We start from the raw sequence: 108189 nt of genomic DNA on the forward strand, positions 1-108189 counted from the left end.
ATCATGACAGATAATAGACATTTTGCAATGTTGCAAAATATGTCGTGTCTGTGTGCGCGTGAGACGCCAGCGGAATATGATCATACCAACACTGGTGGTTTAAATGGATAGAAGCAAAACATTCAAAACGTAAGGTTTAAACATTTTTACAAATGTAAAGCTTTTGCAAAATAAAGAAAAATATTTTATGATGTGTCATTTTCCTTTCCATGAACTTTGGATCGCGTGGAAAAACAGTATGTCCAGCTATAGAGAGGCCCTAAAAACTGCCAGGGCCGAGCATATCCACAAACTCATTGAAAAAACCCAAAACAATCCAAGGTTTTTATTTAGCACAGTGGCTAAATTAACAAATAACCAGGACGCCACCAGATTCAAATATTCCACCAACATTTAATAGTCATGACTTCATAGTTTCTTCAATGATAAAATGGATAGCATCAGAAATACAATAACCAAATGTAGATTCTACAGCGTCTAACACTTCAGTTTCATCCATCGCACCAAAAGATAAACTGCAGTGATTTACAAATATAGGACAGGAAGAGCTAAATAAACTTATCACTGTATCTAAACCAACAACATGTTTATTAGATACTGTACCCACTCAATTACTGAAAGAGTTGTTTCCTGTAGCAGAAGAACAGTTTCTCAATAATTCTAACTTGTTGTTATCTTTAGGTCACGTCCCAAAACCATTCAAGTTGGCGGTTATTAAGCCTCTTATTAAGAAACCAAAACTAGATCCTAGTGAACTGGCAAATTATAGGCCCATAAATCTTCCATTTATGTCTAAAATATTAGAAAAGGTTCTGTCTGCTCAATTGAGCTCCTTCCTGCAAAAAAATTCTGTATGAAGAATTTATTTTAGTATTTTTGGGGGCCTGAAGTCAAAATGCGTGGCACTATGTTCATTTATAAGTGAACAGCTCATGATCTGGAGTTTTCAGTATACATTTCTTAATATAGTTTACAGAGTAATAACACATTAGTAATCGCTCGTATTTCATAAGAATAATAAGGAATATAGCTGTCAATTGCCATAGTAATAATCATAAAATTGACCTCCGTGAAGTTGGCACCCCATAAAAAGAAATATTCACCAAAATTATGCCATTCGTTTGTGCTACGTTTGTGCTGATTTGTGCCGCAGAAACGAATGTTTGTGCTGGTTTGGTGTTTGAGATATTAAACATTCTTTTTTTGACCGTGTGACGTCACTCTCCACCCCATGTCGCCCAAATTGCTCCAAACCAGTGCAGTTCGTTTGTGCCCGATTTGTGCCCGTTTGTGCCATTAAAACAAACACTGTATCTATTTTCCTTCCTTCCTTGTGCTGTTGAAATGAACGTCAAATATATTTCTTCTTCATAGAAATAACAAAAACAATTCTGGGCAGTGACGTCACTCTCCACCCCATGGCGTCCAAATCTCATCAAACCGGTGTCATTCGTTTGTGCTAGATTTGTGCTGTTAAAAGAAACCCTGTAACTATGACCGCTTCTTTTATATAACAAAAATAAACTTTTTACGAACAGTGACGTCACTCTCCACCCCATGCAATCTAAATCGTTCCAAAACGGTGCCATTCGTTTTTGCTCGATTTGTGCTGGTTTGTGTCGTTCAAATTTACATTGTATCTATTTCCCGTCCTCAAAAATAACAAATACAAAACTTGCCCTCTTCCTTAGAAATAAAACTTTGGATTCGGGAAAGTGACGTCACTCTCCACCCCATGCCGTCCATATCGCCCCAAACTGGTGGATTTTGTTTGTGCTCGATTTGTGCTGTTTTGTGCTGTAGAAAGAACCATCATAAATTATTCCATTCTCTAGTTTAGACATCACAAAATCTTTAGAGGAGAGGTTGACGACCTCCGTGAAGTTGGCCCCCCACCCAATGCAAAACGTTAGCAAAATAGTCTCAATCGTTTGTGCTCCGTTTGTGCTGTAAAAAGTTTTGTTTGTGCCGCTTTAGTTTTTTAGATATTAAAACAATATTTATAGGTCATTCGGAGGTTACTCAGCCCCCCACATACTCCAAATCCATCCCCAAATAGACTAGTTTGTTTGTGCCTCGTTTGTGCTAGTAATATTTTCGTTTGTGCTGCTTCGGTTTTTACAAAATTAGACATTGAATTATAGGTGATGACGTCACGCAGCCCCCCCACATACTCCAAATTCACCAAAACAAGTTTAATCGTTTGTGCCTCATTTGTGCTGGTTTGTGCCGGTAATATTTTCGTTTGGTTTTTTAGATATTAAAATAATATAGGTCATTCTGATGTCACTCAGTCCTCCCACATACTCCAAATTCACCCCAAATAGACTCGTTTGTTTGTGCTTCGTTTGTGCTTTGTTTGTGCTGGTTTGTGCCAGTAATATTTTCATTTGTGCTGCTTTGCTTACTTTCCAGTGCTTTGCGGCAAGCTTAATGTGCGCGTGAGCGTGGAATAGGCTATAAATGCCTGTTTATTAAAGGATGGTTTAATAGGTTATTATATTAATCAATTTTATATAAACATGGGACTAGTTGACTAGGAAAAAAATAAAAAAACAGTAGCAAAAGCGAAAATATTACCAGCACAAACGAAGCACAAACAAAGAAGATTTTGGGTAAATGGAGCATGTCTGGGGTTGAGTGACGCCACCGTCTATAATTCATTATATAATATTTTAAAAACTGAAGCAGCTTTTAAAATATTACTGGCACAAACCAGCACAAACGAGGCACAAACAAACGAGTCTATTTGGGGTGGTTTTGGAGTATGTGGGGGGCTGAGTAACCTCAGAATGTCCTATAAATGTTGTTTTAATATCTAAAAAACTAAAGTGGCACAAACAAACATTTTTACAGCACAAACGAAGCACAAACGATTGAGACTATTTTGCTGACGTTTTGCATTGGGTGGGGGGCCAACCTCTCCTCCAAAGATTTTGTGATGTCTAAACTAGAGAATGGAATCATTTATGATGGTTCTTTCTACAGCACAAAACAGCACAAATCGAGCACAAACAAAATCCACCAGTTTGGGGCGATATGGACGGCATAGGGTGGAGAGTGACGTCACTTTCCCGAATCCAAAGTTTTATTTCTAAGGAAGAGGACAAGATACAATGTTTATCGTAACTGCACAAACCTGCACAAATCTAGCACAAACAAGCGGCAAGTTTTGCAACAATTTGGACCATATGGGGTGGACAGTTATGTAAGTGAACCAAATTGTTTTTTTGTTTTTTTTTTTCGTTTAAGAGGGAATCTAGTTGCAGTGTTTCTTTCAACGGCACAAATCGAGCACAAACGAAAGACACCGGTTTGGTGCGATTTAGATGAGGTGGATAGTGACGTCACTGTCCCGAATTATATTTGTTATTTCTAAAGGAGGGGATATAGATAGAATGTTAATTTTAACAGCAAAAATGGGCACAAACCAGCACAAACGAATGGCACCGGTTTGGAGGGATTTGGACAGTATGGGGTGGAGAGTGACGTCACTGGCCCGTTTTGTATTTGTTACTTTTGAGGACGGGAAATAGATACAATGTAAATTTGAACGACACAAACCAGCACAAATCAAGCAAAAAAAAAAATGGCACCGTTTTTGAACGATTTAGATTGCATGGGGTGGAGAGTGACGTCACTGTTCGTAAAAAGTTTATTTTTGTTACATAAAAAAAGCGGTCATAGTTACAGGGTTTCTTTTAATAGCACAAACCAGCACAAATCTAGCACAAACGAATGACACCTGTTTTGTGCGATTTAGACGAACTGGGGTGGAGAGTGACGTCACAGCCTCCGAAAATATTTTGGATGTATCTACAGAAGGAAAATAGATAGACAGTCCTTCAGACAAGCACAGCAAACCTAATTATTTATTTATTTTTTTGGTCAAATGGTAATCCTTCCAAAAATATTGCTATTTATGAATGATTAATTCATGATTGTTAACAAAGGGGTTTAATATACTTTTTTTTTTTTTACCATTATTGCCATGTAACAATAAACATCCATGACTTGTAATAAAATGTTATTTTTATTTTTTTTATTAATTTGTTTTTCAACAGGAGCTTCGTTAGGAGATGTGCAATCTTATTGGTTGGTTCCCCAGCCTCCTCAACCACCATTGCCTCCACTTCCTCCAGAGGATCCGCCCCCTCCACCTACAGAGCAACCACCGCCACCCCCTCCACCACCTGAATCTCCTCCTCCACCCCCTCCACCACCACTCGAGGATGATGGAGAGATTGAGGAAGTGGAGATGGAGGATGAGGAGTCAGAGCCTCCGGCACCTGGAACAGAAGAGTTCAAGGTCACTTTTTAGTCTTGAGAGTTAAGATTTAGTTTATTACGCTTTAGTGCATATTGAAGCTATATGTTTTGATGTCTTTTTCTCAGGCGGCTGAGGCAGCTGCATCTTTAGGACTTGAGGCTAAAGGCCAAAAACGCAAGGCCCCAGGCTCAGTCCCGCTGCCCAAAACAGTCACCATCGGCAGCTGCCCCATTCTTTACACTCAACCCATTGCTACTGCTGGTGAGAATAAACTCTTTTTACACACATCAGTATTTTCATAGAGCATTTTCATGTTGTTTCTCATGTTCCTCTCGTTCATTCACAGCCCCACTTCTAGTTGGAAGTGCATACTGGGGGATGACAACTGCAGTTGCACCTCCTCTGCCTACAGAGAGCATCGTCCCACCAATGCCAGCTCTGCCGCCCCAGCCACCCCCTCCTGCTCCTCAACCTCCCAGCGCCCTGGAACCAATGAGCAAAGCCCTCACAGATAAAACAAAGAAACTAAAGAAAGAGAAGGTGGGTGTTTTTTTGTTTTTGTTTATTTTGTTCTTGTGGTTTTGTTGTTGCTTTTTTTTTTTTGCATTTTTTCTTTAATTTGTCTTTATTTTTTGCTTCGAGGTTTGGTGTGTTTTGTTTTGCAGTTTGTTTTGGTTCTTGGGCTTGTGTTAATTTTTTGTTTTTGGGGTTCTTGGGTTTGTTTTGCTGGATTTGTTTTATTCTTTTTTTTTCATAAAATATAAAATTTTTAGAAACATTGGATGCCTGTTTTCCACAAGTTGGTATGATTTTTTAGGGTCTTCATGAAATGCCTGCAACATACTTCGGATAAATTTCCTCAATGGTCATGCAAAACAACACCCTTTTTACCTCATCAAAGGTCCATGTCTCTTTAAATGATAATGAGTTACTGCTCACCCACCCTTTTCTTCCATTTTTCTTTGTGTGTATTCAGTAGCGCAGGGTATCGAGTTTGATACTTTTTAGGCACCGACCGAATTGCCTAGATACCATTAAGTATCGAAAAACGTCTTGTTACACTACCTAAGGGGTTAATCTCATCGGCGTCAGTGAGCCAATAAGCCTGCAGCACTAGCCTCTGTGTTTGATTAGAAGAGGCATGGCACAGATGGATCAGTGTTTGACATCCACGAGAGCGAATCGAAAGCCCATGGAGTGGTCTGCTCTGCATTTATGTGACCATTCATACAAACTGTAGCATCATGCTACATAAGAAAATAAATAAGATTTATATTCAGCTTTTACTCAAAACTCCCTTTAAAACTCCATTGATTTTTTTGTAATAACTTCTGATTGCCGTCTAATGTGTGTTTTGGTCATGTAATGTTGTTGAACCCATTTTTCCATGTCAAATGTAAAAGTGGGGTAGTTGTGGTCTAATGGTAAGAGTCAGACTTGTAACCCGAAGGTTACAAGGTTAAGGTTACAACCCGAAGGTTCCCTTTGTGCCGCAGCAATATGGCGGTTCACTGAACTGACTGTGTGTGTGTTCGGTGTGTGTATTTGCTACTGTGTGTGTACACTTGCATGGGTTAAATTCAGAGCACAAATTCCACATCACTTCAAAATACCTGCATTGAAAGTGACGTGACATTCAGCCAAGTATGGTGACCCATACTCAGAATTCGTGCTCTGCATTTAACCCATCCACCCACAGAGCATTGAACACACACACACACACACCCGGCAGCCATTTATGCTGCCGCGCCCGGGGAGCAGTTGGAGGTGCGATGTCTTGCTCAAGGGTTAGGGTTATTGCCGGCCCCGGGATTCGAACCCACAACCCTAGGGTTAGGAGTCAAACTCTCTAACCACACGGCCACGACTTCCCCTAACATTAACCACCCTGGATTCGAACCCATGACCTCATAGATTCAGATCCAATGCCTTAGCAGAGCAGGCCACATTAGTTGACGCACTATTTGCAATGAAACATGTCACTACAGCTGATTGAGCACAAAGAAAATAGCTGACCGCATACAACTGGCTGTGGGCAGAAATATGCTAATGCGGGACAGTCCGTCAGCGGCTGTGAGCAATATGACTTCATAATACAAAATGGCTTGATAATGGAGAGACTTTAGCTTTTTAAGAATTAAAAAATGGTGTGAATGGATTTTAATCATTGTAGGGAGCTTTTGTCCACACACTGCTAAAACTCATTTATATGCAACCATGTACAAGTGAATTTTGCATCCAATGTCCACTTTAATTTAGAAAGAAAATCATTTAAACGCCGTCATTTAATTTTTTTTTTAAGACAAAGAAGAACAAGACTAAGATGCCGTCCCTGGTAAAGAAGTGGCAGAGCATTCAGAAAGAGCTAGATGAAGAGGAGAAGTCGAGCTCCAGTGATGAAGATAGAGAACAGGTCAACAACAAACGCATTGAGGAATGGAAACAGCAACAGCTCGCATCGTAAGTTTGAAGACGCCATTACAAAGATGATCAGCAAACGTTTGAGGAAAAAATACAGATTTTTCAAATGCTTGTCGCTTTTTTCTCCATTTGCAGAGGGAAGTCTGGGAAAAATGCTAACTTTGAAGCACTTCCTGAAGACTGGAGGGAAAGACTGCTAAAGAAAAGAAAGATGATGCAGAGTTCATAAAAGTCTTAAACACTAAACAAGAGCCTCTGGAAGAGTTGGACTGAACTGTGTTTTAGAGTTGTGTCCCACTTGCTGAGCTTCAGTGGACGTAGTTGGGCAAATTTGAACGAATGTTTCTAACGCCAGCTGTGCTGTTATATTCAAATGCATCATCTTGTGTCTAAAGGTATAGTTTGTTATAGGTTGTTATCAAATAAAACAGCCTCTAATGTCCAGAAGTTATTTTAAAGATGCCGTGAAACTGATAAAAGGTTAAACATACAGCATTTTTCTTTGAACTATTTTTTTATTTTTATTACTCCAACCATGAAACCTGTGCACGATTTATCTGTAAATTAAAACGTAAAGAAATCAATATTAACAAAAGACTGTTCCATTTCTTAGGTTTCTCAGAGCTGTTCTTAGTTTCTCCGAAAAAAAACGAACAAAAAACATGTTTTGTACAATGTCAAGAGTGTGAACTATCAGCTGTACAGTGAGCTATGCGCAGTCATGGGTGACATTGCAAAAAAATGCTGTACCTTTGTATCCAGCTACCAATGATTTATAAGCTAAGCTTCAAAATCTGGAAACGTCAGTCTTGGATCAGACCAACTGACCACTGTTAACAAGAGTTTCAGCCATGCTTCTAAAATCATAGTTGAGACTTCCATGTCCTTTGCACTTTAAAGTATGCTTCATATGTGAACTATATCTTTTTTTCCACTGATGATGTTGTGATAGTCAACTCATGTGCCAACTTCTTTTTTCTCTCTGTAATATTAATGAACATTGTTCACTAAATGTCTTTTTAAATCGAAAAATCGATGTTCATTGTAAATGTTCCCTGAACTGGGTATGTAGAGAGATTCACCGTTTTCTACATTGTAAATAATAAAAAAAATTCTACAAATATTTGGTTTAAGCCACTTTTTTTTAAACTCCTATTTATTTTTGGGTGTAAATATTATTATTGTAAATATGTATTTTGCTTGCACTTTTTGTACTCTTATCCTGTTGAATAATAGAAATTAGTTGATCCATACGAGATATTAATTTTGCTACATCTTCAGCATAATGGATTTCTCTTGGGTAAGTTATTCGAGTCAGCCTTTGGATTGGTTCAACATCGTTTGACTATGGATTTTCTATGTCTTCTATTCCAGCATTACATATTTTGCTTACATTTTGTTACTATATTCATAGAGAATGGCTCTTCTGTACATTCAGGTGTCCCCATCAAAAGAGAATGGGAGGGCAACTAAGTTTCCACTGCTTCAGACCTGATGAACTCAGCATCTGAGAGCAATGACTCTATCTTAGAAGAGGAGCAGGAGGAACCCAAGCCATGTCAAAGTCCGTTAAATATGTAAAGCTCTTGGATCTGGGTCTGTTGACAGTGATGTGAAGTATGGAAACCCTTTTTGCCACATGAGAAAAAAAACATGCTTTGTTAAATCACAGTTATGGCACAAAAAGTTGAAATTATGAAATAAGAAGTCATTAAAACAATTTAGTAATAAGGCATACACTTAATTAGAATATTGACTTTCACTCTTGACTTTATACATGACATTATTTTTTCATAATTACGACTTATGTCATTATGACTTTTTGGTCAATTACATTTTTTTGTCTTTTATCTCATACATTTTTTTTTACTACATAATTATGAAAATATTACATAATTTAAATTTGACTTCTCATTGCTAAGACTTCGTATGTCATAATCATGACTTAGTATTATGACTTTTTACTTCATAATGTCAGAATTTAGAATTCTTCTTTCGTAATTATGACTTTTTAATTCCATAATTAAGCATGCTTTTTTTCTTTCTTATCTGGTAGAAATGTGCTTCCATAATATAGCATGTTATGTCAAATAGAAAAATTATTCACATTATTAAAATCAATAATAAACAAATGTTAAAAATCAAAGATTAAGTCACAATTAAGGCATAAAAAAGTTTGATTTAATTGTCAAAATTTTCATCTCATAACTTAGTATGTTAACATTGACTTTTTTGTTCTTATAATTATCTGTTGTTATTTTGTATTGTTGTAATTTCGAATTCTTATTTCCTAATTCAGACTTTTTAAAGTCATAATTAGTATCCATCAAAGCAAGCTTTTTTTTTTCTTGTGTGGTGGATATTGGCTCCCATAGCGAAGCATGATATGTCAGTTAAAATATTGTAGTTTATGAGACCTAAATAGGGTTGATCCCATGTAAAGATGCCATACTGTATCTTGCAACAAATCACCACCAGTAATACATAATTATTGATATTTTTGCATTTGTCTCAAGTTCTTTCTAGTTGTCACATAATATGCTACAATTGAGTCTGAGCAGCTAGTTCATGGTCTTTATAAAAGATTCAATCAGCCAGCAGGTGATGAACAGGCTCGTGTGCCGGTAGGAGAGGTGTGAGGAAACACTGTCTACTGCACAGACCCAGGTAAGAAAATAGTGTAAAAATCTGTAGCTACTTCCAAACTTTGGCTTTATATCCTCACCTGTTGGTTCACCACACCATTTAGCCACAAAAACATCCTACTTCATCTACTCTCGTGTGGGTGGGGCTGGGAGCAGAGAACCCATTAAAAGTGCCACGTCTTGTGCCAACCATCATGAGGAGCCTATGCTAGCTTTTAAGTCCCGGTTTGAGAGTGGAAACCTTCGAAATGATGTACAAGTGTGAATCACACCGCTTCATTGATATTCTCATAAGTGGTTATGTCTCTACTGACAAGATGTAAAGCCTGTATATTTTCATTTAATGTAAAACACTCTCTGATCTTGGCTTTCCAGTGGTAAGTATGACTATGAGCTGACGTTGCGCCCTGACTTGTACACTACTAAGCACACTCAGGGGTTCTACTTCTGGGTGAGGAACATGAGGGCAGGCGTCACCTACCACTTCACCATCATCAGACTGATGAAGTCCAGAGGTTTGTATAGTGCCCGAATTCACCCACTGCTCTATTCTGAACACCCTGCCTGGCTGAAGGGGGAAGGATGGCAGCGAACAGGTACCAATATTCGCTGATTTCTCAACATATAACGTTGAGGTTCAGTTTTCATTTGGTTTGTCACTTTGTCAAATGACATATAAGTGTCCACGATAAATTAATAAATAAATCCTTTAGTTGAAAACTATGAAACCCCGTTTCCACCATGTAAGAAAAAATAATGTTTTGGTAGATCAGAATATGAATGCCAGGTTTCACAGACAAGGCTTAAGCCTAATCCCAGACTAAAATGCATGTTTGAGCTGTCTTAACTGAAAGCAACTTGCACTGACGTATCTTAAAATATGTTAGTGTCATTAATTTGTATCAAGATGCAGACCAATCAAGATTAATGTATCAAGATTAATCCAGTCTTAATCTAAACCCTGTCTGTGAAACCAGGCCCAAGAGTTCAGATTATGATATAATGTACTACTATGTAAAGGGAATGCTGCTGTAAAAAGCACCTTATTTGTTTAAAGTGTTTACGATTAAAAAATGTAATCGTTGCCCAGCACTACAAAAAACCTTGTTCAACCTTTAAGTGTAAAAAGGTTTTGGTATTATTTGTATAGTATTTTAGTTTTTGTTGTTAGCTTTTATTTTTAGCTTTTATTTATTTTTGTTTTAAATTTAATAAATAAATAAATAAAATGTTTAATGTACATCTGTCATTTTTATTTAGTTTTATTTCAGTTTTAATTTTAAGTAAATACATTTAGTAATTACACTTGAATGTATTTTAATTAAGCCTATGAAAACTATGAAGATTGTAGAGTCACACTGAAGGCATCAAAACCATGAATGAACACATGTGGAATTATGTATGGAATTATATACATAACAAAAAGGTGTGAAACAACTGAAAATATGTCATATTCTAGGTTCTTCAAAGTAGCAACCTTTTGCTTTGATTACTGCTTTGCACACTCTTGGCATTCTCTTGATGAGCTTCAAGAGGTAATCACCTGAAATGGTCTTCCAACAGTCTTGAAGGAGTTCCCCGAGAGATGCTTAGCACTTGTTGGCCCTTTTGCCTTCCGTCTGCGGTCCAGCTCACCCCTAAACCATCTCGATTGGGTTCAGGTCCGGTGACTGTGGAGGCCAGGTCATCTGGCGCAGCACCCCATCACTCTCCTTCTTGCTCAAATAGCCCTTGATGTCTTCAGTGTGACTCTACAATTTTCATAGTCATGAAAATAAAGAAAACTCTTTGAATGAGATGGTGTGTCCAAACTTTTGGTCTGTACTGTATAAATATACAATATGGGTGGTATTGTAATTTTTGTCAAACAGGTTGCCTTGACATATGCTTTTTTGTGGGGTAAGTAGTTATCAAATATGTTTTCTTTTTCTTTCCTTTATTACAATTTATTTTTATATACATTACCAAAATAATAAAAACACTGAATTGTGACCACATAGATGGCATATTCATAATTTGTCTTTGTCTGACAGAAAGAAACCATATTTCAGTGAGAGGTAAGTTACAAATTACATTTCACAGTGGAAGTGGCATAATAATACTAGGGCACCTTTGCAGCTGTATAGCAATGCCCTGGCAGGAATTTTTAAATAAAGTCGTTATTTTTGTTTTCTTCGTGTACAAAAAGCATTGTCATCGCTTCATAATGTTACGTTTGAATCACTGACGGCAGATGGACTATTCTGAAGATGCTTTTCATACTTTCCTGGACCTTGACACTTTTATTTAGTTGGCAGTCAAAGGGACAGTCACAGACTACCGGTTTTCATCCAAAATAGCTTATATTAAATTGTGTTTCGAAGACGAACAAAGCTTTTATGGTTTTGGAACGACATGGGGGATTAATGAAAAAATTATATTTTGCGGTGGAGTAACCCTTTAAGACTACAGATGTTGTTTTTTCCACATTATAAGTTAGTTTTGTTTTCATAATGTATATGTATAAATATATATCATATATATATATAATGTATAAAGTTTTAACATTCATCACATCAACAACATCTTATGACAATTTTTGGACTCATTATAGTAATATCATAATATAACTTTATTTTTTTTACTCATTTAAATTGCATTATATACAGCTACATTGCTCTAGTTCCAAACGATGAAAATCAGTCAGTTCAAAGTCTTTTGTGTAATGCCAGCATTACAGGGTTAATATGTACAATTCATTTACAAGACCGTTTCCATGGACGTCAAGGTGTCCGAACGATCAAACGTGTCATAAAAACGCAGACAGGTCTTGTACTGCAGGAGTTTCTCGTACAGGTGACTGTGTCCTGCCCCGCTACTCAGATCCACGCTCAGATCTGTGTACCTGCCAAAACATCATAAAGATTCCTCTGTCAGCATTCAGCACTCAAAATATTCATTACGTATTAATTTCTATAAGCTTCAACCTTACCTTTGTGATATTCTCCAAAACGCCAGAGTGTTTATAGCCATTAATGTGGCCAATGTAAAGAAAAACCTCTCCATGTTGCCGCTGCTGAGGTTATTAGGATAGAAGTTTCCTGTAATCATTAAACACAATATTGAGCTCATGTTCTGAGACTTGACATTGCACCACAAGAACAAGTTCAACACTTTCAAGAGTGAAGTATGTTTACCTCCTGACACAAAATAAAGGACGTGAATGAGGAAAGCTCCTAGAAAGCAGCCTCCTCCATATGAGAGGGATAGGAAATGTAAGGAGACACCTCTAAGATTGCTTGGAGTCAGACAGAAGGATATGAGTGAACCTGAGCAGAGGACAGGAGAGGAGGGGGAATTTCATGATGTTCACATTGCTGAATCAATATGTTGAAAATGAATATATATATATATATATATATATATATATATATACAGTACAGACCAAAAGTTTGGAAACATTAGTATTTTTAATGTTTTTGAAAAGTTTCTTCTGCTCATCAAGCCTGCATTTATTTGATCAAAATACAGAAAAAACATTAATATTCTGAAATATTATTACAACTTAAAATAATGGTTTTCTATTTGAATATACTTTAAAAAAATAATTTATTCCTGTGATGCAAAGCTGAATTTTCAGCATCATTACTATCACATGATCATTTAGAAATCATTCTAATATTCTGATTTATTATGAGTGTTGGAAACAGTTCTGCTGTCTAATATATTTGATGAATAAAAGGTTAAAAAGAACTGCATTTATTCAAAATAAAAAAAAATTCTAATAATATATATTCTAATAATATATTTTCTTTACTATCACTTTTTTTCAATTTAACACATCCTTGCTGAATAAAAGTATTGATTTTATTTAAAAAAAAAGAAAGAAAAAAAAATTACTGACCAGTAGTGTATATTGTTGTGGGAAGTCGTGGCCTAATGGTTAGAGAGTCGGACTCCCAATCGAAAGGTTGTGAGTTCGAGTCCCGGGCCGGCAGGAATTGTGGGTGGGGGGAGTGCATGTACAGTTCTCTCTCCACCTTCAATACCACGACTTAGGTGCCCTTGAGCAAGGCATCGAACCCCCAACTGCTCCCCGGGTGCCGCAGCATAAATGGCTGCCCACTGCTCCGGGTGTGTGCTCACAGTGTGTGTGTGTGTGTGTGTTCACTGCTCTGTGTGTGTGCATTTCGGATGGGTTAAATGCAGAGCACAAATTCTGAGTATGGGTCACCATACTTGGCTGAATGTCACTTCACTTGTTATTACAAAATATTTATATTTTAAAAACATAGCTTCTTTTTTTTTTTTTTTACTTTTTATTCATCAAAGTATCCTAAAAAAAGTATCACACGTTCTGAAAAATATTAAGCAGCAGAACTGTTTCCAACTTTGATAATGAATCATCATATTAGAATGATTTCTAAAGGATCATGTGATAATTATCCTAAAAATTCAGCTTTGCATCACAGAAATAAATGATAATTTAAAGTATAATACATTTAAAAACAATTATTTTAAATTGTAATTTTTTTTGTATTTTGGATCAAATAAATGCAGGCTTGATGAGCAGAAGAAACTTCTTTCAAAAACATAAAGAATAGTAATGTTTCCAAACTTTTGGTCTATACTGTATGTATATATATATATATATATATATATATATATATATATATATATATATATATATATTGTTATACATTTTTATGCAAAAATAACTGGATTGCTGTTGTTTAATGAGCACTTTACATCATGGATATTGTATATATTTTAAAACGTGAATTGAGAATTCGTACATGCTGGTGTCACAAAGGCTTCTGCCACTCCCAGTAAAATGTACTGGGGTGTAAGCTGGAAACAGGTCATAGAGGACACATGCAGGACCTTTCCTGATAATGTCTGCTCCACTTGTGGGCAGTCCTTCCTGTGGATTTCAGAAATCCCTGCCAGTAGTGCTGAGAGAGCTGCACAGGCATGACCCATAGCTGTAGGGAAAAGTAGTTTATATAACAGTAAAGCACTAGGTTTTATATGTATAAAATTTACATATCAATTGTTATTATAGCATTTCAAAAGTACTAGGCCTTTAGGTATCAGTATAAGTGCCACTGCTGAATCAACTCCTAATACTTCGGCTCATTTGATGGACACCTTACAATCCCATGTGAGGATTCGGACATACGGCTTGCCTCACATACAGTGGATTTGTAATGCTGCATTCACATGCTATCATGATTAACGTATATATGATTTTCCCATTTAGATATTGGACATGATAGGTTTCTCAAGTCATATTTACAATGTGCAAACTCTGGGAAAAATATTCCCAAAGTGGGACATTTCCAGTAGCACATGAAGGCAGGATAAGCTGAACAAGCAGTTCATTTGTTGTAGTTAGGATGCTCACTTATAAATGTGGTTGGTGAGGGCAGCATTTTCTTTGGAGACTGGTAGCAGGTGTTCAGAAGCTCCAGAAGTGGGGCTAAGATCAGCACCGGCAGTATACTGATGACCTTCATCACTGCTACTGGCAAGAGAAAGCCATTGAGTTTTAAGTTGGAATGCATCGTCTGTAGATAATAGCCCGATGGGATCTATTAAAAGAAGTGAAATAAAAGAGATTACAGAAGCTAATTGCTGAACAAAAGTATAGATTCAACTAAAAATGAAGCTGTTACAAACTCACCTGGGTAATGCAAGCTCGATATAAAAGCTGAAGTCCATAGAGAGGGAAAAGTTTGACTAGGACCTTGACGTTTTCCACACTGGTCTCACTGTAACGACCCCCGTTGTTTTCCTTAGCACGGTCTAGCCAGCTGGCAACGTCTCCGCTTAAATGGCGATAATGGAGGCAGCACATTTTCAGAGAATTGAGGAACACTCCCAGCGTAGTTAGCAAGGAACTGCCTTGTTAGTGAAAATCCAAAGTTGATAAGGAACAGAAGTCAGAAACAAATGAACAATTCACCATTGTCAGTAATTTTTTATATAATTTCTCAGAAAAAAATATCGGACGAGACATGTATTTCTGTGTATATGTATTATGAATGGCATGGTTACCTTTTTTTGGACGGAAAGTAAGCTTGTTGTGCACCATGTGAATGGCGACGAGGGCGAGCAGAACAGAGGTGAAAGGGATGAGAAAGCACAGGTTTTTGGCAATTGATTGCTGAATGTAGGCAATCCCCAAAAAAACAACAGTTGAGTTCAGGTTGACCAGCCAGTAAAACCTGTGGATTGTAAATAGCTTCAGCATTTGAACCTGTTGAACAAAGTGATTCACTTAGCAATTTAAAACCTTTTAAATTCTCAAGAAATTTAAAATAGTTTAAAAAAATACTTTTCAAATTATTATCAAGTACTTGAGTCATAACAGTAGTCCAATGGAGTCGCCTCCTGGAGGCCGCCATATTAAGATCACACTTTATCTCAGTAAACCTGTTTTTAGACACTTTTCCAATGAAAATGAATTATACATGATAATTAGCACATTTCTACAATGTAAACTGCAAACTCTTGCTTTTTACATCCATACAACTAGGTGTCAATAATACAAGAACAAGATGACTGTAGAGCAAATTCTGTTCTGTGGTAATTTAGCTTCTTACCAGTTGAAGAAGGAAAGGAGCTGGTGTTGATCACAGCCTTGAAGGTGATAGGCTGCCATTGGGCAGAGGATGGCACGGATGCCACCAATGCCAAGGGCCACTGCAACAAGCCCCGTGTAGAATAGTATGTGCTGCTCATGAGGTTCAAGTCGATGCACAATGTTATGTGTGTTTATATAGAAATCCTCAAAAGGGAATGCGACCACAGGAAGCAAGGCGGTTCCTATAAAAAATGGACCAACAACAGGAAGTCAGTTATCTAGGTGTTATGGACACTTGATGGCAACTTTACACGCCCTTCTGAAAAGACAAGCAGATTGTTGCTAGACCAGGACCAAACTGGCCTAAACCAGTCTGGACCAGTATAAAAAAGCATTTAAGGTTTGGGCTTTTCTTATAGCAGTGGTTTTCAACCTTTTTTATTCCAAAGTCCAACACATTATTCAACGTATACGATATCTCCTCTAATACTGATGACAAAACAGCTTGTTTTCAAACGTATTTAAATATGTCTGAGTTTCTGTTAATAAATAGTTAACCATGATTAATTCTGTGAAACAGAACTTTCAGACCTTTAATATTTAGATCTTTAGAACTGTTTGATCTTTCATAGAAAAATATTTTTATTTAGAGCACATTGTCCTTCAACTTCAGATCTCTTCACATGGAACAGTTTTACACACAAAGACAATATTTCTCTCTCTACGCTGTTCTAGTGCACCTCCAAATGAGGGACAGGAAGTTACATTAGGCTAAAATCTTGAACAAAACGAATGGCTTTGAGCAAGATGCTAAAGATTAGATTATAGTCTACCAAGGATTCACTACAATGGCAACCACTAACCGAAGAAATGAAGGAGTGCACATAAACAGAGCACTGTTGTCCTTCCCAAGCACGTCTCGGCAAACCATCCCACAAGAACTGGTGTAAGTACGCTGGCTCCCACAAAGCACGTGTTCACCATGGCTGCTTGGTAACTGCTGTATCCCAGCTTGATAGTGCAGAACAGGATCATATTGCAAACAATCCCAAAGAAGGTGAACCTCTCAAAAAGCTCCACGAAGAGTACACAAACGATCACCTGCAGCTTCTTACGTGCCTTGCGTGGCTTGCTGATTGTCCCGGGATATGAAGACGTGCAGATCCCATGAGAGAGGTGGCCATCATGTGTATCAAAAGCATCTATGGGTGGCATGCTGCTCCTAGAGATCTTCCTGTGGAAGTGAGATTCAGACAGTGCTGGAGCTCCATCTCCATTACCAGAGAGCCAGACCAGCAATTCCTCACAAACTTGTGAAATCACGCCGTGTCTCCTGACTGAGGCTTCTGGGTAATGTTTAAGGGATGCCACTCTTCACTAATATATTGAACTTCGTTGTTCTTCAAATCTCATTAAGAAGGATGACGTGGAGAAGCACACAGGAGCACTGATGATGAAAGAGGTTTCAGAGATGTGAGACATACTTTTATAATGAATGTTTTCAGAGAACCAGCGAAGAGCATGCCATATGGCGAAAAGCAAGTTTATTAGGTTTTGAATGGACACATTGAAAGCATCAGTTGTATAATGATTTAAAGATGTTTTATGAAGCCAGGTTCCAGCTTTTAATATTAGGAGCAGCCGTCCCGAATCCTTGTGGAGTTGGGCCTGTACTTTTTATGCTTGTTTATTTATTCAAATGGTGTGAAGTTGAAGGACCTAATGATATGACTTTCAAATCCATTTCACAAGTATGTATCAGCATGGTGATAGCAAATGAGATAATTAAACTTTTAAGCACACAAGGTGCCGCTAGTATATAACACCCCACTGTGAAAGGTGGCCAAGAGGCAGTGTCAAATTAGTCAGCATGTGAAATGCAAAATCCCTGTCCCATCTTTATGTCTGTTTGTTTTTTTAGTTAGGATAAGGGATGTGTTATTATTATTATTATTAATATTATCAGATTTGTAAGTTTCACCATGTTGATGTTGAATTGGTTCATTTTAATGAAAAAGAGAAAATAATATTTTACATGTTGAACTGGCTAATTTCAATCTGAAAACAATAAATATAATACATATTTATTGATTTTTTTTTCTCCAGTTTGATGTGTAATTACATTAATTGAATAAAAAAGAAAAAAGAAATATATCATATTTGTTTATTTGATGTTCATTTGTTTAATTTACATTCAAGACAGAAAATAATATAATATAAGGAATAATATTTATCTCTATGCTTATTTTTCTCCAGTTCGTTGTTTAAGTAGTTGATTTGAATAAAAAAAATATTATCATATTTATTTACAAATTATCATATAAAATATTATATATTTTATTTATGTATGCATGCGTGTATGTATGTATGTATGTATATGTGTCTGCTTATTTATTTATATAAATACATATACATTATTATATAAATAAATATATAATGTATATCTGTCTGTCTGTCCATTTTCTCCAGTTTGATGTTGAATTGGTTCGATTTAATCAAAGGGCACAATAATAAATTATAATTATTATATTTATTATTGTCTCTTATTTTGATGCTGAATTTGTTCAGTTCGATCAAAAGAGAAAATTTAAAAAAATTAATTATATAGTATTAGTATATAGTATATAGTATAATAATAAAGTATTTAATTTATTTATTTTTTAGTATATAATTTATTTTTTAAAATCTAATTAAAATAATACATATAAAATATAGTATTAGACATATAGTAATAATATAATTGTTTTTTATTTTCTTCAGTTTGTTACGAAATTAGGTTAATTGGTCGATCATTGTGATAATTTCTGTGATTTGAAATCTTGTCACTGAATTTCTGTGGAAAGTGTCTTTTAATGTATTAGGGGTCTTTGGCCTGAGACCATAACAGCATCACATACTCTCTGTTCTGGATGGCTACGGTGTGCTGGGGTTGAATATTTCTGCCTGAGCTCACCAATTATATGAGTGGAGAAAAGAGCAGACTGGCGGCGCTGACTGGGCGTGAATGGAGCCCAGAGCTAGCAGAGCTATACTGAAAAGAGGAAGGAAAGCGGGAAGAGAGAATACAGACTTTGTGTGGTGCACCTGTGAATGAGGCCACAGTTTGGCTGCCATGGATCCAAACAAGAGTTTTGTGATTTGCCTTATACATATGAACAAATGAAACAACTTTTGGACTTCTTTCAGTTCACACACATTCTTATTATTTTTTATGATGAAAACTGGTGTGTTCCTGTTTATTTAAACATGTGCAACCAAATTAAATTATATGGTAGTAAATTTGTGTTGTATATGTTTTTATTTAATACATTTTTTTTTATTTCTTGAAATAACGAACTTCAGTGTATTTGAGCTGCATTTTGTAATCCAGGAATTATTCCTCTAGAGGGCACTATTTAAATTGGCAAGATAAAACAGTAGTGTAAAGCTTGTGTAGGATTAAACAAACAATTACAATCTTTTATAAGAGATATTTACATTTCATAACTATAATAAATTATTACTGATACATGCTAATGTTTAGTTCCATATGGAAAGATGCCTATAAAGAAGCAAAACCTGTTTTCAACAATAATAATGATAAATGTTTCCTGAGCAGCAAGTCAGCAATGATCAAACCTTATGGTACTTATGAAAACTGGAGTAATTATGCCGAAAATTCAGCTTTGCATCAAAGGAATAAATTGCATTTTAAATTATATAGAAAACAGTTAATTTAAATAGATGCATGGTAAGCCTAAAACTTTTCTCAACAACATAAAAAAAGTATTTATTCATACTTTTAGTAGTTGCAGTAGTTGCAACACTGCAAAAAATAAAATTAAAAATAAAATAAAATCTTCTTTTAAGCATGAAGTTACGTCATTTTTATCCATGTTCAGAAAACAAGAATATTTAGATATTTTTACTGGAAAACAAGACAAAAATACAAAGAAAAGTGCAGTATATATTTTGAAAAAGCTATATATTCAGAGATATACGTTTAATGCATTAAAGGGTTTCAGAGAGTTTCTTGGGTTATTTTTGGTCATTTTTTCAATTGTTTAATTGGAATCAAATCTGGGGCCTGTACAATGATGGTAGCTGAACAAATTCAGAGTTACAGGATTAGTTTTGAGTTGACAAAAGCAAACCTCTCCAATCCGGCTTTGTTGGTACCATGACGCTGATCATCAACTTTCTTTGTCAACTCAGGCTTTGATCCTGAGTTTGTGGCATGCATGAATGTGTGACATCACTGGCAAACAGCCAATCACAAGCCTTGCAACATAAAGCAAGTTTGATTTACTTCTCTCACATCTGATTGGTCCAACTTCAGTTTGAGATCTCTAACCCAGAACATAAACTGCCCTGGAGCAGGTTAGCCATGCAGTGTAAGTTACTATGGCAATGAATGCCGCTAAAAGCCAAGCCACTTAAGTGGTACCTTAAACCTAGGATTGGTGCAAACTAACCTGAAACTTACCTGGCTAGTCAGCTAATCTAGCTTCATGGTACAGGCCCCAGGTCTCTCTGGGTCATAATATTAGGTGTGAATCTAGGATGCACAACAATTATTCTAAATGAATTAAAAAGTATGCAATGTGGTGAAATGGTGATTTCCATGCAAAAACCACTCACGGACAAAAAATACTGCTTTGCAAAACACTCCAGTGTCAAATGCTAAAAGTTGCTTGTTTTAGTCTGATTTCTAGATTACAGGCCATACATTAGGAATCATTTCAAATGCAAGTCCTCAATGCCAGAGGTAACAAAACACAGCTTTAGATGACGTGTATAAATTTACTGCATTGGCTTTCACACATGCTCTCAAGTGCTTTTTTGCTTGTAAATAGACTCTTAGACTTAAACTAAAGAACAGCTTTCCAAAGCATCCTTGAGACAGTGTGCATTTTATTGACTTTATTTCTATTTTTATACTTTTTATTGTGCTATTGACTTTATTTCTATACATTTGGAGACAGAGATCACTTCTTTAAAAGGATGGAGGGCTCTAATTATCAAGGTGGCTTTTGATTCGTGCCATAGAATAGCTGGTGGAAAAGCACAGGGCAAGAAGATTAAGCAGTTCGCTAGGTGACATACACCCAGGCCCTTTTTTGCCTACTGGAAGCCCCGGTTATTGAGCCTGAGGAGCCTTAGGGTGTTAAGCAGCCGGGGTGCCAAAGGGGCTGTTGTGTAGGGTGACAATAGAGCTCTCTGGGCCCAGACAGAGGATGTGATAGGGGAGCTAATGCACCCTCTTGGTGAAGGCCTTGGGTGTAAGAGGAGAAGAAAGGGAAGCAAATCTTGTATATTTAACATGTAGAACTCAAACTCAGTGCATACTGGGTAGCGATTTATGGGTATATTTTAATAGCTTTCAAATGACAAATGTACCTGTAAGTAGCCTATAATACTTTGACTGTACACACCAAGGAGCTATAACAATAAATATAAAGTTTTAATAATCATTCTCATTATATGAGAAAACCCCATGACCAACCTTCAGCATTGAAATGTGTTTGAAATAATGTCTGTTCTGATTTGCACAATGGAAACAACATTGAACACGATCCGTATGGTGAATCAACATACTTTGAGACAAATGAGAGAATTACACTCCTATAACAACACAGATGACCAATATTGTCAAATATTGAAATCAATTAGTTTTTTCAGTTGATGAATGATAAAATCATTGGCAGTCAATCAGAAACCACCAATTTTGTGGAAGACGACATATATATATATATATATATATATATATATAGATAGATAGATAGATAGATAGATAGATAGATAGATAGATAGATAGATAGATAGATAGATAGATAGATAGATAGATAGATAGATAGATAGGGTTGCAAAAAAGTGGAACATTTCCAGTAAATTTCGAAACATTCCAGACATTTTGGAAACCTTCCAGGATTTTGGGGGAATATTCCAAGGATTTTTGGAAAGTTTAATATAAAAATGTCATATATTTTAAATACCAGTCATTCTTTTTAGTACCGTGCATTCTTCTGCTGATGCGAATGAAATAAAGTACTAAATACTTTCTGACAGAGCTTTCTGCATTACTTATTCACACACTGCTGCAACACTGCTACTAATCCTACGACACAAAACCTACAGTGCTACAAGTGTAAACAAATGCCTGTTATTAGGGTGTGTTTACACTTCATTTTTCTTGGTTTTCAGTTCGTTTTTTCTTGGTTCCTTTGGTCTGGACCAAAAAAGAAATGACACATTTAGTTCTGGTTGAACCTAAAGATATAAGGATATGGTCACAAAATGAGACCGTGGTTCTGATGCCTAAGCTGAACTGTAATGGCCTTCATAGCTCCTATATGACGAGAAGAACCAGGTTTGCTTCAAAATTTTGTCCTTTCTAGGGTCACATCCTGTGGCATCACATCCTGTTTTTGGTTTGTTTAGATGTATTTCATCCATGTTGTGATCATATCTCAGATGAACTGCATCAAAGTTCCACATCAGCATATATACAAATAGAAACATGGGTCAAAACTGTGATAGGATGCCACCTTTGCAATAAATCAGTTTGTGAAATTGTATCCTTGCTAGATATTCCATGGTCAACTGTAAGTGATATTATTTGACGGATTTAGGAACAGAAGCAACTCAGCCATGAGCAGTGTTGGGGAGTAACTAGTTACATGTAACGGCGTTACGTAATTTAATTACAAAATTATTGTAACTGTAATTAGTTACAGTTACTAAGAAAAAATGAGTAATTAAATTACAGTTACTTATGAAATTTTTTACGATTACAAAGGGGATTACATTTGAATATTTACACACATCCACATACAGATTTAACTGATTTATTTCCCAAATTGCACTGACTATTCTGAGACATACCGCCCTAATAATTTCCGGGATGCGGAAACACAGTCTGGTTCGTAGAATCCAGTCATAAAAACGAAATGCCTAATGCGGATGGAATATGCCACATTTTGGATGACTAAATCAAAAGTAGGTCAGTACACTTGAATCAAAACATGACATCGACTAGTGTCTGTGAATATAAAGGCCCAAAAATGCAATATATGACTTGCACATTCTGCGTGTTGGAAATCAGGCGCGGACTGGACACCGGGAGAACCGGGACAATTCCCGGTGGCCTGGCAGCCGATTTTGCCCCACTATTTAATATCATTATTGTATAATTGCCTGCCGAATGTACTAAAGCGATCATTTGCGAATCCGCCATTTGATAATTAAATCTCTAATAAGTCATGACTCGCGCGCTCTCCGCGCCTCCGCAAAACGGTTTGGATTAGACTCAGAGTAATCAATGCAAGAGAGAGAGAGAGAGAGAGAGAGAGAGAGAGAGAGAGACAGAGAGAGAGAGAGAGAGAGACGGAGAGAGAGAGAGAGAGAGAGAGAGAGAGAGAGAGAGAGACAGAGTGAGAGAGAGAGAGAGAGAGAGAGAGAGAGAGAGAGAGAGAGAGAGAGAGAGAGAGAGAGAGAGAGAGAGAGAGAGAGTGGACAGCTGGAGCAGAGAAGCAGAACTACTGTTCAGGGTTTCAGGTCAGTTTCATCTGTAAAGATGCTTTTTTGTCTTTGTTTTTTAATTTATTTAATCAAGCAGCAGCACGTTGCTCATCAGTCATCACTCAAAATACTATATAAAGGACATCATTATTATCTGTTGTAATGTTACAGTAGTAATTAGGTTTAGGGGGAGCTACGACAGTCAACAACACAACCCTTACGAAAATTAACATTTTAATATTTAACTATAAACCCAGGGAAAATGGTTACTATTGTTTAACTGTGGTAACCAAAAATGTAAAATTATTTTACAAATGTATTTATTTAAAAATAAATACAAATCCATTTGCAAAAAAAAAAAAACAAGGTTATTTTACTTTTATATAGGCTAATAAGAGCATGGTAAATTTTTGTAAGGGAAAAACATGACTCATGTACAGTATTAGGATTTTTCTATAAAGATATTGTAGTATTGTAGAGTATTGTATTGTAAAGTATAGTTTTGTTCAATCTTGAGTATTAAAGTCATGAGAGAGATGGATATCAGGGCAAAATAAAAAGGCTGAAGAGAAAAATGGAAGTGAAGGTGCAGTTCAGGAGAGAACTTTTAATTATTTAGCATGTCCTCAAATTAAAGATTTAAACCTTTTTTATGTCAGGTCCATACAAAAAAATAGTTTTGTCCATGAATTTGTTTGTGTGAGTTTGAATTTTCCAGTCTGATTTTTTTTCCCAGTCCGCCCCTCCTGTAAATTAATGGCAAAGACATGGTTTCATTTACTACACATAGGCCTACTGAAGCTCGCAGTGTTTTCAACCTCTGCCATCTCAATATAGGAGTACACGAACACATAAATATAATTTCTAGAACTGCTCTGTCACTTCATGTGCATTTTACTTATTTTGAGAAAACTATCATCATATACAGAGACAGCAGTTAAAAAAAACACCAATGTTTCAGGAGTTTATTACACAGAATACGTCACATGCTTATTAGATATCTGTATTTAAGTTGATGTATATGCTTTTATTTATTATTCTTTAATTTTCACAAATTTAGAAAGTAATCAAAAGTACTCAAAAGTAATTAGTTACATTACTTTAATAAAGTAATTGAAAAAGTTACACTACTATTACATTTTAAACAGGGTAACTTGTAATCTGTAACCTATTACATTTCCAAAGTAACCTTCCCAACACTGGCCATGAGACAGAAGACCACTTAAAGTCACAGAGCAGGGTCATTGAGTGCTGAGGTGCGTGGTGTGTAAAAGTCTGCTGATTCTATAGCTGAAAGCTTCTAAACTTCCATTGGCATTATATCAGTACAAAAATGGTGCAGCGTTGTCTTTCATGGAATGGTTTTCCATAGCCAAGCAGCTGCACGCAAGCTTCACATCAACAAGTTCAAACGTTGGATCGAGTGTGCAAAGCATACTGGCAGTGGACTCTGGAGCAGTGGAAACTTGTCCTATGAAGTGACGATTCACACTTCTGATGGGAGAACGTTACCTGCTTGACTGTATCAGTTGTAAAGTTGGGTGGAAGAGGGATAATGGCATGAGAATGTTTTTCAGGGGTTGTGCTTGGCCCCCTTACTTCCAGTGAAGGGAAATCTTAATTCTTCACCATACCAAGATATTTGCCAAAGCTATGCTTTTAACTTTGTGGGAACCATTTGGGGAAGGCCCTTTTGTCTATTCCACCAAGACTGTGTCCCACTGCACAAAGCAAGGTCCATAAAGACATGGTTGGACGAGTTTGGTGTAAAAGAACTTGACCCCCTCACACACAACCCCATCAAACACCTTTGGGATGAACTGAAACGGAGATTGCGAGCAAGGCTTTTCTTGTCCAACATTAGTGCCTGACCTCACAAATGCTCTGCTGGATGAATAGGCAAATATTCCCACAAAAACACACAAAATCTTTGGGAAAGCCTTCCAAGAAAAGTGGAAGCTATTATAGCTGCAAAGGGTGGACCAACTCTATATTAATGTCTATGTATTTAGAATGCAATGTCATTGAAGACCCTGTTGGTGTAATGGTGACTTTTGTCCATGTTTTTTTTTTCATTGCATTACTTGCATTTGTTTTAGACCAGGGGTCTTACTTACCATAAAACTTTACCCATCCCTGAGCAAGCGAGTGTAAGTTAGTGCATGTGTCGTCACTGATTGTGAAGAGGAATGCCATTGAATTTGAACCTTTTTTTTACATGCGCAATCCTTTTTTGTTCTCTAGCTAAAGAAATCCATTGTGTAGCTGGACACCCTGAGAAAGAGGGAGCTCGGAGCCATTGTCTGCAGATGCTTCTGCTCGGCCTCAGAGAGCTGAATGGGGTGAATGGCGTTGGAAACAGCCATACCCAGGGAAAACAAAACCACTGGGCAGCTTTGAAGATTCAGAAATTAGGGGTGGAGAGGCTGGGGCATAATTACAAATGCCATTTCATTGTATTGGAAATGCATTTGTTTATGCACAAGTTGTACTTTTGAGGTCCTTTGTTGCGAACTCTCTAGCCTTTCCCCAGTTTTTGTACACTGTGTAAATGGACTGAAGATTCCAAAGCACTTCAGCTGGGATTGTTGAAATGTTCCAAATGTGAAACGCTCCTGATTCGCCAGTTTCTTTCCTCCAGTGCTGAATCAGAAGGAATGCAACAACTGGCCTTTACCTCACCATTCTCCTGTTGCTAGGAAACCTTCGAGCACCGCTTGAGTTCATTTTCTTTTTAAGGTCTACTCCACTCGCCACATTTTCCTTTAATTGAAGGCAGCTTACATATGAGAGGAAAACAATTAGCGCTTTGAATACTTTGTTTGCTGTTTGTCAGGGTCGTACTGCTCACCGCCTCGCCTGCCTAGTGGCTCTGTTGTGATATAAGAACAGAGTCAACATCTCATTTGAGCCGCTAAGTGCGTTTAATTGAAGGACTTAAACGCTCACTGCATGTCACATCTGTAAGAGCTAGATGTAACCTTTCTTATTGCTGCACAACAGGCTTCTTTTCTCATTCAGATGCCTTTGTAGGCTTTTTACGGATGGTTTGTGCTTTTACCTGTTCAGTCAGCTGCCATTCTGTGCCACTGTGACCAAAATTAGCCATTCAGTGTGACTGAACAGACAGATTTTTGCACTATTTTATTATAATGATTTGATTAATGATTTTTGTTTTTAATAAAAAAGTTAATTTTACTCGTAGTTTCTGATTATTTGAATTTTATTTTAGATGCAATACGAAAAATTAAAAAAATTATGGCTTATTTTATTCAAATGAATAGAATGTAAATATAAACTTAAATGTCATACTTATTGTTGTCTATTTTGAATTATTATGACAATTCTAGTGTGAATAGTTTGTTTCTTGCCTGTAAAGCACTTTGAACGGCATTGATTTGTTTGGGAAAGTGCTACATAAATATAATTTGATTGATTTTGATTGATTGATAAACATACCAAAACAAGTATTGGTTTTAAAATTGTGATATGTTTATTAAAAAATTATTATTTTATTATTATATTATTTTTATATACTATGTATTATGTCTATTTACATTATATATATTTTAAATTATACAAATATTATATTTTACATATAAATGTATATTATTTTTATGTATATATCACACAGCCCTGCAAATTCGGAAAAAAAGGCATATTAATGACTTAATTTGTTGATTTTGAGTTGAAAACATCCAAAAGAAGTTCAAAATGTATCATTTAACTTATCTGCAAATGAGTGGGAAACTATACTAAAATAGTCCTTTTAATGTGAACTGGTTGAGATTTTTTCACAAAATCTGTTCTTTTCTGTCACTGTTTGACTGTATTAAAATACTCATGTAGCAGAAAATGAATAAATGGTTTAACAAACTCTAGTTCTGTTGTAATGTGTTCTAAACACCAGTAAAAGCAGTGAAAATAAAGATTGAGTAGAGCGAGCGAGCAACATAAAGACAGCAGTGATAGAGAGAGAGAGACAGATAAAAGCGAGGTAGGCATGGAGTCGAAGTGTCTACGTCTCGCATCGCCTTTCTTCCATCCCCATATTGCTGAGATGCAATGTTTGTGTGTGACTGTGTATGCATCATCTGTCCCCCATCGGGAGGCTGAGACGTGAGTCTAGGTTTGGCTGTGCCACTGAAGCTCAGATAAAAGGCACTCACTGCTCCCTTTCCTCTTTTCTCTCACAGGGCTCCAGGAACCTGATGTCATTTGGAAGCACTTTGATTTAAAGCCTCTCTTCGAGCTTGTGAAGGAGCGTTTTGTTCTGCTGCTGGTATGTAGAGAGCTCCACGCTGCAGTGGACACAACTCTGGACCTGGAGAAAATGAGTTTGGGAAATGGGACTCACACTTGTACACACACCGGCCTTGTTGCATTCTGGTTTCACAATGACAGTTAATCTTTATAAAGTGTGAATGGTAACCATGGGTCTGTAAACTGACAATGGCCCTCCGGGATTTCCAATGCTGATGCTGCATCAAAAACTCTGAAAGCATGGGTACTGGATTAGCACCCAAGCAATTTCCAAATTATTGTGGGAGATGACAATGGCGGTTTGAGGAAACTCCCAGGTCTGTGGTGGCAGGAAAGCTTAACAACTGCGTCCAAAACATATCGGCCATTGTGGCCTTTGAAGAGCTTGGTACAACCCCCTACACAGAGTTTCCTAATCAACAACTTTCCCAGCATTTAACCTCACATTGGCTCAGTGACAAAATACTGTTGCCCTTCATATCTAACTTGCCATTATGCAAGTTACTCCATTAACATTCAGACTGAATCTAGCAGGTGCCGTGAGAGTAAAAGTGGCAGGTCAACACATCGATTGTGATGCTTGCAGTTTGGTGTATCATTGGTTGATTTTCCCAGCTGTATTGTTGAATATTTGGGCACACAGTGGGGTTGGTGTACGATACCATTATTGTTTCCGTGTAAACACCCAGTACGGGAATCTGAAAATGGTGACATATGCGTGCATAGTACATGTTGATTTTAAAGGCAAGTGCGAACTAACATACATACACAACCATAGGCGCCGATTTATGTTTTTCTCCGTGGGTGCTCAAGGGCGCACGCCATTTAAAAAATACAAAAAATAGACTAGGCTATTCAAAAAATATTGCATTTCAGAACCTTAGGCTAATGGACAGCGGCCGATACAAACAAACACAACAGCGTCACTTCTCAAAAATACAAACAGGATTGGAGATGAAAAGTTTAACTGACACGTAACCGCTAATGCATTCAGCTTCTTGGGAAATTAATGTTTTGTAAATATTGATTAAAAAACTATTGCGAAAGGACAGTGTTTCCATTAACCGATTGTTGCGACTAAAATAATGAGTTTCTGGGAATGTCTACCTCATTTATGTTTCGAGGTTTCTTTTGATAGTGGCATGGCTTTTCTTTGAGGTTTCGAATCCATTATTCATATAGGCTAAAAAAATATTTTTTTATTTTATGTATTTAACAAAGAACTCGTATTCTGTCCAAAAGTAGGCTACTTTTGTGTCCATTAGTTTTTCCTCTTTTAAACCGTATATAGGCCTATACTTGAGCAGAAAAATGTTCCCATTTAAACCCTGTTACGAACTTTAAGGAGTCTAGGGAATGTACCGTAACATTTACATATTAACGTACTGCTGCTGGGTATGAAATGAGGTGGAAGAACATGACAGACAAAACTTTGAAAGAGAAAAAATACTGGACGTTTATTCACAAAAAGCCAAAGCCACTAGATCCAGTAAAATAACAATAATAATATGCGCTATGTACAAGGTGAAAATGTAAACAAACAAACAATAAAATGGGAAAAGAACGAAAGCGGCGCCAAAGGAAAGAACAAAATATAAGAAAACAATCCTTAATCTAAACCTAATCTAACCAAAGCAAAATGTAGAAAATAAACCAAAATCTTCAGTGCAGCTTTTTTTTATAACAAATCTGTCCATTTTAGTCTGATTAATGATTAGTGATTACGGAAAGCAGTAAATGATTACATACTACTCGCACGGCACTGTATAGTGGGGGATGGGACGTTTTCAGAAACGCTGTGATTGGTGGATAGGATATGGAACATGCATGCGACTGGTTATGTCACTGTCACTGACAACAACATAACCAATCACAGTGTGGCAGACGCTTCATAGCGCCAACTGCAATGTTTAATTTTAAATAAATGTAGCGTACTGGCAGTCTGGCACTGGCACACGTGGGTGCTCATTTTCCGTGGGTGTTCGGTATTTTCCGTGGGTGCTCGAGCCCCGGAGCACACACGGTATCGGCGCCTATGTACACAACAATTGCCAAGTACATGGTACTGTTGTTGCTGCTCTAGAGTTTGCTAACGCTTCTTTAAAAAAGTGTGTATTTACTTCACTAATATTACAACCAACAGCAGAGATGCATCATGTACAATGTATAGTCAACACTTCCCTACAGGCACTGTTTACTAACAGTAAAGGTGACAGCGCCAACTACTGGCCTGGCATACGTAATACAGCGTTTTTGGCATTTTTGGATATGTGTATACGCAAATTGTTTTGAAAACGTTGTGTATATGCAAAACTTTTTAATAATGCAAGGGAAAAACTTTTCCGTTTTTGACTACATTATTGTTGTGTAAACGTAAGCCTAAGATTCCATAGAAAGATCTCAAACTTTGAATCAAACATATTGTAAATCAGCTCTACTATCTAGAGCTGCAATATAGCACATGATTATATATATTTTGTATAATTTTTTATTTCCTACAGTTGAAACATCAAAGTTAAAGTATTCCAATAAAATATTCTGTCACTGCGGTCCTCATTTATTTTGATTTACAACAATCATTTAGCAAAACTACTATTACATATGGAATCTTAATCTGTCTCAGAGTAAAAGATCAAAAAGTTTATTGTGAGATATTTTAAAATATGAAATAATGTGCAAATATGATATATTGAATTCGTAAATGTGAGATATTAAGTCAAAATTGTAAGATATGAAGTTGCATTGTAAAACTGTATAGTCACATTTTTTAAAATGGTTGCAAATATGGGATATAAAGTCACAAATTGGAGATAAAGTTACCATTGTGAGCTATAAAGTCGCAATCTCGTGAAATGTGAAGTTGCAACTGTGAGATAAGTAGTCTCAAACGTGAACTATGAAAACAAATCTAGAACTATATCCCAGCTTTTACATATTCTGACTGCTAATTACTTAATAAATGTTAGATTTATTAATAATGCATGCATTTTGTTATACCTGCGTGTTACATGTAACAATGAAAAAAGAGACATAGTTGATAATCAATAATGATGAGTCAAAATGTAAAAAAGACATCAGAGCCAGTCACACTGATCTCTTGCTCCCAATGGATGCACTGAACTGTGGAGAACTGCACAAAGTTCAGCAAAGGCAATAATCCTTTGAAAGATTTGTCAGCTTTCAGGGATGTTTGCAGTCTTGTCACTATGGAGCACTAAACTTTCGGGAATGTGGAATCCTGTTTTCTTGGGAACATCAAGGCATGTTTAGACTTATTCATATTTGGCCATCAGCAATTTACTGGACACATCATACTGCAGAAGATATTTTCATTCTGAATGGCAAACAGAATACCAACACTCCTTATTTGTGTGGTGTAATCTAAATTTTAAAGTCTGTACCACATGCTTTTAGATGTATTATTCATATTGTACTGATTTTAATTTTTTTTAGTCTAAGCTAAAATTGTATGTATGTATTATTATTATTCATATTTTTACATTAGTCTTTTCTAGTATCTTAAAAGCATTAAACATCAAAATAATTTTAAGAGTAGAACCTAGAAACACTGTTAATGAAAAGGTCATTTAAGGACATCAGGATGTTTGTTGATTTGTTTGTTTCATACTGATTTATTTATTATTTTAATTTCTACTAGATTAGATTAAATAATTATACACCCATAAATACAAAACAATGGGTGCTCCAAAGATGTAAATGCAGTTTTAGTGGGCCCCCTTCAAACATGCAGTTTTACAACTGAAGAACAGACCCTGCATAAATTAAAGTTAATACTTGGTAAATTATGTTAATGTATTCGCATGGTCTCTGCATGCGTAACATGGGTAGTATATTACTAGTTTTGGGACCCTATTGTTTGTATCAAGTTGAACCGTAAACCACATATGCCCCTTTACATGAATGTGAGTCTCCAAAAGATGCACAATACTGAAAATAAAAGCACTCCGTATACTATGCACTGATTGAAGATGCTTCTGAAAGTTTCATTATCTGATCTTTCTCCACTGTTTTTTGTGTGATGCTGAGCTCATTGTGTCTAATGAGTTGTGCTTCTTATTAAATTGAGCCAAGTTTTCCTCATCAACCTTTAGCGATAACCTGCTTGTTTGGTCTGCTGTTTCTGCTCACTCTAACTAGTCTAGTTTATGCTAAGAGAGTCAACTTGACTCACTCTTTGCTTTTGAATCAAATGCTCCAAACTAAACCTGTTCATACAAATGAATCAAGAAATCTGCTGATCCCTAAAGAGTAGATAATATATATCTCATTCAAGCAGTTAAACCTCTCTTTCTCATAATCAAATATGTACCAGACCTTTAGAAATCGGATAATCGCACTTCCGTAATCTCCTTGCATTGGAAAGTATCTTAAATGCTGTACAAGAGCATTTCTTTGAGGATTGTTTTCAAACCCAGACAAGAATGTGAGCATCCCCAGGGGTGCATGTTCGTAAAAGGGTGCAAATATGCATATAACATCCTGTTTTCAGGGTCACTGGTGATGTATTAGCTACTCTTTTGCTTAACCAATATTCATTCCCTCAAGTTAAGAGGGCACTGATATTGGCGAACACCTTGGTCTTTTGTGGTTGTTGCTTTATGCAGTTATTATTTCACAAAATGAATCATATTTATGCATTAAGGTGAAAGTTATTTCCTAATTCATCATTTAAAAGGAAAAATGAAACAAACAATACAACACAACAACAACAACACACATGTTGGGTTTCCATGTTTTATTGGGACATTAAATCAGGCAGTGGCCATAGGCGTGTTGGTTTTGTAACTGTATTTTCAAAAGACTTAATTCTGTATGATTTAAAAGATGTTTTCCTCTTCGGGATTAAAAAAAATAAATAATAATAAGTCCTCACAACGTCAAAATTGACTGGTATTCCTGTTAAACAGTATTTATAATTCATATTAGTGAATAAAAATATAATTTAAAGCAGTGCAATTTGTATGATAGCCTGTACCATAGCCTAATTTATCATTGCACTACATGTGCTATAAAAAATAAAAAAAATCGGATATATCTCCATTTTTAATTTCACAGATACTAGGGAATTGGAAATTTCAGTAATACATTGGCCAGTGAACTAAAAATGGTCTCATATTTCACATATATGAGATATCTTTTCAGATATTTGTAACCTTACTCCACTTGTCTGTGCCCACTGAGTTTAAAATCAGATGTGTGGTGGATGCGGAGTGAGAGCGGAGCGGGAAGCCCAGTGTTTTGGAAAGTCGAAGAGTTTTTCTCTCGCTCCAGGAGTGGAAATGGAAAACCCGGAGTGGACCTGGAGCGGAGTGATTACGGAACGCTTTGAACCTGTCACTCCGCTCCGCTCCAGACTGAAAGATTCCAGACGAGTGAACCTTCTTTTGGAACAAATTTCATCGATAGAGAAGAAATATACGAACTAGCTTTTTGAAGTTTAACTAGACTATAATTTTGCCTGAAATGTAAGTCACTCAACTTTAATAGCTTATTTATTGAGTTGTAATAGCACACGCGTTATCACATCTTAGCTGATATTCAGTATAAGCAGCCAAATGTATGGTATTAAAGTCATGACTATGTTATGTTATGAAACTGTGGTTACAATTATATATGAAAACAATATAGCAATTATTGCATTACAGTGTGTATTGTAATGCAGTAAGAATTTCTCTTAAGATTAATACTAATTATTATTAAATGCATAATTAAGTGCTGCCATTTTTAACATCCACGTGGTTATAAAACTGCGGTTAGAATTATTTCTGAAAAGACTATTTATATAGGCTATTGTACAATTATAATGAGTTATATATAAAGTCTCCATAGAAAGCGTTACCAAACTTTTTGTGTGTGTGGTGGTCTGTGGGTGGCGCGCGCACTTCCAGCCGAACTCACGGTGCGCGAAGCGATGCGCTTCACCCGGTCGCGCGCACATCCATGCAGTGGAGAGCGGAGTGGATCTGACCGCTGAAGGGGGTATCTCCTCCTGTTACCCAACCAATGTGATACACTCCGGCTCTTCGGGAGAGGTGTTCCTCTGTCGTCTCGACTGTCCTCACCTTGTTTGCTCTTAACAGCAATATTTCTTCACATTCAGAGAATAATGGAAGCGCTCACGACAAGATGCGCACTGTTTCTTGCGCAGATCGCACTCTTCAGTAAAACAGGTATGTACAGCAGGAATCTCTAGTTTACTTTATCTGTTTTTAATAAATCCTTCAATAATGTGTTTATAGATGAGTGTAGTGTGTATAATGCTGAACAGGTGCGGGAAGTGCTGGATGTCATGGTTCCAAATCAAGCTTATTTTTATTGAACTTGGGGTTCACACTTAAACATGATTTATTTCTAGTTAAACGTGACCTGTGCCCAAAATTTCAAGTCTTTCTATCTGATGAGTCATATCATGGCAATTCAAATAATTAGTTTTTGTCTGCTGTATTGTATTGCCAGTCAGTACTGCACAAGAGAACATGGAACATTGTTTGAACAGAGAGTCTGTCTGAGCATGTGCTTTATATACAGCCTTTAAATTCATGATCATAAGATCATAAATTAATGCTTTTTTTCTGTGCTGAAAATATTTCAACCCATTAAAACTGGGAACTGGAGTTTAATTGCTGCTTTATATTTTTGTTCTGCCCAAGTCACAACACTGCTAAGTTTATGTACAGTTTCTATCTCTTTAAATGTAATTTACTGAGGAACAAAATCAAGTAAAAAAACAAACAAAAACTGTGTATTAATATTATGATTTTAATATTTTAGTGTGGTCTTACTTTACCTAGTAAATGGAAGTTACGTAGGAAAAATAATAATAAAACATTAACATTCTTGCAAACTGTCTAAACTGAATTATACATGCAGACATTCATATGAGGAGTTTAACAGTAAATTAATCATTCAGAGAACAGATTTTATTTTTGAACATGAAAAATCTAATGAGGTTATACCTTAGTGAATTCATAGCTGGCTACAGGCCTGCTTATAATGAAGGGGCTTAAGGTTATATTCTAGAATCAGGTTTATGACTCTGACTCAGGTATCTGTCATTTTCTTTACTGTAGTATTATACAGTATATATTATTTAGTGCAGTGTACAATCTGAAATGTGCAGTTGTTTCAAGTGCAATTGCAATTTTCGCAATTTAAGGATTTACACATAAAGTAATGAATAATATGAATACTTGTGAATACAGTTTTACACGGAGTGGGTTCTCATTTATGGGCGCTGCCATGTTGAGATCACATGACCAATGGCGGTATACAATCGGCTGAGTTACTACTTCTAAAATTTGTTGAAATTGAATCCAAGAATGTATACTATAAGTATGATAATAAATGAAGATTAAGAGAAGATAAGCAGCTTCAATAAAAAGCAGCAGCAGTTTGTAAACTTCATTCATCCAAACCAATAGGTGTCAGTATGGTCTAAAACCAATGACAAAATACTGGGACCAGTAAGAGCACAAAAAACTTATTGAGTTCACGTCTGAGGTATTTCTAGCTTATCTTACCTTTAAAATTACTTGTTAGTCTAAAGGGAAAGAAAAATTTAAGAAATCAGAGAGAGATAAAAAGCATAAGACTGCAGGAAAATGTGGCTATTGTGACTATTTTCTTTAGGGTCTACTATTTTTATTTGTTATACAGTGCAAGAACCCTGTGAGAAAAAAGTGTTGCTTGGCTCAAAGTTAACATATGCCACCATTGTTCAAATCATTCCATGCCCAGTTCAGCAGAAAGTGACAAATGCTTATACAAACTCAGACTTCAATCCTAGGCTCATTATTTTGTCTGCTATTTCTTACGAAGTGCCAAGAAGCGACTGATATGCCAGAATTAATCTTTTGGATGGCGTCTGAGACAAAGCCTCTAAGAGTTGACCAAAGGCATTTTACTAGGACTTGGAAAAGCCCTTTTGTAAGTCAGCTAGTGAACCGGGTATAGTCGGTACCTGCAAAAAAAATCCCTTACTACTTTTCTTCTTTTCTGTTTGGTGTTCTAAATGATGGTGTGATGAAATGTGTGGCACAAAGGAAGGGCTCAAACTTTAGGACGCGATTAGTGAATGAAACCTCTCTCTCTCTCACCATCTGTCTTCCCAAGTGTTGTACTATAGCTAACAATTTTTTTCCCTTCTGCACTTTTTTGGCACAGCTCTGTTTTTCCTCTGAGAAAGTCCCTGTGTTTGTCGGGTCTTGGGTTTGTGACAGATGGTAGTAGCTAACTGTAAAGCTCTCAGTCCGGGGTTCATGTGGCCCCTCCCCTGCCACATGCCTCATGTGAGGGACGTGTGGTACTGTGTGTCTACCAATGCTCCAATTAGTTGTGTGTCCAAGCAGAACAACCATTTAGGTTTAAAGGAGAAGTTTACTATTTTTCTATGTTTAAATACATCCATCTCTCCCAGAGTAAAACAGGATATATAACGGGGAAAATGACTTTATTTGATTCATCAGGATTGGATTGTGAAGGGTGGGTGATACAGACTGAATGCAAGTCTGTTCAAATGCTAACTAAATAGCTGTTTGACTACATTATTCAATAGCCTATGTGGCCTCAGTGATGTCAGCAGAAAAGAAAAGTTGATTTGCTCATCTGTTTTCACTGTGAGTCTGTACATTATTAAAGTACCGTATTTTTCTGACTATAAGTCACACCTGAGTATAAGTCGCATCAGACCAAAAATACGTCATGATTAGAAAAAGAAAAAAAAACATATATAAGTCGCACTGGACTATAAGTCGCATTTATTTATAACCAAGAACCAAGAGAAAACCGTTTCATTCAAAAAACTGAATCATTCATGAAAGAAACAAGTGATTCAATTTATGAGTGAGTCTCAGAATCATTCACTTAACTGATTCATTCAAAAACACTGATTCGTTCAGGATTGAAACAAATGGCTCCCTTCATGTGTGTCACCAAATCATACATTCATCCAATTTGTTAAAAAATTATGTATCATTCAGAAATTAAACGAGTGAATCGATTTATTAGTGTGTCATAAAAACATTAATTCAGCTGATTCATTTAAAAACACAGATTCCCTCAGGAAAGAGAAAAGTGTCTTAAGGAGTGAGTCACAGAATCGTTCACTCAACTGAGTCATTCAAAACATTGATTCATTTAGGAAATGAAACAAATGAAAGTGAAAGTGGCTGACTGAATTAGAATAGCGTACTACCATACCAGACTGTTATCTACCATACAATACTATTGTACAGTTTTTTTTTATATCTCTTATGTTTAAATGGTGTAAATAGCGTGGTATGTTATTCTGAATTCAACAACTGTTTTATAATGGAGTCAGTGTATCATTCAATCAAAAAATTCATTCAAGATCACTGATTTATTCAGCAGTCATCAAATAATTTACCCATTTATTCAAAACACTAATTCATTCAATAACTGAAATAATTTGTAATATAATTCAGCCACTGTTTTCATGAATGAGTCATTGAATTATTCAGTCAACCTGTTTGTTCAAGAACACTGTTTTATTCTGGAATTAAGCAAGCAACTTCATTAAATCATTTACCCTTATATATATATATATATATATATATATATATAATTTATATATATATGTAACGTAACAGAGTACAAACTTCATAATCACGGGAAGAAGGAGGCGAGAACCGGCGAACATTCAAATCAAAGTAAAAATAAACACAAAACATCACGACAAACAAAACTAAAACACAAAATAAAACCCAGGCCTGGTCCTCTCTCGTCCTTCACTGTTGTCGCTCCTCTTTTGTATCCTTCCGATCTTCTCCATGGGACTCGAGACCGGTGAGTGGAGCCACTATATATATATATATATATATATATATATATATATATATATATATATATATATATATATATATAAAATAAAAAATGATTAATTTCTCAGCTTCATTTTGGACTATTTTCAGCAGTGTAAAAGAGATAGAATAACTAGCCATATTTTTTTTTTCTGTAATGTAAACTACTCACTATTAACTTGTTGATAGAACTGCTTAGTTTAACGCTTCTGTTTGTGACCAGAACTTTTTTGTCTGTGTTTTTCTTTTTTTTTTTTGCTCTTTGGTGGGGACAATTGGGGCAGCCTGGCATCCAGACTCCCTGTCCGAATCTGCTTGTGAAAACAGGAGCAGATTTCCCCTAAGCAGCAGCGGGGGCATTTGATGAACAGATTATTCGGCATTAGGCTCAAGCACATTCAGTCTGGCATGCCTCTGAGTCCTGTCTTTTCTCTCCTTCCCAAGACAGTGGAGGGGCCAAGCATGAATGGACTGGGGCGGTGGCAAGGGGGGCTTCAGTGGTGAGCCAAATCTCTGCACCATCCTGCCCATGGCCTTGGGTCAGTCCTGCTTAGTGAATTATGCTGTTAGCTGCTCGATTTTTTTGTGCCTGGCTGGAAAGAAGCGACCGGTGCTCATGGACATGCAACAACGTAAGGTGTCTGGACTTGAAAGGGGGTCTTATTGTATGTGGCATGTGAGTGTGACATTCAGGTGGGCCCCTGATTTATCCCAGTAGTGGTGCTCCCATGTCACAAAGGATGGATGAGCGAGTTGGGGTACTTTTGTGTGTCTATGTGGGAGGGAGGAGTGAACTTGAACTGAGAGTGTCAGAGGCTTTCCTCTTTGTGCTCTTTTATTGCAAACACCTACGTGGAGCACTGCTGTGTGTATTTATAAAGAGGTATATTTCATCCAAATTCATTCATTGTGTTTATCATCATAAGACAAGACCCACTTACACTTGTCTTTTCTTCATAAAATGTAAAACTCTAATTCAGCTCGCAGTCTTTTATATGCTATTTCATCTCTTCAGATCTTCCTTTATTTCTCCATCCATTGAAAGTCTGTCTCTCTTTCTGTGTCCGTTGAGAATCTCAGTGTCTTCATCTCAGTGCATGTAGATTGACAGGCTCTGCCGGGGCCCCAATGGCTCTCTGCCGGTTGGGTCAGTATCCCTGACTTGCCACTTAATTAATGACAGCAGACTAGGGTTTACTGTCATCCTACTGAAAGAGCTGCTCCCGTTCTACCACTGGAGAAAACAAGAGCAGGTCTGTTGAGTGCTAGCTTAAGATGCTTTGAGATCCCTTCCTGTTCTTTTCCAGGCTAGAGGTGTGTGGTCTAGATCTCTGCTCTCATTCAATGGACCTTGGAGAAGATGCTGAATACAAATCCAAGTAAAGTTTGGACACTATGATATAGTCGCTTGGTCTCTGACACTGTGTGAGTATAAAGTCTGGGGTCACTGTGAGCACCCAAAAAGAGGACAATCAAAGCTGCTTGTGTTTTCTACTTAAATCACTTTTGCTCTTGGAGTAGTTTCAATTATATCCATCTATGTATCTATCTATCTATCTATCTATCTATCTATCTATCTATCTATCTATCTATCTATCTATCTATCTATCTATCTATCTATCTATCTATCTATCTATCTATCTATCTGTCTATCTGTCTGAAGACTTTTACTTCATCAAGAGTTGAACTTGGTTTGCCCAAAGCACAACTATGCTATATGTCAGAGCGCTGGCTGCGAGTCTGATGAAAGGTTCAGCTTTCAAAGGTTAATGGCAAACTGAACTGATCACAAACAATGTATACGCTGCTGAGGACTGAAAGGACATGTTGACTTTGATACTAGCCGAATAGTTTTGATCATGTAAACATCCTCATCAGATCACACAAACACTGAAAGTCTCCTCTTCCACAAGCAGATGACACAGATCCACATCGGGGTTAGGAGACAGCTGGTGGATGAGCTGTGGGTGGTTTGCTGATCTTCCCCAGATTGGACTCAAATGGGACAAAGACCAGGGCAAGAGCTTATCTCGCAATCAAGGCTCTTATCAGATTTACAAGTGCATTTGACATTGAGGAGTTACTTGCCCCTTATGATGTTCTCTGAGGGCTGCAATTCTAGATTTTTTAAAATAAATAATTTACTCAAAAATTAAAATGATCATCATTTAGTTATTCCAAACTGGTTTGACTTTTTTCATCCATGAAACAGCATTTACAGAGCTAACAAAATATGTTCTAAGAAAGTTTGCTAATATTCCTGTTAAGTTATAAAAATTGTATTTCTTTCAAAATCATTCAAAATCAAAAATGTGCGCATTCTATCGTTCAGGAAACATTCCATTTTATACTTTTTCAAACATTATGGTATAACGTCACTTTCAACGTTGAAATCTGTTACTTTTTAATCTGAAATCTAAATGTTGAAATCTGTTCCTTAGTATTACTACTATTTTGATATTTTGAAGATCATTAAAAACCTGTCAACTTTGAAAAAAACGTTCTATTAACGTTCTACAAACGTTCTATTAATTCTATTTGTGTGGTGAGAGTGTTCCTGACAAGGGAATTGACTAAAAAAATCTTATATTTATTTTGCATTAATATATTTGTATGTGTAAAAAAAGTAATTAATAATAAAGAAAATTGGCAAAATAAAGTTTTGCAGCCAGTAATAAATATTTTTAAATATATAGCATTTACTATAAATGTATATGTGCATTTTCAGAATTCACTCAGCATTGGGATGTGTGTCAAGTTAGTAAAAACACTTGCCAACACTTAACAAATTGCATACACATCCCCATTATGACTGTTATGACCCCATTATGATGCCTATTACAGTTGAGATTTTAGATGAAAATGTTTCAGTGTCACTCAAGGACAGTCTTCCCCCATCTGAGAATTCATGCCCTTTTCAATTAGGATACCACTCCAAATAGTCTCATGCATGGGTCCTCCAGGCCATCAAAGAAATAATAGGAGATCTTCAGAGTCTCTTAATTAGGGCTGATTCTTGTTAATCCAGTTCACCCCGCCTTGCACCATATGTGCCAGGGGAAACCTCTGTGGCCCAATGCAGGTGAAAGAAGAATTAGAAAATACTCCCCTCCTTTTTCATTCAATCTGTAGTAATGCATTCTGAATTTGTTCAAGGCTGATTGGGTAATCTCTGGTTTGAATGAGAGGAGGAGACACATCGGAGAGCTTCTCACACTTCTTGGAGCTCCCATTGCTCCGGCCAATTAGTAAGATTCATCATATTAAACTGCTTTATACAGTAACTCACTGTATAAGATACTCTCATACTGACTTCAAAGAGTATTTGGAGCTCTTTGCTTCATATTATTAAACATCCTGTAGCAGTGCTTCCCAACATGTGGGTTGGGACCCAAAAATGGATTGCAGGTCTGTTCTGATGGCAATAATAGTAAAAAAAAAAAAAATCGAGAAGTGTAACAAAAAGCTAAAATGTTTCAAGAAGTCCAAACCTTTATGCTCTTATTGGTTTAATAATGCTAATTAATTTCCCTGTTCATGGTTTTGGCTCTTACTGAATGCTGGTGGGCCCTTGATTACATTTATTTTCGTCTAGGCTGGCTTGTGCCAAATCACAGACTTCTTATGTTCCTCATGAGGTCTCTGAGCATGTGGAAATCTAGTTGAAAAGATTCATCTCAGATGTACAGCGCTCTTTCTTCACTGAGAGAATGGCTGTGTATACTGTGTGCATCTGTGTTGATCATTTCTCAGGATGTTGTTCTTGCTTAGATGTTTTTGACTGGCAATTGCTTGACGGCTTCTCAGAAACACAACTTGAGTCAGTTAGCTTCTAATAACATTCAAGACATTTAATCACCAATTAAGTGCTTGAGTCACTAGTTGGATATACCACATTTTAAAATCATGGTTAAATGATGGTTATTCTTGAACAAAAATATTAAAGGTATTTTCAGTGTATTGAATTATAATAATAATAATATATCTGTGGCCAGTGGCTATGATCAATCACAAATCCAGTATAAGTATTATATTACTAAGATATTATATGACTATAAGGACAAGAATAGTTGATAGTCACAAAATGTTCCACTTGCATTCAAGACAGAGATTTTAGTCTTCTCAAAAGGTGCATTTTTCTCTCATGTTGTACAAAGGGTAATTAAAAAAAATGTGGTTGGAAGTAAACATTGTAAACATTGAGCTGTGGTGCTCATATGGGAAATTTGAGTTTCCATCTGGACCGCAACTTGATCACTCCTATTGGATCTGGTTTCTCTTCATTTTAAATATATCAATCAAAACAGCAAAAACAAGAATATTTAATTTGAAGATGTCTTCAGACGTCTTTTAGAGTGCAGCATCCTCATTAGCTTTCATTTTCATTCCAGTTTTGTTCTTGTTTTCTTTTTTTGCTCTTAGGGTTTGTCAGTGCATCTTTTTTTGACTCTCTGAGTCCCTTTTTGATGCCATCAAAGCACTCTTTCTCTATAAACAGAAGGCTCAGATGGACCCCATATTTTAAACAAAGCCAATCCAACTGTAAATGTTTACTGCTGTTTCACATTTGAGGCGGAATTGAGTGGGCAAACTTCACTTTGCAATTTTTGACTCAGAACTTTGTTATAGTCACTCCAAGAGTTTGAGCTCACTCAGTAAAGAGAAACCTTAGTAAACTCGTAACTTCAGGCAAGTCTTAGTGAAAGAAACTGGTCTGAAACTGTGTTCATGGGGATGGGTGTGATTTGGCCCAAGGTCCATGTGTTTTCCCGGAGTAGTAGCAAAAACGTTTCCTGCATGCTGATTGGCTAAAACAGCTCTTTGGCCAAGATAACAAGCTTTGATCAGGTTTGGTATAGTTTTCTTAAAGGGCTAGTTCTCCCAAAAATGAAGATTGTGTCATAATTTATTCACTTCCATATTGTATTGATATTGTATGGAAAGGATACATTTTAAAGAATGAGCTGTGAGGTTGACAGAATGCTACCAATTGTTTTTAATGTATTGAACCGAATTAGTCAGATTCATGAACAATTCATTCTGATTGGTTCACTGATTCATTAAAAAGATCCAACTCAAAAGACTGATTCATTAATTAATCAGGGATCACTTCACCTCTCATGATCACACTAAGGCAGATGACAAGATTTTTTATTTTTATTTTATGAATTAAAATAAAGGTATTAAAATAGTCGGTATTTCATTCACTTAAAAATACCTACATTTAAGATTAACGACTAGAGTTTGATGATCAGTTGAAGTCTTGTATCAAGCAAGATTGGACAAAAATTTTATATGCAAAGCTTTAAGAATTGGTATCCTAGATTCTCAAACAATTAAACATTATAATTAAAAAGACAGATGATGTGACAGAATATTAAACATGCCTCTGTCCCATCTGCTGTGCAGCAGCTAAATTAAGTTGCTCAGTGAAAACATTGGAAAACTTTTTTTTGTACTTTTGCCAGTTAAATAAACTAATATCACAGATTCTTGAGTTTTATTGCATTTCACAAAATTTCCTTACTTTTTTGGAATTGAGGTTGTATTTAAAGCACATTCATTTTATTAGTACTATTACAGAAACTGTACCTGCTTCTTTCTGGTTTTATTCATGTGTGACTGACAAATGTGCATTACATTAAGTTTTTTTATTTGTTTATGCAATCTCAATGGATGGAAATGTTATATGCAATTCAAATGCATAAATCATAAATGTATGGTAACACTTTAGTATAGGGACCAATTCTCACTATTAGCTAGTTTCATATTAGCATACTTATTATTAACATATTGACTGTTTATTAATACTTATAAAGCACCTATTCTACATTTTTAATCCTATCCAACATCTAAACCTAACAACTATCTTACTAACTATTTATAATCAGCAAATTAGCAATTTATTGAAGCAAAAGTCATAGTTAATGGTTCATTAATAGCAAGAATTGGACCTTAAAATAAAGTGTGACCAAATTATTATTATTATTTTTTTTGGTGTTTATTTTGGCTTTTAACATTACTAGACATGATGGCTAATGCAATGCTAGCTGACTACAGCATGATTAGAAATAAATCACACTTACAACCAATGTCCTGTCTTTGATGAACCCAGTCGCCATCAGTCTTATCAGGTGGCACAGCAGGGTTGATGCTGGAAAGCACCCGACCAAGTTTACAGTGCAATTAAAAGCACATCCTCTACCCACACACACTTCACCAGCATCATGTCTCACACTCAAACAGAGATTCTGTGTATCCTACACACACTCACACACCTGTAAGCTTAATCTGCTTACTCTGGCAACAAACCGTTTGCTCGCTTGCTGGCGGCATTATTGCTATCGATTTCCATTCAGCTTGCACAGTACAATACTCAGTATTTTATATCATGAGTAATTATTACATGATTAGGAACGTAAAAGGTTGCATGCTGTTCCTAAACAAAAAAAAACTGACCTTGTCTTGACAAAGTTTCTATGTTTTCTCACTGGAAGTTGAAGCAAAACTTATTGAGGAGAGTTTTATGTTAAAATAGATATGAGCCTTTAGCATAATTCTGTCCCTCTTCATAAATGCATGATATAAATGCACCATTATCATGAAATGTTGTTTGCAAACTAATAGCTTAGCAAAGAGTATTACATTAGCGGTTAGCACTATGCTAAGCTGTTAGCTTGTTAAACAAAGGCTACCTGAAAACACAAAGAAAAGGGAATCTATGATTTGTCTTTGTATGAGTAGTATGTTAGTACACTATTTCCAATTCAGCCAACACTACGTGCTAATCATAGCTGTGTGCTGTTGCTTACACGATTATTTATTCAACTGTAGTGGTATGCTAGCATACATATATACTGTAGATGATATCAAGTTCTGATATTATTGGATATTTATTAGAAAAACATTGTGGTATAGATCTCCATCGTTCTTTGTTGGTTTTGTTAATTAGTGAACAACAGAGATTTTTCAATGAGCTTGGCAGACACTGATATTTAGAGCAACTAATATACAGTATATTACAGGGCTGCCAACTTTTCAGTTCAACTTGAAGTGAGAATTTGCCTCATGTTGACTGGGATTAATCTTGAGTGCTGCTCTCTTCTGTGTCCTATTTCTAGATGACTCTTTTATGTGGTTGTACACCTTTAATATCACTAATAACAGTTGAGGTTTGAAGTGTCCTCTTCTGACACATGGTGGTTGTGTTCTCTCGTACCTAATACATTAGAGTGGTGAGGAAAAAAGGGTCACCTCCCTTACATTACCCTCTTGATACCTCTCTGTCTGGTCTTGGTTGCTGTTCCTCTTTAAAGTAATTTCACATCCTTTTGCTGGTTCATATGGAACCTAAAAGTCTTGAGACAAGATGTTTTGCCGGTTGTTTTTTTTCTTCTTCATAACTTACTCACCTTCCTGTTTTTACAAACCTACTAATATTCTTTTTATTTGGAAAAACCTTGAGGTCTGAACAACATGGGAGCGCTTTGTAGGGATTGAGCATTTTTGGACATTTTTCCAAAAAATTGTTTTTATGTTCCACAGAAAAAAGAAAGTCGTACATATTTGAAACATCATGAGGGTTAGTAAAAATGACAGAATTTAAATCTATGGGTGACCTATTCCTTAAAATGGGCCAGAGTTACCTTCAAATGTCTTTACTAAATCATGATTTTTTGTTGTTGTCAGAAATATGATGAAATAGCTGCAACAATGTTGATAGTTGAAGTGAGTTGTATTTATTAAACTATTTCTCCATGACTGGAAGTCAGTTTTAATAACTACTTGCTTGCCCCATGTGGCGACACTGAGACGTTAAAATAGCTATTATCATTTAGCATAATTCTATCCATTTTCATAATTGCCTGATTATAAACGTAGCATGTTATTATGATACCTTTTTTGTCAAGCTAAAAGTTTAGCATAGCACGAACTGTTTATTAAAAGCCTGTTGCTTTTCATAAACAGTTATCATGCTAAGCTGTTAGCTTATTAAAACTTGTCAAGGCCAACTGAAAACACGAAGAAAATTGAATATTTAATTCAATGTTTCTTGGCCATAAATATGTTGAAATTGCTGTATGTTGACATACTTGCTCTCCCATGACAATATTATATAAAAAGAAAACACTGACCATAGAAGAAGTCAGTTTCTGTAAATGCTCACTATAGAGTCTCTTGTGTGGACATTGAGAATGCAAAGTTTGCTTGCATTGCATTTTGAACTGCATTTTTGACAAATTCCAATGCAAGAAAACAAGCTTAATTAGTTTTAGGCAAATGTGTTCACATTCTTAAGCTTTACGAGGACCACTTTTTATTTTATTTTATTTCTTTACATAATGTATTGTGAGATGTATTTTGAATATTGAAGGCCCGCTAACCTGAAAGAGTCTATGAAGTTTTAATAACTGTCCTAAGAATATTGTCAAGGCAAGTCGCCTTTATTTATATAGCGCTTTACGCAATACTGATTGTGTTAAAGTAGCTTTACAGTGTTAAACAGGAAAATAGTTTGTCAATAATGCAGGAGGACAATAACAGAGACATTTTCCATCTTAAGTAATTTCATTGATGATTCAGTGACGTCATCCTCCAGTTCAGCTCTCTTCCAATAGTGTCTGTGCAATCAGTCAAGTGTCTCCAACTAAGCAAGCCAAGGTGACCGGTGCAAGGAACCAAAATGGAGAAAAAAAACCTTGGGATAAACCAGGTCCAACCCAGGAGCCAGTTCTCCTCTGGCCACAACATAGCTATACTGATCAAAACACAGAGGAGCAATATTGTTGGAATCACTTTAAGAACTTTTTTTTTTAAAGCTGATGAACAATAAAAACATTAACAACCAATTAGAACTTAAAAATCCCAGGCATTTATACAAAGACTAAGATAACAAAACTCGCAGAGCTCACTAATATTAAATAGAACGTCTTTGTCCATTGATGTGGATGCTAATATAGCTATCACTATGTATAGTGTGGATAGACCTTTGCCCTAATATTATTTGTAAAAATGAAAGGTAAGTGGTTTATAATAAACACCATATTGTATGTTTACAGCTTCATATAAGCTTAACAGTTACTGAATTTCATTAGCGAAAAGTCTGCTAAAATCTACGAAGTTCGAGGATAGTACAGAGTACATAGTAGAGAGTACATTTCATTAACTCTCTGTTACACCATGTACCAGGAGATCAAGCCCATGTGTAAAGCTCTTGGCTCACATGAGAAGTGTTGATTGGGAAAAAGGGAATGGGTCCTGTCAGACAAAAGCAATCAGGCAGACAGCAAGGCGTTACAATGCATGGACCTGCAGTCCTGCCGTGGCTCTCACGGCTGAGCCACTGATCTCATTGTTGTGTTTGCATTGATACGGGCCAGACCATGAGAACGGACATGGGCACAGTTCATTGGGGAGGAGCGAGTGAATGGCCGCCTCTCCACTCACTTCAGAGCTTGTTCATAATTTATTTTCCTTTGTTATTCTCATCTGTGTGGTTTCCAATGTGGCTCAAGTTTTAGAACGGTTCCTTGCAGCTACAGGATCAAATACAAACACCTGATAATGTTAGCTGTTATCTTGTTATATTGATCACTGTTAATCTAATAAAACCATGGTTACTATAGTTAGACCATAGTAACCACAAATTAACCATGGTTTTGCTACACTAACCATCATTTTAACCATGGTATTTGTAATAAAACTGTGGTTGTACAAATGTTAATGAATACAGCCCCCCCCCCCCTCCAAAGCAAACAAACAAACAAACAAACAACGACAACATGGTTTACTTTTACTATAATAAAAAATGGTTAATTATCATAAGAGTTGAACTAGCAAAATAGTAAGAGCAGTGTGCTAATAGCTATTCCATTCAGTCCTTTTCTAAATTAGTTAGCACTATATGCTAACAAGATTGCTAACTGAAGGTACATTCACCATTTTTTTTAATAATACATCTTCAGTTAATCACAAATTAGATGCATCAGTTCCCATTGAGTAAAGTATTTCAGTGATAAGTGTTCTTTTTAAAAGTATGCCAATATATATATATATATATATATATATATATATATATATTAGTGCTGTCAACGTTAACGCGTTAACGCATGCGATTAATTTTTGTCTGGTTTAACGTGTCAAAATATTTAACGCAATTAACGCAGCATCCATATTTTCTGCCATCCGTTGGCTAGCTTTACATTATATGATCACTCTCTTATTCATTTAAATGCTTTTAAACATTTCAAGCACGGCAAGACAAAAGAGAATGCGCTGTCTGTGAATGCCCTTATGTGGCACATACACACGTACACACACACACACACACACACACACACACACACACACACACACACACACACACACACACACAATGCATAGACAGGGCGCCAGAATCCAGTTCTCTTAAGCGCTTGAACTAACAATAAACATCCCAAAGTGCCAGTTTTGTCGATTATCTTCATAAGAGCAATCTTAAATGATTTATATAAAGTCTAAAATGAACAAAAAGAGTTGTGAGAGAATGAGGCGAGATCCATAGACAGTATATAAACGGTGAGATCCGCGTGTCTGTCTGCTCTTAAAGGGACAGCAGCCAATAAAGCTTCCTGTCAGTAAAGTTAAAGAACAAAGGGAACAGAGAAAATGACTCGCTGCTCTTGACTAAATAACTTTTGTAGCTTTAATAAGGATTAACTATTTAATTTATAGTTTATGCAGTGCAGACTGCATATAACTTTGATAACTTTATTAAATTTCTGTATATTTCCTAACTGTTAAGACAGGAAGGGCAGGAGTAAACATGACATTTATTATGGGTTTATGTTAGCATTGTTTTAAGTTTACTTAAATTAAAAACTGTTATATTTTTGAAGCCTAATAATAAATGTAAAAAAAAAAAAAAAAAATCAGTAGCTGTATTAATATCAGTAATACTGGCCTTCATTCATAAAAAGATGCCATTTAAACAAGTATTTAAAATATACTGTCTTTATGTTGTTTCTACATTAATTTGATTAACTGTGAAATTATTACATTAAAAAATATATTAAAAACGTACAAAAACATTTCTTTTTTTATTGCGATTAATTGCGATTAATCACAGAAAAAATGTGTGATTAATCTAGTTAAAGTTTTTAATCGATTGACAGCACTAAAATATATATATTTCCACAATGGAAGAAATAGTTACATTTTCAACTGTATTTGGCAAAACTTGTGGTTGCCATGGTGATTTTTGTTAGGGTAATCTAAAGAAACAAAATACACTTCGATGTTGTCAATACTCCCAGAGCGTGCTAAATTAGCTCAGAAAAGCTACCCTGGGTGAGCTATAATTAGCATATATGACTAGACATGACGCTCTGATACACTGTGAAAGTGTGTAGACATTTGTATAGCATAACAGGTGCACAGACAGTCTTGAAAAGACCAAAACCAATGTGTAGACAGACAGACAAAAGCTAACAGAAAGATGAGCCAAGACTTTACTTCTGTTGCTAGTGGATAGGCAGGCAGTTTCCCTCAGCAAACCCATTCAGTGTAGGGTATCCTAGCTAAAGGTGTAAAGGTGTTTCATGTCAAAGTCATTGTTGTTTGTATTATGGCCTTTCTCCCAAGGGACAGGGCCCTCTTTAGGGAGGTTTCTTTCATCTTTTGAAAGAATTAACATGGTTGAGTTTGGCAATAGACTGTTAGAACCAAAAACAATGTTGGCTTAAAAGGAATGTAGGGATTGTGTGGTTTAACTTAGTTTAACTTGTTAACAGTTTAATAGACTTTCTTATCAGCCCTAGAATTAAAACAGTGAGCAGTTACAAAATGTCGCTGTCTTAAAGATTTGACATTGTACAAATCTGACACCAAGGTCATTCTCAAAAATAAAAATGCAAATAACATAGAACTTAAAAAGCACACTTTTTTCAGCACATTTTACAAATAACAAAAAATATGATATAATAATATTCTACACCATTTCATATTTACAGTTACAGGAAGTCGTGGCCTAATGGTTAGAGAGTCGGACTCCCAATCGAAAGGTTGTGAGTTCGAGTCCTGGGCCGGCAGGAATTGTGGGTGGGGGGAGTGCATGTACAGTTCTCTCTCCACCCTCAATACCACGACTTAGGTGCCCTTGAGCAAGGCATCGAACCCCCAGCTGCTCCCCGGGCGCCGCAGCATAAATGGCTGCCCACTGCTCTGGGTGTGTGCTCACAGTGTGTGTGTGTGTGTGTGTTCACTGCTCTGTGTGTGTGCATTTCGGATGGGTTAAATGCAGAGCACAAATTCTGAGTATGGGTCACCATACTTGGCTGAATGTCACTTCACTTCAGTTATGCCTTTTATATGAAGTTTATATGAACTGAAAAATCAATGGACATGTTTGTCACCATATTTTTAGAATGACCCTATATGATGTTCATCGATATTGCTTGTTTAACTTAAAACACTCACAAATATTAGACTTTTTTCAGGCTGATCAAGGTAATTGGATGTACATTTTAGAGTAAACCAGCTCTGTCAGAAAAAGACAAAGTCTCTGTATGTGTTTTAATTCACTGCTTTATGAAGTCCTATCTGTAAATATTGTTCTGTTTTTGTTGGTCAGTCTGCAGTGATGTCTGGCACAGATCGAGTTATGGACAGTTATGGATCAGAGGTCCGACCCACATGCAATAGGCATGCATGCTAATTATGTGCTAATTAGAGCACTGGCAGAAGGCTTTTAGAGTTTATGCCTCTCCCACTGCATCTGTTTCTCTGTTTATTTACTTGAAGTCAGTTTAGGAGGATTAAGAGAATACAAAGTATATTCAAAAAGTAAATTTATGTTCCGGACCCATATGACTTTTACGGAACACAAATGGAATAATAATAACTATTTTTTGTTTTAAGAGAGTCACAAAGTAAATAATGAAAATTTTGCTTTTCTTTTGAGTGCAAAGAATGACATATATATATACTTTTGATTTTGGCACTGTCACTCTCCTAATAGATTTCTGTGGTGGATTACAACCTAACTAGAGTATCAAACCATTAACCATGATTTAACTGCTGCAAGAGTGATTTTAAAGATTGACCTCTCGTTTTGAAACAACCATCCTGCTTTATTGCTGATTTTAGGAGATTTTAACTAATATTTGTAAGCCAATTTAAAAAAAAACCTATTGCCACATTTTAAATCTAAAGATGCATGAGGTTTTATGTAGGTTAAAGAAGGGTTTTAAATTTTTCAGGTTTTTCTTGGCTTAAAATCAGCAAGTATATTCCTATTGCAATGAATATACAGTGGCATTCCTGAGCTCTATAATCACTCGGCTCTATTCTGCTAAATGCATTATATGAAATAATGCTCATTATGAAAAGTGTTATACAAAATGCTTGAAACAATTCCAATTGTTATACTGAAAGTATAATTTGTAATGAAAAATGCAAAGTAGCCCTTTTGACGATTTGTATCCAGTTAAACATTTTTATTGAGCAAACATATTTATTAATTTTGATGGAATAAACTGATATTGCTTTTCTTTTCCAGCGGATGTATCAGAAGCATATGGATTCAGATCACAGAAAAAACTCTCAGAGAACATAGAGTGGTCGTATGCGGGTGAGTATTGAATTCTAACTGTACTTACATTGTGTTTATCATCTCTGCATTGTGATCATAGTGATTGGACTTCAGTTTGTGTAAAGGGCCTGCCAAAATTTCTAAAGATGCACATTTTGAACTGAAGCACTGGTGGCATCCTTCCCCCATGCCAGCTCATGTTTAGGTTTTTTAACTTTGTCTAAGCATGCAGGTTTTAACGCCACAGATTAAGCTCATCCGTATCTAACTGGGCTTTCAGGGTTAATGTGGCCTAAATTACAGGCCCTGTCTGATCTCGCCCAGACAGTGGATTTCAAAGTTTAAAGGGTGAGTTTGGGCTTTCATACACTATAACTCCAAGTTGTGGCTCCGTTGTGTTGTTCATCTCTGCTGAAGCTGACTAATCCCAGTATTTCCATGGAAAGCCTGAATTAATTGGAATAGAAATATGACATCTTAAGTGTCTTTATAATATAGTGTTTGAAAGTATAAACTTAGGGACGATTTGTAATTTTTAGACTCTTTATGGGGCATATTGTACACTTTTTGTTGTAGTAATTTAGTTTTACATAATTTCCGGGACTTTCTCTGATTCTGTTTGGGCCGTTCTTGATGACACAGACTTTATGCAAATGACCCGTTGTGATTGCCTTTGAAATGAGTGAACACACTCAGGGCAAGTCTCTGTAAATCTGGAGAGTTGTAGTTTAGTTTGTTGAAGGTTGTGATGTCAATACAATGACCATTTGTAAACGATCAGCATGTAGCAGTTTGGCATTTTAGTTTTCATGCACCGAGGAAGGAGTTTTGCATTAGAGTAGCCTATACCTTTACAGCACATCAAAAGCCCAGCTAATAGAGAATGCTCTCAGAACTTTGGCTACGTTCTGGTTAGGTTCTCTCAAAGTTATGAACAAACATTCTTTTAGTAACGGTAATAGAATGTTGGTTTTTAATAACATTCCCAAAACTATAGCACAAAAATTCATTAATGGAATGTTTCATTATTAAATTTTTCATTAATGAATTTTTGTGCTATAATTTTGGGATGCACAGCAGCACACAAACATTTAAAAATGACATTCCACCATGTAAAAACCGAACCCACCAAGGGGCTAAGGCAACTGGCTTTTAAAGGAATTGGGATTGGTTTATTGCACGTTATGCCCAAAAAACACCCATTATTCATTAAGAGAATAGGGACAACCCGTTTAGACTGTCCCATCATTAAACTAGCAAAAGTGGATTCGGACATGCCCTGATTGCACCTGCGCCGTGCGCTTTAGACCATGTGCTTAGATTGTTAAAATAGGGCCTCACATGAATGTTGTTTCTGAACCTCAGGCCCAAACCACCAGGCTTTAGACATTGTGGGATCCCCCCATCTGACCACCAGATTTGCAGAGTACCAGTAGTTGTTTTTAATAACCCTTAAGTGCAATATTACTTTAACCCTGTCACAATAGGTTTGAAATTTATCTAATTTTCATTTTAATCGATAACAAAGTACATTTTTAGTACATTTAACTCTATAAAATAATTACAGTTTAAATATATCCGATGTTTTCTAGCATAAAAGGCACTGTTCTCTCTCTCTCTCTCTCTCTCTCTCTTCCTCTCTCTCTCTCTCTCTCTCTCTCCCTCTCTCTCCATGTACAGTATATATAACACATTTTAAAAACATATTTTGTTTCAATAACCTGTTACCTTGTAAATGTATTGGGAATGTATTTAATGTTTGAATCTATAAATAAATTATAGTATATATACATTTTGACTATATATTTATTATGTCACTCATGCCAGACATCAAACCATTATCTTCGAAAGAGAGGAAATATCAAAGCATAAACATTACAGCTGAAAGTGACGTGACATTCAGCCAAGTATGGTGACCCATACTCAGAATTCGTGCTCTGCATTTAACCCATCCGAAGTGCACACACACAGAGCAGTGAACACACACACACACACTGTGAGCACACACCCAGAGCAGTGGGCAGCCATTTATGCTGCAGCGCCCGGGGAGCAGTTGGGGGTTTGATGCCTTGCTCAAGGGCACCTAAGTCGTGGTATTGAGGGTGGAGAGAGCACTGTACATGCACTCCCCCCACCCACAATTCCTGCCGGCCCGGGACTCGAACTCACAACCTTTCAATTGCGAGTCCAACTCTCTAACCATTAGAAGTTGCAGTTACAAATATGTAAAACGAACATCCACGTCAACGAAATTACATATTTACTTTTACAAACACAAGTCAGCACTCTGATCTTTCAGATCTGGCATTACAACTTTAAATCCTAGCGCTTTGACTTTTGCTACTCCTTTCGCGATATTCCTGTAGCGAAACTCATATATTAAATAGCAATATTTAATAGCTTTATTTGCTCATATAGCAAAACTCATTTTATTAAACAGTTCTCACATGCATATTTTGCTACTGTTTTACCTTCATAAAGTCTATTATTATATCATTGAATATAGGGCTGGGTATTGATATCTGGAAATTCAGGCTAAAAAATAAAAATAAAAAAGATAGATTCCTTCTTGCAAATCATTTGAATTGTAAATCAACCATAAACAGTCTACATTTAGGCTATTATTACTTGATGGAAAATGTGGATTTTTATATAAATTTTTTAAAACTTTCTTAGAGAATATTTATTTATTTATTTATTTCCTATGCAACAGTTTAAATGTAAATCAACTGTAACCAATTTACATCTATTAAAAATAAATAGTATATATTTAGAGAAAATGTTTCAATTAATTTGTAATAATAATAATAATAATAATAATAAGAAAATGGTTTTAAATGCTTAAACTAACCAATAAGCCATTTAAGACTTTAAAACTTCACTTTGTTTATGCCTAACAATAACTTTTATCTCTTCATTCATGCATTGTGTATGTTCTACTCTATTTGGCTCAACTGTACTGTATTCTACTGTACACCATTGTTTATGACTTAGCTGGGGGTGTAATGTAGCTATTGATATGCTAATTGAAGTGACCTAGATCTGCTGGTGACCTGGTTCATGGGCTTTGTTTTTTTGCTGTAGGGACCTTCAGAGAGAGGACTCTGATTAACCCCCAAGAAAGCCACTACATACCTAATGATGCACCTGTGTGTCTGTGAATTTGTACTGAAGCACAGGAGATCATCCTCTGACATTTATGAATGATTTTGAGAGGTTAATTTATCTATCCAATTAAACTCCATTTCCCACAGGAACTCTAAACCAAAATAACTGGGCTAAGAAATATCCGTCTTGCAACAATGCCAAACAATCACCAATAAACATTGAGGAGAGCCTGGCGCAGGTCAAAATTCAATTCCAGAAGCTGAGATTAGAGGGATGGGCTGAAAAGACATCAGACTCCACTACAGTAAAGAATGATGGGAAAACGGGTGAGAAAAACTCTATTTTTAATATTAACCATTTGGAAGATGTGTATAGTTTCAGAGCTAAAAAACTGGAAAATTCAGACTGTAATGTGTTGTCCCCAGTGGTCATTGATGTGGGAGGAGATTTTTTCGTGAGTGGAGGGGGACTCAGGTCCAAGTTTAAGGTGGGACGCATCACTTTCCACTGGGGCCTGTGCAATGCCTCCTCTGATGGGTCGGAGCACAGCCTCAACGATGAAAAATTCCCCCTGGAGGTATTTCACATAATAATATAACGTCAATTCAAAAATATTTATTTATATTTATTTGACTATTTTATGTATTTATTTCTAATTTATTTATTCTCTAGTATGTTTCTGTTTATATAATTATTTAATTAAGTATTTTATTTCTTTATTTAATATATTTATTTCATTTGTTTTATTGTTATTGTTATTTTTATTATTCATTAACTCACTGCATAATAAACAGGATAATGTTCAGTCAGCTGGTCATTTTCTTTTATCATGAAGTGGGGGCGAATTTTCCAATTTTCCGACTGCACGTTATCTTTTAATTTTCACTGGAAGTGTGACTGTATACAAATGATTAGATATTATTTGTTTCTGGTGCAGATGCAGATATACTGTTATGAGGCAGATGCTTTCAGTGGCCTTGATGAGGCCCTCAGAGAAGCAGGAAAGATCACAGCATTGGCCGTGCTGTTTGAGGTAACTGTGGCAGCTTATATTTATATATAATATATAATATATATATATATATATATATATATATATATATAAATATATATATATATCGCAATTAATTGCATTGTTATGCACAAAACTAATAATGCATTCAAAAGTAGTGTATTGTGCACTTGTTTCATTTAAAAGTACTGCTATATGAACAAAAGTGTAATGGTTTGCAAACACTTTAAATGAGGGGCTTTTTTACAGCAGTATTCCTTTTACATAGTAGCAGTTAAAATATTTATTGTAAATCTTAACTTATAGCCTAACATTAATGTAATTAAACTAAATATAAAACAAGCTATTTGTCACTGCCAGAACATTTACATTTTTATAGAAAATATTTTATAGTTTGTTATAGAAAAACAAGTAATGCTCAGAGCCTCGATCATAACATTATAACAGTCACCTTCCTATTAGAGACTTGCACGATCGCGGGACTCATCGCAGCAGAGTGTGGTGCGGGACAACACTTGATGTGCGGTTAGAGACTTGTGTGCATCCCGCACACACAAGTCTCTAACCGCCAAATCTTAACCGCCAAAGCCAATTTTTTATTTTTTTTCAGCTAAACTTCATTTAACTAATATATTAACTTTGAAGTACCCCCTGAGATTTCAAATTTTTTATTTTAATAATTAATTATCACATTTGCATGTTAACGGTTCTTTGGTGGTGGTTAATGGTCACATGACATGCAGATAAACAAATAAAATATACAAATATTTTTGGTAAGCATTTTATTATGATTGTTGTCTTTATTTCATTTTCATTGGAACACTACATTGCATTAGCATTTAATGGGATATAGACATGTATCTGCATATTAAAATTGTGAAGTTTATTTCAATGTCATTTTATGTTCCAGCCTGATCACACGGCAATTCGTACATTTTTAAGAGGTGGCTAATTCGTATGAATTTGTACGAATTACCTACACCTAACCCCGCCCCTAAACCTACCCATCACTGGGTTCTAGACAAATCATACAAAATTGTACAAGTGAGGTCGTACGAATTTGTCCGAATTGGCTACCTTGTAAATTACGTATGATTTGGTCATGAGATAGCATTGGCAGTTCCTTTATGAAGCCCAGTTTGGGAAACCTTGACGTAATGAATAATTCACTTTATGATGTTAATAACAAAGAATGGAATATATTTTCTTTATCTTTGTATTTTTATATCAATATGGTACAAGATTATTCTATTCAAATCAATGTGATAAATGAGTTTGGTCAAAAGTGATCAAAAATGTAACTTATTATACTACCTAAAATGTGTAATGTAACGGATTACGTTAATAACTGCAATTTTGCTCATGTAATTTGGAATTAGTAATGGATAACAATTGGTAAAATAATCTGCCCAACACTGTATATGTATATATATATATACATATATAATATGGTGTTGCTGTTTCTTCACAACTTGCTTTATTGAATGTCCTCACTTCATCAAATGAATACACTTAGACAGACTTCAAAACCTCACCACTCCCCCACCCAGCATTTAGCCTGAGGTATAGAGCATTTTCAGAAATCCTCATCTTCACACGGATGTTTTGATGGTGAAGACTGACAGGACATAACCATAATGTGTTGCTAAATCTTTGTAATATGTCAGCTTTTCACTGAGAATATTCTGGTATACTTCATGTGCAATAACATGAAGTTGTGTCTATACTATGTTTTGTCAGTTTAGTGTTGCATGTTTTGAGAGTGTGGCTTGTATGAATATGTCATATTTTGAAAGCATATATTTGTGGTTAAAATGTGAGTCATCTATTTTTATTTACATTTTTATTTTGTGTAAAAAAATCCATTTAGTCTAAAGAGCAGAGTAAAAATAAATAAATAAATAATTAAAATCTTTAAAATGCTCAACAATGTGCAGTGTTCAGGTGTCTACTTTCTTTTGGTCATGTATCATGTATTTTGTTATTATACAGCAGCTTCTAAATATAATTTTTTTTTTAATGGTTCTATCTGAAGATAAGTACTGAGGATAATGAAAACTACACGGCCATCATTGACGCAGTCAACAGTGTCAGTCGTTATGGTATGTGCAGTCTTCATATTCTATATTTAAAAGTGTCATATTCTACACATTTGCAAAATATTATATGAAAATCCTGTTTTCCATGAGGCCCCTTTAAGCTTCCATGTCCAAAGGCCCTTAAAGTGACACCTAGAAAAGTTCACCTAATTCTGACGATGTTTGTCACTTTCTATTAAAATTATAACAAATGGGAAAAAGCACCATAAAAGTTGTCTATACGATTTATGCTCTATATTCCTATACACTTAATTTCTTATGTCTGTATTTGTGTCCTTCTGAAGTCATAAGGTAGCTTTCTTTGATGAGCTGACTAAAATTCCTTTCTCTACGGAAGATAAAAAAGTCATACAGGTTTGGAATAACATGAACAGTTTTGATTTTCATTTGAACTATTCCTGTATTCTCTGGTCAGGAAAGAGCGGCCCTGTCTCTCCCTTCACTCTGCAAGGTCTCCTACCCAAATCCACAGAGAAGTACTTCATCTATAACGGCTCTCTGACCGCCCCTCCCTGCTCTGAGACTGTGGAATGGATCGTCTTTAAAAACACAGTGACCATCTCAGATGTTCAGGTTAGTATAATGGACAGTTTTAGAGCAGTGACCTGCAAGCATATATTTCTGGAATTGCATGTGCTATATACAGATTTAGAGGGACTTTTCACCCAAAAATGAACAATCTGTCATTATTTAATGGACAAAAGCATCATTAAAGTGGCTCATTACAGGTCTTCTGAAGGCATCTTGAAGCATCTTTTATTTTGGTTTTTAATTTGTATTACAACTGCTTGGAAAAGAATTGCAAGCACATTATTTAAAATTTCCGTTTGATTTCCAATTTCCAGCTCCATGTGCTGACAGATTGAAAGATGAGCTTAAAAAAAAACACTGCTTATAACAATTGCTTAATATTAGCAAACACACTTCATCCATAAATGATGAAAATTACCTTGTTTTGTCTGGTACACGTTGAATGAATTATTCAAAACCTAACACTGGAATTTCACTGCCAAAAGGAATTCTGCTGTTTTCCTTCCTAAAAAACCCTGAGGCCATCTGGACTCATATCTATTTGTCATTTGGCAACTGCTGTGCAGCACTGACTCTGTGACACACACAATTAGCTAGAAAACATGATCATACAAATATCAATCGTAAGTTTACGATAGATCATTTTAGTTTTCTGTGAATGTTTTAACATTGATTTGACATTTGATTTCTTAGAAATCTGTTAAGTCATGTCCAATGATAAGTTGGAAAAATAATAAATAGTAAGGTTCACACAAAAAGGAAGCAGACTCCCTCCAAAAGAGGAATTATTACATTGGCTGCAACACATTTAAAAGCAAGCTGTCATTAAATGGAGTTAGAGGGAGCAAGCATAGAGTTACACATCACAAAAGACTGTAAAAGCTTAAACACAGCTTTTGTGTTGTGTCATTCATTCTGGGACTGTTGCCCTCGAGTGACTTGCAAGTCAATACAAGCTACAGTTGAAGCACATGGTGAAAGCAGGAGTTTGACCGCAGGGTAACAAACCCACACCTGTTGACGTCACAGTGGGAATGACACTGACTCACATTAAAGAGCAGCTTTGATGTCTGAACACAACAGTGGACTTCTCGCCGCTGGGCTACACTGTGTTTGTACTGTGTGTAGTTTTTGTGGTTATACAGAGATTAAAAAGATATGTTTTAGGAAGCTAGGTTTAATCCTTGTAGTATCATAGCAGTTTATCATCACCTGCAAGCTACATCATCTTTGCCAATGTATATATAGTTTATACAATTAAATTATATAAAATTTATTATAACTATATTTTTAGTCTGTGTATTAGTAGCAGAGTCTTTCTCCGGGTGCGAAGTAACTGTCTTTATGAGTGAATCACTGAATCAATCATTAATCAGTCCATTAAAAATCATCTGGGCATTTTTTTTTTTTGCATACTGTCTGTCCTAAATTGTATTTGAGAATAGTATTCTTGAATGCTATTTAGATTGGATAGTATGCAGACTGAATCATCTACTCAACCACTTTGTTCAAAAACACAGATTTTTTCAGGAACCGAAAAGTCTATACTTATGAGACAATCATTGAATAATTAACTCAACCGATATTTGTTAAAAAACACCTGCATCGCAATTTGATGGTATTCAAGATTAGTAACCTTGAACATTATTTAGGGTGGAGGGTATGCAAATTGATTTATTCAGAAATGAACAAGTCTGTCTTTATGAGTGAGTCACTGAATCATTTACTCAATCAGTTTGTTCAATAACATTGATTCATTCAGCAATGGACAAGTCTGTCTCTTTATGAGTGTGTCATTAAAACATTCACTTAACCAATTAGTTCAAAAACACTAATTGGTTAAGTGAATCATTCAGAAACACAAATGTGTGTTGCCCGTTCAAAAAAAAAAGTGTAACTTTTTAAGAACAGCGTGTGCGAAAAGTCAAACACATGTCTAGTGCAAGTCTACACAGAAAACAGTGGACTTTCTTGTTTGTTAAACTGTTATATAGAAGCAATATCATAGTTGCAATCATACTCTTGGTCTGAATATCAACATGGTGGACATTCAGACCAACTACACTTGTATGTGTGTGGTATAGCCTACTTAAAAGACAGACTAAAGAAGGTATTATCTGGAGTATTTATTTTATATAATAATAATACTAGCTGCTTTTCTCTTTTAGACCCTTTAAAACACAGGAACAGTTGCTTTCGGTTTTGTTGGTCTAATCTGCATCGCCATATGTGTCCACAGCTGGAGATGTTCTGTGAGGTGATGACCATGCAGCAGGCTGGATATGTCATGTTAATGGACTACCTGCAGAATAACTACAGAGAGCAACAGGAACAATTTATGGGACAAGTCTTCTCATCCTACACTGGCGTCGAGGAGATCCACACTCCTAGTACGTACTTCAAACTAAGGTAGCATGTGTCTGGAAACATTCATTCTTTAGGTCTTATAGCAGGCAGGCAGTTTGAGGGTCATGGATCCAATTAGCCTCGAACATGATTCTAATCCCAAACAACTGCTTCTCAATTAAATAAGGTTTCTGTTTTTTATGACAAAGCCCTCCAGACATTTTCCTACTTCCTATTTATAAATATAGACAGACATTTGGCCCATTTTTCGCCAAACGCAGTGCTTTCATGACCCTTTATGGATGATTCCCACTCATTTCCCGGAAGTTCTACTGTATATGAATCATAATGTATATACTGTATATAAATCATAACATAAAGATTTTAAAAACCCAACAAAAGGTAGTTAATTAATTATAGCTTTTTTAGTGATAAATGTTTGAAATTATCACCCACAAGATTTTTGGAGGCAAATTGATTTTTGGTGCTTCTTTAGAACTTAATTTCTAAATTAACATAAAGATTTAATCATTATTATTTAAGCTGCACAAGTTAAAAAATGAAGTGTCTAAATTATTCCAAATTATTTTACGTTAAAAAACTATATTTGTATATTTGTATATATTGTATATATATATATATATATATATATATATATATATATATATAAATATTTATACAGTACAGACCAAAAGTTTGGACACACCTTCTCATTCAAAGAGTTTTCTTTATTTTCATGACTATGAAAATTGTAGAGTCACACTGAAGGCATCAAGGGCTATTTGACCAAGAAGGAGAGTGATGGGGTGCTGCGCCAGATGACCTGGCCTCCACAGTCACCGGACCTGAACCCAATCGAGATGGTTTAGGGGTGAGCTGGACCGCAGACAGAAGGCAAAAGGGACAACAAGTGCTAAGCATCTCTCGGGGAACTCCTTCAAGACTGTTGGAAGAGCATTTCAGGTGACTACCTCTTGAAGCTCATCAAGAGAATGCCAAGAGTGTGCAAAGCAGTAATCAAAGCAAAAGGTGGCTACTTTGAAGAACCTAGAATATGACATATTTTCAGTTGTTTCACACTTTTTTGTTATGTATATAATTCCATATATAACTCCACATGTGTTCATTCATAGTTTTGATGCCTTCAGTGTGAATCTACAATTTTCATAGTCATGAAAATAAAGAAAACTTTTTGAATGAGAAGGTGTGTCCAAACTTTTCGTCTGAACTGTATTAGTCATCGTGCCTCTTTAAAAATATTGGTGCATAGGACTGTAATGTGATTACAGAAATTATGTGTAATGTGATTACAGAGTTGCGTAGTGTTCATGCTTCACAAAAAAAAATCGATTACTCATTCTGACCTTTTCATCTGAAAGAACCACTTACAGATGCGAACTGGTTTGCTCTGTTTTCATGTATTCCACTTTAGCAGATCGTTGGTGGAACATCGATGCCCCCATTTCAGTTTCCTCTGCTACAGGGTGAACTGACACGTTTGGCATGTGGGAGTTGTTTTTACATGGGTCATCGGCAATGGAAAATGTCCCACTTGTGTCCTTTCAAACACAGATATGCTCCAACCTGTGTCTAAGCTTAAATCAGAGCCTGGGGAATGTCATTTACAACCTTAATGCTGCATTATTACTGCTGCATTATAAGACTGACTGATTGCTTATGACTTCATTTAAACCTTATGAAATATGAAATGTGAGGGTGGCAATATGCTGAAAAAGATTTCAGGGCCAAAATGTATGCTTATCAGTTTGGATTATTGATATTCTTTTGGGGATTTGCAGTTTCCTGTAAGTGTGTGTGTGTGTGTGTGTGTGTGTGTGTGTGTGTGTGTGTGTGTATATATATATATATATATATATATATATAATATGAGTATTCTACATATACTGAATGACTGGTGCAATCTCAGAATAACATTATAAGGAAATTCAAAGCCAAATGTAGCCAGAAAAAAACACAGATTTGCTTAACCTCTCCTTCACTGTGCTTACATTATTAACAATGTTTACTCGGTCTCTCTGGCTCTCTCTCTCTCTCTGGGTCACATATCAAAACAGTTTTGAGTTGCTAGGAAACTGTCTCTTTCTGTTTGCCCCCTCACTTGCACAGGTTGAATTCAGTTCAAACTGTCCACACCTAATATACCAAAATTGTTGATAGTGTCAACTGAAAGCATACATGCAGCGTGTGTGTATTGTGTGTTTTTTTTAATTGACTTTACTTTTCTCGTTATTTATTATCATCATTGTGTTAATTGAAAGTGGTCTGTGTCACTTGCAATTTTAATAATTAGCAGTTTGATCATAAAAGTCCATAGAAGTTGTTTGAAATGACTGCAAGACATGACCAGTAAATTCACATGTGCTCACCGCCAAATGGAATTACATCAGTATAGAAAAGTATGGGAGGGATCCAATGAAAAACTACACTAAATGAGATGACAATAAAGCAAAATAGAAAGAAAAACATTAAAATAAAGGCTTTTTTAATGATTGTTGTTTTATTAAAGGGTTAGCAAAGAAATTCTTTGCAGGTACACACTAAAACCCCTCTAAGTACCCTGTAATTTAAGTACCCTGATAGTAAACAGATGGTTTCATCTGTATGGAATTAAATTTGTTTCAATAATAATGAACGAAACTTTATAAAACTCAACGTAACTTTTTCAGAAACTATCAAAAATATGCCATTACAAAAGAAGAAAAACACAATGAAAATGAAAAAAATGAACTCAGTCGCACAAATTTAACATGCTCTTCAAATATGCTTCATTCTTTGTTAATGTTTTTCAAAGATTCGTTTTCGCTAATCGTGGATTCTAAATTCATTACCACAGATTTCGCTTACGCTTCGCAGTTTTTCGTTTGGTGTTTTGACACAAACCTCTCGTGGGGGCGGGCTTAACAGTGATCTTCTCTGATTTGATAGTGAGCTTTTGATGGACAGGTGCTCTCTGACCGGGAAGTACAGAAGCCACCCAGTGGCGCGCATATTGGAACACAGTTTAAGATATTTTAGATTTAGTCCGAGAGCTCTCAGTCCCTCCAATGAAACTGTGTGTACGGTCTACTGTCCATGTCCAGAAAGGTAAGAAAAACATCATCAAAGTAGTCCATGTGACATCAGAGGGTCCGTTAGAATTTTTTGAAGCATCGAAAATACATTTTGGTCCAAAACTAGCAAAAACTACAACTTGTAGAATGAATCATTCGATGTAACCGGATTTTTTTGAACCAGTTCACCAAATCGAACTGAATCGTTTTAAATGGTTTGCCTCTCCAATACGCATTAATCCACAAATGACTTAAGATGTTAATTTGTTTAATGTGGCTGACACTTCGTCTGAGTTAAAAATAAAAACAATATCCTGGAGTAATTCATGTACTCAAACAAAAAAATCAAGAACCGGTTGCATCGGTTTTCGGATCACCAGTAGTTCTTTCTGACAGTTCGATTCAATAAACCGGTTGAAGAAAACGGTTCACCGGTTCTTTTGCGCTCGACGTAATGGCGTCATTGGCGATGACTGCAAGCCTTCGGTTTACCTGCGCTCATAACACTAGCACAGAATCAGTTCAGAATCAATCACCAAAAGAATCAGTTCGGTTCAGACGCTCTGTGTGTCGGTTTGCTTCACGCTGAATCACACATGCGCAGTATCATCAGCTCCTCGGTTCTCGAATCGGACATGTCTGACAGAAAAGGTTCTTGACTCGTGAACGAGTCATTATCTGGCTCGGCTCGGTGTTCATCTTCAGTTCTCTCTTCACAGCAGTTGTACTGTTTGAGTACATGAATTACTCCAGGATATTGTTTTTTTTTTTTTTAACTCAGACGAAGTGTCAGCCACATTAAAAAAGTTAACAGCTTAAGTAATTTGTGGATTAATGCGTATTGGAGACGTGAACAATTTAAAACGATTCAGTAAGATTTGGTGAACTGGTTCAAAAAGATCCGGTTACATCGAATGATTCATTCGCGAACCGGATATGACAAACTGCTTTGTTTTGAACTGTCTTACAACAGACACGGGAGAGAAGACAATGCTGAATAACGTCGTAGTTTTTGCTATTTTTGGACCAAAATGTATTTTCAATGCTTCAAAAAATTCTAACTGACCCTCTGATGTCACATGGACTACTTTGATGATGTTTTTCTTACCTTTCTGGACATGGACAGTATACCGTACACACAGCTTCAATGGAGGGACTGAGAGCTCTCTGACTAAATCTAAAATATCTTAAACTGTGTTCCAAAAATAAACTGAGGTCTTACGGGTTTGGAACGACATGAGGGTGAGTTATTAATTACATAATTTTGCAAATTGGGCGAACTAACCCTTTAAATATGACATTGATCTTACATGCTCTTTTTGTTCGAGTTCTGAAGAAACTGTACACTTATTTCGGTCATGTCACTACACTCAGAAACTTTGGGATGATATTGGTGTGTTTGTCAAGTGTAAGATTTTGCCAGGCTTCTCAGTACATATGAAAAACATTATATTTGGGTATTATGACTCTGACCCCACAAACGAAAATAAAAGTTTTGTTATTAATTAAAAAAATTTCCTAAACAAATTTCACATTCACAAATGCAAATTCTCCAACTGTAAACCTGTCTTCTCTGTTTTCCTAAAAGAAATGGAAAACTATTTGAATGTAATCTCAGTGTCTAATAAGAAAGCTATAAGGACTGTTAGATTTGCTCTGCCTTTGATCTGCTTGTTTAATTTTGTTTAGATTTTGGCCCTCTTTTTATTCTTTATGGTTTTTTTTTTGGTTTTTTTTGTTTTTTTTGTGGTGGATATTATGTGATGTATGTTTATACCTTTGTATGTTTTTGTTCTCTGCATTAATAAAAATAGAAAAAGAAAAAAAAGCTCTCGCGGTGATTTGTATGCAATATGTCGTGCCTTGTGTTACTAAATATAGAAATAATATTTGACCTTTGATCGTCAGGCTGCATTGAAGCACAAGAGCTCATCTTTACAGACTGAGACGATCAAAGGTCAAATATTATTTACATATTTAGTAATAAAAATCACAATCACGAGAGCTTTCCAGTATGCGCGCCACTGGGTGGCGTCTGTACTTCCCGGTCAGAGAGCATCTGTCCATCAAAAGCTCACTATCAAAACGAGAGGTTTGTGTCAAAACACCAAACGAAAAACTGGGAAACGTAAGTGAAATCTGAGGCAATGAATTCAGAATCCACGATTAGCGAAAACAAATCTTTGAAAAACATTAACAAAGAATGAAGTATATTTGAAGAGCATGTTAAATTTGTGCAACTGAGTTCATTTTTTTTCGTTTTCATTGTTTTTTTTTTCTTCTTTTGTAATGGCATATTTTTGATAGTTTCTGAAAAAGTTACATTCAGTTTTACAAAGTTTTGTTCATTATTATTGAAACAAATGTAATTCCATACATCTGCGGGTGATTTCTGCCCTTTTGTGTTAGAAGTTGATGGTTGGTGTTAACCAAAAATATAACACATCAGTATGCTTTGGTGAGCACAAGAGACATTCAAAAAATGAATGCAGTAGCGAAACTAGTGGATACCATGTATACCACGTTTATTATTATGAATTCCTATTCATTGTTTTTTAATGGAAGAAAAGTTCCAGAGTGAATAATTTTAAAAGCATGTTTGTGTGTGTGTTTGCTGTCAAATAGTTTGTAGTGCCGAGCCAGAGAATGTGCAAGTCAACCCTCATAATCACACCAGTATGCTTGTGACCTGGGAGAGACCAAGAGCTGTATATGACTCGAGCATAGAGAGATACTCAGTCACCTACCGGCCGGCCCAGGGCGATGATGAATCGGCATCAGAGTACTTGACTGATGGAGACCAGGATGTGGTAAACGTTTTGTCATAAACATCAGATATTAATGAACACATCTTGAAAATCAGGCCAACATTGTAAAGTCCATGTTTTACCTTCTAGAAGTTTGATAACATTGCAGGTTCTGACAATCAATTGTGATCCATTTAGTTTGTTGTTGTTTGGTTACCACTAGGGGGCGATCATTCAGGACCTGGTGGCCAACACTAGTTACATGGTGCAGGTAGTTGCCGTGTGCACCAACGGTCTGTATGGCAGATTGAGTGACCAGCTGGCAGTGGACATGCCCCTTGATGATCCTGGTAAGACCAATCATGCCCGCCGCCCTCGCATCCGTAGAGAATGAGTTTAAAAAAATACTCATGCCCCACATAGTTTTACAGTTTTACTGTAAATGTTAGATGAAAACCAAATGCTTCAGACTGTAGACTGATCCTTTGCAAACTAGTTACCATGTCCAGAAAATGGTGTGGTGTCCCTTAAGACTTATGAAGAAATGGACACAATCCTTGAGTGTTTTATAGGTTTTAGACTGAACTAAAGACTGAATTTGGATCACATTACACGATTAATGTAAGAGCATGTGTCCTATTGAACATACAGTTTGTTCTGACGGACAGTTTCCTCCAGGTATTAAGGACCTTTCTGACACATTTTGGATTTCAGCAACACACAAACTTGCATTTGGATAACTAGAAACATTTATGTTAATGTATTTGCACAAACTGATTGCACATTTGAGAACAACTTAATAAATTGCTTGAAATTTCAGTAAAATATTTTACCTCATAATATTTTGTACATTTATTCATATTTATTTAAATGTTTTCATTAATTTGAACTGTAAAGGGAAACTAAAATTGCTTACAGCTTCTGGTTTTAGGTAGACATTTTGTCTTTGTCAGTATTCTTATACATCTTGTCTTGAAGGATTTTTCTTTTATTCTCTGTCTGTCTATCTTATACTTTGTTGTCAGTATTTGCAATTTGAATTTACCTCTATTTACTACGATTTTTTTCTCTCTCACAAATACTCATGATTTCAATGGATCATTTTTGTGCTTTTTGTGTTTTATAATTCATTGGAATGTTGGTTCTGTATTTTGCTTACTGATTTATAATAAACTCATCTGTTTCTCTGAGAATCGCTGTCATCATATTACAGTGTCTATATGTGTTGTAATTTTCCAATCAAACAAGTCGCAACATGTGTGTGAGTTGATTGGGTTTACATCAGTGAAGTGGGGTCTGTCTATCTGATAAAATCATACATTTTCTACCTTTTAATTTTTCCATGCTTCACAAACCGATCTTGTCCACATATCTCGAAATCTCTGGGGTCTTTTTCATCATTTTATGTCACTGAGTTTGATCCCATGACAGGTAAGAGCCTGCAAAAGATCGAAAGCTTTCTCTATCTCTGTGTGATGGGAGGCTTTTTAATGCATGAAGGTGTCCAAACTCTCCTGTCGTGTGATATAATGTATGTGATCAAAAACTGACCCTCTGACCAAAAAATTTATCATTTATGTTTCCTTTTATTGAAGAATGATCTAAACAAATCCTATTTGGTGGTGGTCTGGTTTACCTTTCCTTCCTTCTTAACCTCACTAATCTCAACAGTGACAGATAATACCAAATGACAAAAAAGTCCCTTTAAAGCATGTGGTTTGTCACTGAATACACATTGAAAACCAATTTGTGTTTTCGAGTTTTGTTTTTCAAATATGAACCTTTCTTTGTCCATTATGGATAAAATAATAAGCACAAATTGGTTTTCAAATGTATCTGAGGTGTGTTTGTATACATGTTGCATTGAACTGTTTTCAGAGTTGTTTTATTAAATGAAAAGACTGATTGAAAATATTGTCACTATTGGATCTGTTCACCAATTATCTGTTCATAATACAATAGTTCAATATAATACCAAAATGGATAAGTTTCAGTGTCATTGACATTGTTATAAAAATGTAAAGAGCATACATAACATACTTATCTGTAGCTGACATATGAATCTTTTACTCGTACAGTGTTTTAACTCTTTTATGTCCGGTTAATTTTCAGAAACAGACAATGACTCCGACTCATTTGAGTATGATGACGAGGTAACTGTCAATGTTACTTTGGTGTATAGTTACTTAAGAGATTTTTTTCTACAACCCGAATTCCGGAAAAGTTGGGACGTTTTTTAAATTTGAATAAAATGAAAACTAAAAGACTTTCAAATCACATGAGCCAATATTTTATTCACAATAGAACATAGATAACATAGCAAATGTTTAAACTGAGAAAGTTTACAATTTTATGCACAATGATTTCTGCTACAGGTCTCAAAATAGTTGGGACGGGGCATGTTTACCATGGTTTAGCATCTCCTTTTCTTTTCAAAACAGTTTGAAGACGTCTGGGCATTGAGGCTATGAGTTGCTGGAGTTTTGCTGTTGGAATTTGGTCCCATTCTTGCCTTATATAGATTTCCAGCTGCTGAAGAGTTCGTGGTCGTCTTTGACGTATTTTTCGTTTAATGATGCGCCAAATGTTCTCTATAGGTGAAAGATCTGGACTGCAGGCAGGCCAGGTTAGCACCCGGACTCTTCTACGACGAAGCCATGCTGTTGTTATAGCTGCAGTATGTGGTTTTGCATTGTCCTGCTGAAATAAACAAGGCCTTCCCTGAAATAGACGTTGTTTGGAGGGAAGCATATGTTGCTCTAAAACCTGGAAGGTCTCCCTCCTCTTTAGCCCGGAGGACACAGCGTCCGTGATTTCCAACATGAATGTCAAATTTGGACTCATCTGACCATAAAACACTATTCACTTTGAAATAGTCCATTTTAAATGAGCCTTGGCCCACAGGACATGACGGCGCTTCTGGACCATGTTCACATATGGCTTCCTTTTTGCATGATAGAGCTTTAGTTGGCATCTGCTGATGGCACGGCGGATTGTGTTTACCGACAGTGGTTTCTGAAAGTATTCCTGGGCCCATTTAGTAATGTCATTGACACAATCATGCCGATGAGTGATGCAGTGTCGTCTGAGAGCCCGAAGACCACGGCATCCAATAAAGGTCTCCGGCCTTGTCCCTTACGCACAGAGATTTCTCCAGTTTCTCTGAATCTTTTGATGATGTTATGCACTGTAGATGATGAGATTTGCAAAGCCTTTGCAATTTGACGTTGAGGAACATTGTTTTTAAAGTTTTCCACAATTTTTTTACGCAGTCTTTCACAGATTGGAGAGCCTCTGCCCATCTTTACTTCTGAGAGACTCTGCTTCTCTAAGACAAAGCTTTTATAGCTAATCATGTTACAGACCTGATATCAATTAACTTAATTAACCACTAGATGTTCTCCCAGCTGAATCTTTTAAAAACTGCTTGCTTTTTTAGCCATTTGTTGCCCCCGTGCCAACTTTTTTGAGACCTGTAGCAGGCATTAAATTTTAAATGAGCTAATTAAGTGGATAAAAGTGTAAAATTTCTCAGTTTAAACATTTGCTACGTTATCTATGTTCTATTGTGAATAAAATATTGGCTCATGTGATTTGAAATTCCTTTAGTTTTCATTTTATTAAAATGTAAAAAACGTCCCAACTTTTCCGGAATTCGGGTTGTACAACAGAACTAAACACGTCTTCTTTCTCTGTCCATCTCTTTCTTCTATTACAGGAAGACCATCACATCACTCCCTTTTTGATCAGACCTGGCACAAATCAGCTACCATATCCCTTCCAAACCACCACAATTAGTCCAAGAATTGCTACAACAGAACACTCGGTCCATACAGTCATTAAGACGACACCAAGGACTCATGAAAGAAGACTCTCAGTAGAAGGCTCCCAGAAGACTCATGATCATTATTTCCCAGCAGTATACACAGATAAACCTACTGTGAAATACACAGACAAACCTATCATAGCAACCATAGCCACCCGTTTTGATGTGGATGTACATACCACTAGACCAGATGGTTCTAGCATTGTAGAAGGTGTATCCTCAGAGTCTGATGGCCAAAGCAGTACCTTCACAGAATCTCCAACAAGCATCACCCCCAAAACAAGTGTTTCCCCTGAAACAAGCGTCACCCCTGAAGCAAGAGTCACCGCTGAAACAAGTGTCTTCCCTGAAAAAATGGTCACTCCTGAAACACGTATCTCCCCTGAAACAAGTGTCTCCCATGAAACAAGAGTCATCTCTGAAACAAGCGTCACCCCTAAAACAAGTGTCTTCCCTGAAACAAGCATCAGCCCTGAAACAGCAGTCATCTCTGAAACAAGCATCACCCCTGAAACAAGTGTTTCCCCTGAAACAATTGTCACTCCTGAAACACGTGTCTCCCCTGAAATGAGCATCACCCCTGAAACACACATATTCCCTGAAACAAGAGTCATCTCTGAAACAAGTGTCACCCCTGAAACAAGAATCATCTCTGAAACAAGCATCACCCCTGAAACAAGAATCATCTCTGAAACAAGTGTCACCCCAGAAACAAGAGTCATCTCTGAAACAAGCATCACCTCTGAAACAAGCATCATCTCTGAAACAAGCATTACCCCCGAAACAAGCGTCACCTCTGAAACAAGTGTCACCCCTAAAACAAGAGTCTTCCCTGAAACAAGCATCAGCCCTGAAACAAGTGTTTCCCCTGAAACAAGCATCACCCCTGAAAAAAGTGTCACTCCTGAAACACGTGTCTCCCCTGAAACAAGCATCACCCCTGAAACAAGTGTCACTCCTGAAACACACATATTCCCTGAAACAAGAGTCATCTCTGAAACAAGTGTCACCCCTGAAACAAGAATCATCTCTGAAACAAGCATTACCCCCGAAACAAGCGTCACCTCTGAAACAAGTGTCACCCCTAAAACAAGAGTCTTCCCTGAAACAAGCATCAGCCCTGAAACAAGTGTTTCCCCTGAAACAAGCATCACCCCTGAAAAAAGTGTCACTCCTGAAACACGTGTCTCCCCTGAAACAAGCATCACCCCTGAAAAAAGTGTCACCCCTGAAACAAGTGTCACTCCTGAAACACACATATTCCCTGAAACAAGAGTCATCTCTGAAACAAGTGTCACCCCTGAAACAAGAATCATCTCTGAAACAAGCGTCACCCCTGAAACAAGAGTCATCTCTGAAACAAGCGTCACCCCTGAAAAAAGCAGAACCCTTGAAACAAGTGTAACCCTTAAAACTTTTGTAACATCACCTTTGATAGACATTTCAGACGTTGAGGAAGTGACTCAAATTGTAACTGACTCACACAGCTATGAGGAAAGTTCAGTGACCACAGCCCCATTGCCTGAAATCCCAATGGAATCAACTTCCTCTACCTTCCTCCTAGAGGTCCCTCTGTGGCCTACAACTGCTAGCTTGCCTTTTCAAACCACTGCTGCTTTCAGCACTGTTCTATCGCAGACTACCCAGCCAGTGTTTAATGGTGAGAGTGCTTCATATGCCCCCTTTGTATCTGACACTTTGTCCTACGTGCATGCAAGTCCTGTGTCCCCCTATTCCTTAAGCAGTGTGTTGTCTGAGCACATCCCTGACTGGGACATCCCATACACTGTTTCCATGCTGGTGAATGGTGTTGCCCAGTCTATCACCCCTTCCCCTTCCTACCCTACCCTATTTCTCACTGGCTCTATGTCTTATTTAGACATGGAGCCTGTCTCTAGTGCTGGTGGTATTGATGATGATGGTGATGATGATATTTTGTCTGGGTCCATCTCAGCTGACCCCGAGTGTAGAAGTACTCATCCCCTTCAAACGTTACCAAAAGTCTCCATGCAGCCAAGCTCTGGACATAACCTTTCTGGGTCCCCCAGTATTGTCTCCATGCTGAGCTCTCTAGCATATCTCCAGCCTTCGGTTCCAGTCTCTAATGACTACTCTCTGATGATGACAACCCTTGACTCTGACTCTTCTCTCTCAGGTAGCATTGAGGACTCTAGACTCCTAATGCAGTGGCTAGATTCTTCAATAGTAGCTCCTACCTTTAGTCAAGACAATGGTGCATCTGCTGAAATTTCTCTGCATGCCTCTTCTAACTTCCTGCTGCCCTCCTCTACTTCGAGACTGTCTCCGTGTAGTGGTCTCTTGGGTGACCCATCTAGTCCTGTAGAACACCATTCTTTCCTGCCCACCTCCAGCGCCGGTACTCTTCTGTGCAGAGATGCAGATTTGCACCTCCACACTGAGGCTCTTTTGTCATCTCTTTCAATTTCCACCATGCCTTCTAACGACCTCAGCATTTCTGTTTCAGTCACCATCAGCAGCGTTGCACAAAGTCCAACTGGACATTCCAAGGCAACACCTGCTCCAGTAAGGTCTTCAACCATTGCGCCAACTTCTACTGCAGAATTCATATTCATACCTACTCCAGTGGTTCCCCCAACTGTTGCGTCAACCTCTGCCCAAGAATCTATCGCTGTGGTTACTCCTGTGGTGCCCCCAGCCGTTGCACGTTTCCCTGCTCCAGAGTCCAGTTCCATGCCTACACACTCTGCAGATGGACAGCTGGAGAACAGTGCCTCGGGCTGGGCTTTTGACTTAGATTGGGACAAGAGCTCAGCATCAGGAGATGAGAGTGTTGTCCCATATATCACCACTGCCACTCCTATAGAGGTACCTCCTGAAGAGAAGGATGATGGGAACGAGGAGCTTTCTTCCTCCTTCTACTTTGAGAGTGAGAATGTGAAAGGTAGTGAATCTACCGAGTTCAGAGTCACTCTGCACCCCAGTCCATCCTGGACTCTAAGAGGAAGCGGGGAAGAGGAGAGCGGATCAGGTGAAAACCTGACAGATAATGAGACATCTTCAGACTTCAGTATTCCAGAACGCACTGAGAGGGATTCAGAGGAGGAACCAGTGGAAGGTAAAGCTCTTGGTTGTTGACGTCCATTCCTGAAGGTGCTTCTTGATTTAGATATGCTCAGTAAAGCATGATCAGTGAATCATCAGTGAAGAGTCTTGAAGTATCTGAAAACTCTTGCTGCAAGGACAACTAATCCATTCTAAATTATGAATGCCTTAAACATCCACAAATGTCACCTATACAACTAAAATCTCATCCAGAAAATATTCTGTAGAAGGTAGTTCACTGGGAAGGTAAGATTGAAGAGCTCACTGCATTGTCCTTAATTAACGTATACATCAAATCTTCTGACAAGTTAGGCTACAATGTGCTACTAAAGAACCATCATCTTAATTAGAAAATCCCATCATCACAATATGCATCTAATTCCTAGTCCCATGTGATTCCTGTTTCTGTTCTGTTTTGTGTTGCATGTTCTTCATGTGATTATTTGCTAAAATGTGAATTAGCATGCTCACATCTGTCGTCAGAAATATACCAACAGCATGTTTTCCATATTTCAAATCCAAGATACCTTGTTATATTTTTACTAATTACTAAATATGGGCTCAATTTGTCGATTAATCCAGTGTTATATGATAGAATATCTGTACAGCAATTTTAACTGCATGGAGGCCTAACAGTTGAGCTAAGATTTGGCTTAGCTATGTTAGCACAGTTTGATTATTCTACCATGGGAAAACTTGGTAATTTCACTTTTTGTCCAGCAGAGAGCAGCACATCTCTTATGTTTGGTCACTAGTAGGTGACAGCTGGCAGTGCAGCATTGTTTTGGCTGGGATGCCAAGGTCATCTCAGACAGTCCTAGGCCAGGTCTTAATCTCTCTAACGTGTTTGTCTGCAGTGAATCATGACCTGTGAACTCTTTAGCTTCTTAGTGTCAGACCAACTCAAAACACATTTCTGATGGTATAGATTAAATGGTTCTATACCAATCCTTATGGATGACATACTGATTACAAGGTTTTTAAGAATCTAAGAGAAACAATATAAAAGATTCAATAACCTGTATCTGATAGTTTGAACTCAATATGTTAAAGGGTAGTTTTTAGTTGTTTTAAGATGATTTCAAGTTCAAATTAGCACATTTACCAAAAACTGCTATTTTTATTGTTGTTAATATCCACTGCACTGATTGTGCTGTTATTGCGTCTACATACTGTAGATATTCAGTCATTGTATTTACATTGTTTTAAACCATTATTACTTATTCTTTATTTGTTGATTATACATATATTTTTTCTCAGTTATTGCATGTCTTAAGACCTACTGCTTTGCCAGTGATGTCACTTTATTACTATAGTAAGATCAGCCTTGACCTGTGTTACAAGTTATGTAAAGTGTCATAATTCCACTTAACTTGAAAAAAAAAAAAAATTATAAGGTGAGTTTGTTTGCAGTGTTTTTTTTAATTGTTTAATTATCTCTAATAGGATCCTGCATTTCCCATCAAGAAAATTGATTATTACTAATGATGCTCTGATCTGAGTAGGGTGTTTTTTTAACCCATAGACGCTGGTAACAGCAGTCATGAATCGCGAGTGGGCCTGGAGAGCAGCATTGAGCGCCAGAAGAAGGCTGTGATTCCTCTGGCTGTGGTCTCCACCCTCACTTTTCTGGGTATCATCATTTTGATTGGCATTTTTATCTACTGGAGGTAAGTCCAATGGGTAACAGCATCTTATTTAGTATAGAATTGCATATTTAATACAAATGTAAAACAAAATTCCTTTTTTTAATTAACATTTTTTTTATTATTTCTATATTGCTTACTCTTGCTGACCATTAAAAATTAATTTAATTATATAATATTTACATAATATTTTGACACCAATAAAGGCAGTTCATTTATATGTTACTCAAGCAAGGTTATTTTATTTTTTACTGTGCATTTATATCTGTTATGACATTTGTCTTGCATAGTCAGACAGGATGAATGGAAAACAAAAATATACTTCCTCTGAGGCAGCTGCTCATGATTTCAATCATATTGTTACTAATCCATAATCATAACAATAGTTGATAAGGAGGAGAAGGGGGAGTGGTGTGGCCCCATGAGGAGCGTGTTGTCTGTCTGAGATGGGGGTCTAATCTTGGGCACAGACCCAATCTCACACCCACAGGGTGAGGTACCACCTCAAAAGGAAGCAAGATAAACAAGCCATGATGTGGTGGTGGTCTTGCTCTGTGTGTGTGTGTGTGTGTGTGAAACCGCCCAGAATTCACACCAAAGCGGTAAAAATGGTCCTTCCACACCAGGATGGAAGTCTGAAATCCTGTTTACCGTCAGATATTCCCAACCGTGAAATAAGCAACTTTGGCAATCCCATCAAGAACACGTCTCAGATGTGTAAACAGTTTAGTGGCACAAGATTGTACATTTCTCATTCCAACGTGCCTCTTGCCCCTTCAACATATTGCTCATGTTTGACTTTTTGTTGTTACACCATGAAGATTGCGAGGAGATTAAATCCGTAATCTTGGAGCCGGTGATTAAATCTCCGATATGCTGATCTGTTGTTTTTGGGCCTACAGGGAACACATGCTGCCAGGCTGGAGAAAGAACCTCCACGTGATTATGTTCAACACGACCAAGTCATGTTCATGTCTTGTTAGTGCAGCCGTGGGTGTTTCGATCTCAGCAGAACATGGGCATGTTAGATTGCTTTTCCATCTGTAGCTACATGGTGCTCATTTAGAGAACAGACAGATGCGCACTTAATGGGACATCTTGAAACATTAGTGTTAAATCTGTGTCACTTATCATTGTGGTCACTAATCCATTCCAAGAAGTTACTGTTTTAGACAATACAGTTAAGAAAGACCTCTTGGTGATCCTGTTAAAAACGTTTGGTGGATTAGATTGAATATGGTTTTTGAGTTTATTTTTTAAGCTTAAGAGTTCAATCTCAAGCTCATATAGTATGTGGATAAGACAACAACATACAAATAATCAAAGCTTTTGTGATAGAACTGTTCATTTTTCTATGTGTTTTTGTTATATTTGTGTGAATGTAATTCGTGTAGTACATCTGCCTTACAAGCTATTCAGTCAACAGTACTCATGTTACATTAAGAGTAGAACAAGTGTTTAATGCTGTTACAGGACATGTTTTCAGACTGCTCATTTCTACATTGAAGACAGCACATCACCCAGGGTGATATCATACTCGCCAATGCTGAGCCCTACAGGTAACACACACTTTTTCATAATCATAATAGAGAGCTTTCATTGATACCAATGATATTTGTGTCAATAATTTGTTATATTTTTAATTTACCTAAAAAGAAAACATAAAAATACAATTTATATACTAAAAAACTTAAATACATCTTGTCTATGGTGACAATATTTTTTATTTTCTGAATTAAAACTCATTTTGATATTTTTGTGGGTGCATAAATAAAAAAAAATGATCATGATATTATAATGAAGCCTAGAAAAGAAGACCTTAAAAGTAGTTTAAAAGTATGCATAACTTATTACTATTCTAATTTATCATATAAAATTATTTCAACAAAACTGATTTTAATATTTTAAAATACTGTCATATGGTGCGACCAACTCGTTTAAAAGAAAGGAAAAAAAAAACACGTTGACAAACAATAGTGAAATAAAAAAGGGAACCTGTGTCTAGATCAATAAGTCCTTTAAAATAACAGATCAGTGTCATGTGGTGCAACTCCCTAAAACTTGATGAGATCTTTGAATTTTAAATTCATAACACACACACACACACACACACACACACACACACACACTATATATATATATAAATACAGGTCCTTCTCAAAAAATTAGCACATTGTGATAAAGTTCATTTTTTTCCATAATGTAATGATAAAAATTAAACTTTCATATATTTTAGATTCATTGCACACCAACTGAAATATTCCAGGTCTTTTTTTGTTTTAATACTGATGATTTTGGCATACAGCTCATGAAAACCCAAAATGCCTGTCTCAAAAAATTGGCATATTTCATCCGACCAATAAAAGAAAAGTGTTTTTAATACAAAAAAAGTCAACCTTCAAATAATTGTTCAGTTATGCACTCAATACTTGGTCGGGAATCCTTTTGCAGAAATGACTGCTTCAATGCGGCGTGGCATGGAGGCAATCAGCCTGTGGCACTGCTGAGGTGTTATGGAGGCCCAGGATGCTTCGATAGCGGCCTTAAGCTCATCCAGAGTGTTGGGTCTTGCGTCTCTCAACTTTCTCTTCACAACATCCCACAGATTCTCTATGGGGTTCAGGTCAGGAGAGTTGGCAGGCCAATTGAGCACAGTAATACCATGGTCAGTAAACCATTTACCAGTGGTTTTGGCACTGTGAGCAGGTGCCAGGTCGTGCTGAAAAACGAAATCTTCATCTCCATAAAGCTTTTCAGCAGATGGAAGCATGAAGTGCTCCAAAATCTCCTGATAGCTAGCTGCATTGACCCTGCCCTTGATAAAACAAAGTGGACCAACACCAGCAGCTGACATGGCACCCCAGACCATCACTGACTGTGGGTACTTGACACTGGACTTCAGGTATTTTGGCATTTCCTTCTCCCCAGTCTTCCTCCAGACTCTGGCACCTTGATTTCCGAATGACATGCAAAATTTGTCCAAAAGTCCAGTGCTGCTTCTCTGTAGCCCAGGTCAGGCGCTTCTGCCGCAGTTTCTGGTTCAAAAGTGTCTTGACCTGGGGAATGCGGCACCTGTAGCCCATTTCCTGCACACGCCTGTGCACGGTGGCTCTGGATGTTTCTACTCCAGACTCAGTCCACTGCTTCCGCAGGTCTGGAAATGGTCCTTCTCCACAATCTTCCTCAGGGTCCGGTCACCTCTTCTCGTTGTGCAGCGTTTTTTGCCACACTTTTTCCTTCCCACAGACTTCCCACTGAGGTGCCTTGATACAGCACTCTGGGAAAAGCCTATTCGTTCAGAAATTTCTTTCTGTGTCTTACCCTCTCGCTTGAGGGTGTCAATGATGGACTTCTGGTCAGCAGTCAGGTCGGCAGTCTTACCCATGATTGCGGTTTTGAGTAATGAACCAGGCTGGGAGTTTTTAAAAGCCTCAGGAATCTTTTGCAGGTGTTTAGAGTTAATTAGTTGATTCAGATGATTAGGTTAATAGCTCATTTAGAGAACATTTTCATGATATGCTAATTTTTTGAGATAGGAATTTTGGGTTTTCATGAGCTGTATGCCAAAATCATCAGTATTAAAACAATAAAAGACCTGAAATATTTCAGTTGGTGTGCAATGAATCTAAAATATATGAAAGTTTAATTTTTATCATTACATTATGGAAAATAATGAACTTTATCACAATATGCTAATTTTTTGAGAAGGACATGTATATGTATATATATATATATATACACACACACCTTGAAAAATACATTAAATACAAAATATAATTATTAAAATTGTAAGGAAAATATGTTAATACCTTTTACTTGATGGTTAATCCACATGACATATAATAATTAGAACTGCGTTTCTCTGCTGTTTTGGTTATCAGACATGTCTTTTACACTTCCAGGTGAACACCATGCCCAGTCAGTAAAGCAATTTGTGAAGCACGTGGCTGAGCTTCACAACACCAACTCATTTTCTAGAGAGTTTGAGGTTCGTATCCTATCATCCCCCTCTGTTTTGACACTCTTCAAGGGACAGCTGTCTCATACGAGCCTTGATGTAGAAAATCAACATGTCATTAAGGCATGTCTTATAAATGAATTGTTTGGTTCATTCAGGCACGCATATTCGTTCTCTATCCATTCACGCGTGAACACAGGTTGTTGATAATATATTTGACATATAATTAGGTCAGTAATGCACTCAGCTCTATGTTCCAGTCAGGTGCACAGAAAGACCCAGTTACAGCTTCATTAACATCAATCAGTGTCAGATTGTAGATTCTCACCATAACATTAAATTATTCACACTTCATTAGATCATGCAAAAATCAAGCAAGCATTAATTGGACACAAACGAGACCGTAAACCTAATTTATTAGTTCTTGTCATAAGTGCTAACTATGAAAAAGTAATAGATATGTTTCAGAAGTTTCTGTTTGAGAGCTGTGTTGCTTTTGTGTCATGTTCAGGCTGAAAGTTTCTTTTAGTGAAATGTGTTCTGTGGCATGCTAGTTACGTTAAACATCTGCACTGATACAGATGGTAGAGTTTGAATGCATGTTCTGTTCATTCCATGACAGCAGGTCTTTGGATTCTGTCCATTTTGATTGATCATAGTTAATATTTGTGACTAAGTTCATTCATACAGCAGTGAAAAGGTTCCTGAAAATTTACTGGTATTCGTTTATTATTTTGACTTTATTACAGAAATGCATGGATCATTAACTGGATTCAAGCAAAACCTCAATTGAAACTTCAGCATATCTCAAGTCATCAGATAATTAAATATTTGGATATATTTCCCTTTTTTATTTTATTATGATTAAAGAAAAAGATAATACAAATATTTAAGAAATAAAGTTTGCATGGAAGCCTGTAATTTGAACTTTATTTCTTGTCACTGCGGCTTTCCTTCACAATTACAATTTTATGTTTCATAGTTGCAAGTATTTCTTATAATTGCAACTACATTTCGTAATTTTACATTGCAATTATTTATTGTGATTTCACATCCCACAATTTCAACTATATCTCACATTAGCAACTTTATGTTTCGTAATTGTTACTATATCTAAAATGTCTAAAACTTCACAATGTTACTCATCATCTCAAAATGTAACTTAATTTCTTGCTTTACTGACCAGTCAGCATCCTAAAACTAAGTTAATACACTTGAAATGAGCAGAATCCAACCCAGTGCTTTGCTTTGTTCTGTATTTCTGGTGCATGGTTTGTTACTGTATTTCATTGCTTTTTGCATTCTCACCCCCCCCCCCCCCCCAGATATTGAAAGAGTATTTGGAGGTAAGCCACATCTCCCTTTGATTTCTTTGCTTTTGATGGCTTTAGCTTTAGCATGAATTTGTCACCCTCACTTGTCTGCACTTGTGAAAAGTCTTTGACTATGTCTTTAGTGTCGTGACTCGTGACTTTGTGGCAGACTTGTTGTAACAGAGGGTTGTTTGTGTTTTTAAGGAAATTCAGACATGCTCCGTGGACCTCGGAACAACAACGGACTGTTCCAGCCACCCAGACAATAAGAACAAGAACCGTTATGCCAACATTTTAGCCTGTGAGAACCACTGACACAAATAAATACAAGTAGTACATGCACATTTCTGTGACTGATAAAATGGTAATATCTTCAATTACATCCTTTAGATGACCACAGCAGAGTGCGACTCGCACCACTAAACGACAAAGATGGGAGAAGTGGAGGGGACTATATAAATGCCAACTACATCGATGTGAGAGACTTTAACTGAATTCAGAAATGTTGCCAGGCAAATCATGATGATTATATCATTATTTAATCAGTAAGGCATGACTACCTCAAAGTGTAACCATTTAAACTAGCACAAGTGATAAAAAGCACTGCTGCTTTGCTATTGATTTGATCATAGAAAGGTCAGGCATGGTGGCACTTTGAGTGTGAGAAAGTGTCTGGGGCCCCTGTTGTAATATTGTGTTACCTGAGATGTTCTTTCAAAGTTTAAACTAAGAATATTTGTTCTTCCCTCCTTCCTGTAGCTTTATTTGTTTCTCCTTTCTGTTTTACACAAGGGTTTTAACAAACAGAAAGCCTACATTGCAGCACAAGGGCCCTTAAACTCCAGCACAGTGGATTTCTGGCGGATGGTGTGGGAGCAGAACGTGGGAGTGATTGTTATGATCACAAACCTCATGGAGAAAGGAAGGGTGAGCCATTTTAGTGCATGTTATATATATATATATATATATATATATATATATATATATATATGAATAATGGAGCATACTAAATTTGATTGCGTTTTAAATTAGTACAAAATTCTTAATATGTCATAAATTGATTTTTGTGTTAAATATGCCTGACAAGATTGTTACACTGAATGACATTTTACTGGGTGTCTTCTGTAAATCAGGGCAAAATGTATGATATTTGTTTTTTGCTCAGAAAAACTAAAACAAAAACTTTTTTTTGGGGGGGGGGCTACAACAGTTTAAAGCAGTATTACACTTTTTTATGCTTAAACACTTTTTCGTCTTTGACCCATATATATATGTGTGTATATATATATATATATATATATATATATATATATATATATATGTGTGTGTGTGTGTGTATATCTATATACATATATATATATACATATATATATATATATATATATATATATATATATAGAAGAGGATGAGACATTTTTTTTCTGAAATTGATATTTTGCGGTGAAAAGACAGTAACAAATTTATTCAGCCTGAACGCAACGTTTATCCATTTCTCAGAGGAAGTGTGACCAGTACTGGCCTCTGGAGAACCAGGAAGAATATGGATGCTTTCTGGTTATTGTTAAGAACACAAACGTCCTTGCATACTACACCCAGAGAACCTTCACCATCAGAAATACCAGCATAAAGAAGGTATCAAGTAGGGATACACAATATATTGGAACAATAGTAGTTAAGGGTTGAAATAGTTTTTTAGTTTTCAGTTGTTGATGTTGGATATGTTTTTCCCCCCTCTATTTTTGCATTTATATGATCTTTGCCATCATCTAAAACCCACTTAAAGTAAACATTTAAAAACACTGAATTTATAAACACTGTAAAAACAGAATCTTTAGCAAATCTCAAAAAGACTTTAAATTTTTAATACAGTGCAGCATCATGATGTAATGCCTAGATTCGCTTTCATTCCTGATTTTAATATTTGTACTATAAAATTGTTAATATTAATTTAAATATTAAATTTTTAATATGATGATACTCTTTCTTTGTTAAAACAATCAGGATTGCATCAACTTTTGTTTAAAGATCACATGTATACTGTGATCATGTTTATGATATTTTTATTCATATTTTATTATCAGGGTTCTCAGAGAGGTCGTAGTAATGAGAAGACGGTAATACAGTTCCACTACACACAGTGGCCAGACATGGGCGTACCTGAGTACGCCCTGCCTGTGCTTTCATTCGTCTACAAGTCCTCTAGAGCTCAAACAGACCACATGGGGCCAATGATTGTACACTGCAGGTGGGCTACAGGACTCTTTAAATGTATAAAGTGTCATTTTGTATATTTTACACTTCTGACATGTGTTTGTGTGTGTTTAGTGCTGGAGTGGGACGAACAGGGACCTACATAGTTTTGGACAGCATGTTAAAACAGATTAAAGGGCAGAGGACAGTCAACATTATGGGTTTCCTTAAACACATTCGTACACAACGGAACTATCTCGTTCAAACAGAGGTGAGCGAACAGCAATTCAAATCTCATGCTGGTGTGCAGAACTTGCTTTATAAATAAAAATTATACATTATTTACAGTTTAATCAATCCTTAGTGTTGCTTAGAATTTACACTCAAAGTTGGACTTTGACATAAGCTGTTCTGGTACCCTTACAGGAGCAATACATATTTACCCATGATGCTCTAGTAGAGGCCATTTTGAGTCAAGAGACAGAGGTGCCATCAAGCCATATTCATCAGTATGTTAACAACCTCCTAACCCCAGGGGCCTCATGCAAGACACGGCTGGAAAAGCAGTTTAAAGTAAGTGTGCTCTCAGTTCTGTAGTGATTTCTGAATAGTACAGCTGGCAGTATTTGTATCAGGACCATTTAGTTGAATAATGTAACCTTACATACATGACAATGACCTTGTCATTGCAGCTGGTGTGCCAGTCGAATGCCAAACAGAATGATTACAGCAGTGCCCTGAGAGACTGCAATAGAACAAAGAACAGGAGCTGCTCTCTGATTCCTGGTGTGTTTATTGTTATTCTTCATTATCTATTCATTATTTTATGTTAGATATATGGATGCAAGGATGAACAGATGAAAAGAGACAGACAAACAGACAGATAGATAGACAAGACGAGAGTGATGGATGGATGGATGGATGGACGGACGGACAGACAGACGGATGGACAGAGAGATGGATAGATGGATAGATAGATAGATAGATAGATAGATAGATAGATAGATAGATAGATAGATAGATAGATAGATAGATAGACAGACAAGACTGATGTTGGACAGACAGTCAAGACTGATGTTGGATGGATAGATAGACAAGACTGATGGACGGATGGACAGATAGACAGACAAGACTGATACTGGACAAGACTGATGTTGGACAGACAGACAAGACTGATGTTGGATGGACAGACAGACAAGACTGATGTTGGACAGATGGAAGGACAGATAGACAGACTGATGTTGGATGGACAGACAGACTGACAAGACTGATGTTGGATGGACAGACAGACAGACAATACTGATGTTGGATGGACAGACAGACAGACAGACAGACAAGACTGATGTTGGATGGACAGACAGACAGACAAGACTGATGTTGGATGGACAGACAGACAGACAAGACTGATGTTGGATGGACAGACAGACACACAGACAAGACTGATGTTGGATGGACAGACAGACAGACGAGACTGATGATGGATGGCCAGACAGACAGACAAGACTGATGTTGGATGGACAGACAGACAGACAGACAAGACTAATGTTGGATGGACAGACAGACAGACAGACAAGACTGATGTTGGATGGCCAGACAGACAGACAAGACTGGGGTTGGGTGGACAGACAGACACACAGACAAGACTGATGTTGGATGGCCAGAAAGACAGACAAGACTGATGTTGGATGGACAGACAGACAGACAAGACTGATGTTGGATGGCCAGACAGACAGACAAGACTGATGTTGGATGGACAGACAGACAGGACAAGACTGATTTTGGACAGACGTACGGACAGATAGACAGATAAGACTAATGTTGGACGGACAGACAGAAAAGACTGATGTTGGATGGACAGACAGACAAGACTGATGTTGGACAGATGGACAAGACTGATGTTGGATGGACAGACAGACAGACAGACAAGACTAATGTTGGATGGACAGACAGACAAACAGAAAAGACTGATGTTGGATGGACAGACAGACAAACAGACAAGACTGATGTTGGATGGACAGACAGACAAACAGACAAGACTGATGTTGGATGGACAGACAGACAAACAGACAAGACTGATGTTGGATGGACAGACAGACAAACGGAAAAGACTGATGTTGGATGGACAGACAGACAAACAGACTAGACTGATGTTGGATGGACAGACAGATGGACGGACGGACAGATAGACAGACTGGTGTTGGACAGACGAACAGACAGACAGATAAGACAAATTAGAGCGGAAGATCTTTGCCCGAACCCGTCGGGTCCTATCGGGTTCGGGCTTAATTTATATCATCTCACGCGGGCTCGGGCTTGCGCTCCGGTTTGCGAAGTAAACGAGCGGTCATGTGATGTGTTTTGATTAGCGCGAGAAAGTTGCGAAAATGGATGTTGAGTAGGTGTAACGGAGGCTTGCCTCTGGCGATTACGTTTTGGTTGCACCAGCAACTAAAGCAAAGTCTGAGGTGTGGAAAAGTTTTGACCATGTTTATAATGAGAATAATGAGTGAATAATGACGCACCATCAGTGAGCGCAGGAACGTACTGAAGACATCTACAGTGGATTCAATCATTCTCCTCCTTAGCCTTATCTCTGTGAGTAAAGGTTTTTCAAATGATAAACAAATATTCACTGAGTCTTAAATGCATAATGTGGACAGAGTATTTACGCTAATGTTGGCATTATTCTTTTATTAAATGTCAACTGCTAGTGGTGAAGCAAATCCGGCGGAGACTTTAATTTTGTTATTGCCAAATACCCATCTTAATTTAAAATGTATCTTAATTTAATTTGTTAAAAAAGACTCGTTTTTATTGGTGAGTTGGTTTATTTATAGGCTAAATGAGCCTATGTCTATTTAGAGTGCTGAGATGTTAAGATGTTACAGAGGACTTATTTTATTTCTTTATTCCAACTTTCAAGTGGCCTAGTCTACGTTAGTTATGAATAAATTATGCTAAAATATGTATAAATGACTCATTCTTGACAAAAGGCAAAAGAGCTGTGTGTGCGCGCACATTTGAATAATGTCGGGCTGTAAACGGGTTCGGGCTTTTAAAAAGCTGTCAATCAAAATGTACTTGTCGGGCTCGGGCCGAAACCTGTCGGGCTCGGGTCCTGTCGGGCCTAACATTTAAGGCCCGATTACAGCTCTAAGACAAATAGTCTGATGGATAGAGGAATGTATGGACAGATGAAAAGATATTGATAGACAGACTGATGTTGGAGGGACAGACAGACAGATAGAATGACAAATAGACTGATGGAGGAATGGATAGATTGGTAGACAGATATTCAGTTCTCTCATGTGATTGTTGTGTGTTTTGCAGTGGAGAAATCCAGAGTGTTTTTGTCCACATCAGCAGGAGAGACGTCTGACTACATCAATGCCTCATTTGTCATGGTGAGACATTCAATGTTTCTCCAGTCAATCCTCTATTTATAACTGTATTTAGATTGATATTAAGACTCATTCATGCATTCATATCAGGGCTATCGGCAGAGCAAAGAGTTCATCATTACCCAGAAACCTTTGACCAGCACAGTGAAGGACATGTGGAGGATGGTGTGGGATCACAACGCCCTGGTTATTGTTTCATTGCCGGACACGAGTAGCACGGTCAGTACAGCTTTTAACTGCTTTATAGCATCATGCCTATTTCCTGTCAATCTTGTGCTGAATGAAACCGATAATACCTTCATTCATCTCTCATTCACTCTTTCCCTTCCTCTGTCATTTCTTTATTCCATTCCCAGACAGAAGACAGCGAACCAATTATATTCTGGCCTGTGAGAGATCAGCCAATCAGCTACGAGACGTTCTCTGTATCGTTAAGAGGGGAGGGCCATGTGTGCCTGTCCAATGAAGACATGTTGATAGTGCAGGATTACATTCTAGAGGCCACTCAGGTAACATCATCATATCTGCCGTAAAGCCAATCAGATTAAACAGTTAACATTAGCAACATTAAGAGGATTAGAAATCTTACCCATAATGCACTGAAAGGAAGGTAACATACTAAAGCTGAGATAATTGATTCACAGAGCTGTAAATTAGTGATTTCTTTGTGTCATTTCTCCAAAATCGTTCAAAAACACGGACACAGGCATCTGTTTTAAAGATCGCAGCTGGTGCCTGCTGAACGATTATGGAAAATATTAGGAGGAGCAAATGGCTGCTGACGAAAGCGAGAGCAAAGTCTGTTAAAAAAACACATCTGGTACTTTTCACACACTTGGCATTAAATCATTTTTATCTGCTGAAGCATATTGATCATAAACACACACACACATAAAAAAAAAACTTTTCTTCATCAAAGCAGATTTGATGAAATTTAGAATAACATCACTTGCTCACCAGTGGATCCCCTGCAGTGAATGGGTGCCGTCAAAATGAGAGTCCAAACAGCTGATAAAAACATCACAATAAACCACACAAATCCAGTCCATCAATTAAAGTCTTGTGAAGCGAAAAGCTGCGTTTGTAATAAACAGATCCATCATTAAGTTGTTTTAACTTAAAAAAAGTCACTTCAAAATACCAGTCCATAATCCATATTAATGCTTCCTCCACTGAAAAAGTGCATTCACTGTTCTACTCTTACATCAAAATCCACTGACATATTTGTTTAGACTGTTTGATATGATCTGTGCATATTTCTCTCCTGATTCAGACGAGACTCCTTTCACTGGAGAAAGTTGCAATACGGACTTGTATTTTACCTGGAAGCAACGGTTTGTAGTTAGAATCATCTTAATGATGGATTTGTTTATAATAACTTCTTTTCTCTCTTTTTTTTCAGGATGATTTTGTTTTAGAAGTGAAGCATTACCGGGCTCCACGCTGGCCAAATCCAGACAGTCCCATCAGTAATGTCTTTGAGCTGATCAACATTGTCCAAAAAGAGTCCGGCTCCAAAGATGGACCCATGGTCGTACATGACGAGTGAGTTGCATCTTGGCTCTGAAGGAGATGCACACTGCGTCTTGGAAAAGACATGTTATGTGTGTTCCAGAAACTAGTGAGCTGCCTCACTGTCTGCAGTGGTGGATAAAGTACTTGAAATCCACACTTAAGTAAAAGCACAGATATCTTACCACAAAATGACTTTGGTAGAAGTCACCATTTAGAATATTACTTGAGTAAAAGTTTTAAAGTATGTGAGATTTTTTGTATTTAAGTATGAAAAGTATTTATCAATAAAACAATTCTTTGATGCCTAATAATGATGTTTAGGTGGGCGGCTCGCTAGGGCTAAGAACTGAACATGCTCTATGATGGATTTGTCTAATAATCTCTGCGTCTTGATGATTTTGTACTGTGTGTGCAGGCGTGGTGGTGTGACTGCTGGAACGTTCTGTGCACTGTTCACTCTTCTGCAACAGCTTGAGGCCGAGAGCGTGGTGAACGTCTACATGGTGGCCAAGATGATCAACCTCATGAGACCTGGAGCCTTCACTGACATTGTGAGGGTTCATCTGCCTGCTCTCATTCAAGACAACCTGCCCCCCCCCCAATTGTTATTACACAAACAGACTAAATACATCAATTACAAGTTATGATATTTACACTATATAAATCTTCAAATATAAAATAGCTCATTCATAAATACTATATTTAATGCTTACTAATAATGGAAAAATACATCAAATTGCAACTTTTTGACATAAAATGTACATTTAGTATATATTGAACATAATATATATATGTACATTATATATATATAGTCATGGCCAAAAGTTTTGAGAATTACATAAATATTAGTTTTCAAAAAGTTTGCTGCTAAACTGCTTTTAGATCTTTGTTTCAGATGTTTCTGTGATGTACTGAAATATAATTACAAGCACTTCATACGTTTCAAAGGCTTTTATCGACAATTACATGACATTTATGCAAAGAGTCAGTATTTGCAGTGTTGGCCCTTCTTTTTCAGGACCTCTGCAATTCGACTGGGCATGCTCTCAATCAACTTCTGGGCCAAATCCTGACTGATAGCAACCCATTCTTTCATAATCACTTCTTGGAGTTTGTCAGAATTAGTGGGTTTTTGTTTGTCCACCCGCCTCTTGAGGATTGACCACAAGTTCTCAATGGGATTAAGATCTGGGGAGTTTCCAGGCCATGGACCCAAAATTTCAACATTCTGGTCCCCGAGCCACTTAGTTATCACTTTTGCCTTATGTCATGGTGCTCCATCGTGCTGGAAAATGCATTGTTCTTCACCAAACTGTTGTTGGATTGTTGGAAGAAGTTGCTGTTTGAGGGTGTTTTGGTACCATTCTTTATTCATGGCTGTGTTTTTGGGCAGAATTGTGATTGAGCCCACTCCTTTGGATGAGAAGCAACCCCACACATGAATGGTGTCAGGATGCTTTACTGTTGGCATGACACAGGACTGATGGTAGCGCTCACCTTTTCTTCTCCGGACAAGCCTTTTTCCAGATGCCCCAAACAATCGGAAAGGGGCTTCATCAGAGAATATGACTTTGCCCCAGTCCTCAGCAGTCCATTCACTATACTTTCTGCAGAAGAGCAATCTGTCCCTGATGTTTTTGTTTGGAGAGAAGTGGCTTCTTTGCTGCCCTTCTTGACACCAGGCCATCTTCATCTTCGCCTCACTGTGCGTGCAGATGCGCTCACACTTGCCTGTAAATTGTAATTCTCAAAACTTTTGGCCACGACTGTATATATATATGTATATATACACACACACACACACACACATAAATTATAATAAATGGATTATAAATATATATATATATATATATATATATATATATATATATATATATATATATATATATATATATATATATATATATATATATATATATATATATATATATATATATATATATATATATACAGTACAGACCAAAAGTTTGGACACACCTTTCATTCAAAGAGTTTTCTTTATTTTCATGACTATGAAAATTGTAGATTCACATTGAAGGCATCAAAACTATGAATGAACACATGTGGAATTATATATGGAATTATATACATAAGAAAAAAGTGTGAAACAACTGAAATATGTCATATTCTAGGTTCTTCAAAGTAGCCACCTTTTGCTTTGATTACTGCTTTGCACACTCTTGGCATTCTCTTGATGAGCTTCAAGAGGTAGTCACCTGAAATGGTCTTCCAACAGTCTTGAAGGAGTTCCCCGAGAGATGCTTAGCACTTGTTGGCCCTTTTGCCTTCTGTCTGCGGTCCAGCTCACCCTTAAACCATCTCGATTGGGTTCAGGTCTGGTGACTGTGGAGGCCAGGTCATCTGGCGCAGCACCCCATCACTCTCCTTCTTGGTCAAATAGCCCTTGATGCCTTCAGTGTGACTCTACAATTTTCATAGTCATGAAAATAAAGAAAACTCTTTGAATAAGAAGGTGTGTCCAAACTTTTGGTCTGTACTGTATATATATATATATAAATATGTCTGTTATTATGAATTTATTATATAATAAATTATAATACTTTATATTATTGAGTTATTTTATAGATCAAAATTCATATATACATATATATATATATACATTTTACCCTATTTACATGTATTTTGATAATTAATTATATATAATATGCAATTTTATTTTTTTTTATAATGTATTAAATATAAAATATAAGTTTAAAGACCCAATAAGATTTTATTTTACTAGTTTTTTTAATTACTTTTAAGTTTTTATAGTATGTATGTGCTCTTTTATATTTGATATTTATTTTTTGTAACTTCAGTGTTTTCCACGTGTCTGTAGACTATTGGCATTTAGACCGAAATGTTTTTTCCATCTATGTGGAGATGGCAGAAAAGTCAGTCATGAATAATCCTGCCCTGAGGTGGAATTAACTCCAATCCACCAGGGAAATATTTTTTGTTAATTTATACATTTTTTTTTTTTTTGGTGTGATAGGATCAGTATCAGTTCCTTTACAAAGCCATCCTGAGTTTGGTCAACACCCAAGAAGAGGAGCAAGCGTTTCAGTCTTCCGACAACAACGGCACGGTCCCAGGAGGCGTCTCGAGTGCGGCCGAGAGTCTGGAATCTTTAGTGTAACCATAGTGACGAGCCGGCACAGGAAAAAGACTTGTATTTTCTAGCTAAGAATGTTTTTGTTTCCCCCGGTCCATCTCTCTGGACTGATCGCGCTCTGCTGGGTGCAGCGCTGTCATTAAACGTGTGCCTTTGTACAATCCACATTTTTATTCCCCATTTCTCTCTTAAATCGCCACCTTGTGCTAATGTCTTACGTACTAATGTCTTCTCATAGTGTCATATTTATTTGCTTAAAAGCTTGTTTAAATGGAACACTCCGTAAACTGTTTTAAATTAGTCTATTTTTAGAATTTTAGCCACAGTGTTTTCATACAGATATACAAAAAAGTGGCAAAATCAGTCATGGATAAAGGGCAGGAAATAATATTCTTATGTGTAAATAATATTACAGCAACCATGTCGATGGACCAAATTTCTATTTATGTCTAGAATTTTATATTTGAGGCACTAGTTCTTTACAAGACATGGTTGCGTTTGAATAATTTAGTCACATTTGAAATGATGTTTTAATTTTTCTGATGCCTCACCGTTTTGTTACTGATGTAAGAGGATGCATTACATACTGACACTGTTTAGCTGTACAAGATGTTTTTGTCTGTTCGTAGGATTAAATGAAACGAGAAAGCACGCAAGGAGACTGGTCTGTATATGCTGGGACTTTATAATTCTTGTTTTTTTTTTTTTTATATATTTTTAAGGAATAGTTCATTTAATAATGTGCACATTAATTCTAATCCCTTCTTTAAACTAATAAAGTAAATCAGCAAGAAACTTAAAAAAAGGACAATTTGAAAACGTTAAAACTGTTACCGTTTCAATAAATGTAGACAAAACATATTAACATGCTTCATGTTAAAAACACTCAATGCTTTTTTTCTGTGTATTTAATATTTTTGTAAAAACTGTTTTCAGGATTCTTTAATTAATAAAGAGTTCAAAAGAACAGCATTAATTTGAAATTGAAATATCTATCAAATTTAAGCATTCATGTTGAATAAAATTATTAATTTATTTGAAGAAATCTGACCCTTAACCCTCAACTAATATATTTATTTAAATATAAGATTATATATATTTAATTATATTTAAAAAACTGACACCCTCTATAGATAGAGAGCAAGAGAGAGCTCCATAAATGACATATTATATATATTTTATGTACATTATATAATAAAAATGTATTATATATTTTATATTATGTACATAAAAATGATTTTGTTGATACAAAAAAATGATTAAATATTAATGTAAGGGCGTTATAAAATAAAAAAAACAAGCTTCAAATTTCTGCATTTAAAAGAAAGTCCATACACTTTCATTTTAATTTCCTCTGTATTTTCAAAATAAACAATAAAATAAAACAAGCGACGAATCAAAATTTTATATTGAACTCAGACCATTATTTGTAGCATTTTCATATAGCGTTGAGCTTTTTTTTTTTTTTTGGTACCAAGATCTTTAAAGTCTCCGTAATTGTCTTGATATTGTCTAATATTCTAGTTTTCATCTGCCCTCAGGACAGACTCGTGTTGATTACAGTCTCCAGACAGCAGCCGCTTGCCTCGTGTCAGCTGTTAATTCTGAACTGAGCTTTTTCTTGCTACCTCAGCATCCTGACTGCCAAACCACCAAGACCAACCAACCAGCAGTCCTTCAGTTCTCCATCTGGCCCAGGGCTCAATAACCGAGAACAAAGACAGGCTTCCTCAAGGACCTTCGCCAAATAGGGTTGTTTTTCAGTTAACTTCTGCCTCAGCCCTCCTCAAATTCATCTTGGCTTAAGCCTCCGAGACAGTGTTTCTGTTCTGACAACGATCAGATCATTCCTTAAGCCACTGCATCTTCAGGAACCGATTATTATAAGTCCACGGCTTAAGGGTTTGGTGACGAAGATGACAGCTACATGAGTTATGGAATAATCTCTTTGAAGAATCGCTTGTAATTATTCCTCAATTCTAATCCAGTCTTAAGAGCAAAAGGTCATTTACACAAAAATATGGGTCAAATGGCCAGACATGGTCTTGAGGTGCTACTGGTACCTTCATTTGCATTTTTAACTTCTAATAAGCACATAACCAATTATCCTGCGCTTGGTGGCCTACTTTATAGTGACCGCACTGATGGCCCCACACCACCAACAATGCAGACTGTGTTTCTGGCTGCCACCGGGCGCTCAACAAGGGCCAAAGAGACGGGAGAAAGGTCATTTTTAAACAACAACAAACAAAAAAAAAATTCTAAAGAAGATTACATCTTATTTTAGACGTTTATTTAAAGAAAACAAAGAATATAAAACAATGAAAGAAAACACAAAAGTTTGGATAAAAGCTAGTTTTAAAACAAACAAACAGTATTCATTTGAAATGGAAATATTTTGATGTCTTTCCTGTCATTTTTGATCAATTTAATGCATCCTTGGTAAATAAAGTATTAATTTCGAATATATATAACTAATGTATATACACACACACACACACACACATACTTTATTATGTCATAAAAGAGGGGTTTAAAGTGTATTTACTCTTATTTCTGTCTACTGAAGATGAAAAAACAACAACTATATTTTATATATTTTAGAAGAAAAACAAGAAATATAAAAACAATGAAAGAAAACAAAAATGTTTTATTGGAGAAAAGCTAGTTTTAAAACAACTCTTTGGACATGCTATGCTTAAAATGGTCTAGAGATTATTTTAATGCCAATTCACGTTTATGTTTTTTTTTATATATATAATTCACTATAGTGCCAAGATTCACATTTAAGAAATATTCAGTTGACATGATGCTATACTTTTACAGAAAATTGACAATTTTATCAGTAGTACTCAACATGACATCAAGTTTTGCATAAATATGATGTTACTGCTTGTTTTGAAACGAGGCAGAAGTTCATGTTTAAACCCTTTTTTCGTACAAGGGTAAGAAAATAATAACTGTCTTTACAGTTATTTTTCAATGCCAGGAAGTGGAATTGGGATGGTTCTGTGTCAAAGTGATTTGTGGGAGCTCATTTACAGTACACTCCTAATTTATGACAACACTGATAAAAAGGAACAGTAATTGTCAATTAATACAAACATCTATAGACTGTGTAACTATTTTAGAAACTAAGTACTAACCGTTGGATCACTCTGAATTGGAGTTAAAGATCGCAACCGTTCATTGTGGGATATGAGCAGTAATGGATGTTTGGGTTTAATTACACATGTGGCACAGAAATGAGATCTTCAGGTGTGTGGTTACTCTGAGATGGTGCTCGTGGTGATGCACTGGAGACCCTCCTCCTGCAGTCTCTTCAGCACCGGACTGTAGATGTTCTTCGTCATCGGCACCACCAGGCCTTTAGTGGTCAGTTCACCTGCGGTGGGATGTCACACATTCACATCAAGTCAAAGTGATGTTATAAGAGCAGCGTCTAGGCATTGTGTGAAATTACATCCAGGAAATCTGTTATTAATTTAATATTTTAATAATTAAGAACAGAATATGAACTACTGCTGTAATTACAGTGGAATTAAACTCAGGATGCATGATATATTAGTATTAGAAAATAACTGTGACTTTATAATGTTATTGGTTTTGGTCCAATAAGTAAAACAGGTATATTTAAGATAGAATTCTAGATTTAAGGCAAAATATTATAGCCAAATGATCACGGGACCTCACATTACCTGTTATCAAATGCAAATAAAATAAAGTTTTAAATTAAAATACAACATGCATTGTGTTATATTTGTAAGTTATATTTTCCATGTAACCTTTTAGAAATAAATAAAGTTTAGAAATACAGTAAAAGTTGGAAAAAAAAAATGCCGAAATAAATTGGTAAAAAATAGAACTTAAAAAGAAATAGTTTCATTTGATTCACAGAGAGATCTTAATTTTTTTTATATATATATATAATATTGGGCAAAATATCACTACTTAAGGATAATCTGTATTGGCCCAGCTTTAAATATTGGTGCATCTCTAAATAAAATAAATTTTTATATTTTTGTAACGTGCCGTTAGATTTGCATATTCAAGTCGAGTTGCACTGACCGTTGAGCACCATACGGGCTGCAATGGCTGCTGGGTAGCCCACAGTTTTAGCCATGGCTGAGTATCCATTGGGATCCCCGTAAACAACCAGACTGAGGTGTTTGGTCTCCAGCTCGCCCGTTGGGTGTCTGATACCAACATCGTTCCTCATTATGACCATATCGCGCTCACCTTTAGCTGCACCAGACAGAACGATCCAAAAACAACATGAATTTATGTGCAGCTGGACTTCAGGTTTAGTTTAAGAGACTTATGCTCATTACGTAAGACAGAATGGCATAAGAACTTACTGAAAGACAGTTTAGCCTCCAGATGCTTAGCAACTGCTGCTAAGATGGTTTCGGCGTGAGGAACCGGCTCTTCACTGAGCATCCCGAGCCTGATGGGAGTCATCCAGTCAGTCAGATATACTGTGTCATCTTACTTCATATTTACAAATACACTTTCATAAATATGAAGACATTACAAGGGCATTATTAATAATTAAAATGAAGTATTATAGGAGCTAATAATATGATTTATTTAATATTGTATCTGTTGGAGTATGTATAGTGTTTTTTGCATTGAAGTTCTAAGTGATGTTTACTACATTCATTAAATAAATAACATTATTAATCATTTAAAAAAACTAAAAGAGAAATAAAATCAAATAAAAGACAAACACAAATTTGTTGTTACACTACTGAGTTAATAGCTTTAAAACTTATCTGGACCTTAAGTAAATATCAAAGAGGTCTGATAAACGTTTAGAAATCACAAAAACAAACATTACACAGCAATGACATGGTCAAAGTCTTCTAGGATTGTAAATATTTTGGTCAGTTTGTACATCGGCAGAGTTTAGCAGCGTCTCATATGTGGTGGAATTGACTGAAAGGTACTTTTGTCGACACTTTTTTTTTTTTTTACTTTTCATGACATTTACATGGCCATTCTACAGTACTTGGCAAATACTCTCTGTATTAGAAAATACATACAAAAGGGTTTTTTTAGAAAGTAAAACTTAACAGAGGGATAAAAAGAAGAACAAGGGAGAATAAAATTTGTAATCATGTAATGCATAAAAAGTAACATGTGATTTATGAGCATTTTAAAATGTAATATAATCTAATTACAATGGAAACGTTTTTGGAACCTGATCATGTACTCCAGAGAACATGTAATCAGTTACTCCCAAGCACTATATATCAGGAGCCACTGTGATAGAGATCTATAAAGTATTGTTAGTCAATTCCTCGACCCACCATCTGAGACTCTGCATTCTGAAGTCATCTTGTCCAATCCGCTCATAAATGGCATCCTCAAAGACACGGCTGCTCACAGATGTGGACAAGCCAATCTGCTTACAGAGAAGCTCTTTCTGTGACACAATGACATTTATATTATTATTATTTTGTATTAAAAGTATATAATTTCATTAAGGCAACTAAATTTCATGAGTATATTGAAAAAAGATCCATAAATCCACACCCATGAGACAGGAGAAGCCGTGTGTCCCAGCAGTGGACAGGGCTCGGTGCTGATGAGTCCCAGTTTGACGAAGCCACTCATTGCAGAGGAGAAGCCCTGCAGACACACACAGTACATGATGATGGACAAACATGGGAGCAACACTGAGCTTACACTCGTCTTTACATCTCATTAGCATGAATACCCTGAAGCGCAGAGTTCCTCTGATGAGTGTGCGAGCGGACTCAATTCCGTACGGCTCCGCGTATTTAGTGCTGTCCCGGTTGGGGAAGCCCTCCAGGTTGAAACCAGGCATGAAGTCCATGGGCTTTGTGACATCCAGGAGAGCCCCGCCAGGAGGAACACTGATCACCTGAACAGACAAAACCACATTTCTCTCTCACATTGTCTCTCTTTCATTTCAGCTTGTTTAAAAGGCATGTACATAGGCGTTTCTTTGCTCCCATTGGCCAGGGTCTAAACGTGATGGAACTTGTCGTGGACGACGAAAAAAATACATAAATAAATATGCCGGTGATGTCGTGAAGCATTGCAGACTTGCCGTCAGTTGTCGTCCACTATGACACACTACAGGAGATCCCCACAACAACCTCCGTCAAGCAGACGGTGCCAAAATCAGGCTAAAATCATGTAGACTGAACATGATTTTTGTAGTGAGCCTGTATCACCTGATTGTCTTTCAGATAGATGGCTGGACTGATGGTGTTGAGCAGGACGCCGTACGGACTCCAGCTGAACTTGTATCGCAGTGGGTTGTCTGAGCACTCTGGGGCAGGAAGACCACCACAAAAAGAGCTGTACGATTCCACCTGTCAAGAAACAGTGGTTGAAATTTGGAGTAATTACAAGAAGACCATGTTCTGCCTGACTGCTTACTAAGCAAAAATGAACATTCAAGATGCCATGAACATTTGTTGAGGTCTGTCAATATTTCTTGCGGACGTGGTGATAAGTGCACCAATGGTGCGACAGTATGTCACTCTATCGCAAATACCAATCAACACATCCAAGGGGTAAACAAACATGAATGCATGCATGCAATACCTACAGTGCAACCGTCTGCCTTGGCCTTGTCGATGCACTCCATGGCCAACATGTGATCAATGCCAGGGTCCAGACCAATCTCATTGACGATGGTGATGCCAGCTTCCTCGGCACTTGGGAAACAACAGCCAATCATGGTGAAGCCACGTGCATGTATTAATGATGTCAACCAGTGCCAGTTAAAATCCAACAAGGTCAGAGAAAGATACTTTCAGTCACTGTTTTAAACTTACGTGACAGTTCTCCAAAACACAAAAAAATGATAAAAGTTGACAAAACTGAAAAAAAGTCTGAATGATTCACTCACAAAACTCACCGTCTCAATTTGTTTGCAACAGTTGCATCAATGTCATGATGCACATTTTTTGTAATATCAATTTGATATTTTTTGGGAACCATAAAGTCAACTGTCCTGAAAATTATTTTTCATAATTAAGAAAAATCCTCCATCTTTAAGCAGTTATAATATAGTAATAATAATATTTAATTATCTTTGTTATTTCTTAAAATATATATATATATATATATATATATATATATATATATTATTAAAAATAGTATTTGAACAAAACTGTTTCACTGCTTATTAATATCTGACAAGTGTTTGTTCTCAAAATCAAGATCAAAGACAAACAAAATTAAACTGGTGCAACATGCACCAAAACAAAACAAACAAAAAACCCAAAACAAAAGTAAAGCAAAGCAAAACAAACCCACAACAAAGCCAAACAAAACAAAAGCAAACCAAAACAAAAAACAACAATAACCAAAATAAAAACAGGATATCCTTCTCCCTCAACATGAGGAAGAAAATGATGACAAAACTTTAATTTCAGGTTGAAGTTAAAATTAAACTTTAATATTAAATATTGTTCTAAGAAACGGAGTTCCCCACCTCTTCTGAAGCTCTTTCATGGCTGGGCTCAAGTAACTGGCGGTCACCATGTTTACCTTCATTTTAATGCATTGCTTAGCTACATGTGGATGAAACGCATATGGCAGCATGCTAGATAACAAAAACAACAAGAAATGACAAAATTAGCTTTAAAAGTGTATGTTAAAGTAGATAATTTAGTGAATAAAGTTTATGATAATGCCTGATGACGATGTCGTGGTCTTTGATCAGAGACTCGAGGTGGCCTTCCTGGCGGGTGATGTCCAGCATCACAGCGATGGTGTTGGGATACTTGGCTGCCATGTCCTCAGCCTGATTCAACAGATTTGATGCTGCAATGCAAAGATGCAAAGATCACACAAGATTTTTTTTTTAAAGAACTGCGACTGTAAATTCTACACTGCAGTAAAACCGCATTCCAGATGGATTTTGCAATGGGAACATACCCACTGTGACCTGAGTGCCAGCCTCCCTGGTGAGATACTCAATAACTGGCCCAGACACATAGCCTGAGCCCAGCAAAAGCACCCGCTTCATTCCTCCTTTCTTTAAGATCTGCTCCGACTCCCTGTTTGCCAGATGGTACAGCCATTACTACTAACACACACACACACACACACACACTATCTCTCTCTCTAGCCAAGCAATCTGTGAAATCACAAAACATATCCTGCTGGATAGTGATCTTAAACCGATTGAAAGGGATGCAAAACCCACAAAAGAACACGAGAAGATCTTGTAGAATTGTCCTGGAGATGAGATTAATGGAATTTAAAAAAAACACACCAAAAATTATTTTTTCATTTTTTTCGACAAGAGTAAACCATCAAAAACACACAGAAATGATCAAAGGCACTTCAGGAGCAGAGAGGGTGCCGAATAAACTGAAGGAAAACATACAGATCTACTTCTGGATCAGCCAGTTCTCCATTCAGAATATAGTTAAAGCAGTTTAAGAGGGCTGTTGAATCAACGTTTCACTCCGCAGGTCTACTGGGAGACACGTGATCCAAGCACCCCGTCGCTCAGCCTAATTGGATCTGAAAAAAATTTAACACTTAACCCCCAACCACCTGCATGCCTTTCTCAAAATATCATTAAACTAGACATGCAGAACCACTAAACGTGTTTTAGATCAGGGTTTTACTGCTATTAATGCTATATCTAAAAACTCCCATAATTAGGTGCATTAGTTCATAATATGGAACACTTTCATATCAAATATGAAGTTTTGGCTTGGCCTTAACTGTCATTTTTACAACAGTTAAAGGGTGTTAAAGAGCATGAAAACCCTAAATCAATAAAAATTTATAAAAGCACTGTAAATGTGCACACATTACTGTCGGTCACATGGATTTGCTGCAGTGGCTAATGGAAAGCTGATTGGTTTGAAAGTGACAGTGGCTATTATTAATCAGCACCAACAGCCAAATGATAAAAGACAATTTATTATGTGAATGTGCAAAACTATAATTTCTTATTTTTAAATAATTATAGTTGTATTATTTTATTTTATAATAATTTGAATATTTTTTAAATGTTTTTTTTATTTTTATTATATGGTTATAAAATAAATGTAATTATAATTAATTTATATATTTAGTGGTAGAAAAAATACATTTTAGTTTTAAACTGTAATAGCATTAAAATAATTTTTTCACCATTTAAAAAAGTAAAGAAAATTAAGAATAAATATTTTTAAATAAATACAATGCTAAAATGTAATAACATTGAAATAATAATAATAATAATAATAACTATTATAAGAATTTTATAACATCGAATATAATATTGCTTTTAACTACGCATTTAATATAAAAAAATAATTAATTTTAAACACACTAATAATACACTCATTTTGTCTATAGTGCATCTCGTAATCCGATGACCTTAGATCAGAGACAAAGGCTCTCTTCATTCAGGACAAGAACAAGTAAATCAAAACAAGTCAAATGGTGGTTCTTTAAAGCTTTACATTGACTAAATGAAGGCCAATGTTGGCTTGTGGGCGGCTCCATTAAGCACAGACCACAATGGACACAAACAGACTTGCAAATTCAGTGTAATGTTTTGTCAACCTGGCTCCTCATCAATGAATGAGACAGAGACGGCACAAAAGTCGTGCTGACAAAGGAAGCTTTGATTATGTCTTGAATGAGAAAGAAAATATGAAAGGAATGCGTTATTCCATTTAATGAAAATAATTAAAAAACATGATATAATCAATTAATGGCCATGAATTGGCTCGTGAAAAAGAAGCTTACCTTGGAGAATAATTGGACTTAAGAAACTTAAAAGAACTGGTGCACTGATTTATTTTTCTGGCATGCAAAAAATCCCAAGAAAAAGAGCGAGTGGGAGAGACTGTGGCAGCGGTGAGAGAGTAAGATTGTCTACCCACGAGAGAATGCACTCAGGACGTGTGCTCTAGCCAAGCAAGGTTTAAAGGGAGCGCAGGAGGATGCACAGGAACCGAAACTTCTGTCTGAACAAAACAAACACGGTCAACTTGTTTTTCTTTTCAATTTTGCAGTGTGTGAACTTACTAAGATTTAATGTTTCAAACTCCGGGAAATTCATTCGCCTCACAAAACTGAGCTAAACAGGCTTGCTTTCATACTGGTTTCATTGGGTATTTACAAATTAGTCTAAAATATTACAGAAATACAGTGTGCGGAAACTTGCATTATTTTTTATATATATATATATATATCCTAAGATGTGAGCAAATTTAATTCTGTTTGTAATTGCAACCGTGTTCTCTTTCCACCGCCACACTAATATTTATACTGAGTGTAGTTTCTGATATATGAGCCTGGCGCTCTTATTTTTTGCATCCTGTATAAGCAGAGTCTACATTCAGGCGTAACAGTTTAATCTACAGTGATAAGAGAGCATATCAAGGCTGTTGGGAGCTCGGATACGGCAGTGTTTTTACCTGTCTTTCAACCTTGGAAGAAATCTTCAGAATGAGCACATCATCCTCAGCATGCAAGCATATGATCCAATGCAACATTTAAAGAACATTACGGACATATGTCCAATCGGACAAAACAGACTCAAACCCTTAAAGAGCTCTGGAATGAATGGACTTCACTGAAATAAATAGCATCCCCTACCTCCTTTCTCGAAGTTTCTGGATGTATTCAAATTTAGGCGTCAACTTCCCATTGGATGTAATCACAGCCTAGATTGAGAAAAACGATGCATTTGATACAAATATTGCTACTGCAATATGCACTAAATAGATTCTAACAAAAAGTGGCATTTTGATTTATATCTGCACCAAGCACCTGGCTCCTGAAATATGGCCACATGAATAAGATGCAAGGTTATGTACCATTCAGAACTGAATATTTCTGTTTTTAACTATGTATTTTTTTAAATTAATGCAGTCCTGGTTAGCAAAAGAGACTACTTTCAAAAACACTAGAAAAATCTTACAGACCCCAAATGTTTGATCGGTAGTGTATGTGTGGAAAAGATTCATTTTTTTGCAATTCCATTCGAGCTACATTGAACTGTACTGATCTTAGATTCTGCCCCTTACCTCGAAGTAAACAGAAATGTGTATTTCAGATTTCTCAGCTTTAGTTCCATACTGAAAATCAATGGATGTGTGGATGGGCTCCAGCTGAAACGCCGCCCATTTAGCTCTGATTCAAGTTTTACCACACATTTCTGAGTCTGCCTTCTGTGCAGCATTTTTGTGCAGAAGTACCAGACCGCACAAAAACACAGAGGAAGCATTTCTCCATAAATAAAATAAAAAAAACCCTAAAAGGAACGTTGTAAAGTCACCCTCTTGATACACTTACATCTCTGACTTGTGGAGAGAAGTCCTCTTCCTCTAGTGATCTGGTAGCATCTGATGGGAGCTGTGGGATGAAGACTATTATTATAAATCTGCTCAAATTATCAACAGCAGTATCCATCACATATTAAATTCAACAAACCAAGAAAAAAACAAACTCTCAGTCATGAGCACACCAGATTTCAGAGCGATTCTCTCCAGAGCAAAGCATCTCATTACTCACCACCCCGTGTCATATCTTACCATCTCCCAGATGTAGGGGAACATCCGGTCCCCAAAATACTCAGTCGCCTCAATGGGCATCTGGGCAGGCAGGTTATCGATGGAGCACATGAGAATGCCATTACCTTCCACACTGCACAGAAAAACCAGAGGATGTTTAAAAACTATATTTGATAATGCACATGTGAGATGATGCCTGAGTGTTGGCAGGGAAATGCTATGGTGTTTTGAGTCAATGCCGATGGGGGATTGGTTCCTTTATGCTGAAATGGTCCTTTGTGTTAATGAATTGGGTTCTTCATTTCTGCCTTTTTTTTAATCTGTACCTGTAATATCCTTTTTAATCCCACCTCATTATTGATTTTCTAGAGCTCATCCACACACTATACAGGCTGTCTACACATTCTCAACAGGTATGTGATATTCTTCAAACATCTACTAATTTGAAAAAATGTGAGGTTAAAATGCTCAAATTGTTCAAATTATGTCCTTTTTTGTTTTGAGCAGAATATGCAAGTGTGACCAGCTTGAGTTATTTGAGGATACTTTTCTCCACTGAAAACAGAAGTACCTAAGTGACACAACTTGCTTTTATCATTTATTATAACACCCTGAAGGTTGGAAATAGGACTTGCCAAAGCATGGTTCTTTATGGAACCTCATAAAAAGTGTTCTATTAAGCACTAAAAAGGTTCTGCTTTCGCTTCTAACTGAGGAACCCTAATCTGCTAGAGTTTGGAGGAAGTAGTGCACACCTGTCATTGTCAATATGCTGGTTGGCATCATACATGCAGAAGGGCTTCTCAATAGTGGTGCACTCAGTCATGAACTCAATGGAGCCGCCTGTGTCAGCAGAGATGTCACAGATGGCCAAGAACCTGAAATTCACAGAGGATCAGACAAGGCGGTTTCCCAAACAAATCATACGACTTTATAAGGATTGGTTATTAAGATACTATATGTTGTTTTTTGTCATTTTGGAGACCAACAATAAGAGTAAAAGCTCACTTGTAGGGAAGTGCAGGGCAGCCGAGATCAGGTGATGATGATGCAGGTATAACGGGTCTAATCAGTCGCTGGGCGTCCAGTCGCCGCAGCAGTCTGGGTGTGTGAGGGTCCCAGTATATGCCGTTTATCAGGCAGGTTGTGTATGGGGCCACCTGTGCAAACACAATAATGCATTACAGTCACTTTTGCTTTTCACACAATGCAGTCGATAATGGTGCAGTCACGTTAAAGACATTTTGGTGAAACTTGGCAAAAGGGTCCATTAAGTCAAAATTATTGCAATGAACTACTCTTGAGGTAAGTGCAATCGTACCTTAAAGTTATAGTATAGTTCACCCAGAAATGAAGACTTGTTGAAAATGTACTCACTCTCATTCCAGCCAAGATGTAGATGAGTTTGTCTTTTCATTGTAACAGATTTGGAGAAATTTAGCATTGCATCACTTGTACACCTCCTCTGCAGTGAACGGGTGCCATCAGAATGAGAAGTTCAAACAGCTGATAAAAATATCACAATAATCCACACGACTCCAGTCCATTAGTTAACATGAAGAAGTGTAAAGCTGCATGTTTGTAAGAAACTTTAAACCATCACTTCTTATTTAATTACCAGTCCATAATCCATAACACAACTTCCTCCAATGATAAAGTCCATCCTCTTTTGTCTCTCACATTAAAATCTACCCACATTTGTTTCGAACTGTTCTGGACTCTTTTCATATGTAAACAGTTCTTGATCTGTGTATATTTCTCTCCTGATGTGGATGAGATGACTTTTTCACTGGTGAAAACAATATCGGACAGAAGCTTGTCTTTTAGCTAGAAGCAACATTAAAAATTAAAAACATCTTAATAATAGATTTGCTTCATACAAACATGCAGTTTTTCATTTCACAAGATGTTAATTGATGCACTGGTGTAATGTCGATTTTTGTGATGTTTTTATCAGCTGTTTGGACACTGACGGCACCCATTCACTGCAGAGGATCCACTGGTGAGCAAGTGATGTAATGCTACATTTCTCCAAATCAGTTCCAATGAAGAAACAAACTCATCTGCATACCGGCTGGACTAAGGGTGGTAAAATTTTCAACAAATTTACATTTGTGGGTGAACTATTCCTTTAAGTCGCAGCCAGAGGGCGAACCAATCAGCTGCCTGGTATATTTACTCACAGTGTCCCTGAAGTGAGACGTGTAAAGCTCCGGATGGATTTCATACTCCAGGGGGTCGTAGAGTCCGTCACTCTTTCGTATCAGGTGGTGGTGTCTGCTGATCACTGTGCCGTACACTTTGGTCATTTCTGTAACGCAGATTAGTCAATTTGCTGGCACAACAAAATGCTGACTACTGCCTTATACGTAACCATAAAACACAGGAAATACAAGAAATACCTCCACTCTCTGACACTTCTTTCAATTCGTGAGGCTCCACATACTCACAGGGGAGCTCGTTGAAAATGTCTTGGGCGCCCTGGAGAAGCAGCACTTTTAGAACACAAATCACTCCTTCTCCTACTTCTCTGTTTTTCAGTGTAAACATAAGCTGACATGTTTTAAGGCTCTTAGAGCATCTCATAAACAACTTTACACAACAATAAGTGCACACTTACCTTGGAAACATTGCCGGTGCCAGTGAAAACAAATGTGAGAGGACCAATGGACTTGGGCATCAGACCTAAGGATATTTCATACCCACAATCCCTCACCGCCTGGATGGCCTGGCTGACGTTTCTATAGTTGTGCGCCATACCAATGTGCTGTCAAGTGACAAATATGAAAATAGATATTTATAAAAAATAAAAAATCAAATCTGGAAAATGCAGTAAATCATTTACTAAATATTGAAGAGCCAATAACGGAGTACCACACATAGTATTGCAAGTGCCAATTCAAAAGTAGACATTATAATAGTTGTGTAATTTTAAAACGAATACCATAAATGGGGTGTGATGTCCAAGCGCAAGAAAACGCAGGCCCAGACCGTGTAAAATGTTAATCATTCCTGTACAGAATACAGACAAAATATTAAACTAACAGCAGGGGAACCATTTAAAGACATGCATTACCATTCAAAGTTTGGAGTTGCTAAGATTTTGTTATTTTGTTTTAAATGTTCAAAGTTTGGAACTACATGAGGTCGGTTCAATTCTGGGTGAACGATCCTTTTAACTCGGATGATACTGTACATTATGTTGACACCATGGAAAAGGTCCCATACCAGCAACACCAGCCCACTGTCCAAACGCCACAATTCTGTAGCCATTTGGGTCCACCATTTTTTCATAATCAATGAGTCGAACTTTCTAAAAAGGGAAGGAGATGATGACACGTGAGAATATTGTGAAAGCCACTTGTCCTGAGTAAATATTTCCAAATACTTATGACGCTAGAGAGAGTATTGCAGTCGGCTTTCAGTTTAAACATTCTGTAAAGAGACTTTCACCTTTTTAAGAAGGTCGTCTAGGAGCCCCATGTTTGCCTCTTGTGCTTTAATGGTGTGAGAGAAGAAGGCATAGGTCTTGTTGGGGTACACCTTTTCCTCCGGGGGCCTTTTCACACCGATGATGAGCGACGCCTCTGAGATGTCCTCCTGGATGACCGCCCCTGCTTTTTCATAGTACTGAAAACAGAAACAGTCTGGATTCTACTCAGTCGGATGAGATTTTCATTCATGTAACTACCAGAAATATCAAGAGGGAAAAGAACACATTAAGAGCTTCCTTTGATTACTGATTACATTTTAATTGACCATTTTTATTTATTTATCCATTATTTATTACATGGTTTCGTTTGTTAAATAAGCAACACAACTCCAGTTTTCAGTGTCAAATGATCCTTCAGAAATCATAATATATGCTGATTTGTTACTCAAGAAACATTTCTTATTATTAATCATTTTTTTGTGGAAACGGAAACATTTCTTACGATTCATGAATAGAACATTCAAAAGAAGCATTTATTTTAAGTAGAGTTCTTTTGAAACATCTACTGTAATTGTCTTTACTGTCACTTTTGGTCAATTTAATGCAATAAATAATAATAACCAATAATAAAAAATAAAAAAAGACCCGTGAAAGTGACTCACTTTTTCGTGGATGGCCCGTCTGTTGGAGGGCTGCACGAGCACTTTGTGTCCAGCTGCTGTGATCTCCCTGACGTGTCGCGGTGCCAGAGGAGCGCGTCTCTCCCACACGTTGACATCCTCGCGGCGGATGGCTATGACGCTCTTGTGATTCTGCTGGTGAAGATGTTGATGCTGAAACCTCCGCTGACAGCACACACAGCCCCAAAACCCTCGGCCCTGGCTCCTCACGAGACGCAGCATGACTGGACCAGTTTCCAAAACACACAGGTTACAACTACACACATCTGAAATAACACTTGAGCAATGCTGAGAGTGACAGAGGCACAAACATAAAAGTGACCCCAGAAACCCAGTCTATGGTTTGCAAAGGAGAGGACCGCATTTGAACCAAATCAAGTCCATTTTACTTTCATACAACTTTTCAAATTATTTTTAATCATTATTATTAATTCTAATAATAAATAATAATTATTAAAAATATATATATAAACTGAAAATAAATAAATTAACAAATGAAACTGACTTAACGTCTTAATATCTGACATTATTCAAATATATTTTATTATAAAATTATTAAATAAATACAGTTCAGCAATAATTCCACTCTTAATCCTGACTCTTCCGGCGGTTTAATTATACAAAACCAACAACAACTAATGCTCCATTTCTGTACATGCTGTACAAAGAGTAGCATATGTCCTATGATCACATGAAACCAGCAGTCAACTGATAGCACCTGCAATGTGCTTTGCATTCTTTAGGAAAAAATGACTGTAATGCATTGCAAACTAAGCTGTCAGTAAAACATGCATGTAAATAAACCAGGGCTAGTTGTCACACTTTTACTGAATATTTACTGAGTGAATATTTCTCAGAGTGAGGTTTTTTTTTTTTTAAGTCTGAACACACTGAACTGTACATCAATGAATCAATAAAAAGCAGCTACTGAACATATCCAGTTATTGACCAGTGGGGCATGTTGTCACACTAAGCTGTCACAACAGGAACTTGCTTTAAGAAGAATACCATTTACAGATCTAATATAAATGCATTTAAAATAGGTTACTAAAAATAAGTGATTTAAAATAACATTAAACGACTTAATGAAACTCAAACATATAAACTTCGTGTGACAACGCAACCAGAACCTTTCAGTTAAAAGTCCTTTCACTGTTAAATTCGAAACCAACCTTGAAAACCACTGTGAGAACCAAACACGCAGACATCTGCTTGACTTCCTGCTGTTTATTAGCAACAAGTGTCAGAGTGCATGTTGAATTCATCTGATACATGTCATCACCTACCTGTACCTTTCGATTTCAGCAGTTTCCTAGCACCTTTAATGTAGCACCAGCTGAATAATCACAATAACGTAGTGTGAAATGCAAAGGAGGTTTATATAGAAACTGTCGCAGCAGCTCTTCTGTGCGACTGTGTCGCGTCAAACATGAACAACGCCACGGGATTGACCTGTTTCAAAACTTCAGGCAAATAATGTGGCACTAACTAAAGCTATCCATGCGGTATAGATTACAGCACAGACATTTGTTCCTGACTGGAATGCGTCTCCGCTTCGGCGAAGTAATCTGAGCCCTGGATTAGCTCCCGCCAATCCAGACTCAGAGCGCGGATCTGCCTCCTCGCGTGCCCTTGACGTCGCGTCGCAGCTTGATGACCGAGTAGCGTCAGCGTGAGGAAACACAGGCCCCTCCCCTTCCTTCCTTCATTCTTTCCTCCCTTCCTTCCTCCCTTCCTTCCTTCCTTTCTTTCTTTCTTAGCTGCTATAAATGCTGTGGTTGCAAGGAGAGATGAGCTAAAATATGCGCTTTCATTTTAGTTTGTTTCTTCTTTCTTCAACTTCAAAAAAAAAAATACCCCGCGATGTTGACTAGATTTAAAGTTCCTGAAGCAAATAAGACGAGTCTTAATACTCATATGTTCAAGACAGACTAACGTTGTTTTAACTGGCCTACCAAAACTGGTCTAACTTGCTGGTTTTACAGGGGTTTTGGTCATTTTAAACAGGCCAGGCTAAGAGATCATCTTGCCGATCAGAAACCAGCTTGGCCCGGGCGCAAAGACCAAAAAAATCAGTTTATTTGTTATATTTTATATACCCTTATATTCTTAAAGTTTTTGTCCTTTGTTCGGTGTAAACACAATTTTTACAGTAGTTTTGAACGCTCGTGAGAACGATAATCAACACGACACCGAGTAGAAAATAGAAATTGATTAGAACAAAAATTAAACTAATCAAAATTCAGTACGCAAATAAACGCAAGACATTTTTTTTAAATCATTCTTTTTGGGATGGGAGTTGTCTTACAGTATAAAAAACATAAGAGTCCTGATAATAATAGAAACTGAAGTTTTACAAAAACGTACAAAAAATTTGAATTGAATATGAATGTGTTCATTTTTGCAGAAAATTTGGATAAGAAGAATACAAAGATGAGTTTGGATACCGTGCTGCCTTGCAGGTCGCTCACATCAGACATAATAGGAATATTTTAGCATTTAGATAATATAATATTGGGAGCTGT

General features: G+C 36.7%; 4 protein-coding genes across 10 annotated transcripts in view; 2 read left to right on the forward strand and 2 right to left on the reverse strand.

Annotated features, from left to right (window-relative positions):
* Positions 1-7034, forward strand: part of LOC132133720 (formin-binding protein 4-like) — an 18463-nt gene extending 11429 nt beyond the window's left edge. The window contains exons 13-17 of the mRNA XM_059546641.1: positions 4065-4309; positions 4396-4531; positions 4617-4810; positions 6573-6730; positions 6827-7034. Coding sequence (XP_059402624.1) covers positions 4065-4309; positions 4396-4531; positions 4617-4810; positions 6573-6730; positions 6827-6920 — 827 coding nt within the window. The 3' untranslated portion in view covers positions 6921-7034. The remainder of the gene's footprint in view (positions 1-4064; positions 4310-4395; positions 4532-4616; positions 4811-6572; positions 6731-6826) is intronic.
* A 4897-nt stretch (positions 7035-11931) lies between these two features.
* On the reverse strand, positions 11932-17554 carry slc15a5 (solute carrier family 15 member 5). Its single transcript, XM_059546187.1, has 9 exons — positions 16768-17554; positions 15924-16146; positions 15376-15545; positions 15002-15222; positions 14723-14909; positions 14112-14300; positions 12513-12644; positions 12308-12416; positions 11932-12220 (listed from the first exon to the last, which is right to left on the reverse strand). Exons 1-9 carry the CDS (start codon positions 17117-17119, stop codon positions 12076-12078), a joined length of 1728 nt encoding a protein of 575 aa, XP_059402170.1. The 5' UTR covers positions 17120-17554; the 3' UTR covers positions 11932-12075.
* Positions 17555-33568: 16014 nt separating this feature from the next.
* On the forward strand, positions 33569-90602 carry LOC132133081 (receptor-type tyrosine-protein phosphatase zeta-like). 5 transcript variants are annotated; one of them, XM_059545780.1, is made up of 31 exons: positions 33569-33858; positions 51044-51115; positions 54331-54510; positions 54610-54761; positions 55122-55217; positions 57232-57298; positions 57711-57868; positions 60066-60216; positions 65869-66053; positions 66214-66340; positions 68103-68143; positions 69709-71971; positions 72302-72913; positions 74426-74570; positions 76020-76105; positions 78449-78534; positions 79830-79850; positions 80022-80118; positions 80208-80293; positions 80610-80744; positions 81315-81449; positions 81899-82062; positions 82143-82278; positions 82434-82580; positions 82700-82793; positions 85338-85411; positions 85499-85627; positions 85765-85917; positions 86811-86953; positions 87339-87474; positions 89919-90602. In XM_059545780.1, exons 1-31 carry the CDS (start codon positions 33795-33797, stop codon positions 90060-90062), a joined length of 6279 nt encoding a protein of 2092 aa, XP_059401763.1. In that variant the 5' UTR covers positions 33569-33794; the 3' UTR covers positions 90063-90602. The 5 variants fall into 5 exon arrangements, with proteins under 5 accessions (XP_059401763.1, XP_059401760.1, XP_059401761.1 ...); XM_059545777.1 differs by having other exon boundaries at positions 69709-72913; XM_059545781.1 differs by lacking the exon at positions 72302-72913 and having other exon boundaries at positions 33573-33858; positions 69709-71476.
* Positions 90603-92794: 2192 nt separating this feature from the next.
* aass (aminoadipate-semialdehyde synthase) lies at positions 92795-107325 on the reverse strand. 3 transcript variants are annotated; one of them, XM_059546702.1, is made up of 24 exons: positions 107190-107325; positions 105647-105888; positions 105005-105181; positions 104780-104864; positions 104496-104563; positions 104172-104318; positions 103954-104032; positions 103735-103862; positions 102560-102711; positions 102307-102429; positions 101573-101684; positions 101334-101393; positions 100635-100702; positions 97962-98083; positions 97718-97847; positions 97516-97626; positions 96625-96733; positions 96245-96385; positions 95761-95928; positions 95577-95672; positions 95351-95466; positions 94397-94485; positions 94107-94283; positions 92795-93423 (listed from the first exon to the last, which is right to left on the reverse strand). In XM_059546702.1, the coding sequence occupies exons 2-24, from the start codon at positions 105884-105886 to the stop codon at positions 93305-93307; spliced, it is 2817 nt and encodes a 938-aa protein (XP_059402685.1). In that variant the 5' UTR covers positions 105887-105888; positions 107190-107325; the 3' UTR covers positions 92795-93304. The 3 variants fall into 3 exon arrangements, with proteins under 3 accessions (XP_059402685.1, XP_059402684.1, XP_059402683.1); XM_059546701.1 differs by having other exon boundaries at positions 105647-105890; positions 106958-107309; XM_059546700.1 differs by lacking the exon at positions 107190-107325 and having other exon boundaries at positions 105647-106052.
* Between the last annotated feature and the right edge of the window lie 864 nt (positions 107326-108189).

Source organism: Carassius carassius, chromosome 50, assembly GCF_963082965.1.
Source record: "Carassius carassius chromosome 50, fCarCar2.1, whole genome shotgun sequence".
In the NCBI taxonomy this organism is placed as follows: Eukaryota; Metazoa; Chordata; class Actinopteri; order Cypriniformes; family Cyprinidae; genus Carassius; species Carassius carassius.

Bases quoted from the DNA above. Each gene is read 5' to 3' on its own strand.
- slc15a5 (XM_059546187.1), bottom strand. From the start codon at position 17,119: ATGCCACCCATAGATGCTTTTGATACACATGATGGCCACCTCTCTCAT. The intron at 14,301-14,722 runs GTGAGCATCCTA...TTTTCCCTACAG, and splicing joins CTCACCAACCACATTTATAA to CTATGGGTCATGCCTGTGCA. The intron at 12,417-12,512 runs GTAAACATACTT...TAATGATTACAG, and splicing joins CCTTTATTTTGTGTCAGGAG to GAAACTTCTATCCTAATAAC.
- LOC132133081 (XM_059545777.1), top strand. From the start codon at position 33,795: ATGGAAGCGCTCACGACAAGATGCGCACTGTTTCTTGCGCAGATCGCA. The intron at 68,144-69,708 runs GTAACTGTCAAT...CTTCTATTACAG, and splicing joins CATTTGAGTATGATGACGAG to GAAGACCATCACATCACTCC. The intron at 85,918-86,810 runs GTAACATCATCA...CTTTTTTTTCAG, and splicing joins ACATTCTAGAGGCCACTCAG to GATGATTTTGTTTTAGAAGT.
- aass (XM_059546702.1), bottom strand. From the start codon at position 105,886: ATGCTGCGTCTCGTGAGGAGCCAGGGCCGAGGGTTTTGGGGCTGTGTG. The intron at 104,319-104,495 runs GTATTCGTTTTA...GTCACTTGACAG, and splicing joins GACATCACACCCCATTTATG to CACATTGGTATGGCGCACAA. The intron at 101,685-102,306 runs GTGTGCACTACT...TTTTCTGTGCAG, and splicing joins CAGCATATTGACAATGACAG to TGTGGAAGGTAATGGCATTC.